General features: G+C 42.5%; 2 protein-coding genes across 2 annotated transcripts; one reads left to right on the plus strand and one right to left on the minus strand.

The window, feature by feature from the left end:
• Positions 1–40,529: 40,529 nt before the first annotated feature.
• On the minus strand, positions 40,530–87,829 carry Ostf1 (osteoclast stimulating factor 1). The gene is made up of 10 exons (XM_028874893.2): positions 87,752–87,829; positions 66,951–66,997; positions 58,820–58,870; positions 56,205–56,268; positions 54,340–54,393; positions 51,725–51,832; positions 51,007–51,056; positions 47,498–47,576; positions 45,419–45,517; positions 40,530–41,038 (listed from the first exon to the last, which is right to left on the minus strand). Exons 1-10 carry the CDS (start codon positions 87,783–87,785, stop codon positions 40,980–40,982), a joined length of 645 nt encoding a protein of 214 aa, XP_028730726.1. The 5' UTR covers positions 87,786–87,829; the 3' UTR covers positions 40,530–40,979.
• Positions 87,830–88,091: 262 nt separating this feature from the next.
• On the plus strand, positions 88,092–116,277 carry Nmrk1 (nicotinamide riboside kinase 1). The gene is made up of 9 exons (XM_028874894.2): positions 88,092–88,208; positions 92,020–92,083; positions 95,876–95,966; positions 96,224–96,272; positions 105,001–105,148; positions 105,231–105,302; positions 105,849–105,955; positions 109,194–109,277; positions 115,024–116,277. The coding sequence occupies exons 2-9, from the start codon at positions 92,055–92,057 to the stop codon at positions 115,029–115,031; spliced, it is 588 nt and encodes a 195-aa protein (XP_028730727.1). The 5' UTR covers positions 88,092–88,208; positions 92,020–92,054; the 3' UTR covers positions 115,032–116,277.
• Positions 116,278–130,726: the final 14,449 nt, after the last annotated feature.

Raw genomic sequence — 130,726 nt, forward strand, 5'->3', positions numbered from 1 at the left:
TGTATATGTAAGTTCTTGGAGGGAACATTGTCAATCAAAATGGGATAACTTCATTTAAACTATACATGTATATGTATATGTATATGTGTATGTATGTCCATAGCTTTATATGTATTACATGTAATTCTAGGTCAATAAATAATTGCATAATTCTTTATAGCTTTTTCAGACATGTTTAGTGTTAATTCCCCTCTTCTTCCCCTTTTCTTACAGCCCCCCACTTTTCCCATTTCCTCCTACAAAAATATTCTTTTTTTTTTAAAGATTTTATTTATTTATTATGTATACAGCATGTATGACAGCAGGCCAGAAGAGGGCACCAGATCTCATTACAGATGGTTGTAAGCCACCATGTGGTTGCTGGGAATTGAACTCAGGACCTTTGGAAGAGCAGTCAGTGCTCTTAACCGCTGAGCCATCTCTCCAGCCCACAAAAATATTCTTAACAATAAATATATTAGTTGCTATTCAGATGAGTTCCCAGATTGTTTACCTATATCTCTGCACATTAACTTAAGTATTTGTGTTATCAATTTCTGTTCTTTAGTTACTCTTGAAAGGTGAACATTGTAATTTATGTTATGCATTGTGTCTATTTCTGCCACCATAATACTTTTTGTAATAGATGATAAATGCTTGTAAGACCATTGAATAAATGAGAAAATAAATGAATGAACAAGGAAATTATCAAATATATTGACTGGTATCTCTTGCATCTGCTTTCTTGTTTCCTTATGGAGCAAGTGATAGGTCTTCCTCTCTGAGACAGCAGGTTCCCTGCCAGGTCTCCAATATTAATATTAAAAGAAGGACTGGAATTAGAGAATTAGGATTAGGGTGGCAATGAATGGAAGACCAGACAAATGTTAATAGCTGCTCTAGAGAAGTGCAGAGTGCTAGCTACTGTGAGATTTCCTGAATAGTAAGGCCTAGATTTTGGCTATATTTCAAATCAAGTCTAGAAAAGACTTATTAAAAGAAAAATTGCATGTAAGTTGGTTTAGTGCTGGCTGCTCCAGCAGCAGACTTATGTAAAGTTTGCACATCACATCCCAATTCCACAGCAAAAGCCCTTCATCTTCAGTTCATTCCCCTATTGAAATAAGACTATTGATGAAGATGACGGAAAGGGAAACTCTGTTTACTTAGGTACCACTGCCCTCTGCTGGACAGAATTAGAAGCTTCCCTGGGAATGCATGTGATTTTCCAGAATCTCTGGGTAGTCTTACAATTATTTTTAATCTAATCAATTCTAGAGCTGAAACTAGGTTCATCTGCATGGATTTGTTATTGTTGTTGTTGTTGTTGATGATGATGATGATGATGTTCTGTCCCAAGACTCCAGCATGACAACACTGCACTGTAATATTTGATTATTGCAGATTTCTTTGCATGTTGCTTTAAATTGATAAGTAATAATTCCACATCTTTATGAGGTACAATGTGGTATTTCTATATTTTAAAACATAATGTAGCAATCAAATCAGAGTGATTAGTAGTATGTCCTTTAATATATTTATAAATTCTTTGTGGTAAGAACATTCAGAAGTCCTTTCTTTTGGCCACTTTGCAATATTCAAGGCAATGCTATTTCCCCTCATCAACCTATGTGTGATAGGACATCACAGCTTACTCTTCTGATCTAATTGTGCCTTGGATGATTGATTAATCTCTGGTTATTGTTCCTCTCCCAGCCTCCACTAATTACATCACCACTTTTATTACACTCTTACACTTCACATAAATAATCCCACCAATGAGTTAACTATAAATTATATGAAAGACACTGGAGTGAGATCTTAAGATGATTAAAAGATTAAACAGAACACATTGCCCTCTGGGATCACCAGTTTATGAAAATTGAGAGTATTTTAAAAATAAGTGTGAAAATAATATTCTGAAACTTGTCTAGTAAGATCAAGTTCATTAAGAGAAGAACCAAATAGGCAAATTTATAATCAAGGTGGAAAAGATGTAGTAGAACATCACCTAAATCTTGAAAGAATTAAACATTAAGAATTAGGAAGAAGGAGGGAAGAGAAATTGAAACACTGTGAGGAAAGGTGTACAGGTGTGGGTGTACACAGGGTACATACAAGGACAGAGGGACCTGATAAATCAGACCCAAACACACACACAAGGGCTCCCATGCCAAGCAGAAAGTTCTGTGCTTGGATTTCCCACTGGAAGGAACAGTCAACGTGGAGATGATATCAAGAGCATTCATAATGGATATGCTTTCTTGGGTAGAAAGTGAGTGTCTGTGAAAGTGAAGAAAAGACTGGGACACAAGTCAAAAGACCACCAATGTTTAAGGAATGTGAAGAGGAAAAGGAAAAGAATCAGCGAAATTTAGGAATGGGGTGGAAGTAAGAAATGAAGAGAGGGTGGTGGTGAAGGGGGTGTGGAGAAACGGGACGAGGCATGAGCAATGGTGCTAACTGTAGAGAAGCAGTGACTCAAAGAAAGGCTGAAGAGCCCAAGGGAAACGGAAGCACAGCAGGAGGAATAAGGTGAATGCACATTTGCCACTTTATACACACCCAGTGCGTTTGTTTAGTAGATGTAAATAGTAAGACAGTTGATTGCTAGACGGCCTAAAGAGATATTTTATTTGTGCAAAACTGTTTTTTTTTTAATTAGGCAGTTGCCAGGTTAGAAATGAAGCCACGTCTTAACCTTGTGTGTTTCAATGAGATTGGGTTTTAATGGAAATGATGCTTGTGAATCTCTAGGTTTCAAAACTGTTAGTTTTATTAGAGTTAAGTGAGGGTAAGTATAAACAGTCTGGCAGCAAGTGTTTTCCAGGAATGTAATCTCTCTGTATCACAGCACTGGCTGTGATTTACTGTGGTTGAAGGGCAATACTATTCTGCACGTTACTATACTCCCAAATCGATGTTGATTCAAACTCGTAATAGCCCCATTGTTAAGACAAAGAGATCTCTGGATTATAGTAAATTCCAGAGATCCTAACTCCCCTTCCCCACTTTCTTCTCTGTCAGTGACCAGCCCAACAGGAAGTGCTCTGAGTCAGCAACTCACACCAATATATACCTAAGAGTGTTAGTCCTCTCCTGCCACCCAGCCCCAAATATCTTAGAGATCCTATCACTCCCCAATCCCTCCAAATCCCAGAACACAGCCTGTCAAGATGCCATGCCTATTCACCATCCCTCTGACTCTCTTCTGCTTCTTGGTGTCCAAGCCCTCTCCACAAGAGGACCAGTTCTTCGAAAACTGGCTTTTCCGACTCTTGATTTCAAAAAACGGTAAAATTAAAAATTGGTTTTGGTTCTTTTTGTTTGTGTGTTTTTTTCATAATCTGTTCTCTGTCAACTTGTTCCCATTGTACCAAGCTAAATTTCACACTACATTAGACAGACAGCAGGGTTAAAAGACTGATTGGGCCAAGTTTTAGTTTATAGATCCAAACATCATCTTGCCACTTAAGCAAAGTGGAGAGTGGAAGGAAGAGAGAGGGAAAAGGAGAAAAGGAGAAAGAGAAGGAAGCAACCCGTCAATCATCCATCATCTCACATCACGACCACTGGGTGGATCCAATTTTGCAACGTATCTTTTCAATTGACTGTTTACATGAGCATGTCCACATTTCTACTATGTCTTTTACCACCCAAAGGCTGCAGCCTACTTATTTAACTTCATCAAGCAAGGTTTTTCTAACTATATTAGTTAATTAGGAAAAACCGTGCTCGATGATTTTTGTTTGTTTTTTCATCAATTTTGGTAAAAAAAAAAAATTGACATTTTATTCTAACCAATTACATCAAAATAATCTGCACCAAACAAAAACAAATTTAGAAAAGGAATTGAGGACAATCCTTGAAAGCACCTGAATGTGATGTTAGACAACAACCAGCACAATACTTACTGTATTTCCACAGTGAGGATAGATCCTGAGAGTGAGTGTTTGTCTCATTCTGAGCAACGCATTCTTTTGAAAAACAGGATTCTCTATGCACCATTTTATTTACCAGTTTTTCAGATTTGCGGAGATGGTTACTATTTTGTACTCAAAGATGTAACTGTACCTAGAAGTGAAGCCAGAAGACTGAAATCCAGGAGGCCAGAGGAAATGTTGCCCTAACAGCCCACTTTTTTTCTTTTCTTTTCTTTTTTTCTCTTTTGGTTGTTTTTGAGATAGGATTTCTCTGTGTAACAGCTCTGGCTGTCTGTAGAACTCACTCTGTAGACCAGACTGACCTCGAATTTACAGAGATCCACCTGTCTCTGCCTCCCGAGTGCTGGGATTAAAGGCACCACCACCTAGCTTAAAAATTTGGAACTTGTTTCAGTTTTTTGTTTTGTTTTTTGAGACAGGGTTTCTGGAACTCACTGTGTAGACCAGGCTGGCCTCAAACTCAGAGATCCGCCTGCCTCTAACTCCCAAATGCTGGGATTAAAGGCGTGTGCCGCCGCCGCCGCCCCTGACAGCCCTCCTTAATGTATGGGAAAGACCAAACTCTATACCCTTATCCATGGGAATGTGAATCCATACTCAACAAGTATTTTGGAATCATCTACTAGTGCCCAACTTTTGTGTTACATTATACTAACAATTTGTTGATGCACTTAGTTTAAAACCATTATTTTGACTTAAGGTTAAAATATCTTGATTAAAAAATAATTACTTTTTAAAGGTATCTGGAAGATCTAATCACTTGTAAGTCATCAAGTCAGAGAAATAGAATCTCTAGGAAGCTGCCCCACCTTGCTTCATTGCTGCTGTGATAAACACTAGGATCCAAGGCAACACAAGGAAGAAAGGGTTTAAAGTCCATCATGGAGGGAAGCCAGCAGGAGCTCAAAGCAGAAACCTGGAGGCAAGAACTGTAACAGCGGTCACAGAGGAGCACAGCTTACTGGTTTTGCTCTCCATAGCTTGCTGAGCTACCTTTCCTATACAGCTCAAGCCCATCTACTCAGGAGTGGCACTGCCCATAGTAGCTCTCTCCCACATCAACTAGTGATCAGGAAAATGCCCCCAAATACATTTCCACTGGCCATTGGATGGAAACATCTTTTCAATCTGAGGTTCCCACTTCCCTACTGACTCTAGTTTGTGTCAAATTGACAAAAAAAATTAACTAGCGCAGCAAATGTATGTGAAGCAAATCTGTACCAATATATATGTGAGTCTATAAAGTGTTTTAAATGGCTAAATAAATTGTGCCATTGTGTAAATATACCATACTTCATTTAAACAATTCCCAGTTGTTGGAAATTTAGTGATCCTTTTGCAGGTTTCATTTCTGTACACAATATTATGGATGAATATCTGTGTGGCAGTCTCCTAAGAGGTTCTTGATAGTAAAGTTTTGTCTATTTTACCCACAGCTAGTTCCTGTCTTCTCTCATTTTATTAAACAACGTGCTTTTTGAAGACATAGAGTCAAAATCATCAGTTCTAATCCACTAATTTGATATCATGGCTTATATTGAAATCTCTTCTGCATGACTCAGTTATTGTAGGTGGGAGCTCTTCTAAGGGTGGAAAAGGTGCTGAAAAAGAAAAAAAAATACCTTTAATTCAAATTCTTCTGCTTCCTATCTTTTTATTGACCTGTAAAGGAAATTAATATAGAATCTCTGGTAAGCCATGGGACATGGTGCACAGCTAAGCCTCCCTCGAATTCATTCAAGTTACCTGGGAAACTCTTTGCAGAAACTAACTTGTGACAAGTATGATGAAAGCAAGATCCCATGGCTCCTGAATGCTTGAATTAAGTATGGCTAGAAAAGTAAGGCCAGTTTGTGTTTACATACTGTGGTAGTTGGAATGTAATTGGCCCCCATAATCTCATAGGTGTGGCTGTGTTGGAGTGGGTATGGCCTTATTTGAGGAAGTGTTTAACTGTGCGAACAGGCTTTGAGGTTTCCTATGTCCAGGATACCACCCAGTGTCTCATGTGACTTCCTGTTGCCTACAAGATGTAGCACTCTCAGCTCTAGCACCACATCATCTGCCTGCACACCACCATGATGATAATGGACTGAACCTGTGAAACTAAGCGAGCCCCCCCGCACCAATTAAATGTTTTCTTTACTCATATGACCTCATAGAGATTGAAGCAGCATGCACAGGATTTGCATGAGTCTGCACCATGCACTGTGTACATGTATGGCTTCCAGTGTAGTGTTTTTATGGGATTCCTGAGTGTGTGAACAAGTAGTCTCTGGTTCTTGTGTCATCTCTTGGGTCTCTTTTCCTTTTGTTTGTTTGTCTTGTCCAACTCCAATGTGATAGTTTTTGTTTTATCTTACTATATTTTATTTGTTAGTTATCTCATTCCATTTCTAATGAGAGACAGAAAGGGCATGGATCCAGAAGGAATGGGAAGGTGGATGAAACTGGAAGGAGTAGTGGAGGGGCAAATGTAATCAAGATATATTATGTGAGAAAATAATCTATTTTCAAAAAGAAAGGAAGGAAGGAAAGAAGGAAGGAAGAGAAGAAGGAAGGAAGGAAAAGAAATAAATGTATGCTCAAAAGTACTTCCCTGAAAGTGGTGAATAACTGGGAATAACAGATTTCATTCCACCTCAGACCATTTCATCTTGAGTTTTCTTATTTGATACTTCCTAAATGTCCATGCACATCCTAATACCTACTTCATTTTCTGATAGTCTTAATCCAGATACTTGGACACTTGGTTGCCAGTCATCAACAGCTGAGCTTTTTGGCAAGGTGCTAATTTCTGCCTTTGGAAGCTGACTGTGGCATATCACTCATTGGCTGGCTACCTTCACATCCCTTTGCTTAGGATGAGCAGGACTTAGAAAGATCTACTTTCCCTACTTCTTTCCCCTGTCTCTAACTCTTCTGCTGGCTTTTGGGACCCTATTCCTCATATTGGGTCCCCTTGCCCAGCCTTAATACAAGGGGGAGGTGCTTAGTCCTACTGCAACTTGATATGCCATGCTTTGTAGATAGCCATGGGAGGCCTGACCTTTACTGAACAAAAATGGAGGAGTGGATGGGGTGGCATTAGAGGAGAGATGGTGGGGAAGGGAATGGGAGCAGAGGAGGGAGGAGAAACTGCAGCCCTGATGTAGAATAAATAAATAAATTTAATAGAAATAAACACAAAAATTAAAAAAAATGTTTTCTTTATGAGTTGCAGTGGTCATGGTATCTCTTCATAGCAATTAAACCCTAACTAAGACACATACACAGAGATGTATAAATGCCTTCAAGTTTCTGTTTGCAATTCAGATATGACATTTTCCTGACAACATACAGGTCTTGGCCAAGTGGAATGCTGGGAAGCAATCAGCAAGTTTTCTGTAGATGCCACCAATCTCTTTCAAACCCAACAGGCTTTCTTAGCATCTCTTCCCTAAAGTTCATCTAGAATATGTCTGTGAAGTCCTGGACAGCAGTTATTCTTAAGGTGTGATCCCCAGGGCGGCAGCCACACTTGGGATTCAACTAGACTCAGCTATGGTACCCACCATGTGTGTCTTAGCAGTCCCTGTGGATGGATCTGAGATATAATTAAATTAGTCTCCTAGAGCTGTTTTATATTTCCAGAAACCATAGCTTAAAGCTACAAAAATCTATTCTCCCATAGATCTGGAACTGGAAGTCTAAAATCAAGGTGTTGAAGAGCTTCCCCCACCTAAAATTCCTTCTTCCCTGCCTCTTCCTGGGCCTGGTGGCTGTTGATACACGGTTGGAACCATGTATCTGTTCTGTCTTCACAAAGCTTACCTTGTGTATGACTCCTTATCTTCTGGCTTTTATGAAGACAATGGGTATTGGATCTGAGGCCCACTAGCTAATTTAGAGTGATATTGCCTTGACATGCTTAGCAAGTTTACAACCTATTCTATATTTTATGATGAGTGAGAGATGTAAAAAGACTCTAAACACCAAGAAACAATGAGTGCTTTAGGAGATGGATATGGTTCTTTCCCTGACCTGATCACAATACATTGTACTGTGTTTAGTCACGTTGTACCCCATAAATATGAACAACTATTACACGTTAATTCATAAGAATAACAACTTTCATTTAAAAAAAAAAACTACATCTGTGACCTGAAGGGCAGCTCAGCAGGTGAAGGCAGTTGCTTACCATCAAGCTTGACAACATGAGTTCAATCTCCAAACCCACCCAAAAGTAGAAGGAGAAAACTGACTCCCCAAAATTAGCATCTGCCCTCCACAGGTGTATCATGGCAAATCTTACACACACACACACACACACACACACACACACACACACACACACCACATGCACACACACTCATATACCACACAAACAGACACACTTTTATAATAAATTAAGTTAAACAAACAAACAAAAAACCCACTTGTAACGATGTCCTAGGGACCATATCTTTATCAGATGCTACAGTTTGGGTGTTGTGTTCTCCTAAAGGGGCAAGTGTTAGAGACATACTGCTTGTGAGACTGCTCTTGAGTGGCAGTAGACTGGTAAGAGAAGGGTTTAGCAGAATGTTCTCAGACCATGTCAATGGAGATGTGTACTTGGAAGGGATCGTTACACACACACACACACACACACACACACACACACACACACACACACACACACATTTCCTGGCAATGGGGTAAGTACTTTCTCCTATACTCTTGATCACTGCTATCTGGTAGCCCCAGCAGAGATACAAAGCAAAAATTCTGCCAAACCCAGCCCTAAAATCTCCTGACCTGAGCTCTGATAATCCTTTTCTCTTCTAGGTCAATTGTCTCGGGTACTTCTTTATAGACAGAAAGCTGAGAACACGGGGAGCCACCATTCAACCTGATCCAGACCTGAGAGAGCTCGGCAGGGGCAAGTGAGGGAATCCCACATCACACTACTTTGCTTTAATATCACCTGAAGCTTTCACTTCTCATTGTCTCCTTCCATATCCTGTTTATTTCCTTCTTTTTCCTTTTATCAAACTTGGTGCCATATATTTCTATTTCTTTTTCCACTATTTTATCTCTTCTTTCCTTGAATAAGACTGTCTCCAACACTCCTTGATTCTTCTTATATACTTTCCTGTAGGCAGGAAACTTTGCCTGTGAGGTCCTGGACAGTGGTTATTCTCAAGGCACACTCTCAAGGTGGCAACAACACCCAGAATTCAACCAGACTTTTCTACTTTAGCAGAAAATTCCTAGTAAACAAGGCCCTCAAGGTGAATATAACAAAGTCACAGTGTACATATGATGTGATCAGATATGATTTCAGAGTTAATGCTACAGACAACAAATGTACAAAAAAAACTTTTAGTGATTCTTTTTTAAGCCATTGAAGCCAGTGTCCCCTGGTGGCCAATGGAAGAATTTGTGACAGATGTTGGAGCTGTCTATAGAAAACATCTAGACATAAAGTGCATTCCTAACTCTTCAGTAGTTCAAAATTTCCCATATTATTTGAAAGAGGCATAACTATATAGACTTCCTAGAGGACAGAATTTTTTTTACCCAAAAGAATACTTTCAGAAACTTCATAATGTATGTAAATATCAAAACCTAAAACTATCATTAAAATCAAACACTCTAACTATGATGAATTTTGCATGCCGATAAGAACATTTTAACTGTTTGAAATTTCTTTAGCTGTAATATTGATCATTAATTATTCTTCCCTTTGAAATCTCAGGTAGCTCGAAATAGCTATCTAGCACACACACTTGCCTATCCTCCCTTCTGAGACCACATGGAAGCAACAAAATAAATGTGAACATTATGATGTATCTATAGAAGAGATAAATTATGTGACAAGTGGGAGCATGTGCACAAAAGAGAGTGGAACTGCCAAAATGCTTGAGGCAAGTACAGAGCAGATTCTTGTCATATGTGAGACCTAGTCGTTGCTGTAGATTTCCAGGATTGTGTTCAAACCAGAAAGAAGCAAAGGTGGTTAGAGCAGGAGAGCTCGAAGCAGAAAGAGAAACTGAGGAAGTATTCATATCAAGCATCCAGTACCCAGGACACTGTCCTCTTGAACCTTGAGAAGAGTCCTTTCTGTTAAAACATTAGTCTTTCCAATCTCCCATGCTCATGGATCACTAGGATTAAAATTGTGAAAACAGCCATCCTACCAAAAGCCATCTACAGATTCAATACTATCGCCATCCAATTCCAAACTAATTCTTCACAGAAACTGAAAAATCAATCTTCATATTCAGAAGAAAACAAACAAAAAGCAGGACAGCCAATCCTGAAAAAAAAAATGAGCTGCTGGGGGTTATCATCATTCCAGATTTCAACTTGTATTACAGAGTTATAGTGATAAAAAGTAGCATGGTATCATCATAAAAGCATACACATTGATCAATGGAATTGAAATGATCCAGACAATTTCCACACACCTAGGGACACTGAGGGTTTTTTTGTTTTGTTTTGTTTTATTTTGTTTTTGTTTTTGTTTTTTTTACAAAGAAGTCAAAAATACATACTGAAGAAAAAAGAGCATCTTCAACAAATGCTGCTGTTCAGACTGGATGGCTGCTTGTAGAAGAATTAAAATAGACTCATATTTATTACACTGCACAAAACTCAACTCCAAATGGATCAGAGATCTCAACTTAAGACCAGATACCATGCATCTGAAAGAAGAGAAAGTGGGGAGTAAGCTTGCCCTCATTAGCACAGGAAAGGACTTTCTGAACAAAACATGGATAGCACAATCTAAGACCAACAATTCATAAAGAGGACCTCATGAAGCTGAAAAGCTTCTGTTTAGCAAATGACATCATCATTCAGGCAAAGTGAGAGCTTATGGAATTAGGAAAGTTCTTTACTGATTATACATCTGATAGAGGATTAGTGTCTAGAATAATTTTTAAAAATACTTCAAAAAACTGAATATGAAGAAAATAATCCAATGTAAAAACAGGATACAGAACTAAGAAGAGAATTCTTAAACAATGAAATACAAATGGCTGAGGAATGCTTACAGAAATGTTCAACTTGCTTAGCCATTTGGACAAATGCAAATCAAAACTACTCAATTTCAAGTTGCCTTAGACAGAATGGCCAAAATCAATAAAACAAATGACAGTACACACTGTGAGGATTCAGGGAAAGAGGAACACTTATTCATTGCTGGTGGGAGGACAAACTGGCACAACAAATATGGAAATCGGTGTGGTTGTTCCTCAAGAAGTTGGGAATAGATGTACCTCAAGATCCAGCTATGCCAATAGTAGGCACATACTCAATATCCTACTACAAAGACTCTTGCTCATCCATATTCACTGCTGCTCTATTCATAATATCCAGAAATTGGAAACAGACTAGAAGTCCATTGACAGATGAGCGGATTGGGGAAGTGTGATACGGTTCTCTCGGAGCTTCTTCCTCTGGATTGCAATGTCCGTGAAGTGGGAAGGAGCTGAAATGAGTGAGCAGGGTCCCAGGGCTCGTGAGTGGACAGAGACAGCTCTCTGAAGAGATGGTTAAGTGTTACAACTCCACTTTATTCCAAGAAGAAAGAGGAATATAGAGTCTGGAGACAGTGACAAGGACATCACCTAATTTGCATTAAGAGGCATGTGCTCCTATCATAAAGCTCCCAGTATGTGCAGCAAGGGAATCTTCTGGCAGGAATCTGTGTCAGGAATCTGTGGCAGGTAAACTAAAGATAAGTCAGGTATCTGGTTTAGAGATAGCTTTCAGATAAGGTCAGTCCTCCAGGCCCAGGGACATCTTCCAGATAAAGCTAGGTAGAGAGGGAACTCCATGCTGCTGAGTGTATTGAGATAAGCTGCCAGGCCATGGCAGACTGAGACCTCTAGCCAGCCAGCAATGTATTCCAACAGTGTGATATAGCTACACAATGGAAGATTACTCAGCTGTTAAGAAAAATGAATTTTAAAGGTAAATGGATGGAGCCTGGAAAAAAAAATCATCCTGAGTGATGTAACCCAGATCCCAAAAGACAAATATTGTGTGTTTTCTTTTATATGTGGATGTTAGCTTTTAAGCTTTGGATATATGTGCTACAATTCAAAAAACCACAGAGGTTAAGTACCTAGTAAGGCATCAGGTAGGAGGAGAGGATCTCCCAAGCAAGGGGAAATAGAATACAGTGTTATGGAAAGATAAAGCAAAACTAGAATAGAAGAATTAAATGGGAAGGGGTGTGGGAGAGTAGGTGTGGTGGTTTGAATGAAAATGGCCCCCATAAGCTCACAGGCACTATTGGGGAGGTGCAGCCTTGTTGGAGGAGGTGTGGCCTTGGTGGAGGAAGTATGTCACTGGGGGTTGGCTTTAGGGTTTCAGAAGCCCAAGCCAGGCCCAGTGTCATTCTCTCTTCTTGCTGACTTCCAATCCAGATATAGAACTCTCAGATACCTATCCAGAACCATGTCTGCCTGCATGTTGCCATGTTTCCCACCATGATGACCATGAACTAAACTTCTGAATTGTAAGCCAGCCCCAATTCAGTTCTTTCCTTTATAAGAGTTTCCATGGTCATGGTGTCTCTTCCCAGCAATAGAAACCCTAACTAAGACAGAAGTCTAAATGAGGGAGTATGGGGAGGGACAGCTAACACTAAAGGTCTTTTGAAAAGAACATTTGAAAACCTACTACTAAAAAAACTTCCTAAATTATATACATGTGTGAAAGAAATCTAAATGGAGACACCATATAATGGTGGAAGGTAATGTCCCAGTTTGACTTCTTATACCACCAAGTAAAACCTCCACTGCCAGGAATTGGTGACATCTTTTGGAGTCATTGGCAGAAGGGGTCCCATGGGACCCATCAAAATCAGAGGTTATTGATAAGGTTATTGGTTACTCCTCACAGCCTGATGGGAAGGCTCTATTGCTGAAGACAACACTTACATAAAAGTTGAGCTGGCACTGAACCAGAAACTTCTGACTAGTGTTCATGGTACTGGGAGGTACTCTGCATGCTACCAAAGGAGAAAAAGAATCATCAGTATCACCCAGTTACAAACCTTGTGGCCTACAACAGCAAATTACCTGCAATATACTAGTAAAATAGTGATACAAATGGTATGGTAGTAACCAGTCACTATTTTTTTTATTGCACTTAAGGCCCATTCTGTGAAATGGACCCCATACAAGACACTGCTAATGTGGCCAAGAACCTGATGCTAAATAGGTCATGGGCCTTAGTATTAGGAAAACTTAATACTACTACTCTGCAAAAGGAACATAGCAATGAAATGACCCCTAATGGCACACTACTGTACCCATAGATCAGTGCACCAGTCAGCCATGGAAATTAACACAGAGACCCACAATGTGCAGAGAGGGAGAAACTTTGTAGCATTTGATGCAATCCAAAATGGGATGTGGCTGGAGGGCTTCTCTCCAGGTTCCACCAAGCTCCACAGTCCCACAATCCACATATAAAATAATCACTCAGACACTTATATTACTTATAAACTGTACGGCCATGGCAGGCTTCTTGCTAACTGTTCTTATATCTTAAATTAACCCATTTCTATAAATCTATACCTTGCCACGTGGCTGGTGGCTTACCAGCGTCTTTACATGCTGCTTGTCCTGGTGGTAGCTGCAGTGTCTCTCCCTCCTTCTTCCTGTTTCCCCAATTCTCCTCTCTCCTTGTCCTGCCTATACTTCCTGTCTGGTCACTGGCCATCAGTGTTTTATTTATATAGAGCAATATCCACAGCAATGGGATGTTTTCATCAAACCTTCCCCTCACGGCTCAGGGATCAATGTACAGGAGGAAGTACAGGTTCAAGCCAGACCAGGTCCACGAACTTAATCAAAGAACTATTTGCAATTGATACCCACTGGGTATCAACTCAAGGGGGAAAAAACAGTTTCCTACAATGGAGTGTCATGGGGTATATCAACCACACCCTAGGACAGGCCCATTGCCCGGGAGTGGCTGACCAACACAAAATAAACTCCATGGGCTTTTTATTTCATTTTATTTTGTTTTGGCATTTTGTGTCTTACTATTTTTTGTTTGCTTATTTTGATTTCATTTTTATGTCTTTTGTTTTTAATAAAAAAACATTAAAGTTGGATGGGTAAGGAGATGAGGATAATCTGGGAGGAATTGGAGGAGGGGAAAAACATGATTAAAATATATTATGAAAAAATTAAATTAAAAAAGTTAGTCTTTCCCTCTTCTACAGTGCAATTTCCTCTTTCCCTTCATATGTAGAAATATAAAGATTGCCTGAGTAAAAGAAAAATCAATAAGGAAGAAGAGGAAGGCAATGTGAGAGAGGGAAAGACAGGATAATAGAATAAAAATTACCAAAATGAATGAGTGTGTATATGTATATACCAGAGAAATTTATTAATTTGTACAATTTATATTATAGTATTTATAATCAATAAAATAACAAGCACCTCTTTTATTTTTTATTAATTTTTTAAATGTATTTTATATACCAACCATAGTTTCCCCTCCCTCTTCTCCTCCTGTTCCCTCCTCCCACCTCTTTTCTACCTCCCCATCAACTCCTCAGAAAGGGTAAGACCTCCCATGGGAGTCAACAAAACATGGCATATCGAGTTGAGGCAGGACCAAGCTCTTCCCCTCTCCTTCAAGGCTGAGCAAGGCATCCCACCATAGGGAATAGGTTCCAAAACATCAGCTCATGCACCAGAGACAGATCCTGGTCCCACGGGGGCCGCACAAACATACTAAGCTACACAGCTGTCACCCACATGCAGAGGGCCTACATTGATTCCATGCAGGTTCCCTAGCTGTCTGCTTAGGGTCTGTGAGCTCCCACAAGCTTGGGTCATCTTTCTCTATGGGTCTCACTGTCATGATTTTGACCCCTTCCCCTTGCTCTTATAATCCCTCTTCCCTCTCTTTAACTGAACTCCCAGAGCTTGGCCCAGTGCTTGGCTGTGGATCTCTGCATCTGCTTCCATCAGTTACTAGATGAAGGTTCTATGATGACAATTAGGGTAGTCACCATTCTGATTACAAGAGAAGGCTAGATCAGGCACCCTCTCCACTATTACTAGGAGTCTTAGGGTCATCCTAGTGGATTCCTGGGAGTTTCCCTGGCACCCCATTTTTCTCTAACCCCATAATGGCCCCCTCTATCAAGAAATCTCTTTCATTGCTTTCCCTCTTTGCCCTTCCCCCAACTCAGCCATCCTGATCCCTCATATTCTGGTCCCCCAACCCCTCCCCTCTACCCCACTTTCTGCCCCCAGTTTACCCAGGATATCTCATCTACTTTCCCTTCCCAGGGTGATCCATGCATCCCTCTCAGGGTCCTCCTTTTTATCTAGCTTCACTGGGGCTGTAGATCATAGCCTTGTTATCCTTTGCTTTACAGCTAATATCCACTTATGAGTGAGTATATACTGTGTTTATCTTTCTGGGTCTGGGTTACCTCACTCAGGATAATTTATTTTTCTAGTTCCATCCATTTGCCTACAAATTTCATCATGTCAGTGTTTTTTTTTTTTACCACTGAGTAGTATTCCATTGTGTAAATGCACTACATTTTCTTTATCAATTTGTGGTGGTATTGTATTCCCCAAAATATTGTGTACCTTAATAAACTTATCTGGGGTCAGAGAACAGAAAAGCCACTAGTTAGGCAGTGATAGCACACGCCTTTAATCCTAGCATTCCAGAGACAGAAATCCCTCTGGATCTCTGTGAGTTCAAGGCCACATTGGAAACAGCCAGGCATGGTGACTCATGCCTTTAATCCTAGGGAGTGATGGTAGAAAGCAGAAAGGTATATAAGGCGTGAGGACCAGAAACTAGAAGCATTTGGCTGGTTAAGCTTCAGGCTTTCGAGCAGCAGTTCAGCTGAGAGCCATTGGGATGAGGACACAGAAGCTTCCTGTCTGAGGCAACAAGACCAGCTGAGAAGTTGGCCAGGTTAGGTTAGCTGTGGTTTGTTCTGTCTCTATGACCTTCCAGCATTTCATCCCAATAACTGGCCCCAGATTTGATTTTATTAATAAGAAATGTTAAGATTCATGCTACATCAATTCTTCAGTTGAGGGACATCTAGATGTTTCCGGGTGCTGGCTACTACAAATAATGCTGCTATCAACATAGTTGAGCTAGAGTCCCTGTAGTATTATTGAGCATCCTTTAGGTATATGCCCAGTATTGGTATAGCTGGGTCTTGAGATAGATTGATTCCCAATTTTCTGAGAAACCACCATATCAATTTCCAAAGTGACTGTCCAAGTTTGCACTCCTACCAGCAGTGGAGGAGTGTTCCCCTTGCTCTGCATCCTCTCCAACATAAGCGTCTGCAGTGCTTTTGCTCTTAGCCATTCTGACAGGTGTTAAGGTGGTATCTCAGAGTCATTTTGATTTGCATTTCCCTGCTGACTAAGGATGTTGAGCAATTCCTTAAATGTCTTTCAGCCATTTGAATTCTTTTGTTGAGAATTCTCTGTTTAGATCTGTACCCTATTTTTTAATTGGATTATTTGGTATTTTGATGTCTAGTTTCTTGAGTTCTTTATATATTTTGGAGATCATCCCTCTATCAGATGGGGGTTAGTAAAGATCTTTTCCCATTTTGTGGGCTGCTGTTTTGTCTTATTGACCATGCCCTTTGCCTTACAGAAGCTTCTCAGTTTCAGGAGGTCCCATTTATTAATTGTTGCTCTCAGAGTCTGTGCTACTGGTGTTATATTTAGTAAGCAGTCTCCTGTACCAATGCGTTCAAGGCTACTTCCCACTTGCTCTTCTATCAGGTTCAGTGTAACTGGATTTATGTTGAGGTCTTTGATCCACTTGGACTTGAATTTTGTGCATGGCAATAGATATGGATCTATTTGTATTCTTCTACATATTGAAATCCAGTTATGCCAGCACCATTTGTTGAAAATACTTTCTTTTTTCCATTGTACAATTTTGGCTTCTTTGTAAAAAATCAGGTTTTTGTATGTGTGTGGATTTATGTCAGGGTCTTCAATTCGATTCCATCAATCCCCTTGTCTTTTTTATGCCAATACTATGCTGTTTTTATTACTATAACTCTATAGTAGAGCTTGAAGTCAGGGATGGTTAGGTCTCCATAAGTTACTTTATTGTACAAGATTGTTTTAGCTATCCTTAGTTTTTTGTTTTGCCGTATGAAGTTCAGTATTACTCTTTCAAGGTCTGTGAAGAATTGTGTTGGGGTTTTGATGGGGAATGCATTGAATCTGTAGATTGCTTTTGGTAAGATTGTTATTTTTTACTGTTAATCCTACCTATCCAAGAGCATGGGAGATCTTTCCATTTTCTGATATCTTCTTCAATTTCTTTCTTCAAAGATTTAAAGTTCTTGTCATACAATTTTTTTTCACTTGTTTGGTTAGAGTTACTCCAAGATATTTTATATTATTTTTGGCTATTGTAAAGGGTATTCTTTCTCTGATTTCTTTCTCAGCCCCTTTACTATTTGTATATAGGAGGGATACTGATTTTTTTTAATTAATCTTGTATCCCATTACATTACTAAAGGTGTTTATTAGCTGTAAAAGTTCCCTGGTAGAATTTTGGGGGTCACATATGTATAGTACCATATCATCTGCAAACAGGGAAAGTTTGACTTCTTCCTTTCCAATTTGTATCCCCTTGATCTCCTTTCATTGTCTTATTGCTCTAGCTAGAACTTTGAATACTATATTGAATAGATATGGAGAGAGTGGACAACCTTGTCTTGTTCCTGATTTTAGTGGAATTGCTTTGAGTTTCTATCCATTTAATTTGATGTTGGCTGTTGGCTTGTTGTATATTGCTTTTATTATGTTTAGGTATGTAAAGGTCTGATCTCTCAAAGACCTTTATTATGATTGGGTGTTGGATTTTGTCAAAGGCTTTTCAGCATCTAATGAGATAATCATGTGGGTTTTTCTTTTCTTTCAGTTTGTTTATATGGTGAATTACATTGACAGATTTTCATATGTTGAACCATTACATGCATCTCTGGGATGAAGCCTACTTGATCATGGTAGATGATGTATTTTATGTATTCTTGAGTATTTTTGCATCAGTGTCCATGAGGGAGATCGGTCTGTAATTCTCTTTCTTTGTTGCATCTTTGTGTGGTTTGGGTATCAGGGTAATTATAGCCTCATAAAAAGAGTTTGGCAATATTCCTTCTGTTTCTATTGTGTGGAACAATTTGAGGAGTATTAATATTACCCTTCTTTGAAATTCTGGTAGAATTCTGCATTGAAAACATCTGACCCTGGACCTTTTTTTTGGGGGGGGAGGCTTTTCATGACTGCTACTATTTCTTTGTGGGGTAATAGGTCTATTTAAATTGTTTATCTGGTCTTCATGTAATTTTGATATGTGGTACCTATATAGAAAATTGTCTGTTTCTTTTAGATTTTCCAATTTTGTGGAGTTTTTGAAGTATGACCCAATGATTCTCTGGATTTCCTCAGTGTTTGTTATTACTTTCCTATTTTCATTTCTGATTTTGTTAATTTGGATATTCTCTTGTGGTGACATATTGTGTACTCCAATATATTATGCACCCTAATAAATTTATCTAGGGATCAGAGGACAGAGCCAGACACTAGATTAGACATAGAGGCCAGACAGTGATGGCACATACCTTTAATCCTGTCATTTGGAAGGCAGAGATCTGTCTGTATTTCTGTGAATTCAAGGCCATGCTGGAAACAGAGCCAGGAGTGGTGGCACATACCTTCATCCCAGCACTTGAGAGCTCATATCTTTGCTTGGGAAGCACCCATGCCTTTAATCCCATGACTGGGTGGAGAACGGTATATATGGCATGAAGATACAGGAACTAAGAGCAGTTCAACTGAGACTCCCAGGGGTGAGGACTCAGAGGCTTTCAATCTGGGAATTCCTAGAAATAGGATTGACCGAGGAGTTGGCAATGTGAGGTTGGCTGTGGCTTGTTCTGGTTCTCTCATCTTTCAGTGTTGACCCAAATATATGGCATCAGGTTTTTTATTAATAAGACCTTTTAAGATTTGTGTTACATTATCTCTCTGCCTTTTAGTTAGTTTGGATAAGGATTTGTCTATTTTGTTGATTTTCTCAAGGAATCAACTCTGTTTCATTGATTCTTTGTATTGTTCTCTTTGTTTCTAGTTTATTCATTTCAGCCCTCAATTTGATTATTTCCTGTCAGCTATTCCTCCTGCGTGAATTTGATACATTTTTTTTCTAGAGCTTTCAGGTGTGCTGTTAAGTCATTAGTGTGAGATTTCTCCAAATTCTTTATGTGGGCACTTAGTGTTGTGAACTTTCCTCTTAGCACTGCTTTCAGAGTGTCCCATAAGTTTGGGTATGTTTTTCATTCATTTTCATTAAATTCTAGGAAGTCTTTAATTTCTTTCTTTATTTCTTCCTTGACCCAGTGGTGATTCAGTTGAACATTTCTTTTACAAATGTGGAGCCCTTTTATTTGGGGCATAAATGTTCAGAATTGAGACTTCAACTTGATGGATTTTTCCTGTGACGAATATGAAATGTCCTTCTCTATCTCTTTTGATTAATTTTAGTTTAAAATCTATTTTGTTGGCTGTTATGATAGCTACACCAGCTTGTTTCTTAGGTGTATTTGATTGGAAAATTTTTTCCCAACCCTTTACTCTGAGGTAACATTTGTCTTTGAAGTTGAGGTATGTTTCTTATATGCAGCAGTGGGATAGATCCTGTTTTTTGTAGCCATTCTGTTAGCCTGTGTCTTTTTTTAGGTAAATTGAGTCCATTGATAGTAAGAGATATTAATGACCAGTGATTGTTAATTCCTGTTATTTTTGGGGTTTGGTCGTGGTGGTGGTAGTATGTGTGTGTGTTTCCCTTCTTTGAGATTTGCTGGTGTGGGATTATCTATTGCCTGTGTTTTCATGGGTGCAGCTAACTTCCTTGGGTTGGAGTTTTCCTTCTAGTACTTTCTATGAGGCTGGATTTGTGGATAGGTATTGTTTAAATCTGGTTTTGTCTTGGAATGTCTTGTTTTCTATGTCTATGGTGACTGAAAGGTTTTCTGGGTATAATAGTCTGGGCTGGCATCCATCATCTCTTAGTGTCTACATTACATCTGTCCAGGATCTTCTGGCTTTTATAGTCTCCATTGAGAAGTCGGGTGTTATTCTGATGGGTCTGCCTTTATAAGTCACTTGGCCTTTCTCCTTTGCAGCTCTTAATATTCTTGCTTTATTCTCTATGTTTAGTGTTTTGATTATTTTGTGGTAGGGAGATTTTTTTTTTTGGTTCAGTCTCTTTGGTGTTCTGTAAGCTTCTTATATCTTCATAGGAATGTCTTTCTTTAGGTTGGGAAAGTTTTCTTCTATGATTTTGTTGAATATATTTTCTGGGCCTTTGAGCAGGAATTCTTCTCCTTCTTCTATCCCTATTATTATTAGGTTTGGTCTTTTCATGGTGTCCCAGATTTCCAGGATGTTTTGTGTTAAGAATTTTTTGTATTTAACATTTTCTTTAATCAATGAGTCTATTTCCTCTATTGTATCTTCAACACCTAAGATTCTCTCTTTCGTCTCTTTTATTCTATTAGTTATGCTTGCATCTGTAGTTCCTGTTCATTTACTCAGATTTTCCATTTCCAGAATTCCCTCAGTTTGTGTTTTCTTTATTGGCTCTATTTCAATTTTCAAGTCTTGAACTGTTTCCTTCACCTGTCTGATTTTTTTTCTTGGCTTTCTTTAAGGGATTTATTGATTTCTTCCAATTGTTTGTCTTTTCCTCAATTTCTTTAAGAAATTGTTTTTATTTTCTCTTTAAGGGCCTCTATGATCTTCATAAAGTTATTTTAAGGTCATTTTTTTCTGCTTCATCTGCATTGGGATGTTCAGGTCTTGCTGTTGTAGAAGCACTAGGTTCTTGTGGTACTATATTTCTCTTTATGTTGTTGAATGTATTCTTATACTGCCATTTACCCATTTGGGTTTAGGATCACTATAGGTACAGGTATTGATTCTTCTGATGTCTTTGTTGAATGGGTCTTTTGTTCCTTTGTTGTCTGTTTCCTTTATTGTCTTTCAGCCTAAAAGGCCAAGGGTTCTGGTGATTGGCCATTGTCAGGTCAAGTATGGTTGTCTCAGCTGAGGTTTATGGGGGTTGGGTGCTACATCTAGCACATCATCCAGTTCTTCTGGCTGGCATGGGCTTTACTTGGAATCTGTTCTTCCAAATGGTGCAGATTATGCCTGTGCCTGTTCTTCCAACTAGTGTGGGTGGCGCTTGTGCCTCTAGGGTCTACTGATGTTGCTGGAGAGAGTTGTTTACAGGGAGGCCGTTCTTCTTCCAATTGGTGCAGGTGGTGCTTGAGCCTCTAGGGGCTGCTGATGTTGCAGGGTGGAGGGGGGGATGATGGGTTCAGTAGGTTTGGGCAGCAGAGTGAGGTCTTACAGGTTACAGAGTCCAATGAGTGGCAGCGGTAGCGGTAGTAGAGCGGCCTGCCACAGGACTCTTACCTGCTGGCCTGCTGCTGGGCTGAGATGGGATGGAAAGGGGCATAGGATGTGCCATGGGGCTTTTGGGCTAGAGATTGGGGAAGTTTAGCTGGGAGACCAGTCACTCACCTCTTCTTCCAATTGCTGCAGGTAGACAAGTACCTCCTTTAAATAATCTCAATCTTTCAGTAGATATATTCTTACTGTTACACTGTGTTCTCTTCCCCACATTAAAATGCATGTGTTAAAACTGAAACCCTATGGACCTCAGGATACAAAATGTCTTTGGAGATGGCCTCAAAAGAAGTAATTCAAGTGAAATGAGATTATGTCAATGAATCCTAATGCAATATGACTGCTATTTTTAATTAAACAGCAACAAAAAAGGAGAGGACTCAGATGAAAATCAGACAGAGGAACAGATACATGTTCTCTTGCAGAGTTTGGCAGCAGGATTCAGCAGTGCACCTCACAAAAGATAACTCCAACACTTCCCTACTAACTAGAACTGCTGTAGTGGGATACTTACTATTTCAAGACTGTGGACCATAGCTCCACAGGTAGTTTACAGGAAAACAAAAGAGGTTCAGAGATACTCCTGAGCAGACAATTGGAGAGAAATAAGATTGAACTATTCTCACTGTATCACAATGACAACTTTATGCTCATTAACTTTAATCATTACATAGTAATCTCAATGTAAAAGATATCTTAGTGACATCAAATGTATAACTTTAGAAATATTATTATTATAAAGTGATGGAAAGCCAAAAGGAGGATGTCAAAGTTTTCACAAGGGGAGAAAAAGAAGTTTATGCAGAGAAATAAAGAGCAATCAAACATTCACAGTCTACTATGCAGAAAACAAATGAGTATCTAGACAGAGTGCTAAGAGAAATGATTTAGAGCTTAAAATTCTATATGATGACAAATCATCTCTTCCCCTGGAAAGTCAGTATTTGAAGATGCCACACATAACTCAGAGAAAGAATTACTAAGTGATGCACTCCTATGTTGTGAGATATTTGTACACTGTGTGAAAATGTATTTCTGTGATTGGTGTAATAAAAAGCTGAATGGCAAAAAAAAAAAAAAAAGCTGAATGGCCAATAGCTAGAAAGAGGTTAGATGGGACTCCAGGGACAGAGAGGACTCTGGGAAGAAGGAATCTTTACATTTGGATCACAATGTGGGGCTCGAACCCATAACCAGTCAGTAAAGCATGAGACTCTTAATCTCAGGGTCATGGGTTTGAGCCCCATGTAAAGAATCCTTCTCTGTCCCTCCAACTCCAAAATAATGACATGGAGACCTCTTATTAATTATGAAAGCTTGGCCTTCAGCTTTGACTTGCCTCAACTAGCTCTTACAACTTAAATTAGGCTATTTAATATTAATCTATGTTCTGTCATGTGGCATTCCCTCTCTTTCATCTTGCAACTCCTGTTTCCTCTCCATCTGGCTGGTGACTCTGCTCTTCTTTATCCCATAGTCCTCTCTGTTCCCAAAAGTCCTGCCTAACCTCTTCTTAACTATTGGCTGTTCAGCTTTTTATTACACCAATCACAGCAATACATTTTCACACAGTGTGCAAATATCCACAACACTCCTAAAAGACAAAATGACATTGAGAAGCTCACTAATAGCGTGCTAAATTGAAATGAATACTAGGTGAGTACTGAGTAAGTAGAGAATGGAGACCACTCTCTTGCCAATGGTGGAAAGATGTGCTTGGACTGGGAAGCAATTACCTACACTAGGCATTGGGACTCCAGGAGGAGAAGGTACTCCATATTATGTGCTTTCTCTTTTTAAGATGCTTAAGTGGTAGAAACATTTTGGGCTTAGCCACAGAAAGTAAAAACACAAGAAATAGTTCCTTAGGTGGCGCAACACTGCCTGTTTTCCAACACAAGGTCATTGATGAGCTCTGGCTCCATATTAGAATGTTGGTTTCAACATAGTCCTCCATTTTCCTACCAGTCCCCATCAGGTAAAAGGCTTCAGTTTGTCTGCTTTCCAGCAATCTAGAAGAAAACCTCAGGGCATAGCCTCAGTACCTCCAACATTTCTTAGTAAAGATGACTGATATCAGGATACAGACACTAAGGAACTAAAATAAGACAGTAATAACATGGAAGAGAAAATGTCAATTGGAGTTAAAGAATTTAAAGACCATTGAAAAGGGAATTAAGAATATAAATGGTTCATTAAGCCATCCAAGCATATATAAAATTAAGAATGAACATTAAGACAGTGAAAATAAAATTTTAACTACTAAACTATTAAAAGTGAAAAAGTAATAAAGATAATTTGATGAATGCAATAAATACAAAAAGCATGTAGTACATAAAATGACATTTTAGAAATAAGTGTGAGCCTGTAATAAATTTAAAAGACAATGAACTGACCTGTTAAAAGATCAAGATTATAGAAAAGGATTACTTTTTTTATGAAAGGGTTTGTGATGGTTAATCTTAATATCAGACTTGACAGGATCTGGAATCAACTAAAAGACATGTCTCTGGAGGGTCTGTGCAGGGGTTTCCAGACAAGATAACGAAGAAGACCCTCCCTCAGAGTTGAGAACACCTTGGCACAGGTGACCCAGATAGAAAAAGATCCGAAGTCAAAGCAGCATTGTTCTGTTGTTGTTGCTGCTGCTGCTGCTGCTGCTGTTTCTGCCCTTTAATGACATCAGACTTCAGCTTCTCCAGCCTTCAGTGTGGACTGGAAGCCTGCTACTCCCCAGGGTATTCTTCAGATCTTCAGTACTAGATTAGAACTGCTGGGGCATCCAGACTCGTGGGCTGAGCAGCTACTGGCTTCTCAGTCTCTCCAGCATGCAGATGTCCACTCTTGGACTACCCAATCCATATTATGTAAGCCAATCTAGTAAATCCCCTTTTAAAACACACATGTACACACACGTACACACACACACACACACACACAAAAAAAAAAAAAAAAAAAAAACCCTTATTGTATCTATTCCCCTAGAGAACCCTTCCTACCTAATATTGGGACATATATTTCATATTAAATGAGTCACATAAAAATGCAACAGCACAAGAAATGTATAGGAATGTATAGGAAAGTATGGGGAAAGTTAACCAAAGCATGTTAGCATATGTTTTATGTTGCTATAAAAGAATTTCTGAGTGCCGGGTGATGGTGGTGCATACCTTTAATCCCAGCACTCTAGAGGCACTAGCCTGGTCTACAGAGCGAGATCCAGGACAGGCACCAAAACTACACAGAGAAACCCTGTCTCGAAAAACAAAAAACAAGAAAACAAAAAAAGAATTTCTGAGATTAGATAATTTAAAACAATTTACTAATTCATGGATCCGGACCACTTTAATTAGCTTTCTTTTTCTTCTTCTTCTTTTTTTCCGCTTTCTTTTCTTAGAAAAATATTTATTGAGGTTCCATTATGTAGAAAATATTATGCCAGGTGCAGATAGTTAGATAGACAGATAGACGGACAGATGGATGGATAGATAGGCAGACAGACACAAGATATGGTCTCACTAATGAGGAAATAGAGACCTGGAAGCAGATGATATTAATCAAAGGATTGTGTAAAACTATATACTACATTAAATACTAATCACCTTATAAGTTGTCAACGTTATCTTTATCACTATTCCCATTTCAGCACTGAGAACTTTGAAGCACAGAGCAGGTTAAAAACTTACCCAAAGTCAGCAAAAAGAGCAAGTGGTGGAACTGGAGCTTGAACTGAGATGGATCTAATAATGGCTTTAACCATGGTAATCTCCACAGGTGGAGGACAGATAAAGATATAATGCTAGGGGTGAGCCCTGAGACCCTGCACACCAGGAATCAGTGGCTATTAGTAGGCATACATCTAGCAAAGAAGGGTTCCAAGCAGGATGAATGGCTGGTGAATGTTACCTTTGGCAATAGGAATCATGGATACAAGGAGCAAAATAATGTCATTGGTTACTAGGCAACAGAAGAGTGGTGTGGTACTGACTAGAAGGGAGGGTGGAGGCCAGATGGAACAGAGTCCTTTAAAGGAATTTTCTTGCTACACTGAAAAAGAAATGAGAATCTGTCAGTGGTGGTGAGTGTCCAAAGGTCCCAGGGCTAATCCAGTGGAGGTATGCAGGGACACAGTGTTATTCATCTAAGGGCAGCTGAGTTGTGATGTTACTGGGACAGGCTGGTGGTCAGAAGTAGGCAGCTTCCAGGAAAGAACTAGTGATAGACTGGACACAGGGACATGAGATGGTGGCCGAAGGGAAGCCTCGGTAAGGATTTGAACACACAGCATGTGCATTTAGAAATGTTCAGGGTGTTTATAGCAGTTAGGGGATGGGAAAATTTCCCAGAAGAGATACCTCAGGGAAAGCAGCAGGAGATGACTCATAAGGAGAGCATGGACAGGAAGTGCTCTTGAGGCATGGCCAAGAGTAACAAAGGCAATGCACCTCTGGTGAAATCTGCTATAAGCAACGGCTGTTGGTGGCGTTTTCGGTCAATGAGGCCGGGGATGGGGTAAAGATGTGGGGGAGATGGTCAGGAGCCTCATGGTCCAGGATGCTGGTTCAGAAGGAGCAGGAGATTAAAGCAGATTATGATCTGAAGAAATAGGAACTTTCTTAAGCTCTCCAGGCATTCTGGAGAACAGAGTGGACTCCCAAAACATGTGGGATTCATGTCAGAACAAATCTGGAGGATCTTAAGAAATAACCCCAAACTGAAGAATTTGAGACTGTCTAGGCAACCAATTGCTAAATTTTAAATATCTGAAGAATTTAATTTTTTTATTTTATGTGAATTAGCTTGGCCTCATAAAAAAACATCACCTCCATTTAATTCGCTTCATAGGTGAAGGAAGGAAAGATCACTTTGAGACACTCTGGGAAGTGACAAGACTTGACTGTGGGCATGCTTTCCTGAAGGGTCTCATCCACATGTGTCACAGTGGGAAGAAAATCTGCTGCTATTCCTATGGCATTCTCACAGGAAATTTACTGTTAGGTCTCAATGTGTCTATTTAATATAAGAAGGCAGACTCTGCCACCAGGCTCTCAAAATCACAATCTCAAAAATCTCGAAATTACCGGTTTACACAGTCAATCATCCTGGCTGACACCCTCCCACACATACCCTACCCTAAACCTCTCCAGTCCCCGAGCTTCCCTTCCCTTCCCCCAGGTTATCTGACTCCTATATAACTCGGCCACTTTAGCTATGGTCTCTTTGCTCCCACTCTCTTCTCTTCCTCTCTCACTTCCCACCCCCAGCCCTCCCTCTCGTCGTCGCCCAGTTCAGTCTGGACCCTTCCAGATGCCTCTGACTGATTTCTCCCTCACATCTACAATAAACGCCCTGCATCATTCCTAGGAGCTGTCACATCCTCCTTTCTTCATTCACTCATCTTTTCTAAAAATTCGCTTGCTCTGCTACTGACACCCTCCATCTGGCAAAGACTTAGCCAACATTTAGTCCACACTCACCAGAATAACCTAAATTACAGAGAACATCAAGGGTTTTAAAATTAAATCATTCCGTACTCACAAACCCAAGTCAGCATACTCACCTGAAAACAGCCTCAATTGTCTAGAGATCTTGCTAAGGGCAGAACTGTGTCCTCCTTGTGTCCCAGCGACATTTTGAAACTCTTAACTCCCAATGTTTGGAAGCAGAACATTAAAAAGATGATTAAGTTAAATACAGGCCATCGTGGTGAGTCTTAGTGAAGTCTACTGCTTTCCTCAAAAGAAAAGGAAAATGTGGACACACGAAAGGATGGCAGGGGGTACATTCTCAGAGAAGAGGTGTTATGCCCAGATCTCAGGGACCCCAAAAAGACCACCACGGAGACTGAATCCCATTTGTAGAAGCAAAGAGCTTTTATTTTCAAGCTCAGAGCTTGGACTCTCTGTCCCACACAACAGTAAGAACAGAGAGCCCCAAGCTCAGGCAGGATGGTTTTTTTTTTTTTTTTTTTTTATCATAGCAGAGGCTGGGATGAGGGACTTCTAGGGTTCAGGACCCTGATTGGCTGACATTTGCTTAGCGATATAGGGAATGTTTGGAATGTCAGGTATTTCCTCTTAGCTGCAGGCCTCCCTGAGTGGGGTCAGCTTATGCCTTTTCCTGGGACCAGGTGTTGTCTGCCAGAAGCTGTGTCTGGGCTTCTGAGCCTGTCATGGCAGCTGTGTGGTCAGCTGTATTGGGCCCCCCACAGAAGCATGTGAGGACATAGTGGGAAGGCAGCCATTGCCAGCCTAGGAGAGACACCCAGGGAGAAAACAACTGCGGCCCATAGCCTCCGAAATATGAAAAACAAGCCCTGGAAAACTAGACTTGTCTTCAGTGCAAGTTCCCATTTAACTTTCTTTGTGTGCCCTGAGCTATGCTTCTCTTTAAATTCCACCCACCAAATATCACTAGAAGGCAGCTGTGATCAAAAAAGGGTCAGGTGTACCGGGTCCTGGGCTCATTGCATGAGCTGGCTGTTTGAAACCTGGGACTTATCCAGGGACGCTTGGCTCAATCTGGGAGGAGGGGACTGGACCTGCCTGGACTGAGTCTACCAGGTCGATCTCAGTCCTCGGGGGAGGCTTTGCCCTGGAGGAGGTGGGAATGGAGGGTAAGCTGGGGGAAGGGGATGGGGGCAGGAAGGGGGAGAACAAGGGAATCTGTGGCTGTTATGTGGAACTGAATAGTATTGTAAAATTAAATAAAAAAAATTAAAAAAAGAAAATAAATAAAGATGCTCTAGGAGAAAAAACAAAGGGTCAGGTGTAGTAGCTCCCGGGGGCATGGGAACACGTTATTGAGAACTATGGTGTGTATCAAACGAAGGTCACCAGGGTTTGAAGGTTTGTCACAGTGCGGACTTAGAGCAGAAGGAAATGGGCAAGGTCTGGGCAGAGACATCATAATTTGTGAAAAGGAGGCTGGAACAGTCAAAGTCACATCTCTAACTGATAGGTGTCCTTTGCAATCACTAGAGAGAGTTTGTCTTGAACAAAAGGTGAGGAGTTGGTGCTAAAGGTTTGTCTCGAAAATGTGGCTCTTTGGAGCTTAGGTAGCCTCGCAGGCCAAGGCTTTTAACATTCTGGGAATAGTTTTGCAACTTGTGGCTTCTGTTTCACTTCTTACTACTTCAGACTTCTCTGTGTGTTCCTCGGTGACCTGACTGGTGGATAGAGAACAGTGAGCAGCACTCCACTAGTACAACGGGGACAGCTTACTTTCTGGGCGTCCCCAAAATGTCTCAGCCGTTTATAAAACACCATGAGCCTAAGATTAAAAAGAGGCAATCTAACCTCTGAAAAACTAATGACCTAATCCATCCAGCTGACAAATTTGTGTTTTCATGTAAACTGAAACCCAAATCGTACAGTTAATTAGCAATTTAGCTCAGAAGTTTGATGTGAGCTACAGTGGGCAGACCTTGACTGATTCCCATCACCCTGGTTAGTTAGTGTTAATATTGTGACCTGCCCCTTGGCACCACCCCGTGGCCTGATGGAAAAGCCTCTTTTTATGGAAAAACTCTGTCCCTTCCTCTCTCTCTCTTCATGCCCACGAGGTGTGCACCCCTCAACCTTCTACTCTATTTCTGTCTTTTCTCTCCCTCTTTCCTATCTTCTCTTCTACTCTCTATTACAATAAACCATTTATGTGCCGATGTTGTGAATGTCGGGGGTCACCTGCCAGCCTGCTGCTGCATCTGCCCGGCATGCCAGCAAGCATTCCCTCACATGTGGGATAGCCTGCCTGGCTAGCTGGGGGTTCCCCATGTGTGCATAATTCATAATAGTTAGTCATTTGGGCAAATTAACACCTTTGGGTCAAGTTCATTACCTTCAAAATGACATAACAGAACATCACTCATAGAGTTATTGTGAGAATAAATAGCACGTGAAGTGTAGTCATGTAACACTGTACAAGAGATAACAATTAACCCTCAAAGTTGGTTGCTTAAAATAGCAATTTTAGCTGGGCAGTGGTGGTGCACTCCTTTAATGCCAGCACTTGGGAGGCAGAGGCAGGCAGATCTTTGTGAGTTTGAGGCCAGCCTGGTCTACAGAGCGAGATCCAGGAAAGGCGCAAAACTACACAGAGAAACCCTGTCTTGAAAAAAACCAAAAAGGCAATTTTATTTTGCTTGTGATTTTTTGGGTCAGGATTCCAGAAAGAAGTTGCCTGAGTATTCCCAACCTGATAGAAGAAGGATCCACATCCAACTGAAGGATGCCCACTTCTATCGATGACATACAGGTTCTAGCTATCAGCAGGGAAATCACTGACTTTCAGCTAGAGGCCTGGCTTCCTCTCTACAGGTCTACTCTGATTCCCTGCCTACCAGGTTCCAAGAGACCTGAGCAGAAGCTGGCAGGCTTCTTGTAACATAGCCCTAGTTCCCAGAGTCCTCCTCACTGCTGTCTACCAGTGAAGCATGTCACAAAAGTCACCAGAGATTCAAGGAGGTAAGAATTCACCTCTATTCTTTTCCTGAGAAAGATCGGTCTAAAATCTAACCATGGTTCTGAAGTGGTTACCACAGTGACCACCACATCCTGTGAACTATTGCAACCACTGCCTCTTACCAGAAAGAACACAGAACACAAGGTAGTCTTGTGTCTTAAATTGGCATCAGAAAAATCAAATAAGAGTCAGTGGTTGGAAAGGATCATAGTGAAGTGTCTCTGGATGACAGGACCACTGACTCACAAACTCAGGACAGCTGTAGATGTCTGTACAGATCAAGCCTATGAACACTCTAGCACAGCGGGAAAGAGTTCACAAGTCTCTACCCCCCAACTGAGGATTTACCCACAGTTACTGGCTTCTGGGGAAGAGTCAGTTTTCTTTAAGGGTGTGGCCTTTGTTAGATTACCCACATTGGAGGGGATGGTCCCACACCAAGGAGTATGCATGTGCAGCACTAATTGGACTACAGTTGTTTATTTTACAAGAAGGCACAAAGTTGGGGAGAGGTGGAAGAGGGTTGTCATGAGAGGAATTAGGGGAAGATCAAAATTTTAAAAAATGGTAGCATGAAACAACGTTGCTGCTGTGATAAAACTGGGTGATTCTTAGGCCTTTGGAAATGGTTTGTAGAAACATATGTGGAACAGTTTTAACTATATGCTAAAGACTCCCTAGTGATATTAAGAAGAGCTTAACGGGCAGATTTAGTGGGTGTCTGAAAGATCAGAATGCTGACAGAGATGCAGACATTAAAGTCTGTGCTCATGAGGTTTCACAGGGTGAGAGGATTGTATCAAGAATTGAAGTAGGGGGCCATTCATGTTCTGACATAAATAAATAAATAAATAAATAAATAAATAAATAAATAAATAAATAAACCAATCAATCAATCAACCAATCAATCAATCCGGCTACATTCTACCTGTGTCCAGAAATTTTGAGTGGGGCTGAATTCCAAACCAATGGACTACCTTAACTGGCAGAGGAAATTTCAAGACCGCTTAGCTTAGCCATGGCATGGTGTCTGCTCATTCTTCTCTCCCAAATTACAGCGAGTAAGAGCAGGTAACAGCACAGAAGGATGCTGTGGTGGCCAGTTTTGTGTCAACTTGACATAAGCTAAAGTCATCTGGGAGGAGGGAACTTCGATTGAGAAAATGCCTCCACAAGATCTGGCTGCGGCAAGCCTGTAGATCATTTTCTTAATTAGTGAATGATGAGGGAGGGACCAGCTCACTGTGGGTGATGCTACCCCTGGGCTGGTAGCCCTGGTTCTACAAGAGAGCAGGATGAGCAAGCCACGAAGAGTAAGCCACTAAGCATCACTTTCATCAACTGCTGTCTCCAGGTTCTTACCTTGAGTTCTTGCTCTGACTTCCTTTGATGATGAACAGTAATGTGGAAGTGTAAGCTAAGTCAACCCTTTCCTCCCCAAGTTGCTTCAGTCATGGTGTTTCATCACAGCAGCAGAAACCCTAACAAAGACAGCTATTAGAACATGCAGTTTGGTGAGGAAAGGAATGTAGGCACTTACGAAGCTGAGGACAAGACAGGCGTGGACTGAGCAGCTGTAATTGTTAAAGGGATCAGTGCTAATCAGGAGAAATAATAGTTTGTCCCAAGACAGCAGTAATCCATATTCATTTTGCAACTTTGATGAATACAAGTTACAGGGTCCTTGAAGTTTGTATAAAGGTTCCATGAAGAAGCTGATGCAGTCAGGCAACATGTCAAACTGCCTTATAAACATTGATGTTCATGCCCATACATTTATGTTGCTTTCACCTTTGGTCAGAGGAGCTTCTTTGTGCAGTGGGCAGTGTTTAATGCAGATGTTCCTAAGGTTCAAAGTGTTGAGAGGAAGTAACTGTGGGTGTTCAGCAGTGGATAAATCTATATGAACCTCCCACATCCACAGTTCAAAGAACATCTCCAACAAGGGCGTGGAAATACTGTAAGAGCTGTAGGATAGGGAGCAAAGTTCTGAAATGCTGTCTTCTGTACACAGCAGGACATGTCAGCATTAACTGCAACTATGATTACCTGCACAAAACTTTCTCAAGGTCAGGCAACATTCCAGCAGGCAACACTTGGTAGACTTAAAAAAAAAAAAAAAAAAGAAAGAAAGAAAGAAAGAAAGAAAGAAAGAAAGAAAGAAAGAAAGAAAGAAAGAAAAAGAAAAAGGAGAGGACTGTAATCGGAAGTTTCTGTCCCACCAGCAACTCCCAAATACCCAGCAACTGCTTCCCAAATAATCACTCAGAGGCTTAATATAAATTATACTCAGCTGGTAGCTCAGGCTTGTTACTTAACCCATAATTAACCCATAATTCTTATCTATGTCAAGCCACGTGGCTTGGTACCTTTTCTCAGTATGGCATTCTCGTCTTGCTTCCTCTGGCTGGAGACTCCTGACTCTGCCCTTTCTCTTCCTAGTTTAGTTGCCCTGCCTATAATTCCTGTCTGGCACTGGCCAATCAGTGCTTTGTTAAACTAATTCAAGTGACTAATCTTTACAGTGCACAAGAGAATTATTCCACAGCAGAGGACCAAAAAATGAGAGTAAGACACTGGGGATTTTAGTGGGACTGAGAGGTCAGGGATAGGGGTAGTAGATATGATGAAGCGATACATTGTATACAAGTACAAAATTGTCATGGATAAATAAAATTATTTAAAAAGTAAATTATAGTAAAAGAGAAATGACCATGAATTCCATAGAGAATAAAGTTTATTATAAAACTTACAATAAATGAAAGTTAAACAGCATTGGATATATATAGTTGTAATTTAAATCATAACCATAACAAAAAAGATCCACAAACTAATTTGAATATGAGATTTTATTTGTAGGTGCAAAATCATTATTAACACTGTAATAAAAATATGTATAAGTCATTAAAATAAAGAAGGCACCTTAGTAATGACTGCAGAAAGGAAATCAGCCTTCCATCTATATTTATTTAAAGACACTCCAAAGTTTACTGGGCTCTTATTAAAAAGAAAACATACAGCTACAATATTTACTAAGAATACTTCTGAAAAGTCATGGTTTCATTCTGAGGATTCTCCTGTGACCTAAATGGTAATGATGCAACAAAATACTAAGTAAACTCATCCAGTTAGTAAAATAAACTCATCAACTTAGAAAAGGAAATTCCTTAAACACAAATAAGCCAGTTGCCAATAGATGAGTAGCTGACACTCTGTTACCAGACACACTGAAGGGGATAGAGTGACCCTGTTATTGTGATAACTAAGACACAATGGAGTCAGGACACAAGACACTCAATTCCTGCCACCTGAGAGAGATCACCATAGCAATGGTCAGCTAAGAAATGTGGAGACTACCTGCCATCATCTCAAACGTCACTGTGGTTGGCATCTCAGTTTCTTCCCATATTAATCAGGCCAGCACTTATTATGAGATAAAAGGCAAAAAATGATGAGCTGATCAGGCCCTTATGGCTCCATTATACTCCCCTTATGGCTACAGTGTTCCTAAAAAAGAGGCGAAGAGGAGGAAAAGAGGGGCTGGATATAAAACACTTGGAAAACCCCCTCAAGGGAAAACATCTGTAGCAGGAAAACGATCTCACAGAGCATCTCTCTCAGCACTTGCGTCTGATTCCTGGCTAAGGTATCAGCTGCCATGTTTCTTCCAGAAAATCACTTTGGGGCTCACACTGACACCTAAGGCCTGTCAAGAACAAAACTTTTAAACAATTCTCACATTGGCAGAAAACTGCCAATTTTTAAGTACTAAAATTTTCTAAAATGCTTAATAGTCAGAGACTGTGATAGAAATAGTAGTAGCCAATGAATTCACACTACAGAAAAAAAAAAAAACACAACTATTGCTAACCAAGAATGAAAAGTGGAGAAATATGGTTGTTGGATTTTAAAAGTGCACGAAGGAGTCAAACCATACAACAGGGCCCACAACACGAGCCTTTGATCACCTGTTCACCCTAGACCTACCATATGGACCCTGGTTCTAAGACTAAGTACAGCAGCAGTTGATACACGTGCAGCAGTTGCTGTAGTAGCCATAGTATCAGGCTGTAATCTGGGGCCCTCAAGAAGCAGGGCTTGAAGGGAAGTTTTAGGGGAAAAAAATGGGCCTATCAATGACACCTTGAATTCACACTAGGTGACATCGTCTAATCCTCCATTATTACTGAGGAGACCAAGGAGCCTTGGTCAGTGTCACAGACTGAGAAATGATGGGGTGAGGGCTGCAGACCCAGAGCCCTGGCATCACTGTGACATATGAAACTGTGATGGCTCACTTCTCCAAATTTACATCCAGTCCCAGCAAATGAAAGGCACTGGTGGGTCCTTCAAGCCCACCTGCGTCCATGCAGTTCCCATTTCCACACCCCAGGACTGACCATTGATGTAAGACCTGCTCTTGGTATCACAGGAGTCCCTGGGATGAGGAATGACAAAGTTCTTTCCACATTCTTGTTCCAAATTAGTGATTGCATGAAACTTAATTTCTAAGTGTCTGAAATTGCATCTTTATCTCACTGACATTATGGGATTCAGTGCATAGAGTTGAGAGAGGAAACACGGAGTTAAAAAAGTTGATTCATTTGAACTGCTTTTATTTTAAAACGAGATAAAAGGCAGTAAAGCTAAGTAACTTTCTGACTTGAAATCAGTATATGCTGAGCATTGGACCCATGGTCTTTGAAGTCCATCAAACTGCTCCTCCGTGGCAATATTCAATTCAATCTGGCACAGCTATTCTCCCCAGCTGCAGAGTTATTATTACTTTATTGAGACATAAGGTCTCATGTAGCCCACATTGATCTGGAACTATGTCATCAAAGATGACCTTGAATTTATGACCTTCCTACTTCTTCCTCCCAAGTACTGGGATTACAGATGTCCACAGCCATTCCTGGTACTTGGATTATTTTAATCAGGCCTTTTCAAGTTATGCAACTTTCCCCTGTAGTTCACAAATGTTACTTTTTAATTAAAAACCACTGCCATATGCGAGGCACATCTAAATGAGTGGAAGGAGAAACACCAGGGTCCAGTTGCTCTGGACATATCTGAGGAAATTCATCAGTGACTGGAAAACACTGACGCCTCTGTTATACACATTTGTTTCTAATGCAAACATCTTTATTTCCCTGCTTATAAGTAACTTGTTATTAAGCATTCACATGCTGAGCACCATTCAGTATCATTTGTATTGTTTCATTTAAGCTTAATACTCCGGGCTCGAGGTTCTCATCCTGTGGGTTGCCGCCCCTTAGGGTCACAAAACCCTTCCATGGGGGTCGAATACAAAAATTGGAATTACGATTCATAACAGTACCAAAATTACAGTTATGAAGTAGCAACGAAAATACTTACATGGTTGTGGGGCAACACAACATGAGGAACTGTATTAAAGGGTCATAGCATCTAGAAGATTGAGAACCAAGGCTCTAGGCAGTCCGTACTGCTATTTTGTCTATTTTTGGCTTGGGAATTAGTGTTTAAGAAACTCAGCCTGGCAGCAGCAGTGGTGCATGCCTTTGATCCCAGCACTCAGGAGGCAGAGCAGGTGGATCTCTGTGAGTTCGAGTCCAGCCTGGTTTATAGAGTGAGTTCCAGGACAGGCACCAAAACTACACAGAGAAACCCTGTCTCAAAAAACCAAAACAAACAAACAAACAAACAAGCAAAACAAAAACAAAAACAAAAAAACAAAGACTCAGCCAAGGTCACCAAACCATGAGCAGCAGAGGAAACACATGCAGTTCTTGACTCCAAAGCCTAAATTCTTTTTTTTTTCTTTTTCTTTTCTTTTATTTTACAATACCATTCAGTTCTACATATCAGCCACGGGTTCCCCTATTCTCCCCCCTCCCACACCCTCCCCTTAACCCCAGCCCACCCTCCATTCCCACCTCCTCCAGGGAAATCCTCCCCCCTTCCCCCAGGACTGCAATCAACCTGGTAGACTCAGTCCAGGCAGGTCCAGTCCCTTCCTCCCAGACTGAGGCAAGTGTCCCTGCATAAGCTCCAGGTTTCAAACAGCCAATTCATGCAATGAGCACAGGACTTGGTCCCACTGCCTAGATGCCTCCCAAACTGATCAAGCCAATCAACTGTCTCACCTATTCAGAGGGCCTGATCCAGCTGGGGCCCCTCAGCCTTTGGTTCATAGATCATGTGTTTCCATTCATTTCAAAGCCTAAATTCTTAACCACGTTTTGAAGCACTCTAATGATTTCTACCAGAAAAGCAATTTACAAAAGGTGGTCAGTTCTTTGCTGCTCAGCCCCTTGTGTCTCTCCCACTTTCCTCTGGGCTCTCTCAGGCTCCCTAGTGCATTCCTTTACATTGCTCCAGCCTTTCTTTGTAGCCACAGGCAGGAACCCTGCCTCCTCCCAATTTGCAGACTGTGAAAGCAGAGGCCTGAGGCTGAGCACCCTGGGAACCCCCTGCAGACTGAGGACTCCCCACAAAAAAAAACAAACAAACAAACAAACAAAAAAACAAAAAAAACACAAAGTGCTTGGGAACCATGGAGCTTCCTGAATGTCCACAAGCAGCAACTGGACCTGCTAAGACATTCATGGTCCTTTCTGGGACTGCCACTATTTCCATATTACACAGAAATAAATGGGCTAGGACTGTCCAAAGAACTGTGGGACGTTCATACAAATGTACACAGGAGATTTTGGAAACCTGTTACTGAATTATATTTCATTTGGAAGTTGTGAACCCAAAAGTTTTGCTAATATATTTCTAGGAAGGAAAACCCATCTTTTCTGAAAATCATGGGGCTTTTTTTTTTTTTTTTTTTTCCGAGACAGGGTTTCTCTGTGTAGCTTTGCACCTTTTCCTGGAACTCACTTGGTAGCCCAGGCTGGCCTCGAACTCACAGAGATCCGCCTGGCTCTGCCTCCCGAGTGCTGGGATTAAAGGCGTGCGCCACCACCGCCCGGCTCATGGGGCTGTTTGAAGTGACAAGGAGCTGTTTGAAGTAACATGGCTGATAAGCAGGTGTGCTGAATTTTTCACGTGCCTTCACAAGGGCTTTGGATAGAAAGGCTGAGGTTTCTGCAGAGTTTTCTGGCAACGTGAATGTTGACCTCTGCCAGGTGCTTGGGTTCCGCTGTCTGCCAGACCTATGTGTCCACCTCCAAGCACAGTAACCTTGAGCCAGCCCCTCAACTTTACAGTACAGCATCTTAAAGATAGGGCTGGTTTTCTGCGGTGATCTGAACAGATCAATGAAGTTAAGAGGGAGCATGCTGGGAAGGGCACAGGAGGAGTTGGAGGGCAGAGTGTAGGGTAGAAATGAGTAAATCCAGTGCGCATATATAGAACTCAATAACAATAATAAAATAAATGTTTAAAAATCCAATAAAAGCAATAAAACAGAAAAAAAAAGATTAATGATGTAATGTCTGTGAAAGTGCCTACCACAGGAATCAGTGGAAGGCCCTTAATAAACAGCAGTTTTATTTAATTTTATGTCATTGCAAGGGAGGGGCAGACAAAAAAGCATGTTATTTAGAACTAAGGAGACAAAACCCATACATTTGTGGCCTGAAGTTTTCCTGGCATTTAAGAAAACTGTTTGCCTAAGCTATTTTTGTTATAAAAATAGGGGTCACCAAATCTCCGACTATTTCCACCAGAACTTCACATTTTAGTAATCAAATACTTATAAATTTGGCTAAATAACATACTTCTGCTCTGTGTATTAACATTACATAAATACTTGCAGTAAAAAATCTTGAAAAAAAATTCCCACAAACCAGTCAGTAGGGAAAGACAAATCAAGATGTAAACGGTTCTTCAGGCTGACACGAAAAGCACAGGGCTCCCAAGAGCAAAGTCAGAAGCCGAAGCTGCTCTATGCCAGTGGTTCTCAATCTTCCTAATGCTGCAGAATGGGGTCGTGACCCACAGGTCAAGAATAACTGAGTTAGTCAGACCCTTTGCAGTTTACACTGATGATGTCTGTGCAGAGCTTGAATATCAGCCAGTCTCAAAACAAATACATTATCACTTTCTTCTATTTAAAATACAAAATTTCATTTTCAATATTATTTCCATCTTTTATCTTTGGGTAATAACAATATGGCTAATCTTTTTGGGGGAAAAAAGGAGTCAGTGAAGAGTCACAGAAGCTAATATAATTGGCCAACTTTTGGGTTCCTCCATGTTCAACATATTAAGAAATGAAAAAAAGGCAATAAAGCTCTATTATTCTTCACCTTAAACACAAATGTTATTTAAAAGTGCATATTATAATTTTATAAAAATTACCTGCATTCAGTTTGGGGTTGGAGAGTTGAGAGTCTTATTTCACTCTCAGCCCCTAGAGGGTTAGAGGTGCTGTCTGGGCTAGGAAAGGCTAGAGTACAAGGACAGGTGTTGTCACTCTGTAGGCCAGGTTCAAGTGGGGGTGCTCGTCTGCCTTCCAGAGTGTGACACCCAGTGCCCTGCCCCTGCCTAAAATTAGCTCTCACCATCGCCATGGCGAAACCATTCCAAAAGAGGCTTCAGGAAGTAGAGGGGAAATAGCATCAACTACAAAAGGACTCCAGTCAGTTCATGTCAGGGAGGTGGAATCATGGAGGGGGAATCCACTTTGCAAGATGGATGCATCATGGCCTTGAAACGTCTGGGCCTGGTGCTGTCCCACAGGAGCTGGAGGACGGCAAGGGGACACAGGGGACACAGTGGTGAAGTAGTTGGATTATTATCAGCTAGAATTAAGCAACTCAAAGTTGGGACCCCAAGGAGCAGCGTGGTCGAGAGTTCCTGCCTGCTCAGGCAGCAAAGGCTTGGGGAGGGGGGACCCACGTGATGAGACCATGGGGGACTGGACACGGTGGATGAGGCAGCTAGCATGCCTATGCAGTAGCACAGGTCAAATGTGACTCTCTTCCCTCCAGATGACCTTTATACCGTCTCTGCCCTGTCAATAACTGTTTAACTGCCCTGCCTGCAAAGGACAGAAGAATGAAATGTTTCAGGATCTCTAAAAGCTTTTTGCTGAGGCACATGCTGGGTTTCAGTGAAAAAGCCTTCCAAGTACTATGGGAAGAGAGAACATTTCTGGAAGGAATTGGTATGCTTCCATTTCTGCTTATAAAGAACTGCAAATGGCTAGATTAAACTTATTAACAAGTCAGGCGTGGTGGCTCATGCCTACAATTCCAGCACTTGGCAGGCAAAGGCAGGGCTTGAGGACAGCTTGGGCTACACAGTGAGTCTCAGGACAGTCTGGTGAGACGTCATCTCAAACAACCAGAAAGAAACACATTTATTTGGAGACTATGATACCACCCTTAATTACTCTCGGAGTGCATGCTTTGCTGTTAATGTTTCGAAGGGTTTTTTTCTACTAAATTGGTTAACCTCGACCTGGTTCCTCCGGGTACCTTTCTCGAGGGACCTAACCCACAGAGAGAAACCAGCTATAGCCAGAAGGTGAACCTACGTAGGTTATTCATTTCCTGAGCTGACCCACTTCCTTCTTCACAAATTTCCTTCTCATGACCAATAAGCCTTTTGAAATGAATAGTGAATTCTTGGAAATATATTTCTGGGTCCTGGGCTGGGAATCTAGACACATGATGAGACCGTGCCATCTTTAACATTTCTGCAGTGACACAAAATTAAAACTTCTTTTTTTTGGGGGGGCGGGGGGAGGTCTTTTGAGACAAGGTTTGTCTGTGTAGCTTTGGCTGTCCTGGAACTCACTCTGTAGACCAGGCTGGCCTTGAACTCACAGAGATCCTCCTGGCTCTGCCTCCTGAGTGCTGGGATTAAAGGCGTGCACCATTACTGCCCAGCAAAAATAAGAACTTCTAATGAAGGGTCATGTCAGTACTGCAAAAGGCTCCCTATGTCACCTGACTAAGCAAAAGAATCCAAATGCCCGTTTGCCAGCAAAAAACACAATGAAGATCGTTCAGAAACACTTATTGAGCGTCTGATAAGGAGAGGGGGGGGGGGGGGACTAACTGATGCTTATATAGAATCAGCAAACTGCATACTGTGATTGTCCGCCAAATGCTAGCACACACATAGTGAACAAAAATACATATGACATAGCAAATATAGTACAGAACAAAGCACCATCTGAATACGTTAAAAAATAAAAAAAATTAGCTAAGAGAGAAATGCTCTGTTTCCTAACTATACCACACTGGAAATTATGGCAGCTTTCATAAGGAAACTAAGATTTTTGTTTGTTTGTTTGAGACAGGGTTTCTCTGTGTAAGTCTGGCTGTCCTGGAACTCGGTCTATAGACCAGGCTGGCCTTGAACTGCCTCCCCAGTGTTGGGACTAAAGGCATGTGCCACCACCACCTGGTGGAAATCAAGATTTTTAAAGCTTCCACACTTTAATCAAAGTGAAATGAGGTTACTGAGTTTCTCTGTTCTAAGTATTACCTTGAATACAATTCTGAGTATTTTGTAACTATTAAAATTTTATCTTTTCTAAGACATGCAATTGATGATCTGGGAAGCTGTGAGTGAAACACAACTATGATTCTTCTGTGCTAACCAATATAAAATGCAATCTAAAAGTAAGATAAAAATCAGTTCTTACCTGAGTACAAAAAGCTTTATTTATTTACCAGCAGTGAGTGATAGCACAAAAACAGATAACAAAGACTCTTTAAATGTTTATTTTTGTCAGAAGAGCTGACAATATTCTGTTGAGAGTTTTGGTCTATCGTTATAATAAGCATTTCCCCCTTGAAAAACCCACTCAAAACATCCCATTCCTTGAGGTAAAGAACTTTAAAAAAAAATCCTGATTTTTTTAAAAGAAAAAAATTATTAAAATTCCTTTAGCTTGATAAATAGAAATAATCTTTTCTTGTTCTACACTGGTGAACATATATGCATTTTATACAGCAAAGTATCCCAGCGCTTATTGGCAAGTCACGGGTGAGAATCACCGGTGCCATGCCGACTCATCACAGATCACAGTGCAACAGTGCCACGTTCGTAAAGACTTTAAAAAGAACGGTTATCAATACTCTTCCGGCAAAACAACCAAGGTTTTGGAATGGCAAAAGCAAAAGGAGTTTAGGCATCAAAGCAGTTCCAGGAGGAATCAGTCTGAGTCTTCGTCATCAAGGTAGTCCTCGGCGTTGCTTAACGTTCGAACCCCGTCTGAAGAGAAAACAGGAAGGAGGCAAAAGAGAGAAATCACAAACGGTTCAGAATTTTTCTCACTTTCAGTGCTTTTGACAATTCAAAACACGATCTCCCCTCTGACTGAGGGACTGACTGAGGGACTATGGGGTCCCCGAGATCCTTCCCACCATTGCTTTTCAGCCTATGAAGCGTTACTCCTGCAGACGCTGCCAAGCCCTTTGACAGAGTGAGGCACTTGGTGGGGAGATGAGCTGTCTGATTGATTGCCGCTGCACAAAGCAACCTGCCACACGCACTGTGGCCCGCAGGGAGCACACCAGCAACCCCTTCACAAGTGGCATCAGTCAGTCCACAGCCTGTGCCTTACCTGAAGGCAGGTGATAGAAAGATAACTAATGAGGGAGAAAGGAAAGCGAAAACACAGATGCCTAAGTTTTATTTCAGACAAATTAAGTATACAAAGAAGCAAGAGACTGAAATGAAAATAAATAAAATAAATGAAAAAGCCGGACCCTGTCAAATACTAAAGCAATCTTGAACAGAGGTCAGAAGGAAGGCAGCTATTCTAACTGCTGCCTCTTTGGCTAGCATGTCAAATTCTTACACTTTCCAGCAACTCAAAAACTAGCCGGGCAGTGGTGGCGCACACCTTTAATCCCAGCACTTAGGAGGCAGAGGCAGGTGGATCTTTGTGAGTTTGAGGTCAGCCTGGTCTACAGAGCGAGATCCAGGAAAGGCGCAAAGCCACACAGAGAAACCCTGTCTCGAAAAATCAAAATAAAATAAAAAAACAACAAACGTGCTGTCAGAGCTTAACTGCTGCAGGACAGCAAGGGATCCTGACCATACTCTCTCGCTATTACAGCCCAGATTACACCGGAAATATGACTTGTCCCGAGTCTGCAGAGGGTACAGGAGGATGGGCAGAGAACCCTACCGAGCTAGAAAGATGGCTTGCTGGTCAGGACCCAGCTCAAGGGACAGAGAATGAGAACCTTCAGAGCCTAAGAAACTTTAGACCTCAGTGGAGTCTCTCTGAAGGTACCAGTCTAGCAACAGGAAGTCAGTGGCAGAGAAAGGAAGTTAGGCCACAGCCCTTCCTCCTGACCCAACTGGACACCAAGGACCAGGAGGTTGACCTCAAGCAAAAGCTGCCCACCCAGCAACAGGCATGGCTTCTAGTTTCTCTCCCACACCGTTGCTAATATGGCTTCCCCCAAATCTGTAGCAGGCACTACCAGCTAAGCTAACAAACACTCTGTCCTTCCCTCTAGAGCCCACATCCATAAATGAATGTCTTTAAAGAAACAGCAGTTTAACTCCTGGTTAAAACACCAAACTTCAGGCTGGTTTTCACTGTATGTGAGCTGAAGAGGAGGATACTACAAGAGGAGCAACAGGTTCATGGGCAGGCTGATGATGGGACTTGCTAATGGGCAAGGAGGATAATTTGGGAGGTTCCCTTAAGCCCTGACAAGAGGAAGGATGCTGACGATTTCTGATGGGCTAAGGCAGGGGACTAAGGAGTGCCTCTGTTGTTGTTTCTGTTAGAAGCCGGGTATGGTACAAGAGCGACGCGCTGTGTGGCCACTTCTCAGGGTAATGGACACTGGAGGGAGGGATTAGTTTCTACAGGGTTCAAGATTAATGGGAATAAGTGGTAGTGGAGGACGCTTTTAATCCCAGTACTCAGGAGGCAGAGGCAGGTGGATCTCTGTGAGTTCGAGGCCAGCCTGGTCTGCAGAGCTAGTTCCAGGACAGCCAGGGCTACACACAGAGAAACCCTGTCTCAAAAAAACAAAAACAAACAAAGGAATAAAGAGAAATATAACCAGTTTTCCATTAGACAGAAAAAGATTTAATGGAAGAGATAATAAATGATATAATGAGGTTAACATGGAACGGAGTGTCCTTCACCTCTACAATGCAAACACTGATCCTACAGATGTGGACCACCCGAAATGTAGACACTGAGGCTCTACCAAGGCTTTAACAATGAGCAGCCAGGCAAAGTATTTGCCTAAGTAAGGCTTCCGTTACACTGTTTCTTCTTAGATGGTGGGGGAAACCCTGGCTCATACTCTGAAGGAGTATGAAACCTAAGACAATAGAGGGTCTGGGAGAGGGCTCAGTGGGCGGAAGGCGCCAACCTGACAACCCGAATTCAATCCCCAGATCCCACAGTGGAAGGAGAGAACCAACTCCTGCAAGTTGTTCTCTGATCTCCACATGTGCGCCACACACAAACACACTCGCTCCTCCCTCCCTCTTTCTCTCTCATGGTCCCTTCCATCAAACCTTTGTCTACATCTATTGATGTATTTAACCTCTCTGGGCTCCATGCCAGCCAGGGAATATGGATGAATGGGAGGGAGAAAGCACAGTGCTAGGGGGAGAGAAAGGGGAGGGGAGTGGGATGGAGAATGTAAGGCAGGTCCTCACAGGATGCACACAGAGAGGCCAATAAACAGCCGGCCCCTGAGTAGGTGCAGGTGACTTGTGTGTTTCAACGCTGTGGTGGATCGAAGGACAATGCCCTGCACTGCCCAGGCTCACATAATTGCATGCTTAGTCCCCAGCTGATGGACTGTTTGGGAAGGATTAGGGGGTGTGTCCTTGTTGGAAGAGGTGTGTTGCTGGCGGTGGGCTCTGAGGTTGCAAATGCCTATGCCAAGCCGTCTCTCTCTCCCTCCCTCCTCTTCTCTGCCTGCTGCCTACAGAAGAGCAGGCAAAGCTCTCAGCTACTTCTCTAGCACCATATCTACCTGCTCCTGCCATGCTCCCCAGCACAAAGATCACAGACTAACCCTCTGAAACTGTAAGCAAACCCCTAATTAAATGCTTTCCTTTATAAAAGTTGCCTTGGTTGTGTGTCTCTTCACAGCAACAGAACAGTAACAGACAACCCCTTCATTCGAAACAACCACCATGTATAACTTTCACTTCATTCATTCAAATTTATTTTCCCACATCTACATTTTAATCTTTAAGTATGTACACCTCAACTGGGCATTGGTGGCAAATGCCTTTAATTCCAGCACTTGGGAGGCAGAGGCAAGCAGATCTCTGTGAGTTCAAGGCCAACTTGATCTATTGAGAGAATTCCAGGACAGCCAAGACTACACAGAGAAACCCTGTCTCAAAAAATACAAACAAAAAGAATGTACACCTCATCTTTAAATTTTCAAAACCATCTACACACTGTGAATAGATGCAAAATCTTTGGCAAAGCCTGGAATAATTTCAATGACAACTTATTGCTACCCTCATTAAATCTAAAGCATAATGTAACCATGGGGTGGGGAACTTGAATTTCAGTTACATCTGTCTTCAGCCACTCCCAGAAGCCATGATGTGAGGGTGGAAAGCAAACCCATTATCAGCAAAGAACAGAAGAAACACACCGTGAAAGAGCCTGCCTTCAAATTTGCATACCTGACACTATTATTCTACTCTAGATCTGATTTACATCAGTGGTATATATTAAAAATTCACAATCATTTATCAAGGGGGAGGGGAATAAAACCTTCTGTGGGCTGGAGAGATGGCTCAGCAGTTAAGAGCCCTAACTGCTCTTCCAGAGGTCTTGAGTTCAATTTCCAGAATTTACATGCCAGCTCACAACTGTCTATAATGGAATCTGACGCCATCTCCTGGTGTGCAGATGTACATGTAGACAAAACTCAAAAATACATTGTGTTAGTATGAATGTAATTGGCCCCCATAATCTCATAAGGAGTGGCATTATTAGGAGGTATGGCTTTGTTGGAATGGGTATGGCCTTCTGGAGGAAGTATGTCACTGTGGGGGTGGGCTTTGAGGTTTTCTATGCTCAGGATAATGTCCAGTGACTCAGTTGACTTCCTGTTGCCTGCAAGATGTAGGACTCTCAGCTACTCCTCCAGGACCATGTCTGCCTGCATGCCGCCATGCTCCCCACCATGATGATAATGGAATGAACCTCTGAAACTGTAAGTAAGCCCCCTCAATTAAATGTTTTCCTTATAAGAGTTGCCATGGTCATGGTGTCTCTTTACAACAATAGAAACCCTAACTAAGACACACATAAAACACATAAATATTTTCTTAATTTTTTTGTTTCATCTTAATTTTTTAAGATTTATTTACTTTATGTATATGGTGCTCTATCTGCACGCATACCTGCATGCCAGAAGATGACAACAGATCCCATTATCTGTGGCTGTGAGCCACCATGTGGTTGCTGAGAATTGAGCTCAGGACTCTGGAAGAGCTGCCAATGCTTTTAGCCACTAAGCCATCTCTCCAACCCAATAAATAAATCTTTAAAAAAAAAAAAAAACAAAACCCTTTTGCAATAGAAAGATGTTAAGTCTTGGTCATAAGCACAAGAAGGAGAGCAACATAAAACAATACCTGTTCCCTGCTTCTTTTTCAGGAGTGACGCACAGGCTGCATTGGTGGCCATGTCCAAGGCCAGCTTCTTCTCATTGTTTCTCAAGTCTGTCCTGGCACCTTCCAACACAAGAAAAGGAAACTATGTGTCTCTGAGGACTGGACCACGGCAGCCAATCCTCTGTACCAAAGCTAGTCACTTTGGCAAAGCTACCTAGAGAACAATTCTGGCCCAGAATGAACGTGACAGGGATTGCACAGGACTTTTCAATGAGGCCATTACGAGGTCCTGGGTAAATCCCAAGGGTTATGTGGATCTTAGCAGAAGGCTTTGGGGCTTCCATCTAGCACACCCTTTCCCTCTCCTTCAGTTCATGAGGGCCTTTAGAAAACTCCACTGGGTTGAATGTCAGGGGATTAATATTTTATATCTGCAGGTGCATTCATATGTAAATCAGCAGAATGGCAAAACAATAAAACTCATAGGCAATTCATTGTTCCCCAATTCATTGTCCCTGCAAGCCCTCTTCCACTCATTTTTTCCCTCGCCTTTGTGCTACAAATTGCATCAGAATCCACAGAGACATCTGCATTGTTGAAGAACGAGAAGTACAGAAGTGTACTCAACAGTACTGATTTACTCCCCTGAACTAAGCTCTTCAGAGGAGACCACTCTTACAGTGGGCCTGAGCCGTCTCTCTTACGTTCGCCAATGATCTGCACACATATGAACCTGTGCACAAAGCCAAACCACCTGTGCCGCTCTGTGATTCCATTTGTAAATTCCACTTGTTTTCTTTGTATGTATGCGTGTGGACACCTGTGTCACGCTGCACCTGGAAGGCCAGAGCTGGTGTTCCCCTTCCACCATACCGGTCCCAGGGACTGAACTCAAGGCCTCAGGCTGGTGACAGGCACCCTCCCCTGCTCAGTCATCGTGCCAGCCTTACAGCTTCATTTTTAACTTAACAGGAATTAAATAATGGTGCACTTTTTCTTAGATATGCACAAAACTCGATGTATCTGAACATTTATAGGTATTGCATTTTGTGGATGTGCCAAAACTGATTTCATCACGGCTCTAATGACAGGAGTCAGTTCTTCCTGATTGTCATCATTTCCAACACTATCATGAGCAGCATCCCTGAAGACCTTGCTCACAGGTTTACTTAAAGGGTTCACTAGAAGTGGTACTGAGGGCTGCTGTCAAACTGTCTTCCTCGCCTTCTACCACAGCCACAGTTCCCACAATGTATGCAGTACCATGGGTGCTTGCAGCCACTTTGAAAACAAAACATTAAGTGTGGCTCAGCAGCACACTGCTCACGGCGGCCACATTAGACAGCGCAGCCTTCAGCATGACCTTTAGAAAAACCCAACAATCGTCCTCGTGGTGAGTAATCTTTTAGACCAGGGGTTGGGGTCATGATCTCACTTTAACCAAAAACATCCTTGCTCATAAATTCTACAACACTTTCCCTAAAGATTCCTAAAGACAGAATCTACAAATTGTGGCTTGGAGAAAGATTCTACAGAATTGCCCTCTGGGCCAAGCCCCTGAGTGACAAGCATGGCCAGCCCTCTGTAAGAGCAGTTAATAATTATGGGACAAGCAGATAAACGGATGAGCGGTCCCTGATTTAGCTGTTTGCTCTGAATGGCACAGAAGCAAGAAATGGGATCAAAGCATCCTTCGTTCACACCTCAGCACTGGCTCAGCTTAGGCAAGAGCATCTACAGCATTTCTGCTATTGATTCAGGCTCTCCCAAGCAAACATGAGCCTAACCAACTTTCCCAGGACATGATTCCCTAAAAAACCCTAAAATCCAGATATGCATAGCAAGTTCCTTCTAAAAGTAATACGTTTGTATGTACTTTTTAAGTTTATCAAGGTCTTAATTCACAGTTAAAAAGTACCATAAATGTACTCCAATAATTTCATCTCATATAATAATGATGTACTATAAATAAGAGTAGAGGTTAAAACTCCAGCTTTAATGGAAGGAAACTTAGTCTTCCTACTATTTTAAATGGCCTGCTTTGCTAGGAGCTATTTTTCAAGGCAAGCAAATACCAGGTCAATTCAATAAAAACTTTACCTTTTGCCAGTAGCAACTGGACAATGTCTGTATAACCCTTCCAGGCAGCTGCGTGCAGAGCCGTGTCTCCCAGCTTATTCTATGATGAAAGCAAGGGAAAATAGTGTTACAAAAATACAAAGTGGACTGGATGAAGAGAGCAATGTAAGTTTAGTCCCTGTAAATCGAAATTAAGAGAAAAGCTCCAGAACCACATGGAATTCCAAAAGGGAGAGGAACTAGCAATGAGAAAGTCTACTCTGCGAGGCCGGGCGCAGCAAAACTCCCATGGCAGAGACAGGCTGAGGCACAGGCTCCTGCTGAGAGAGGCCTTGGCAGGAGATGCAAAGAGACCCAGACAAAGTCAGGAACTGAAGATTCCTAGAGGCACTGGGCAAGAATGTGGTGTGGAGAGAAAACAGGAGTGACCAAATGGATCCATACGACATCATTCGACCCCTTGGGCCAATTACTGGCAGATGTCCCGCTAACAGCAGTAGAATTGCCCTGCGGAGAGATTCCCAGAGTTCCCCAGCTCATGCACAATGGCAGGAGAGAAGGTGACAAGAGTCAGCTGGATGAAAACCGTAAACTGAACAGTAAGATCCTTCACTCAGCTGCTTTTACCCTCATTGTCCAGTGGGGAGGGTGAAGGGTGGTGACTTTGGCCAGGAGAGTGCAGGACCTCCGCCAAACAGTATGGCCCCACAGTGAGGGGTAGGAGTGGTATTTATGTTAGCATACTCGATAACACAGGAGGGGCCTCATCATGTCACCCTATGGAGAAGTCCATTAAGGGGCACCCCACCCTCCATCAAGAGCACATAGCTTCCAATCACAGACAAATGGCTGAACCAGGACTGCTGTGGATATCGTTCTGTATAAATAAAACACTGATTGGCCAGTGTCCAGGCAGGAAGTATAGGCGGGACAAGGAGAGAGAAGAATTCTGGGAAGTAGAAGGCTAGGTGGAGGAGACACTGCCAGCCACCGCCGTGACAAGCAGCATGTGAAGATGCCGGTAAGCCACGAGCCACATGGCAAGGTATAGATTTATAGAAATGGGTTAATTTAAGATATAAGAACAGGGCCGGGTGGTGGTGGCGCACGCCTTTAATTCCAGCACTCGGGAGGCAGAGGCAGAGGCAGGCGGATCTCTGTGAGTTCAAGGCCAGCCCTGGGCTACCAAGTGAGCTCCAGGAAAGGCGCAAAGCTACACAGAGAAACCCTGTCTCGAAAAACCAAAAAAAAAAAAAAAGATATAAGAACAGTTAGCAACAAGCCTGCCACGGCCATACAGTTTATAAGCAATGTAAGTCTCTGTGTTTACTTGGTTGGGTCTGAGTGGCTGTGGGACTGGTGGGTGACAGAAATTTGTCCTGACTGTGGGCCAGGCAGGAAAACTCTAGCTACACAAGACACTAGGTGTTTGGAAACAGTGTAAGTGTTTGAGTAGAGGTCAACTTAAACAAAATAAAAAAGCACAGTAAATAGCAGAGAACATTTTTTAAAGCAATAATTAATATATCAGCCATATTAGAGCTTGTAGTCAACAAACTTCTCAGATGATTCCTATAATGCCTGATCTCCTTCGTCCCCCAACAGACCCCATATAGCACCCTGTCATCCTCAAGTGTGGATGAAGCCAGAGAATATAAAGGCCATCACTTCTATTGGCTGGGGCATGGTGGTGCGTGCCTTTAATCCTAGCACTCAGAAGACAGAGACAGGTGGATCTCTGTGAGTTCAAGTCTAGCCTGGTCTATACAGCAAGTTTAAGGCCAGCCTAAGATACATAGTAAGACCTTGTTGAGCCGGGCAGTGGTGGCTCACGCCTTTAATCCCAGCACTTGGGAGGCAGAGGCAGGCAGATCTCTGTTAGTTCGAGGCCAGCCTGGGCTACCAAGTGAGTTCCAGGAAAGGTGCAAAGCTACATAGAAAAACCCTGTCTTGAAAAACCAAAAAACAACAACAACAAAAAAAGACCTTGTATTTAAAAATAAAAAGCCCATCACTTTGTAGACAATATTTATTGGGTTCACCAAAAGGGAGATTATCCTGGGTAGGCCACATCTAGTCAGGCAGGCTTTTAAAAACAAAGGTTAATGGCAGAGCAAAGACTACCACCTACTAGCCACAAGGAGGACGGCAAACAGCCATTTTGTGAACTCCTGATAGAAGGAAGTGGCATCTAAAAGCTGAGGTCATCAGTAGGTACTACAGGGGCGAAAAGCTCAAATCTCAGCAACTGTAGTGAGCTTAGACAGGAACCCCAAGCTTCTCAAGAACACAGTTCTAATGGAACCTGGGCTTTACAGTGTGAGATCCTGAATCTTGAGGATTCTGATCATGTCATGCTCAGAATTCCAACCCACCCCATACACATTGCCAAACCTGGGAATTTGCTACACAGAAATAGAAAATGAATATAGAACTTTGGGGATTTTTTTTTAAAAAAATCAAAATAAAAGTGGGGCTGCAGGGATGGCTCTGTGATCAAGAGCACCCACTGCTCTTCCAGAGAACTCAGGTACAATCCCCAGCAACCACATGGAGGCTCACAATTGTCTGCAACTCCAGTCCCTGGGGAATCTGATGCCCTCTTCTGGCCTCCATTGGTACTACATGCATGTGGTGCACATACCGGCCAGCAAAACACCCATGCACATAGAAATAAAATTTTTTTTTTTAAAAAAAGGAAATCACTGAAGAAAAAAAAAGAATAAAGGTGAAGAAATCTCTGATAAAAAAGAAATCTGAGGTTCAACCTGTAGAATCAAAATAGCAAAGAAAATGGTTAGATGTAGGGAAGGAAATAAGGTGATTTCTAAGGCTGAAAGAATTCATTGCAGGCACGAGGGAAAAATAGCACTAAGGCACATCCTTCTAAGTTTTCAGAACCAAAGACACAGACTCCAATGAGAAAAAGACAGGTCACAAACAGACTGCAAACTGCCAGGGTTAGAAGTGGTGGGAGCTTGTCTCCTAAGGCTCATGTTTGAGAGTCTGGAAGAGAGCCGAGCCTTCGGCAGAAGGGTCCTTGCTGTGGTTTGGATTTTAAGCATACCCAGAGGTCCCTGGCATGCTGCTATCCAGAAGGAGGCGGTAGAGTCTTGGAGAGAGGGGCAAGTGAGAAACCTTCGTGCCCTGGGGTGTGTGCCCATCTGTACCACCATGTGCTCCCTCACCTTGGCACCAGCCCAAGAGCAATGGGGCCAATTGATCACGCAACAGCACTTCTCAAACTGGGACTGAAGGAAAGCTTTTGTCTTTGTGAGTTGATTATCTCTAGCATGTGCTGTGTAGTACCAGAAAAGGATTGAGGGTATAGCTCTCTGACGCACACCTGAACAGTGTGAAGACTTGGCTTCAAACCCCAGTACCACATCACAAAAACACACTCGCAACAAAAAAACTCCATGTGCTGTCGAATTTCAACTAAAATACTGTCTCCATGCACAAGCTGTACTGTGTCAACGAGAAAGAGGTGGGTGTGCTAAATGCGTTCCCCACGGTAAGCAGTCTCTCACCTGCTGGTTCAGCTCCACGTTCGGCTGAGTAAACAGGACCTCCACTATGTCTGAAATTCAAACAGAAAAAGGAGTTTCTTAAGACAGAAACAGTGAACGTTGTAAAAATAGACATCATAATAGCAAAAGACAAGACTTATTAGGAGAATGTTCTAGAAAATTCTTACAAGTTCTTCAAATTTTATATACAGAAAAAAAAAACCTAAAAGGTAGATTACAAGAGAAAATTTTCAGATCCGAAGGTATAGCTCAGTTGATGGAAAGAGTGGAGGGTGGAGTTTGGGCTACGATGAAGTACACAGAATTCAACGTGCCATTATTACAGACTGCCACAGAACTGCAGACCCAAGTCAGTGTGGTACTTCTGAATTTTTCATTACATTTAAAATGTAGGGCCAAAAGCACAGCTAGGGAAAAGCTACAGGAGCCAGCTGAGCCCTCCCTGTGGCATGTGGTGGTGGCCCTGTCACCCTGTTGCTGGTGTTTTCTAATACATTCTGAAGCCTGAGAGAGGACGTTCCCAGCCTTTCAAGAGATCTGCACAGTGGGGCTCACCAGCCACACCCCACCTCGCTGCTCTGCAGTTTCCAGGAACACAGCTTTTGGCAGATGCTCTGAAGGATCTGCAGCACTGCTTTTTATCATTTTAAGACAGCAGGCTCCCTAGGTCCAGGCGATTTCCAACAGCACAGAACTGTGTGACTAGCGGACGCGGTACCTTTGTGGCCCCCGTGGCAGGCCCAGTACAGGGCTGTGCTTCCAGCTTTGTCCAGGCCGTTCACCCCCACTCGGTTGTCCAAGCACTCCCTCAACCAGCTCAAGTTGCCTGAAAGAATTTTACACGTATAAAAAAACACAAGAAAAAGGCTTTTATTCTTTGTTTTGCTTTTAAATCAATTTCATCTGTTGTAAGCTCCCATTTGTGATGGATTAATCAGCAAACCCTAAAACGAGACCTGCCCGCTAATGCACTTATTATGGTGCATTTGCACTCAGGGTTATTGATGGACAGCAGTAACATCCATTTTTAATAGGAGAAGTTGTGAAAATAGGTCTAAAGGTATTTCTGCTTTGCAGGGGAAAAAACACATTGCTTTTATCTCTGTTTAATTCTGAAAGGCAGGGTGTAACACAAAACTATAAACAGAAATTCTCCCTATTCATATTTAAAGACATTCTCAGTTTTTGAAGGAAAAAAAAAGTAGTACCTTAAGTTTAGTAAGCTGCTCCAAACAACTGCTCTATGCTAAAGTATAGTCACTAATTTACAATTTTCAGGCTAATGTCCTAAGTATCTCATTTACAAGGAGGTTTTTTGTTTTTGTTTTGTTTTAATGTCATTGTAGTTGCTCTAAGCCCTTCTCTCTGCACATGCAGATATGGGAAAGAATGAAACTGCTTGCTGAGGCCGCATCCACACTTCCCATCATTCAAAGGACGGCTTCCTAATAGACTTGCCATGGGAGTTGGGGGTTAGAGAAATTCTATGCTGTGGGGCTTGCCTTAGGCCCTCTAGGATGTTTAGCAACAGCCTGGGCCTCTACCTGAAGAAAGCTTTGTGACAGAAGAATGCCATGGGAAAATGTCTTGTGACAGTCAAAATGTCCCCTCATATTGCCAGTATCCCAGAGGTGGGAGGCTGACATTTTACCCAAGGGTACTCTTGAGGAGAGAGGGATAAGAGATTTAGATAGAAGGATAGAGGGGAGAGAAACAGACAGAAACATAGGATAGCCTTGGGAGGGCCTGGATACTTATCCACTGGCCCATCCTGTCTCTGCTAAAGGGCTATTTATAGGAATGCCAAGGGGTGGAGCAAAAGGCTCCCCCTAGTTCAGCCAAGTGTAGACCTTCCAATCACCTAGAAACCATGCACATGGTCAAGCCATCCTCTAATGCAGCTCTGCTAGGTAAAAGAAAGCTCAGCTCTCACTAGGAAACCCTTGTGGGCCTCCACACCCAGGCTTGTGGGGATCAAGACAACTCCCACCTTGTTGAGTCAGAGCCACCCCACAACACTCTCCTAAGTGCTCCGTCCCAGGACACCACTGCCTTCCTGTCCTCGGAGACTTAGGACATTGTGTTGTAATGATCTGTTACGCCCATCTGCCCAGATCTGCCTCTGAGCTTTGAGAATCAGATCATGACCTTCCTTCCACCTGCCACCTACTTGAGCACAGTGTAGGAAAGTGCTCAAAGACGTGTGTTACCTGGTATTTTAAAATCACTCTTGCCCTTCTAGGGTGACAAGATGTCAGCAGAGGTTGCTTCTGAGGAAGGCAGGGTTTTAAGTGGGAAGGTACATTGAGAGAACATTCTGAGACGACAGAAATGTTCTAGATCTTAATCTGGGGGTTGGTGCTCTGGGTATGTATGTACTTGACAAAACAGATCAAACCATGTAATTAAAACCTAGGCATTTTGCTATAATATTGACCTGTCAGTCCAGATGTGCCTAAATCTGCAATAGCGGCATGACTTCTATGGAGATAATCAATCTCTCTGATTCTATTTGAAACCTGTTAAACAGGAGGGAATTCATGCCTGGTACTGTTAAGCCTTTCCAATGGCCATGGCTGGGGATGTCACAGGCCACAGGGGGTAACCCACAATGTTGCTTTGCTTTAGTGGTCACGTTGTCCAGCCGCCTTCTAAATATGCATGTTTAGACTCATGCATGGGTCAGTGCTGCTCTCTCTCAACCTTGGTCAGAGAAGCTTCGTTTTCACAACGGCAGCAGTTAACGCAGACTCATAACCAGTCCAAGTGCTGAGAAAAAGTGAGTGCTGAGTGCTCAGCCCTAAACAGGGTATCTGCATCATTCTCTCTCCATCCATGGCTCAGGAAACATTGCGGAATATGAAAACAGAAAGAATGTAAGAGCCAGAGGATGGAGAAGAGCACTGTGACATGAGATGGCCATGGACTCACTACATGCACAAGATCAAACCGGTCCCAGTTCTGATGTGAATGGGAGAGAGGTTCATGAGGTGCCTTTCCCAGCTGAGAGCTATTGGAAGCTGACAGCTGATGGAGGAAGAGAAGTCATTTCTCTTGGGGGTGTGTCCACTGGTAGGTTGCCCACACTCCAGCGAATGGCCCCACAACCATGTGCACAAGGACAATAATTGGACTCAGGGTTGTTTATTTTAAAAAGAGAACCTGCAATTGGGAAGAGAGCATGCTATAGGGAAGAGAGAGCTGAAAACAGGAGAATGATCAAAATACTGGTACACATGTATGAGACTCTCAAAGAATAAAACATTTTTTTAAAAACCTATGCATTTTGATATACCATATCTTCTATCAAAAAAGAAAGAGAATCAAACCTACCTCTTTTTGCAGCTTCATGCAATGGATTGTCGATGGATTCTGCCTGCTCAGCCACTAGATAGAAAACAAAAACGCAAGCCCATCAATGATGTCACTCAGTGATAGACAGGAGTTGGTCATGCCCCATGGGCACCCAGCTTCATGGCCGGAGCCTCAGATACAACAGCTTAATTACTTACTTACTTAGGGTGGATTACAAGTAACAGAAAGTAACTGATAGTACTCCTTTAAAAGAGGCTGAGATCTGTGTTAAACGAAACCAAGCCAAGCAATAAGGCAGTAACACAGCAATTAATTGGAAGCATAAACAACAGCAAGCATAGCCATTAACGAAAACAGAAACAAAACCCCACACCAAGTTTACCCAAGTCTTCAATAAAGGAAAGCCACAAAAGGTATAAGCATCTGATACCCAGTTCCACATTCTGTGGGACACCTTTGCTTTGAGGATATCTGATAACAGCTGTGATTCCCTTCTGAGGAGACAAGCAGCAGTGACTGGGTGTGACACTGCTGCCTATATCCACGAAGGACAGCAGCCATCTATCTGCTCTCAACCACTGTGGCCCTAGAGTGAGCGGGATCGCCCAGAGCAAGACTGCTGCTCCAGGGCGACCTCAGGTCCACACCTGTCATCCTAGGAGGGCTGGGGTAGGACGTTCTTTATGTCCATTTTTGGACTTTCTTACACCAGTATCTATGGCCAAGACAGGAAATGCAGCACAGTGGAACGATATTTAGGGGACTTCAGAGGAAGAGAACCACACGAAACCCAGGGTGTGCAGGCTCCTGAGCTCAACCTGGCCATCGTCTCCATGTCTCTGAAGGACAGTCTGTGACACTGGCCAACTCCAGTGGCAGTGCTGGGACCCAGTGCCTGATGCTGGCTCCACCATCAGTCTAAGGAGTCATGGACCACTAAAGCCTAAAAGGCTCTTACAAGTGATCTAAACCCAGCACTCCCACTACACAGACGTGGAATCGAATCCAGAGGCATCACTCTGCGGGTCTTTAGTCATGTAGCCTGTTACTAACTGGAAGAAAATGACTGAACTCAGGGACCCTTGTTCACCAATCGTGTGCCTTTTTAGCTTTGCTCGGCTAGTTTCTACTTACATGTTTCTGCATATTCTGCCCACCTTTCAGCTAGAAGTACTAATAATTTTGCATAGGAGACACATCTTTTTTTGCTGTTGTTTTGATTTTTCAAGACAGGGTTTCTCTGTGTATTTTTGGTGCCTGTCCTGGATCTCACTCTGTAGCCCAGGCTGGCCTCAAACTCACAGAGATCCGCCTGGCTCTGCCTCCCGAGTGCTGGGATTAAAGGTGTGCGCCACCGCCGCCCGGCTGAGACACACCTTAACAAACTCCTCAAGCTGCTTTGATTAGCACTTAATGAGTACAGCTGTCAGTTAACAAAATGGGGCTTCTTCACCACAAACCAGAGCCATGGTCCTCAGCCTTCCTAATGCTGTGGCCCCTTCACAGTTCCTCATGCTGTGCTGACCCCAACCATAAATCATTTTTCTTGCTACTTCATAACTGTGCTTTGTTACTGTTGTGAATTATAATCTAAATATCTGATATGCAGGATATTTGACATGTGACCCCTGTAAAAGGGCCATTTGACCCCCAAAGTTGCGACCCATGGGTTAAGAACTGCTGAACTCGATGAACAATGTGTGAGCTGGAGTTTAAGAGCATTCAAAGAAAGTACTAAGAGCAGAATCCACAGTGTTTCCCAGGAAACAGTGTGGCTTGTTCATGTCACAATGAATTCTCGTGAGCAATGAGTTGGGCTGTGCACACCTGGTAAGCACGGCCATCTTGTCAACATGAGGGTCACAGTGCAGCTGGTCACTTACCATAGTTGCTCGGGATCAGCCCTGTCCTGCCTTTGCATGTCCCTTTCCACCAGCTGGTATCGCTCTGCCAAGAGAGCAGGGGAGTCAGCATGTAATTGTATCTGAAATTATTTGGGTCCCCAAGTCCTCATTTGGGTCCCCATTGATCAGCATCTTCAAACCCTTGCCACCTGTATCCATGTCCTTTATCACGAACATTAAGTACAGAAGCATCCCCATTCACATCGGGTACACATCACAGATCTTCCATCAGACAAACCAGAGATGTGAGAAAAGAGGAGGAATGCATTAGTTTAGATTATAGCTAAAGGATTTAGAGAGCAGGCTTCCACATCTCTCCTTTGATATACTTTTATGCTTTGGCACATTTTCTAAAGTTTCTTCTTGTGTTATCTTCACTTTTGGGTAACTTTTTATCATAGAGAAGTTCATAGCTATACAGAAGCAGAACAACGTGATAACATTTCCTAACTGCGTGACTCATTGTTTGTGACCAATACTACCCACCACCCATCTTATTTCCCCTCTGGGATTACCAGGGTTAGTGGCAGGTAGTGTATTTTTTACTTTGCAAGATTGGAATATGTATCTGAAAGATAAATAATTTTCAAAGGCAACTGTGACACCATTACCACAGTTTCTAACTTTCCCCCAGTAATTCTTAACATCATCAAATATCTAAGTCAAAACTCAGAATTCCTAACGGCCCACAGTTCAAGATTTCAAATAAAGACCACATAGTACAACTAATTTCCCTTTCTTTCACTTCACCTTTAATTTACAGGCTCCTCCTCCATTCTTTTCTGTGTTAGTTTTGTTGCTGTTGTTTGTTTTTTTACCTTTTGACGTGTGTGTGTGTGTGTATGTGTGTGTGTGTGTGTACATATATATATATATATACATATATATGTATATAGATATAGATATAGATAAAGATATATTCTATAGAAATTGAAACAGTCTGGATTTTGCTGTTGTAAACCTATGCTATCATTAAACACATACCCCTTTTCCATGCATTGCCCATGAGTTGCTACTGAGTCCTAAAAGCATAAGCAGATTCAGCCTCACATTTTTGGGAAGGCTATTGCATGGGTGGTACTCACTTCCCCCATCAGGAAACATGCAAGGCAAGGCCGCCTCTGTAGGAGTGTAGCTGCTGTCAGTAATCACAGGGGTTGCAGAATGGGGATATTTTTCCATTTAAATAAATAGTATATCTCTTTAAGAGTTAACTTTCCCTTACCAACTCTCAGACCATTCAAGATAAAGTCAGGAAAAAAGGACAGAATAAGTACTGACTCCTTCCCTGACCAGGTGTCAGAATAAACACCCTCGTTCCAGAGCATTTCCTCACAGTACCAATGAGATCTGCTTTGAGGTAGCATTAGGAAATTATAAACTTAAACCAGTGTTTCAATCCTTGAGGGTTGTTGCCCTGACTGATGCTGAAATTGCCCCATCTCAGGGTAGTGCATGCTGCTTTCCTTGTCACTCCAGTGTGTGGCACTTGCAGTCTTCTGAAGCTGCCTTCTATTCCAGTCACAGGACAGCCAGTTCATCCTGCACATTTAATGGCCCAGAGCTGGTACTAGCTATTTCTCAAAGGGGCCTTGTTCCTTCCAATGAAAGTAATATATTATTACTCGGTTGGCAATTTTCTAAGGCCCCCTTCAAAGATAAAATGTGATGCTTTTTTCCAATTCAAATGAAGGACTTCTGTGTTTCTACTTCATTTTACTGATTGACATCTGCACATCCTCCTCCCATGCTGAGAACCCACAATGGACACCAGCGACCTAATGACTCATCCGCCCTCAAATGCGAGACACGCAGTAGTCTCAGAGCATTTGCAGGTCAACATGGGCACTCTCTATTTTATATGTATTTATTCCTTCCTTCCTTCCATTATTTATTTATTGGTATTCTGTTTCATTTGCTATAGTCACTAGGAATGTTTAGTCAAATTGCCAAGTCTGACTGAGAGAAGACATTTCCTTTCTGTGTGGCTGAGCTAACTGCCAGAGCATGATTAAAGTTACCTGATTCATTCTGCTCACAATTTTTAGGGACTGCTTTTAATTATTTAATGTTACAGCCACATATAAGTTTGTAGGCTTCCAAAGTCATATCTTTAAAACAAATTATAATTTTAAAAAATCTATTTTTCCTTCCTTCAGATAGAGGAAACTAATTTTAAAGTCATATTTTGCAGCTTTTTCTTTATTTTCAATGTCAGAAAATAGAAGCATATTTACGTCTCTCACTCTTTCTTTCTTAGTCAAGTAAAGCATAATATATATGCATTTTTATCTTGTTTTATTCCATTTGAATTACATCAGAATAGCATATGAGAGATATCCTCATTCCTTTGTAAGGCTGCAGAGTTCCATCTGTGGCCACCACAAAGTTTCTTCAACTATTTCCTACTGATGAATAAAAATGACTATTGCCAATGATATGTGACTGTAAATGTGTCAAAAAGCGAGACTCTGCATATATATCTCTATGTAAATATACACAAAAGAATTTACAATACTATGGCTAAACCATGTAGCCCTCTGTTGATATATCTATAGTATGATGCAGTAGTACAGAACATTAGCTGGGCTTACCATGTCCGTGATATAGATAATATCTCCTTCTTCAAAGTACAGTTCATCGGGCTAGAAGGAAGAAAAAAAATAAACATTAACTCCATGAGATTTTTCCTACCTTAGAATACAGTGATTTCTTTTAAATTTTTAAACCCTAAATTATTCTTATAGACAATTACTTCTATATTAACATCAAAAAATAAACTACACAACAAAATATTATTGTAAATTAATACTTGAATTCTAAAGCTGGATGTGTCCTGTGATGAATTTGTCAAAGAATGTGCATATAACAAGTTAGAGTTTCTAACACCTTTTAGATTTTTCCATCGCAAAGCAAAGGTTTTTCACACCAGCATAGAATGCTGGTAAACTTTTCTCTCTTAAAAATTATGGTAGATGATAAAGATACATACATACATACATACATACATACATATTTAACATGTGTGATATATACACATATATGTATGTATGTAGATAAATGTCTAAAATTAAGACTATGAAAGACATCAATACTTGTATTTGCTTGTTTTCAGAAAACTATTACCGGGTCCTCATGCTCAGAGAGAATGAATGTTTCTCATGTTTCTCATACATGAATACTAATATGTAATTCAGCCTTGACAAGCCTAAAGAGCTAAAACACAAGAAGCCATCAGAAACCCTCGCAACTGCAGGGGCTGACTTCACAGCTGCCCTCACCCTGGCCTGGCCCATCAAGTGCCCTGCAAGCTCTCCCAAGAAGCTAGCACTTGGCTCACACATCCTGTTACTGCCAGTAGATAACACCATGGTTTTCTGAGTAAACAGGAAGTACAATGCCCACTGAAAGAGAATCTCAGATATTGATAGATGCTAAGAAACACTGAGCACAGACACAGGAAGAAATGATGATTATGCATAAAATATGCACAGGAATTTTCCAAAGTTGTTGCTATTACCAAGTATACTTTTATAATATTAGTAGGAAAATATCTAAAAAAAAAAAAAACAAACTTTCATTTCTGCCTATTCTGCACATAAAATAAAAACTATACTACTGAAACAAATTATTTCACCCATTCATTTCCCCAAGTGTTTGCCTCCTCTCAGGAGAAGACTGGGATGAGTATAGATGACTCTGCTCTATGATGGATTTCATTTCAAAGCTGATGTGCCTTATCATAACTGCCATTTGCCCCCAATAGAAACAAAGACTGTTAGCAACTGCATCATGCTTGAAGCAACCACAAATATGAAGTCAGATGAAAGATTCACCATCTGTATGGTGATGGATGAGATCCCCAAAATGGCTGACTTCCTTTAAAGGCAACTTCCTAAAGCATTTATTACCTTTACTCTTTGATTTACAGAGACTAGATTTACAGCAGAAGCTACACAAAACTAGTTAAACCCACTGGACCTGAGGAAGTGCACTGTAACTTCATTTGAAATAATATTCAGGAGGAGAGAAATAAAAGACCTCTGAGATTTTTCTCTACCCATTGTTTTGAAGATGGATGGCCAGTATTACTTTCAATACGCTGCAGACATAGAAGTGTTTAGAGAAACAATTTCCTTTAACAACAGCTGCAAACGGGATCCTCTCAGAGACACTTAAGAGAGCCCACATTCATCACCACAGCACGGCACTGAACACAGTGGCCATCTCAGAGCATTAAGGTGGCATTTTATCACCACTTGACTATCTCTCCTTAGAAAGTACCAAGGCATGGGAAGGAAGGAGGAACTTAGAATGGGTGTGTGGGGGGGTGGCTGATGTGAGCTGTAAATGCTTCTATAATGACTGCACTTCCTGGAGTTCTACAAGGGTTAGATGTGTGGGGCATTCCACATTAGAGATGTCCTGGGCCATTTCTGGTCTGTATCTGTCCACTCATAGCTCACGAGCCCTCTTGAATCAGTGCCTTGGGGACGCCAAGGAGCCACCTTTCCCTCCCGTTTTGGTCTCCTTCAAAAGTCAGATCTGCCTAAATTTCCATCTTTAGTAGGATCACTCACCCATGAGAAAAACAAAAACAAAAAATAGCAAAAAAATCTCTGCCAAAAGAGCCCAAAATACACCTCTTTAATTTCTTCTCTGTAAGAAGTGAGTAATGAGTTGGGAAATAAATGAGAAGTGGCCACTTCTTGGGCAAAGGGTTTTACTCTGGGGTGATGAAAATGTTTTGGAACCTGCTAAAGGAAGTGGTTGCTGACCGCGGCAACTGTATTAAACCCACTCAACTGTTGACTTCAAAATGGTCAATTTTATGTTTTATCTCAATTTTAAAAACAATTAAAGTCAAAACTCTCAGCATCTTTTAGGTGATTGTATTTTGTGGCTTGGTAAAGGGCATCACTGGGAAAACGTCACTTAGCTGAGTCATCCGACGACTTCACAGTGCTGATTCGGCTTTCAATGAGCAGAAGCTGTGCTATGGGGCGACTGCACCTCCACTGGTCAGGTTTGATCAAGTGAGGCACCAACCAGCAGCCAGTGGGGGGAGAGGTCTGACCATGTTATAAGTTTGGGGATTTTTGTTTTGTTTTTTGAGACAGGGTTTTACCGTGTAGTCCTGGGTGTCCTGGAACTCGCTCTGAAGACCAGGCTGCCTTTGAACTCAGAGATCCACCTGCCTCTGCCACCCAAGTGCTGGGATTAAAGGTGTGCTCCACCACTACCCAGCCATTTCATTAGTTTTTATAGTTTATTCTCCTTCAATAGCTCTCAAGTACAATACGAACTACACAGTATCTTCTTCCAAAAGGACAAAATAAAGGGGTGGGCTTTCCTAGCCTGGCTAAGAGGGCGGTTTATGAAATTCTTGACACTGCTGGGGACTGCACAGTCAGTGTGGTAACATTATGACTTAAAATCAGACGTTACCTAAAATAGTTGCATTTTCCATTAAGAACCCACAACAGACCACTTAATGTAAACTGTTCAAGGAGGATCTACTTTTACATTCCTGGCATCGTATTCATGGAAGAGAAATCGGAAAGCAGGGATCCAATGATGCCCTGAGCACGTCACTACATCCAGCTTGCTCTCTGGTTTTTAACCACATTCTCTCATCTCTCCTGGGAGAGCGACAAGGTCTTAGAACGAAGAAGGGAGCTAGGACGGTGACTCATGCCTTGGATCACAAGACTCAGGAGGCTAAGGCAGGAGGATTGCTCTAAGCTCAAGGCCAGCCTGGGCTGCAGCGAGAGATGTTGTCTCGAGTAAAGCAAAAGCCAAAAGAAAGGAATAAGCAATGACCTGTGCTCCCGTACCAAGTGTAAATACCTATTAGTACTGAGTGCAAATGTACATTCTCGTTACTGTTCTATATAGTATGGGTAACAGAGTCCCAAGACAGCAATTTTATTGGTTTATGCAAATATGTTTTTTAAAAGCTTAGAGAAACTGTGATATACTGAATTTTTTTAGATTTGGTAACCTAAAAATACAAAAATTAACAAAAGGAAAATGTTTTCATTTACTATTTTATTATAGTTACTTATGTGACATGCGATGGTCACAACCTTTGCAAACAGTAATTTAACCCTCTCCAAAATTACTAAGGAGTGAGGGCCGTTTTTTGTTGCCATACTAACCATGAGATTGTCACACAGCATGTGATATTCAGACTATGGAGCCTCAACTTCTAATTCCAGCGTTTGTTTTCTCTCACAGAAACGTCATACATCACTCATTACTGGTCATCACAGTATCATGACCTAGTTCAATGATGGTGATTTTGGAAAAAAAAAAAAATCCCTTATCCTAACTCCTCAATAATGCAGGATGACAATATCGTAAACAGTTCCTTTCCCATGCAAAGTATGCTTGACCTCACTGGGTCCTTGTAAAAACCTCCGAGGCAGAACTGGGTCATAGGTATCTCTATTTAGCAAGCAGATGCAGGAAGCCTGAAGGCCAGAGTGAGGAGCATGGCTGGGATCCTACCTCGACTTTCGGATCCCCATTCTACACCTCCTCACATTATAACCTAGAGCAGCCAAGCAAGCCTTGTACGACCAAGCAGGTCCACCTGGTTTTCCTTCAGAAACCAGCACTCCTCAGGCACTGTTCCTCAGGCACACTGTTCCTCCCCACCAACATGCTTTCGCACTGGTCCATCCAGTCCAGGCAGGTCTCTGGGTGACACTTCATCCAAATGGGGGCTGGGGGAGGGTTAGAATCTCAGAAGGCTGAGTGATGCCAGAAATACCTTTCCTTGAAGCAAGATAGATAATCAGGAGCCACACCTGCCTTACTCTACCCAGCCAACGTATTATTACCAAAACTGGAGCTGGCTGACACTCTCACTGTCTCCTGGGGTTGTGAGTTGCTAAAAGAAGAACCATAGCCTTCCAGGCTGCTGTATAAGCAAGTAAAGGGTCCCTAGCTTCCAGCTCAGCCTTCAATATGTCTAGGCCACAGTGCTTTAAAGAGGTAGTTGGTGCGCTATAAACCATGTGTTATGCACTCAACCTACTATGCCTGCAGTGAGCTGTATACTTGGTGTGCTTGGAGTACTGTGACCTCAGTATACTGTGCAATGTGTTCAGAATGTGGAGCTTGTGGTGTGCTGTGCACTCAGCGGTATATTCAGTGTATTCTGTAGTGTGCTGTGAACTTAGTGTACTGAGTATAATGTGCTACATCCTCAATGTGCTGTGTTCTCAGAGTGCAGTGCCCAGGGTATGCTGAGTAAATGGTGTGCTATGGATGCAGTAGACTCAATGTGTATACTATGCTGAGCATGTACTATGCTGTGTGCCACGGTGTGCTGAGTATCCTGTGTGCTGTACTGTGATGTTTGTTGCTGGAGGGCTTCTCTCCAGGTTCCACCAAGCCCGCAGTCCCACAATCCATGTATAAAATAATCACTCAGACGCTTATATTACTTATAAACTGTATGGCCGTGGTAGGCTTCTTGCTAACTGTTCTTTTATCTTAAATTAAACCATTTTTATAAATCTATACCTTGCCACGTGGCTGGTGGCTTACCGGAGTCTTTACATGTTGTTTGTCTTGGCGGTGGCTACAGTGTCTCTCCTCCTTCTTCCTGTTTCCCCAATTCTCCTCTCTCCTTGTCCCGCCTATACTTCCTGTCTGGTCACTGGCCATCAGTGTTTTATTTATATAGAGCAATATCCACAGCACTTCAGGTTAATTTAAGATATAAAAACAGTTAGCAAGAAGCCTGCCACGGCCATACAGTTTATAAATAATATAAGCGTCTAAATGATTATTTTATACATGGATTATGAAACTGCAGGGCTTGGTGGAACCTGGAGAGAAGTCCTCCAACAACAGTGTCCTTGTACCATGGTGTGTGGTGTGCGTGCCTTGCGCATGACATGCTGAGTGATCAGTGTGCTGTGTGCCCAGACAAAGATGATGACTGCCTGTTACAGGGGAACAAACAATGCTTCCAGCATTGTCCAAGAGACAGGTTCATGCTCTCACAAAAGTAAAGGAATGTCTGGGAGGATGTTCAATATCTAATAACAGCTAAAGGAAGGCCTGTGTGAGCTGGTGACCTGTTCACTAGATACTTCAGTATCTAGACTGACAGAAGGGAGAACATGGAGCAGTGTGAGGATAACAGGATGTGGAATGGCCATTACTGACTCTCAGGTCCAGCATATCAAAAATTATAGTCACAGTTTAAAAACAGAATACTTTTTAAATTACCTAATAAATTAAATATGTATTATTCCTGTATATTCAATAATAACTAAAGCTTAAAAAAAAACAGCATGGGGAAACTCCCTCTAGCAAAGAAATGGAGGTAAATTAGTAATCAATATATCAAACAAAGAAAAGTATTTGTTAAACGTCCATCAAGAGAGCAACCAGCACTCACTGGCAATAGCATTATTCCAGCTCTGTTGCCGGCTTACGTTATCAGAGTTCTCACTAAACCAACAGAGACAAAGGTTAAGTCATCGTCTCCATGTCACAAGCAGCAAAAGAGGCAGGACAAACCGGAAAGCCTAGCTCAGGCTCTGAACCGGGGTCCTGCTCCCCAGATGGGACCTGCCTGTACAGTACTGTGCCTGAGTAGGCCACAGTAAGAGGCACCTACTTCTAGTGGGAGTGCTCAGCGCAGTATTCACGGAAGGGAAAACAGTTCACATGAGCAGGGGTCCAGAGAAGGTGCAGAGATGGGGCTACTGAGAGTCCTCTGGGTGATACAAGAAGGGGGAGGGGCGGGTGGCAGGGGCAATGGAACAAGAGCTACACCACAGAGGACCACATAGTGAAATACAGATGGGCAGCAGATGGTGGGCCGAAGCCACAGATTGGAAACATTAACCTAGCAGGGAATGCAAACAGAATGGAGAAGCTTGATTCACACTGGAAGTGAGGAAAGGCCAAAAGTCGGGGGAGTCACATAGCGAGGGGAGGTCAGTGAGAAAGGACAACAGTGGCCCGGCTAAGGACACCTTCAGTCACTACCCTCAGGGAACATAGGTCTCATTCTAGAGGAGGCTTCTGTGGCCTTGTGTTTGCATGGCCTGAAGGAGCAACTGATGATGCTGTGAGCTCCCCTCCACAACTCTCCTCCTCTGTGATCCTGATCTCATCAGAGATGTCCCTGTAAGCAAAGTTAAAGATGACTCTGGGCTCAGGCCACTCTACCTGTCATGGCCTTTTGTGCTTCCTCCCTAATTCTGGGTTGCTGTCCCAACTCCCAGCACCTCAGAGACAGGGCCTTTTGTTTTTGTTTTTTTGAGACAGAATTTCTCTATATAGCCCTGGCTGTCCCAGAACTCACTCTGTAGACCAGGTTGGCCTCGAACTCATAGAGATCCACCTGCCTCTGCCTCCTGAGTAATGTGATAAAAGGCATGCGTCACTACCTCCTGGCTGGAAACAGTCTTTATTGAGATCATTAAGATTCACTGAAGAGACAGGAACACTGACACACCCAAGGAGAGGCCATGTGAGGGCATGGGGAGAAAGTGACTTACTATAAGTTATCATGACAGGCCTCAGAAGAAACCAGCCTTGCTATCGACTCCATCTGGGGCTTCCAGGATAATGAGGAATTGTATGTCTGTGGCTAAAATGTCAGGTCTGTGGTTCTGCTGCAGCAGCCCCTCCACAAACACTCTACCCATGGCTCACCCACCTCATACGGTGACAGTGACAGCCCCGGAAGCCTGCTACCTCTGAAGTCTTGGGAAAGCTCCTCTGAGTATGTAGACTTGGACTGGCTATTAATCACTGTCACCAGCTGATGACCACCAAGTGATGGAACCTTCTGTCAGGACTGTGGTGTAGAGCAGTGAGCAGTATTCCCATGTTCAAACGAGGAACTGGGTAGAGGTTTAGAAAAGGGCAGATTGTGATCTCCCAGCAGGCCCCGGTGCTGGGAATCAGCACTCAGAGTGGGAGAGCCATGCCAGTGATGATGGATACCATGGAGTAACTATGGGAGAAAGGATGGGTGCCATGGAGGGTGTTCAGGCTTCCTTCCTATTGCCTGATAAAACCCTGACGAATGCAGCCTAGGGAAGGAAAGGGCTGACGCAGCTTACATTTCCATCACGGGGCAGGAACCCAAGCAGGAACCTTGAGAAATCACGGAGAAATGGTGTTTGCTGGCTCCCTTGTGCTCAGCTAGCTTTCTTATATTTCCTTCAGCTGTCGCTGCACTATTCACAAAGGCCCATCCGGCGTGTGGCACAAAACAGGAGCTCACTAAACCCTGAGTGGGTGGGTGGACACCGGGATCCACAACAACAGGAAATGCTGACAGAAGAGCTAAGATAGATGCTCCAGGAGGCCGGCGGAAGGTGTGAGGTAGAGGGTCAAGGAGTGGGTGAGGAGGTTAGTGTGTGACCCACAGCAAAGCTGACAAAGACTGGGGTCTCTGTAGTTTAGATATTTTTGTACGTGGGCCCCTTGGTGACTTAAAACAGATGTCACCACACACAAGGAGAGAAGCCATGTGAGGGAGTCTATGACCTCCAAACTCAGGCCATGCACATCAACCTGGGGCTTAGCTCCACTCACTAAGGGAGAGCCGTGGGGAGAGACTGGACACTCATCCTGTGAATTACTCACAGCATCACAGAAAGTACGGACTACTTACGCCAGAACAGGTATCTAAATAAAGTCATCTTACATCAATTTTACAATTTAAATCAGAATACTTACAGTCCTGGGTTCAAATGTATACAGCGCTCTGAAGACTTTAACTTGCCCTAAAAGAAGAAAAAAACAGAAAAAGAATCTGATCAACTCTTTTGTTTCTAACTTTATTCTAAGTTATTATCGATTTTCCTCGTTAGAATTCCCAAATGAAAAGTCTATTTGGGAATATTACTTTAGAGCAGTGGTCCTCAACCTTCCTAATGCTGCAAGCCTTTAACACAGTTTCTCATGTTGTGGTGACCTCAACCATAAAATTATTTTCATTGCTAACTTAGTAACTGATTTTGCTACTGTTTTGAATCACAATGCAAATATCTGTGTTTTCCAATGGTCTTAGGTGACCCTCTAAAAGGGTCATCTGACCCCCTCCCAGCAACCCATGGCACTGCTTTAGAGGTAGTACCTTTTCCCCACAGGATGACATGACTAAAATGTTTATTGCATTAATACAACAGTAAGCACATGTCTTTGGCTTGACAGGAACTACAGATTTGCACTGCATCTCTGTCCTGAGTAGAGACAGCCCTAACAATAATGTTATAATATTGCTTAAAAATATAAAGTTGAGGTGTTGAGGGGGCTGGAGAGATGGCTCGGCAGTTAAGAGCACTTGTCTCTCTTCCAGAAGACCCAATACAGATGTCATGCAGGCAGCTCACAACTGCCTACAACTCCATTCCAGAGGATCTAACACCCTCCTGTGGTCTGTACAGGAACCTGCGCGCGCGCGCGCGCGCACACACGCACACGCGCACACACACACACACACACACACACACACACACACACACACACTTTGCAATCTGAATTCTTGTGCTATGTCTCTCTGTGTCTATGAAGAGAAAGTCACTGGCAGAAATAAATGTAATTTTTTTTCCCTTGTTTTTGTTACTTTGCTTGTTTGGAGACTCCATCCACACCTTACAACCCTTAGAGAGAAAGGAAATATCACAAGGAGGAAGCCAGGTGTGATGGTACCGACCTTTAATCCCAACACTTGGATCTCTAAGTTTGAGGCCAGACTGATCTACATAGCAAGTGCCGAGACAGTGAGAGCTGGTGCAGAAACAAGGAGGCAGGAGGAGCTGCCAGAGAACACTGTTTGCTGATTGTCTGCAGACGGTGGAAATTAGTTATCTCAATTTTTTCAAACTTTCCAAAATGCAAGGAAGCAGCCCATTGTGATCAACATGAACAATAGAACTTTCTAGTTCCTTACAGATAATGGTAAGGATGAAAGATGTGGATAGTCTTGGAAACAAGATACAACAACAACTTTAATGGGCTCAGATAAAACTCCATAGAAATTGAAGAACCTGAAAGTAAATACACAGTAAGTGACTGAACCACTAATTTGCATAACTGAAGTTCTTTTTTGGCAAAAAAAATAAATAAATAAATAAAAAATCTGGCTTGCCGTCTGTCCCTGTCCTAAGAACTTGCCTAAGGTTGAAAAAGGGGATGGATTAATTTCTTTGGCAGAGGAGATTTCAAAACAGCACATTACTGAACCTGTGGTATGTATTACTGGTAACTTTTATATAGTCTACAATGAAAAAGAGCAAGTAGGGCAAAATGTACAGTGTAGAGAGAAAAAGAACAACAGGAGGCTTGAGGCTGTAATACTAGAAATTAGAAAGGCCTTCTCTGCACTGGAACAAAAGGAGGGTGTCCTCAGGACAAGATTCCACTTCCTAAGCTTCTGACCTGCAGAAGAGAGCTGAAGGCACCTTCTCCTCATAGCAACTAAATAAACACGCGGCTGCTCATGTGATTCAAGGGTGCCAGCATCCATCCCACACTGGCAGCTGAACTTGGCAGTGTATTCCATGCCTACTTGATACTGACTTTAGAGCCATGAAGGCTGCAAGAATGAAGGGGTCATGGATTCTTCCTCCATGGTTTCAGAGAGCTGCTGAGGCAATCAGTATAAAACAAGGGAGTCCTTGCATGAAGGCCATGAGAGGGCAAGAGGCTGTGAAAAGCCATTGTGTAATGCTATCAAGTGAAGCCTGAGTTGCAGAAGACAACCCATGATGCTGGAGATGCCAGAGCCATGAAACATCTGCCAAGCAGAGCTATACAGGATACAGAATCATGGGGGGGGGGGGGATGTTGAAGAGAGCAAAGCTGGAAGGGCAGAGCCTTTAAGTCCTTCAAAGATTAAGTGACAGATGTTGGACATGGCGCTGCAGGATTTGATGTTTGCCTTGCTGGGTTCTGGTCTTGTTTTAGTTCAGTATTTCTTTACCATGCCCCATTCCTCCCTTCTGGAATGGTAATGATATTCTGTGCTAATATACATTGGAAGTGTATAATTTGATTCTTAATTTTACAGATGGGGAGTTAGAATTAAGAGATTACCTTGAATCTGGAGAGAGACTCAGTGTTGAGAGTGTGAAAAATTATGGAGACTTTTCAAGTTGGACTAAATGCATTTTGCATTATGGTAAGACCATAAGCCTATGGGGGCCAGGGAACTGAATATGGGTGGTTTGAATGAGAATGCCCCCCAGAGTCTCAGGCATTCAACTACTTGGTTACTAGTTGGCAGGGCGGTTTAGGGAAATTTAGGTGGTGTAGTCTTGTCAGAAGAAGTACATCACTGAGGGGTAGGAACTGTAATAAAAAACAACTTGTCACTTTCAGCTTGCTCCCTGCTCCAGGCTGTGATTAAGGATGTGGGTTCTCAGCTTCCTGCTCCAGCTACAACACTGCCATGCCTCCCCGCCATGATGGACTCTTATCCTCCAGAACCATAAGCCCAAAGAATCTCTTCCTCCTGAAGGTTGTCTTTGTCATAGTATTCTGTCACAGGAACAGAAAATACAGTGGGGGATGTTGCGAGATATTTGATCGTACTGTGACATTCCTAGATTATGTTAATAAAGTTAACTTTGAATCCAGAGGTGGAGCCAGCAACCAGATTATTAGCCATAGTGAAGCCAGGAATACAGACAGAAAGGAGAAGGGAAGGCTTGGAATTCACCCTCTCTCTTGGATCTGGGAAAGATCCAAGAGTGTGGAGAGAATAGGCGCTGGCTGGCTCCCCAGTAAGAAGGGGAAAGTCAGCTGGTCACTCCTCCTCTACTTCTTTGATCTCTCAGGTTTCCGCCCCAGTATTGCCTCTTTAGTTTTTATTGGTAATAGAACAATGTAGCAAAACACAACAGGGGGAAACTAACAACAGTTCAGAGGCTATGCATGGGGGCTGGCACGGGACAGACAGGGAAGCTTTGTTCCTTCCACTCAGTCTTGCTGGGAATTTAAGACTTCTCTAAAAGCAAGTTTGGGATTCCAGAACACTCAGGATTTTGAATGTTCAGATTAGGGAGGTTCAACCACTAAAACTCTTAGGTCTAAAGCAAACAAAACAAAGAAAAACAACAAAGCATTTTGATTAAGGCATGCCCACACAGTAATTTTTACCATGCTAATAAAAACACAGAACCTTTAAATTCTGAAATAGCTGGTAGGAATTAGTCCAAGAAACTGTTCAGCAATAGTATCAATCCATTTTCTACAAGTCTTAACATTTTAAATCGCAGTTCTGGAACCCTGAATAATCCATATAGGAAAAGAACAAAATTAGAAATCACTTGTCCCTTGCACAAGAAAATATCCCATGCCAAAATGGCCTGTCCTTGCTATCTCACCATTAACAGAGCAAGTGGGTCTCAGCAGTTGAAAACCACAGGTCAGAAACCGTGAGAGGACTGAGAAACAAAATAAGCAGCTTTCAAAATGAAACGTGGCCATGCAGGGTGGCACAGGACAATCATCCTTCAGGATACTGAGGCAGGATGATTCTGTGCAGTCTGGGCCACACAGTGAGACTGTCTGAAAAGAATAACAAAAGATTAACTAGATCAGAAAAGATGAGTATACTATATTTAGCTGAAATAATGATTTTGTTTTTTTTTTTTGTTTGTTTTTTTGTTTTTGTTTTTGTTTTCGAGACAGGGTTTCTCTGTGTAGCTTTGCGCCTTTCTGGAATGCTTTGAGACCAGGTGGCTCGAACTCACAGAGATCGCTGCCTTGCTCCGAGTGCTGGGATTAAAGGCGTTCACCACCACCGCCCGGCTGAAATAATGATTTTGTGAAATGTTTTCTTTACTGGGAATGGATAAAAGCCTAAATAGATATTTTGGAATTTATCAAATACAGATTTTAGTATACTGGTGGCAAACAAGCAACTATTAAAATTAATATTTGGCAAATGTAAATGTCATTCACCTAGACAGAATGAAAATACTGCAATATAATAAAAATAGGAAATATTAAAAAGTTAAATTATGATTATAAACTTATTAGACAATCTAGAAAACCCTTTCTAACTTTTTTGCTCATCTATAATATGTACATGTATGTATGTATATGTGTGTGTATACAATTTAAGCACATGCTTATGTTTGTGAAAGCAGGCATATTCGGAGAACTAGCCCAGGCCTTCCGGGAAGGGTCTCCTGTTTTTCTAATGTACTCCAGGCTGGCTGGCCTGAGAGTTTCTGGGAATTCTGTCTCGATCTCCCACCCCCTGTAGGAGTGCTAGGTTACAGATGCTTACACCACATGTGCAACTTTTACCTGGGTTCTTGGAACTGAAACTCAGGTTCTCATTCTTGAGTGGCAAGTACTTTACCCACTGAGCCATCTGCTGGCTGCACACCAACTTTCAGAATTTCCTATAAAAGGACAGGAATCATAATTTCTCCACGCCATGAGTCTAGCTCAAAGGGACTTTTGTAAAACTAAGCCCACTCTCTATCACACCAGCTCTGCTAGTACAGCTATTGCCCATGACACGGTTGCCAGTGTGATAGTAAGTCTTGGTTCCTATGTAGCAGAAGCTGAGGGCAGGGTGTACCTTCTCATCACCTGGACTTAACTAGACGACGATGATGATGATGATAATCCCATAAAGATTATCAGCAACCACTCTATCTCAACAATAATTCTCAAACTGTATGCATAATTTTCACTGTTCAAATGATTTGGGGGCTTAAAATTCATGGCTTCACAATCATTGTTAATTATTACAACATTAAGTTAATAGTAAACCCAAATATCATGCCTTGTTTGATTACTGGTGTGGGTACCAAAAGTAGGTATGGGGGTTTCCTCTGCCATCTAAAATGAATATTTAGGCAGATGTCTGTGGGTCATGGCCAGTTGGTCAAAGTTGAGAGGCAGGTTCTGAAAGAAGTATAAGGCTAAGATGAACTTCTTATACTACTATACTCCTGAGTGTGTGGGATGTGTAGGTGCATATATGTGTATGCATATGTTTCTATGTATTTTTATGGACTAGATCATCAAGCAAAACATCTTACTAGAAGTCAAGGTCAAAAGATAAACCCTAAAAGCCACACTCCAGGCTATCTGCTGAAGGAGTCTATAGGGAATACTAAATATTTCCTCAATTTTGTTTTAGTTTTAAGATTCACCTATACATTAAAAACACAATATTCTCCCTCTCCCTCAAAAGCAAATAGCATAACTAATTTTATAGTTCTCAAGAGGAAGTCATTTGACCAAAAGTAAATTATAGAAAACATGAATTTAGTATATACATTTATTCTTCACATTTTTCCTGAGAGAATGAAAGCAATACTAATCTCACATCATACTTTGTGGGTATTAAACAAAGCATCCTACCTTGGATATCCTCAGGGTAAGTAAAAGCTTCAATATGCTTTCTACCAGGATTATAGCATCCATGCGTGATCAAAGAGAATGGTTGTTTTTGCTGTTTTTAGTTTTAGATGTGTTTTCTTCTTGATTATGCATACTTTACATCTGTGTGTGGGTATGTGCATGTAAGTACTGGGGTCCTAGGGATCGAGAAACGGGCATCAGATCCCCTGAGGCTAGAGTTACAGTCACAAGCTGTCCCCACAGAGGTGCTGAGAATTGAACCTGAGTCCTCTGCAAGAGCAGCAAGCACTCTTAACTGCTGGGCCATCTCTCCAGGCCCTGAAACAGGATGTTTTCTGCTCAGAAACGAAACAGAGGAGTCTAAACGACGGTATCCAAGAGCCAAAGCCATCTTTCTGTTCCTGAGGTGAAAGGAAACAGCTGTGCTCTGTGAGGCCAACACAGGCCTCCCTAGGGCTTTGTGGACTCCAACGCCCATAAATGAGAGATCATCCCAGAACACATTTCTTGGCTTGGATTCCCATGTGTATCATTCCACAAAAGCCCACTGCTTCTAAAATAACGAGGCACAGCAATGTCCAAGAGCCGAGGATGTGAAGAATAATGTAACTGCATACATTTCTTCCCACACACTCATATTCTTAGATTAAAGCAGATCAATAGAAAAGATGAATGCTGTTTGTATTCCTCTTATTCCAATACTACCTCTTCTCTGACTGCCACCCCCTTCTCCAATCCAAAGGGGGGGGCACAGAAGAATTTGCAGTATGTCTTGATTTCAGGGGCAGGAATGGCAGGCTCCTTACAAACAGTAGCCAGTGTGTTTCCTGACAAGAGGGCTCTGTTTATTAACAGGGTGCCTTTCTAGTCCATTTTCGTTTCATTCGCTTCCACTCTGCAGCACCTCTCAGCAACCTTAGTCATTGACTTGACTTCGTGAAAGATCACAAACGCTGGCTACTTTCATTTCCTCCACATATGACATAAATGTCCTAAATAAGAGGATTCAAACGTCCAAATGACACGTTCTTGTCTGACTATGCCCTGGGTAACTAAACATTAAAGAAAGGGGACAACGGTTGCTAAACATTCCTCAATAGTTTGGGGAGACCAGGAGGAAAAGTGGAAGAAAATGATTTCAGTTCTGAGACTATCTGGACCATCTTCTGTGAAGGGCAGAAGCCTAATGACGGACATCGGACAGCAATTCCTAGTTTTGTATGACCCACGGCCAGAACAGCTTTACAGTTTTAAACAGTCCTCAGCATGAAAATGATCTGAGTTCAGTGTCCAGGACTGAAGACTGATCATTTATCAGAACACAGCTGTTCATTTGCATTCTGCCTGGTTCGCTCCCTCACTACATGCAGTCACTCCCGACTTCATGTAGCCCACCAAGCCGGAAATCCTCAGTCTCTGCCCCTATACAGAAAAGCCCCATTCCCACGGCCCCTTCTGAAAGTAACAAACTGGACAAAGGTGCATTATGGGGAGCTGCAGCCCATGTGCTCTACAAAGACCCCCAATGAGGCTGGGCCCAGCTCCCTCTAAAATAAGACCATTAGCTGGGCAAATGACTCCACATAGCTAAGACCGGAGAGGAAATTCCCCAACACTAAGACCATTCATTGAAAACTAAATGACCCTTCTAAACTCACATTTACAAGACATTTATTTACCATGGGCCCGGCACCATGCAAAACACTAACTCACAGTGATTCACCGAATCCTTGAAACCATTCAATTCCTTTATTAACCATATTTCATAGCTGAGGAGCTACAGTTCCAGTTGGGAAGTACCTAGTCTGGGTCCACAGAACAAGGAGAAGGCTTCCCTGGGGCCATGGGATTGCTGAGGCCATGATGAAGAACCCAAGCTCTCCACACTGGACAGTCCTCAGAGAACCCACAGGTTCCTGGGAGTGAAAACATTCATATACATAAAGTAGCACATACAGCTTCTGACACAAATGCATCCTTGTTAGTCATCATTGTGTGCATTTGTACATTACTTAGGTATTAATGCATATGTCTTTGTTGTCACTAACAAAACAGTATTATCAAATTCTAGTCTTGTGTATTAGGGAATGCATCACATACAATATCCTGACAAAAAATACCTCAGTGCTTTAATTAAGGGAACAGAACACACATTACATCCCTGATGACTACTGGAGAATTAAATGAGTTTAAATTTGTACTTTTAAAACAGATTTAGGACCATGAATATAAAATTATTCATCGACTTAAAATGTTCGTTCATGTGTACATGTATACAACTCTAGAACATGTCACCTTTAAAGTTTTATCACCTTCTTAAAAAATTGTTTTTTGAGTGGGGCGGTGGTGGCGCACGCCTTTAATCCCAGCACTCGGGAGGCAGAGTCAGGTGGATCTCTGTGAGTTCGAGGCCAGCCTGGGCTACCAAGTGAGCTCCAGGAAAGGAGCAAAGCTACTCACAGAAACCCTGTCTTGAAAAACCAAAAAAAAAAAAATTGTTTTTTGAGCTGGGCTTGGTGGCATCAGCCTGTTATTCCAGGTACTTGGAAGATTCAAGCAGGATGTATGATCACACATTCAAAGCCATCAGGCAGCAGAGCGAGTACTCCAGGCCAGGACAACTGAGCAAGAGCTTGTCTCAAAAAGTAAATCGAAGGCTGGAGACATGGCTGAGTGGCAGAGCACTAGTCTCATATGAGCACAGTCCCAGGATCAGTAATGTTTGAAAAATATAGCTTTGGGGGAACAAACTTATGTTTTACTATTATGTAAGGGACTGGCTGTGATGTACATGCAACTAGCTATGTAAAGCAAGATACGCATAAAGAAAAACTGGGTAGCAGAACTACAAGTCACGTTTATTTCCTTTATGTTATGAACTGCCAAGAGTGAAGAGGAATTACTAGAAAATATGATCTTTATTAATGTCCTATTGAAGGACAATTTGGAAGTCATGTGCAACTTATCAGGATGTACTAATGGGGTCCCCTTTGCTCCCCATTTTCTCCCTGAAATAGCCATGAAAAGAAATGGCAGACAGACAGACCCCCTACCATGGCAAAAACACTCACAGACACTAGTGAGCGCTGAGATCAGCACAGCTTACAGGAGGCAACGTCTACTTCAATTTAGAATGATCACATAAGGTACACCTGGAGAGGGAGGCGAGGGAGAGGAAGCCCCAGAACAAAGCCCAGTGTGGTACACAGGGGCGCAGGGCAGGAAGTGCATTCTGAGGACATCCACCAGATCAGGGTGCTTGAGGCAGAGGGTGGAAAAAGGGCGAGAGATCAGGTTTGGGGCATGTGCCAGGGCTTTCTCAAGATCAGAGAGGCAGGGGAGGGGTGTTTGCACTTGATCTTTTAGCTGTTTTCCACATGATTTCCAGTGGCTGGGAACTGTATAAATCCCACATACTCAAAGACGGCAGGCACAAACAACTCTTCTAGGGGAGCAATCGCTAGAACACTTACATGTCTAAGCCGACATGCGCACTCTTTCAAGTGTGTTAGAAAGACCACCAAAGAAATAGTCGACCGGAAATACACACACACACATATACACACACACATACACATACATACACACACACACACACACACACACACACACACACACACACACATACACACACTCATACATATGTGCACACATACATTTTCATAAAACCAAAGATAATTTTATTAAAAAACAACCTTCCTTTCAGCGATTGACTCCAATGTTTTTGTTCCTATTTTCTCTCCTCCCCCTGAAGTATCCACCACCCCTGCTTCACCCTTTCTGTATACTAGTCATAACTAATTACAGACATTCCGTCCTACTACTGGGAGGTCGGTAATTTAAAACAACAGGTCAGATCATTTCATGTATTAATGTGTGCAACCAGTGTTTAGAAAGTCTGTGAAAAAAACAAAACTAACAGCAACAACAACAAAAACGACTTCAGATTTAAATACCTAGAACACCCAGCATCAATATAATACTCTTTTAGACTTAGCTCCCACGGGCACAACCTAGCAAGACAATGTGCTGGGAGAAATGTGTTCATTTATGAACCCTAGAAATGTGTTGAGAACGTCTGAACTTTTGAAACCTGGCACAGAAACAAGGGTGTGCAGTGTGGGAGAGCCTGGAAGAATCACTGGGGGCCAAAATGTAGTCTCAGCGGGGTGGCCAAATCTGTTGGAGCAAGTTAATACTCTGGTGTAACAAAACAAACCTGGGCGTGTCTGAAATGTAAAAATCAAGAGAAAAAGAGAAAAAAAGTCAACAAACAATGCCTTTGAAAACTGAGCCCTTCCTCTTCCCAAAACAAAAGGATTCCATTTTTTCTGCAGCATGCCAAAGCGATCACAAAGACCCTGTCTCAAGGAGTCAGGCTTGATAGCAAAGTCCTACAATACTTAGGAGACTGAGGCAGGAGGATTGCAAATTCAAGGCCCAGCCTAAGCAGCTTAGTGAGGACTCTGTCCCAAAATAAAAAGATGGCTGGAGATATGGCTGAAGGGTAGTGTGTGTGAGGCCCTTGGTCTAGTTACCAGTAATTGTGTTTTGGTTGGGTGGGGGGCACAACCGAGGTGGAGTGGGCTCAAGAAAGGGAAAGGGGTTCATCTGCAAGAAATCAGCAAGGTGTCCAGAGCAGTCAAACCACTGACACCCGGCTTTCAGCTGGAAACTGCTTCCCTGGGTGCATCTTCTCTCATGGGGGCAGCTTTACTTCAGAGGTCTGTACCATGCCTGTCACAGGAGGGAAAAGGATGAGTGGTGGCGGCCCTGGAAATGTGGCCCAATAGCTTCTACTGCCATTCCATCCCAGAGCCTGGCCTGGAGTCTCCATCTCTTCAACCGTGGCCACTAAGCAGCAGACAGCTAGGTAGTGAGCAGAGTCCTCACGGTTGAGACCCTTTATAGAGATGAAGGGCTTGACAGAAATAAGGAGGTCTGGAAAGCCCAGTAAGTCCAAGAGGCTCCCACAGGGCCAGAGGTGACCTTTACTGGGTGAAGTATCATGGTGTTTCCCCAAACTACCTCAGACTTAAAAAGAAGGAAAAGTCCAAAGGGAGCAGAGGCCTCTAGAACTTCATTGGAGAACAGGACCAGCTAAACTAGAGATGTGGTTTTCTGGGACCACAATTAGAACAAAGTAAATTACAGGACTGTTAGAATAGAAACCCCCTTTTCTCTCAGGGCCTGACAAGGGAAGTGGCAACCCATGAAGGTCACAAATTTCAGCACCTCACCTCCAGAACACTATAAGACTGGAGAAGGTCCCACTCCCCTCTGAGGCTATACTAAGCTCATGGATTGCTTTGAAAACCCATTAGAATTGATGGGTACCTAGATTTATGTGTATAGAGATGTGTGGCAGGAGACAATGGAATTTGCTCTTAAAATCTAGAGATGCCCACTCGGGAGGCAAAGCCAGGAAGATCTCTGTAGTTGGAGGCCAGCCTGGGCTACCAAGTGAGTTCCAGGAAAGGCGCTAAGCTACACAGAGAAGCCCTGTCTCGAAAAACAAAAACAAAAACAAAAAAATCTAGAGATGCCCTGCCTCCCTCTCCAGCCTAGATCCTATGGCATTATTTGCTGTTTTGCTGTGTAATATGTGAATGGAGTGGCTAGGACAGAAGAGGAAGAACCTGCACTCTCAGGGCCATGACCCCACCCACATACCGTGGTCACCTGAACCGCAGGCTCTGAGGTAGACACAGAATTCACTCTCCTCTATACTCAATGTCTACATTCCTATGTAGCCCACCAGCCCTCACTGTCTATCCCAAGAAATTAATATTCAAAGTATTATACTCTCCAATAAACAGAATCTGTTGAATCCTAATGTCACTGCAATGAAACCTGTTCCTAGCACGATAATTTTAAATTCTTGAGTTAATCCCTTAACTCCAGGTCTAAGAGTTGTTTATTTAGTAGTCGGGGAGCAGGGGTGGAAGAAAGAAAGAGCGTTTTAGTTTCTTAGTAAGATGCACCTCAATGCAGAGTAACACATGGACAGCCATCCTTTCAGGGGAAGGCTTCTCATCCCTCTGGTTAAAGACCAGCAACGAAAACCCTCTAGCCTAGAATCGGAAGTGAGAATTCCTATGAAGCTGACCTTGAGCCCACAGTTTAAGACTGTATCATTTCAAAGGGACAGAAAGATAAGATGGGAGTGCCCCAGAAAGAAGAACTCTAAAGGACACTTAACACAGAGAATGGATTTCTAAAAACTACAAGTCATATTCCCAGAGCTCCTGTCCACAGAGCTGACATTTTCTAAACATAAAATCCTGTATGGGTTGATGGCTTCTATGGAGGGGGAGTCAGTTTTCTTTAAGGGTGTGACCCCTGCTAGGTTGATCATGCTCCAGAGGATGGCCCCAAAGCCATGAGCATATAAACATCAAAACTGGATTCAGTGGGTTATTTTAAAAAAAAAAAAGGAGGGGGGGACATGAAATTGGGAGGGAGTGGAGTGGGTAAAGGTTAGGTCTGGAAGGAGCTGGGAGAAGACTATATGAATATGACCAAAATATACTGTAAAAATTTCTCAAATCATAAAAATACTAGTTTTAGGGCCAAGTGGTGGTGGTGCACACCTTTAATCCCTTGGGAGGCAGAGGCAGGCAGATCTCTGTGAGTTCAAGGCCAGCCTGGTCTGTAGAGTGAGTTCTAGGACAGCCAGGGCTGTTACAAAGAGAAACGCTGTCTTGAAAAACAGACAAACCAACAAATAAATAAATATATTAGTTTAATGAACAAATAACTCACAGAGAAAAATAAATAACCTGCCTTGGCAGTCATGCACGCACGGTCACATTTTACAATGGTCTCCTTAGAATCAGTGCAAATGGTGGCCCGGGAGCATCGTGCCAGGTTCCCAATGTTCTTTCTCCAGTTAGCAATAAACAAAACACTACCCTACACAGGCAGAATTAATGAAATGGGATCAGACCTCATTATCAATACACTGTACCCCACCCTAGCCCTCCGGCCATCCTCTCTACCTCTCAGGATCAGTCCTGAAATCTAACCTGGAATATTCCATCTCCCCACAAGTGTGGATCCACATAGCACTAAGCACAGCGAGGGGTGGGTAGGGAGTAACTAAAAGACCCAAGGGTCTGTGAGAAGCAGTGTGCATGAAACTATTCAGAAATATGAGAGATTATATAAAAGGTCCGTCCAAAGCAATGAAGTAAACTTGGAATCAGACTTAAGATGTGATGAAGAAACTAAGTCTAGAGTGGTCTTTATGACTTACCAAAGTCACCTAGCAAGTTAACTGAAAACTCGGGACCAGAACTTCTTCTCGAATCTGGGTTTTATTTTTCATTTCTGTAAGTGGCCTCCTCTACAGTGTATAGTGTGGGCCTCTAATATCCACTCTGAGGCGGTTTTCATACCATTAGAAAGTCACTCACTATTCAGGGAGTTCCTTTCCAAAAGCGTGTTTCTTACTTAATATATGTGTATGTGTGTGTGTGTGTGTGTGTGTGTGTGTGTGTGTGTATACACACACACACAACACACACACACACACCTTTTGTCTGTTTTGAGACAGGGTCTCATGTAGCCCAGGCTGGCCCCAAACTTGCTATGTTGGTAAATCTGGCCTTGAGTTTCTGATCCTGCTTCCTCTACCTCCCATGCTGGAATTACAGGGTGTACCATCATGGTTTACATGATACTGGAGATCGAACTCAGGTCTTTGTGCACACATGGCTATGGAGGCCCACAGAGACTCCAAGGTGAGACCTTATTCCATCTTGACTCAGGGTCAGAGAGTGTGTGTTTGCTTTGCCTGCAAGGTTACATAATAGAATGTTTTGGCCAAAGGTGTGGTTACCAGGTGTCTTATATTTCAAGGCCTAATTATAAGATGCTTTGCAGGAAGGCGTGGTCACCAGCTGTTTTGAAAATTAAGGAAGGGTCTACATTTGTTGTACTTTGTACCTTGACCTTGAAAAGGGGAGGTCTTTTGCCTCTCCCCTTGCTGGTGTATAAAAGGCCCATTAGGAATAAACTCGAGGCGACTGTGGTATTGACTCAGAGCCCTCCCAAACCTACCCTGTGTCTCTGTCTTTTTCTTCTATGCTATTTTTCTTATGTATTATTTCTCAATCCTCACTCCTCCCTTCAAGGACTGTTCGACAGGGCTGGTCCCCGACACATGGCAAACACTCTACTAGCTGAGCTACATCCCAGACCCTTACCTTATATTTTAATGTAAGTATTTTGGAGCTGGAAACTACAATAGATCAATGATGGGGTTAACAGTGATGGTGCACTAACTCATCAGATGAGAAGCAGTGAGTCCATCCTCAGGGCCCATGGACAGAGCAAAAAGGAAACCAAGTTCTAACTGCTGTGAGCAAAGAAGACTGGGACCCTGGTGCCTTATGGTGCCACCATCATGCGCAAATAAGTTGGCCATTCCATTAGGGTCTACCTAACATGAGGAAAGTAAGCCCACACCAAGGCCTACCCGAAAGTAGACAGGCCTCCAGGCCAACTGTGAAACAGTACATCAGAAATGCAGGGGGTCCATCTGGACAGGTAGCTAGACAGTAAAACAGTGGCAAATAATAAGGGCTAAGGACAGTTTAAGCATCGGGGATCTAGACACTAGTCAAAAGGGAGTCCAGAACAGATCTCTGACATCAGAGACCCCAGTTCAACCAGGAAATGGGCAAGAGCTTGTTACCAAAAGTAGAGCTCCTAATAAGCAGAATCAAGTCCTAGGAACCAAAAGTCCCCAAAGAACCCCTGACTCTCAACATTCAAGTACAGACTTGGCCCTCCAGAAGGGGAAGGAAGGTATTCAGCAAGAACCAGAACCCCTGTGGGAGGGGGGAGGGGTTCTCAGAAAGAGGATGGTAGCAATTGCCACAGCAGCAGCTCCTACTTCAGACTGCAGCTCAGTTCAGGCCAGATCCTGGCAGGCAGCTCAGCAGGTAACTCGTATTTAGACCCTACACGCAGATGTGGTTCAAGAGGCGGCTTTCTTCCCCCAACAGAACACTGAAGTTGGGAGCCACTTCATTTGGCACATATTTGGTATGAAAACTTGGGAGGGAATGGTTTTCTGTTGCAATGTTCCAAAGCCTGTCTTAGCCTGTGACACTGTGAGAATGTCTCCAATTGAGGTTCTCCAGAAGTACCATCAAGATGACGCTTCTCTGATTCATCAAGACAACAGACCCTCAAACAGTTAAAGAGGATGTGCTCTAGAAAACCCCGAAAACCTCAGCGAGCAATGCATCAGACATAAGTGTCAGAGTCTGGACCTTAAGCAAAGATGAGACACAGAAATCCTCCAGACTTCCGGAGTCAAGAGATACGTCAACTGAGTCTCATCTAAGGCTCTCACCGATGCTCACAGGGTTAGGACTTGGAAGCATCTCCCAGTAAGTGCAGTGTATGCTTGGGAGATTGTCAAGAAGACACATCAGAGCCTTTCCAAATTAACCCCAGGCTGAAGATAGCTCTTGTCTCACAAGAGTGAGTTAGGCCATGGATAGCCAGCAGGGAGTCCTGAAATGGAGCCCAGGAGTTTCTCTGAACAAGGAGGTCATGAAGACTCTGCTTGGTGCTCCCTCTGCTTCCTGTAAGGGGCCTGAGTGAGGCCCTCTGGCTCAGGGACAATGCTACTGGCTGTGACATCTTCCTTAGTTTGAGTTCAAATTGCTCACAAGTTTCCAAGAAATTAGGAGGGCCAGAAAAAAAAGATGTATTCTAAGTGCTTGGTGAATTCCAAGAATATAAAACCAGAGTAGCTCATCAAATTCATAGGGATGATACCGTTTTAAAATCTGATGCCGCCGGGGCGGTGGTGGCACACGCCTTTAATCCCAGCACTTGGGAGGCAGAGCCAGGTGGATCTCTGTGAGTTCGAGGCCAACCTGGTCTACAGAGTGAGATCCAAGACAGGCACCAAAACTACACAGAGAAACCCTGTCTCGAAAAAAAAAAAGATTTTGCCGGGCGTTTTTTTCTTATAATTACCCTCCTCTGTGACACCTTTTCAGTTTCCCCAAATTCTGTGTCCTGTGCTTCCAATACTCTGATCATCCGCAATAATATCCAAGTCAAATGTATTAAGTTTTTTTTCTGCTTTGGCTGGGTCACAATTTTTGAGGGGTAGGTCTCTCTGAAAATGGCAGTACAGCCACATTCTGATACCCAAGTGCCACTACAGGGCTATATCCACTCTATCCTGTGGATTTGCAAAACTAGACTATGTGTTATAACACTGCTATAACAAAGGACCGGAATCCATCATAATGTGCATTGGTAGGGTTCCCTTAAACAAACATCAGCAAACACCACGTAGGAGTTTAAAAGAAACTCAGCCACTCTTGGTATTATGTGCATCTTTCACCAAACTCCCCTAATGTGGGCCAGGAAGACATCTCAAGGGTTGAGGTACCCACAGCCAAACCTCAGAATTTGAGTTTGGTCCCTGGGATGCACACGGCAGAAGAGAGAACAGACTCCAGCAAGCTGCCCTCTGACCTCCACAGACACACACACAAACATGAACCTCCTCCGCGTAACCCATCCAAGTTAAAGCCTGAACTCTAGTCCCAAACCACATCACTCACAGCTAGCTTGGAGGCTTATTCATCATGAATAAAACAAGGATCTAGGGACCTACGTCACAGTGAAGTTAGAATAAATGCAGGAGATTGAGGACACAGAGTGCTTGCTGCCGTGTCTGACATGTGGGGCCAACTAAATGTTAATTTTCCCCATCGCCATCATCATCATCCAGGGCGTTTTCAGGAAGTTTCCCTTGGACTCTACTCAGCCATCAGGTATAAATACATCACACCGATGGAAGAAAACAGTCCGGCGTATACCTGAAGCCAAGTCATCAGTCTCACTATCGATTCATTATTTATGCAGGGGCGGATCACACAATAGTTGAGACCATTTTAGACAGAGACTCTTTTCCTCTCACGTTTTTATTTAAAGGGCATATATACAATGCCCTTTATGCTTTTATCGTGAATAACAAAGAAGTCAGAACACTGGCTGGTTTCTTCTAAGTTTTCTTTTCACAGGACACATGAAATATTTATATTGCTTTCCTCTCACCACCAAAATCAATAAGCCATTTGGAGGAGATGGCCAAGGTCAGACATCAGGTTTCCAACTACAGTGGACTGTCACCAAATCTGTCCAAAATGAGATGGTCTCAAGGTTCAGGTGATATTCGGTGCATTCCTTATCCCGTGGCCCATCAAATTTCTCAGTCCCTGTGAGGCCTAAACTCTGTCCTGTACACCTTCAAGCTAGGCAGAACCACTCTCCTTACAGTGCAAGGCTCCTGAGGGTGGCTGAAAACCACATAACAGCTCTCTGCACAAACTGAGCGGTCTCAGGGCTCTGAAGGGCAGGTCAGTCCTACGCACTAAAGACTGAGCCGGGGTGCCATATCTATTGAGCAGGGCGAGGGTTTCAATGACAAACCTTCAGGAGCCAAAAGTGGCCCCACAGAAGATAAAAGGCTATGAAAGGCACAGGCAAACTCTGATTGAAATGGTGTTTCAAGCACAATACAGACAATATAGAATCCCAGCCCACAGCAAGATATCTCCAACTGACACTCGGACACCATTCTGGGGATAATTGCTTCTATTTTTCCTTTTGTGATAAAAACTGACTTACAGGGAAAAAAATAAATAAAACCTGAGAGGTTATTCATACAGTGTATTATCTCTAGGTGATAAGGATGATTTTTTAATTTTAATATATTTATTGTTTATCTGTATGCTCCAAATATTCTAAAATAGAAAATATGTTTTATTACTTGTTTTGTTTTTTGAGGTAGGTGCTGCATAGCTAGGCCTCTTTGACTTCGGCCTCTTGAGTACAAGGATTCCAGACATGCACCACATTAAGATTTTGCTTTTTTTTTTTTATACAAGATTAAACAATTAAATGGACATGATCAGCCACCTAGCTGTAGATAAAGAAACTAAGTACCAAACAAGAACTTTATCTTATTGTTCCCCGGAACCCCCAGGGCCCAATGCAAGCCACAGTAAGGAATGTCTAAACAAAAGACCAGGCAAGGTGGTGAGGCAGAGGCAGACTGAGCTTAGTGAGGTCCAGGCCAGCCTGGTCTGCAAAATAAGTTCCAGATCAGCCAGGGCTAGAGTAAGATCCTGTCTCAAAAAGAAACAGAGAAAGAAGCAAAGACAGAGAGAAAACAGAAAGGACACTCTGGACACAGGCAAAAAAAAAAAAAAAGCACAGTGAGATTCTGCTCAGTCCTCAGTAGTTCCAACGTGGCTGGACTCTCTCCTTGTAAGATCTCACTAGAACTTGCCTGGGGAGCCTCCTTCCAAGAAGAGCCCCTTGCTGGGTATAGGCTGTTTGGCCTGAACGATACGTTACCCACTTTGTTATTTAACGTCCGTTGCTTGCCATTTGTGATAGTTTATACTGACTTACATTAGGCTATGGCATCCCATAGGAGACAAGCTTCCAGATTTACCTATGGGTATTATCTAGAGTAGGTCAGCTTTTAAGAATGCCTGGAAGGGATTTCCTTGATTAGGTTAACTGGGCTGTGAAGACTCATCCTTGGCAAGGGCAGCACCATTCTTTGGGTTTGGGTACTGCATCTGGATAAGAAGGAGGATGCTATCTGAGCAGAAGCATACATCCTTCTCTGCTTGGTGACGGCAGAGGCACTGTGGCCAGCTGCCTCACACTCCTGCCTCCAGGACTTTTCAGCTGTCATAGGCTACCCCCGGAAACTGTGAGCCAAAAGAAATCCTTAGTCTCTTAAATTGCAACAGGAAAAACAAGGCAGGCACAAGTAGACTCTGTCCCTCTATCCCCTCATCCAGCTCCTCTCTTTGCTGTGTTGCCCATTCAACTGGGAGTCGGGGTGTTTTATTCCTCGGCTTTTTCCTGTACAGATACCCAGCCCAACATATGAAGAGAATCCGGGGGACTTTTGTCTCAGATCTCAGTGGCATTAAAGTAACTACTTCCCAGAACAAGCAACACATATTAATTTCCTGAGCACTAAGGACCTTATCATTGCTCTTTTATCTGTGTGCATGAAGTTGATCAGGAATAACATGACAGCCCAGGGCCAGTAACTTTACAGGAGCTTATGACATGTGTGCTTATCAGCTTACTTTTCTTCTCATTTCTTAATATTCTTCCCTCTCTGCCCTAACTTTTTCCTTTTCCTCTCCCCCAACTCTCTGACAATGTGAATTAATATATATATATATGAAGGAGGGTATAAACAAAGCAATTAATGAGAATTTAAGCCTTAAATATGTTCTCATGAATGACAGGTTTCTTTGGAGACCTTCACCCCTGCGACTTGCCTGGAGAACAAGGAGAGTCCAGTACGCCTGCTGTCAGAAACCTTAGATCCCTAGCCAGCTGTAAAATATTCAGGGCCCCTCACACAGTGGAGTCTGGCTATCTGAGCTCGGCTCCTCCATCCATCATCACCCCACCACTGATAGGAGATGAGTTAACCTCTCCGATTGCCCCTGGGCAATAGGGCCATACAAATGGTACTGACCTGACACATCTGCTGGGAGAAAGGAATGAACTCAAACGTGTTTGGGTGACTAGACCAGTGCCTGCCACACAGTACTTGTGGGCCAGTTTTTTTTTTTTTTTTTGTTTTTTTTTAAGTCCTACAGACACTAATATTTCTCATTGTAAGTTACTAAGTCACCAAACTGATTTTCATGGCAACTTCACTTATGTCTTGGCCTCACTTGTAAATCCCTGTGAAGTCAGTTCTTTCTAAATAGCAAAAATGTTTAGCCATGCGTTTTCTGGTTTGCTAGGGGAAAAAGCAGAGATGTAGACAACAAAATAGTTCCCAGAGCCTATCTTCCATTTAGTAACAGGATGAATCCTAAACCACGCCCAAAGGTGCGTGAACACACAAGTTCACAGATGCAACTCGCGACTTCTCTTTTAATGTGTCTGGAGGGTTGAAAAACTCAGGACCTGATTCCGGGGACAATCTTCTAAATCAAGCGCTTTGTTTAGCTATCAAAGAACTCAGCATAGCTATACACTTGAGGTCCTGACTTACATCTGAGTTTACAAAACTGCCACCTCATACATCCGTATCTAAATTGCAAATTGCAAACTTCTCAGATTTCACGTCGAAGGCAGCCTCTAACCAGCACCGCCCTGACTCTGATCAGGCCAAAGCCAGTCTGAGCCACTTCCCTTACCCTTGGCCCTGGAAAATTTAAGTCGTCAAAGAATGCCTATTTCATAAACGTGTGTGCATTATTTTCAAATTCAGGGTCTTGATACTGCCACAAAAGAATAAAACTGAATAGTTATTAAATTTCGAGTGACTGACCAAAAAAAAAAAAAAAAAACCTCAAGGGAAAAAAAAAATCACTGAAGCAGCATAAACTGCCATATAGGATGATGTAAATGGCTCGTTTCAAGTTTCAGCCTTTGCAATACCAAAGTTGCAGACTGGGGGGAAAAAAGAGCTGGGAATTCGTCAGTCATTAATCTCCCACTTTCCTACGAGTTCTGTTAATTACCTATCCAATGAAAGCTCCTACGAGTTTATTTGGCCGAACTGAAATATAGCAGTCCCTTTAAATTCTCTCGTATCTCTACATCACAGAAAACACTCTAAGAACAACGTTTAAAAAGTGAACCAGGAAGAGTGGTCAAGTTTTGCTTTGAGGAACTTCGGGCTCTCTCCAATTTAGTTCACCAGAGTCACCCTAAGCAAAGTACTGGGACGCACGACAGCGCGACAGTGCCCCACTCGAAGAGCGGAGAGGGTAGGGGGCCAGACTGTCCCGCTGGCAGCCCGGGTGCAGCTCTCCAAAGCTTCCTGGAGACCTCGAGTCCCCAGCCTTCTCTCCTCCGGGCCCCGCAGGCAGCGGGCGCAAACCCCACCCAGCCGCAGCGCACTTCCCGTTCGCCGGCCGGTCAAGAACTCCAACTTGACAGCGACACGCTGAGCTATGAGGAAGTGGCCGCGACCTAGGTGCTTGTCACCACTTCGCTGGCACGTCCTGGCGAGCCGTGCGGAGGGAGCCTGAGGGCGCTCCACGGGAACTCCTGCGCTGCGCCCCGCAGCCCGGAGACCCGCACGCACAGCGCGCAGAGTTTCTTACCTGGTTTGACCGGTTTGGGAGGTGGCTTGGACATGGCGCTTCGCGGAGCGGCCAGGCTCAGCCGCGGGAGCCCCACACGCAGACGGGAACTGGGCGCCAAGCCTGCGCTGGCCGCGGCCGCTCGGGACCCGCGCGCAGCCGATGCGGGACACTCGGACCAGCGAGCTCCGCAGACCGCCCTGCCTTCCCACCAGGAAGTGGCCGCGCCTCGCCGGCCGCTGATTGGCTGCGGCGGGCAGCCCCGGCGGAGTCTCGGAGGTCCAACCTGCTTGGGAGCGCTGGGGCCCCGCCCTCCTCCGTGGGGGAGGAGCCTCAGGGTGGCCACGCCCCCGGGCCCTGCTTGGCTGGGAATATGAAAGCGGATAGAGTGCTTGCACAGTCCGGGTGAGCCACCAGCAGTGGTTCCCTCGTGCGGCCTGTTCTGCGGCCCTGCTGGGGAGGACTCGAACCCGCTTCGGTGAGTACTCAACTGCCCGCTGCGTAGCCACCCGAGGCCTGGGCACCTTCCAGTCTCCTGCGCGGGACCCGGAACCTGATTGCGTCTAGGGAAACCGCGTTAGGACTCGCGCACCTAAGATGCGGCTCGCTACCGCTCTTCACTGCACCGGCGCTAGCTCTAGGTGACCACACATTTGCTGGTGGGAGAACTGGGTCTTGATTCCACGGGACAGGACGCCCCTTTCTGCAGCATTTGGTTAACAAATTCCAATCCACTTGTTACCTGGCTTTTATAAAGCCTTCTAAGAATGCTTTTGGTGTTTTTAATAGCTGAGACAAAAGCAAAAGCATAGTGTTTTGTGGCATGTGGCACATGAAAGTTAGGGGAAACTTAAATCTCCGTGTCTGTTAAATTTTATTAGAACACACTAAGCTCGTTTTCTTATGCATTGACTGTGACCGCTTTCTCATTACAACTTCAGGTTGAATAGTTGCCCATGCAGCCAAAACTATGTACTGTCTGGTACTTGACAAAAATTGCCCAAGCTTAACCTAACAGCTCATCTCTTGAGATTGTATTCACACACACATAAACTCACAATGTTATGATTAGTATTATATGGCTAGTGCATATTAGGGGAAAGAAAAATAAAAATGAAAAGATTGGTTACATAAGAAACTACAGAGTCAGCAAGATGGTTCAGCTGCGAAGCCTGATGACCAGAGTTCAATCTTCAGCACCCCCACGATGGAAAGAGAACTGACTCCCACAAATAGACCTATGACCTCTACATGTGTACTGTGGTGATCCATGGCGTGCATACAACGTAAATACAAATGTAATAAAGCATTAAAAAAAAACCTTCATAAAATGGAGTGTCAAAGTGACTACTGAAGGTTAATTTTAAAATAAAGTGAGTGAAACTTCAAGAGGCATAGGTTACCAGGAGCTTTGTGGTGGCCATACTCCTGGGCACTTGCTTACCAGGGCAGCCGTGGGAGATTTCTGTTTACCAAAAGGGATCAAAGTTTAACTTAGTAGCAAGAGATTGTCCTGTTCATGAGAGAATATTCAGATCACTGTTGAATAAAACAAACAGAAGTCCTGAAAACATGTGTCTTGAACTCGTCTGAAGAGCACATGTGTTTTTCCTCATCATCTCTCAGATTTTGTGGTGCAGTGACTGTCTTCCAGCCTGTTGATTTGTCACATGCCCCTGGGAGCTTTCTGTACTTTAGAATTCAAAGTAAACCATGTTTAGAAGTGGAGTAGATCATATATAAACATAAGACAACTATGAAGAAGATTCAACATTTCACTAAGAGTAAATCAAAAGTATTTTTAAAAATTCTGTAAGTTAGCCAGTCTTGTGATGCATGCCTATGATCCTGGCACTTAGAGGTAGGTTAGCTTTGCCACAGAAGCAGCCTTGACTGTAGCAAGTTCCTGACCAACTCGGGCTACACAGTGAGATTCTGTCTCAAAAGTATAATAGTAAGTAAATGTGAAAGAAATATAAGTGACTCAGTTAAGGTTTGCTCCTGTCTGAGTCTGTTTTCTCTGCTCCCTGTGTCCTGGGCAAATGGTCTTTGCTGCTGAGTAAAAGAAACTGCATAAATACCACCCAAGATTCAAGGTGATAAGACAGCTGATTTCATAACTCTGGAAAGTTCAAAAGGTTGTTTCTCCAGAGGAAACATAAGATTTACAGTTTATCTTTGCTCCAAGTTGTATGTGCTTCATAACATACTCTGCTGCAAGGCCAGATTTAGAGGTGCACACCTGTAATGCCACCACTTGAATGGTAGAGGCGAGGGGATCAATATAAGGTCGTCCATCTTCCACTACATAGCCACTATAAGGCCAGGCTGAGCCACATGAAAAGCCCCCAAAACAAACAATCCTTCAGCATGCATATATATACATATATGCATGACAACTCTTGATTGCAATTTGTTAAAAATTTAGGTTTTAAACCATATTCGAAGAGGTCCTAACTTATGATGAAATGGAAGTTGCTGGTGCCATGTCTGAGCCTGGAGTGAATTGCCATGTGAATCCAACAGGTTTTGAAATGGACAGCTTCAGGGATTGGTAGGCTGCTCACTGCTCCACTGCCACTCAGCCTGGCCCCAGCCTTGTTTCTGCATGGCCCAGTTCTCCTCCTCTCCCACATTGTCACCTGCTCATTGCTGTAAGATATGTCCAGCATTTACCCAAACACTGCTTTGTATAGTCCCAGGTTGCTAAGTAATGTAGACCTAGAGTATCTGGGTTTTAAACTTTCACTTATTTAGTGTATATGTGGACACACACGAGTGCCATGCAGAGGTCAGAGGGCAACTCAGACGAGTCGGTCACTTCCATGTGAGTCCTGGGGATCGAACTCCAGTCATCAAGCTAGTAGTGAGTAACTCAGGTCATCAGGCTTGGGGGTGGGATGCTGTTTTGATTTGAGAGAGAAAACAGCCTTGCATTTCCTTATGTGGCTGTGGAAGTTTCTGCCTCTCTTACCCAAAGTTCTTCCACCTCATTCCTCATCTCTGAATTGCTAGAGTTCCCACAGAGGTAACAAGTCTTTGTAGTACCACGACCAGTCATTATTTACATCCTATGTAATTGAGGCAATATACTGATGAATGTGCACAAATATGTCAGGCAGGAAGAGGACCAGAATTTTCCAATAACTGTGCATGGCAAAAGCATGGCTTTTCAATAATACATCAATAAGTATGACATGGATTATCCACCAGAGCCTGACAAGCCAGTACACGTGCAACATCCCTTTGTGCTCTTAGTAATGAAGCATTTCAGAGCCTCTCACGATGATAGGAAGATGCTCACTTGATTGATCTAGTTCCCTTTCTGGCTATTCTAGAAATGGATATATGTCTTTCCAGTCTGGGCCGGGTTTCACTTCTGCAAAGCTTGAGAATGTATGCTATTACCAGTGAAAGCTTTTCAGAGAGAGGGAGGGAATGAGAGACAGACTGGCTTCTGTTTGCCTCTGCCCCTGGCGGCAGTGCCTCCTTTTACTAGGAAAGTAGGAAGGGCTTAGAGAGAGGTATATTAATCAGATTTCTCTAGAGGAACAGAACTTACAGGAGAAAGAAATATATATATAAGGGATTTATTAGAATGGCTTCCAGGCTGTGGTCCAACTAGTCACAATGGCTGTCTGCCAACAGAAGGTCCAAGAATCCAGCAGTCTGTCAGTCCATGAAGCTGGATGTCTCACCTCATCTTCAGTATATGTCATAACTCCAAAGTCGGCTCCAATATCAGTGGAGGAGTAGAGTTGCCAGTGAGAGCAAGAGCAATGAGGGGAAAAGAGCAACCTCCTTTCTTCCATGTTCTTTCTACAGGCTGCCAGCAGAAGCTACATCTTCCCACCTCAGAAGATCTGGATTAAAAGTAGTTTCAGGGGACCTGACACCCATGGCAAAACACCAATTCACGTTACATAAAAATAAATAAATTTTTTAAAAAAGGAAAAATGTAAAAGTAGGTTGTCCCCTTCAAAAGATTTAAGTAAGAAAAAAAAAAAATCCCTCACAGATGTGCCTAGCTGCTTGGATTTTTGTTCATTCATAGTCAAGTTGACAACTAAGAGTAGTTGTCACAAGTTAACCCAGGGTAACAGGTCACACAAGGGAGACATAGTTAACAGGCCCTAAGGAAACACCAGCTATTGGCAACAGGAAGCCAGACAGTGTGGGTAACATGGAATTGAGGCCACTGATCCTCTCTCAGCTGTGACTTCTCTTCAGGACTAACTCTAGAGAACTAAATGATACTGATTTTATTTTTTATCTCTCTATAATTTTAGGAAATATTAAGAAGACGTGATTTCCAAAGCCCATTATGAAAACATTTGTCATTGGAATTGGTGGGTGAGTAGTTCCTCCATAAACAGCTGGGCCACACACTCCAGACATCCAGATGGTGTTTCATGTGGCCATGGTGGAGAAAGCTGTGAGGAGTCCTAAGACTCAGGAGGGGACTGCTGTGTGAACCCCAGTGGGAGGGGAAAGGGCTTCCCAGGGAAGGAAAGGGTAGGGCCAGCAGTATTACCAACATTTCCATTTGTTTACTGGAGCTGAGACCTGATTGGTCACTCCTTTGCTTGAGGTCACTCCCTTCTTTTTTTGTGGCCAGCTTTGACCTGGGAATACAGGCTTCCTTCATTCCTCCCGCCCTCTTCCCCCACCTTTAGGGTAACCAGGTGAACTATTTGGCTAGTTTACATTACCCTGGTGTAATATTGGCCATGTATCCTCTATCACAAGTATTCTAAATTGCGTGGTCATCTGACCTGTGGTGCCAGAGGCTGATGTGCAGATGTGACATCAGCAGCAATGGGAAAGATATTACTTGTCTTGCTACTGGATTCTGTCTGTCATTCTTCATGTGTGTCTTATTGATAAGACATTTAAGATATTACAAATGTAATTCGAGAGAGATAATCTGTTGTGTTATTATATTACATCATACAGGAATCAATTAGGAGTCACGTAGGACTGGGTGTAGTTGGGTAGCAGAGCATTTGCCTGCGTGTGTGAGGTCCTAGGTTCTAATCCCAGCATCAGACAAAGAAAAAAAAAAGCAAGTAAGAGTGAATTGAGCATCAGAATGTGCTCTGTTGTGGCTTCTGTCTGCCTGGAGCCACAGCTGTGTTATTCTGCAAGGCTACTCTTGTCTTCCTCTACATTTCACACTCACTGCCACTCTCCCATAGTAGGCCATCAATTCCTAATTATAATCTTCTAATTTTCCTCCACACATCTACTGGTTTAATCCTCAGTGGCTGGGCAGCGGGAGACCCATGCCGTAGTTAAACTTTGCTTCCCACTCCAGCGATAAGCAGATTCCTAAGCCCCACCTTCCTCAGCTGGAATATGGGGGTATTAATATCACCTTGTTACCCAAGTATTCTCTCGTCTTGTTTGATGAACTGTGAACACTGTTTTCAGCCTCTGCTTGTACTTTGGCACCCTCCTACTACAAGAGGAGCTAAATGTTTATTTGTAAACAAGGAAAGGAAAGCATCAGGTAGCCACTCACTTCCTCCCTCAGATCCTAAAGCCATGCTCTGGAGCTCTTCACACAGAGAGCTTGTGTGAAGGAGGTTCTGAGCTTGCTGACCAGGAAGAAGGGGTCCTGAGGCATCACCTGACCCACTGGGATGGTTACATTCCAAGCATGGATTACAGGCTCTGTGCTCAATGATGAAACTCTTTCACAGCTAGTCCATTCCCTGCAGGACTCCTGTGGAAAGCACTTCCTTCTCTGTGTCTTCAGCTGAATCAGTGGGGAGGGGTCTATTTATTGTTGATTTAGTTACATGATCTTAAAGAGAAAGTATAAGAAATGACTGACACATTTTTCTGGCCAGATTTCTCAGACCATAGTAAAGTTTCCTCATTTTAAACAAAAGCTCGGTGTCTTGAATATGGACTTGCAGTATGGTTTAGAGACATTTTTTTGTTAAAAAAGAGAAGGTCATATCAATGTTCTTAGTACCTACCTGTGTATTGTAAGGTAAAATGGACAGTCGTCTTATTAATATCTTCTACTTTGCAGGTATAAGGTACGATAATTTATATCTAATAAGCATTTTGGGGGGGGTTGTTGTTGTTATTGTTTGGTGGGATGGGTCTTTTTGGTGGTTTGGGGTTGGTTATTTTTGTTTTAAATGCAGACAGAGTTTCAATATGTAGCCCTTGCTGGCCTGGTACTCACTTTGTAGACCAGGGTGGCCTTGAACTCACAAGAGATCCACCCGCCTCTGGCTCTTGAGTACTAGAATTAAAGGCACACGCCACCATGACCAGCCTCACAACAAGTACTTTGGATGAGTATATTTCTCTCTCTAGGTTATAAACATTGTCATGTTGGTCTTACCTAGAACTAATCATAGGTTCTTGCCAATAGATACACCATCAGGAGTTTTGTGCTTTGAACATTTGGTGTGTGGTGAAATCTTAACCTCTTTTCGGGGCGACTTTAAATGTACAAAATAAGATACATGAATACAAAGAAAAATTAACTTATTAACATGCAAATATAAAATATTTGTAAACAAATCTGTGACCTTGTGATAGTTGATTGCTAGTGTAATAAATAGCATATATTAAGTTTAAAACAATAATGAGCACCTGTGACACTTCAGGATACCCGCCCTCCTACAGCTCAGTGTGCAAAGGGGTGCCCCAAATCACAGGCACCGTCACTACAGTAAATTACTACTTATAATAAGAGGAGCTGCTAAATTCCTGCTAGAATTTAGTGAAAATGGTGCAGTCTCTTTCTTTTCAAATTCACAATGACCCTGAATTCTTTCACAGACCCTTTGGATATGACTGAGCTCTGAGCCAATCACATCTTTGCAAAAATGATAGAATAAGCCATGCTTGATGGCTGATACCTGTAATCCCAGTATTCAGGAGGTTAGGGTAAAAGGTTCACTGTAAATTCAAGCGCAGCCTGGGCTACGCAGTTAGGGATCAATATGGACTGCAGAGTGACACCCGGTTCAAAGAAGAACCCACAAAGAAAAGAAAGAGCAGCTGGAGAAATGCCTCTCACCCGCAGGAGAGAAGGAAACAGGACACATAAGTTATTCTGGTACCCGTGCTTCCAGATGTCACAGCCCAGCCGGAGGAAACAAATAACTGACCTGATGGGAGAAGTGACCCTGGGCCTCTACATGGGCCCCAGCTATAGAGAGAGGGGAAAGAGGCATGGCACAGGAAATGTGGGCTCTTGGTAGGTGGGCTTCTAATAGGCAGGGTTTTTTTCCTCTTTTTTTTCCTGTGTGGTTAAAACAATCACAATGACTGTAGGCAGTTCTATAAACTTGCAGAAAGGTGTATCAAGGACTTCTCTGGAGTGTATATCGAACCCAGAGCTGTTTAGATAGTGAAAACGTTGTTTTGCTTCCTGCACAGTGTGGATGAACAATCTTATTAAATAAGAAACACAGAGCCAATTGCAAGGTTAAAAGCCCAAGAGGTCAGAGCAATAGCTAAGAACTAAAAACCTTACCCTTCACTGCTGCTGCTGTCCTCCTCAGCAAGAGAGCTACTTCCTGTGTGTTTGTCTTTTTATAGACTTTCTATTCTGCCTTCTCATTGGTTGTAAACCCAACCACATGACCTCCTCATCACTGCCCATCTATACAGACCTCCAGGTCTCCTATGGTTGGTATTGAGATTAAAGGCATGTGTCTCCATGCTGACTGTATCCTTGAACACACAGAGATCTGCCTGTCATGTGATCGGGATTAAGGGCGTGTGCTACCACTGCCAGATTTCTGCTATGGCTTGCTATTAGCTCTGACCCCCAGGCAACTTTATTTATTAACATACAAATAAAATCACATTTCAGTACAAATAAAATATCACCATAGTACAGTGTCTGTGTTCTGAAGTTCTAGTGTCCAGTTCACTTACCTGACTGTCACTTGCCTCTTCCCATCCTACATTTGACTCTTACTGTTAGGGTGGCTTGTCTTTCAAACCTGTGATTGTTGCCTGAGAAACAAAACATGATCAGTGAAGATGAGAATTTCTATCTCAAGCAGTAAATATTGTTTTAAATATCCTTTTTTAAAAAATATTGTTGAAGAATGTTCCCTGTTCCCTAATGTCTTCTTGGGGCTCGTGTGTTTTTTCTTGGCTTAGCGTGACAAATGGTGGGAAGACAACCCTGGCTAAGAACTTGCAGAAACACCTTCCCAATTGCAGCATAATATCCCAGGATGACTTCTTCAAGGTACGTATAAAGTCTCTTACATAACTTATCTAACACAAAAAGGTGTAATAACAAAGTTAATTAAATTATATCCAAAAGCTTTGGCTGAGGATGAACTTGGCAAATAGTGTTACCTGCCCACTAGATGGCACCATCTGTCAGTGACTGTCTTTGCTCTTGTTCCTCATTATCCAAAGCATTATTAAAGGCTTAATTGTATAATTGCATCATTTCTGCCCTTCATACTGTTTTGATTTTATGTCCTATTGCTTTTCCAGCCAGAGTCTGAGATAGACACAGATGAAAATGGATTTTTGCAGTATGATGGTAAGTAGAGTCACTTGTAAATTTATTATGAGCTTATATTCATTTTTTTTTTTTTTTTTTTTTTTCAAGACAGGGTTTCTCTGTGTAGCTTTGCACCTTCCTGAACTCGCTAGGTAGACAGGCTGGCCTAGAACTCACAAGATCCGCCTGCCTCTGCCTCCCGAGTGCTGGGATTAAAGGCGTGCGCCACCACCGCCCGGCTTATATTCATTTTCTTTCTCAAATCCAAAAGTCTCTCTCTATTAACATAATGTTAAATGTTTAAATAGGGAGGGCAAGCAGGCTCCCTGGGTTAATGCACTTGTCACACAAGCCTGAAGACCTGAGTTTGATTCCCTTGAGCCTTTGTAAAGGTAGGAGACACCTGCCTCCGCAAGATGTCCTCTGGTCCCTACAAGTGTGCTGTGGCATGCAGCTTCCCCCTATCCCCTCTCCCCCCCCCCCACACACACACACATCTCTCTCTCCTCTTTCTCTCTCTCACACACACACAAATAACTTATTTTGGATGATTAAATATCATTGTATTTTAAGCCTGCCTTTGTAGGTTTTTATGATCTTTGTTAACTATTTAAGTAAACAGAAATTTTCCTGAAGATGTATATTTCAAACTCAAAACTGGGATGGTAGATTTTTTTTTTCCCAGAAGCTAGGACAGGGTAGGTTTGCCATCCTTCTGTCCATCCCTGACTCTGGCATATGGCATATGTGACTAGCCATGCTTACACTTTGACCCTTGCCCACCAGAATATTTCATCTACACCAGACTAAGCTTCCAGGCCTTCAGCTTCCCTTCCTGGTTGCAAAGCACCAGGAAGTGTGTTTGTTTGTTTTACTACTGAGAAAATCTTAGAATGTTTTTTTAGACTCACTTTATTCTCTTGACCCAAGCTGATACTGTTTGGAAGCCAAAGAATTCAAGTCAGCTTGAAAGCATTTCTTTTTTGCAGAGACTAGCATAATAGAGTTTTTGTTCTTACTGCCCTTTGTAATTAACAGGCTACCGTTAATATGTATGTAGACCAACAGAGGGTGCTCTCCTAAAACGTCATGTAACAGGCTATCCTTAGAATGTATGTAGACCAACCAAGGGGACTTTCCTAAAATGTCATGCTCCTTATCTTCAACTTTGCGGGTCTGAGTATTCAGTGTTATATAACAGTTCTTGCAGACACACAGTAACTTTCAGACCAAGTCCTTTCTATATCAAAATCAATCTTTTTTTTTTTTTTTTTTTTTTTTTTTTTTTTGAGACAGGGTTTCTTGTGTAGCTTTGTGCCTTTCCTGGAACTCACTTGGTAGCCCAGGTTGGCCTCAAACTCACAGAGATCCACCTGGCTCTGCCTCTGGAGTGCTGGGATTAAAGGCCAACTGCTCACCCCACCCCACCCCCAACCCCGGCAAGTTCAATCTTGATACATTGTTTTTTTCTCTTTCTTCCTTCCAAAAGTTAGAAAACATTTTGTAAAGAAAGATTGAAAAACCAATTTCAACGATGACAAAGCATTATTGATGGCTCCCATTCATTGGGGAGTTCTCATAAACTAGCTAATAAAAAGGTAATATTCCAATAGAAAAAATGCAAGAAGAATGAGAATAAGCCTTCTAAAAAGCAGGAGGTCATCGAATAATTGCAATCACCTTTTCTCCAGTTCTCTAGTAAACAAAGAATTTTAATGGAGGGATAATGACCCAGAGGCGTGGCCTCATGCACATTACATGCAATTACCAACTAGTGCAAATATGTCACTCAAATGCTGTGAAATGTTCCAGCCATGAGTTCATGTATCCTATACCCAAGAGTCTTATCTTTAGGGAAAAAATGTTGCAATGTAAAGTGAGTCCAGGTAGACTCAACATCTTTGTAACTACTAAAAGGACAGGTTCTTGAAGAAACTCCTTATGGAGTTTGCTTTCATTGTGGCAAGGTTAGCCACTAGGCAAAGAAACTGCTCTTGCCTTTGACTGCTGACAATGTGCTGTGCAGACTGGACATGCAGGACACACAGGAAAAAGAATGTTAAACTTTGCCAAAACAAGGCAGGACAGTCCTTCAAAACTGCTGCTTCACAGAAGAGTCTGCCAGATATTCTGCAGGAGACAGAGGGAAGTGACTGAGGAACTTTGCCAATACAAGGCAGAACATTTCCTGCTTCACTGAAAAGTTTGTCAGATGTTCTGGGCCTGTAGGCTGAAGATGGATGCCACAACATTGCAGAGGAACTTTGGGTGACTGTCCAGGCAGCAAGGTGTCTCTGTTGTTAGGTAATATCACATCCTTCTGGGTTTTTGATGGAGTTAAAGACTAAATAATTAGAATTATAGTTTTCCTTAGTTATGATAGAAAGTAAATTAGGTAAAGAACTAAATAAATAAAAAGGTATTAGCTTTAGCATAGTAAAACTATACACAACAAAAACAGTTATCAATTATAATAATCTGCCCATTTGTAGTTAGCATCTTCAGAGAAAATAATGCATTATCTATTCTATCTTAGTGAATCCAAAGTTTTACACCTAATTTACTTTCTATCATAACTAAGGAAAACTGCAACTATAACTATCTAGTCTTCAAACTATAACAATCTGTTCTATGCCCAGTGGCTAATCTTGTCACAAAGCAAACTCTATAAGGAGTTTCTTAAATGCCCATCGTCTCTGAAGTAAATTGGTGCTGCCAGGAGCAGATGTGTTTCATTGTCATGAAAACACCTTAGGTTAACAAAATGTTTTACATGCCATATTCTATAGGTCTTCAAAGTGTTTGAAGACCATTCAATTTAAAATATACCTATTTAACCTTGAAAACATAACTAATGTGACTACAAGTTTGATAATTATAGATTAACCATTAACCTCATTTCTTATTTATACATTGCATTTTTAAATGAACTGCATAAGCACAATACCCCAAACAAGAGTAGAAACAAATAGAGAGTGTAACAAAATTAACTTTAAATTTGTATCAGTATATCAAAATCCATGCCAGTGCAAAACATCTGAGGTTAATAGTTGTCTTTTTATCCTATATTCCCCTAAATATAACAAACATCCATGACCCGCCAAATAACCAAAAGCCTCCCACATCCCTCTTGGAAATGTGGGTGTCATATTCCTGCTGTCTGTGGAGAAAATATCTTTGAGGTCCCAGAGAGAAAATTAGAGATAATGGCCAAATCCTGGGAACACCAGCAGTAACCTTTGTTGACAGATATCACCTGTCAAGGTTCAGGAGGTCTCCCTTGATCAAACCTGATCCATATTATTCCTGAAGGAATCTATAACCTCTCCTCTCCTGTGGGAACAAAACTCCAAAGCATTTTTTATTTCCATTTGAAAAATACTTCTTTTTAAAAGTTAAGATAAAGAAAAAAGTTAAGATAGCCCTAAAGTATCTATGTTGGTTCAGTTTTGCAGTCCTGCTCACACTTCTATGTCTCTTAGCAGCTGTTATTTGCTTATCAACATTCAAAAAATTCAAAATCAAAACAATAACAGGATCCAGACTCCCTGTGTATTTACCATCTTATGTGACTTTTTTTCTTTTATATTACTTTTACTCTCTCTTTAAAGACTTTATTTTTTTTAACTATTTATTTGTTTCTATGACTGTCTATACCCATATTCTTTCTTTCTTAAGCCCACACACATTGTAAAACACACTGGAACCTGTCTGGAGGTTTTCCATCTGGACCTCTTTTACTGTGTATCTCTAGTGTCTTTTGACTGCAGGAGCAAACTTTAGTCAGCTAAGCTACACCTGGATCCTCCATGTGGCTCTCTTGCCTGGCTCTGCCCGCTTCTGGGTTCACGAGAGCCAAGCCTAAAGCTTACAGCCTGGTCGGAGGATTGTTTGACCTGGAACTGCATTCAGCCCCCCAGCTATGGAATGCTGGTGCCTTGAACTGTGGCAAGCATTTTTTACTTAGTTTTTGGTTTCTATTTAACATGAAAAGGGCTGTTTCTGTATGGCAAAACTTCTTAAAGGAGCTGTGTCCCTTTTTTTTTTTTTTTTTTTTTTTTTAGTTTTTTTGTTCTGTTTTTGTTTTCCAGTTTTCTCATTCTCTAGGGATATCCCAGCCTCATGTTGGGTGCCAAAATGTTGTTGGTTGTTTTATTACTCTTTACTCTTTTGCTTTTTGGGGGACCCACCACCCAGCTCTCAAATAATCATACATAGAAGCTTGTTCTTAATTATAAATGCCCAGTCTTGACTTGTTTCTAGCCAGCTTTTCTTAACTTAAATTATCCTATCTACCTTTTGCCTCTGGACTTTTACCTTTTTCTTACTTCTGTAATTTTATTTTCACTCTTATTCTGTGGCTGGTTGTGTGGCTGGGTGGCTGGGTGCTGGGTGGCTGGCCCCTAATGTCCTCTTCTCCTTCTCTTGCTCTTTCTTCTTTTATCTCTCCAACTTCTCTTTTTTATTTATTCTCTCTGCCTGGCAGCCTACCTAACCTCTCCCCCGCCTCACTATTGGCCATTCAGCCTTTTATTAGACCATCAGGTGTTTTAGACAGACACAGTAACACAGCTTCACAGAGTTAAATGCAACATAAAAGAATGCAACACATCTTTGCATCATTAAACGAATGTTCCACAGCATAAACAAATGCAACACATCTTAAAATAATATTCTACAACAGTTTATAAAGTGAGTTAGCAAATACACAAAATACTGAGCAGCTTAAGCTACAGAAGGGTACTGCCCTCATGGTTCTGGAAGCTGGGATCTGAGATGAAGGGGTGGTGGGAGTTGGTTGCTGTTGAGGGCTATGAGAGACAGTTGATTCTGTGGCACAATCTGGCTTTTGCTGCTTACCATAATCTCTCCTTTCACTTCATGTGACATCTCCCGTGTGCATATGTATCTAAATTTCCACCTTTTATAGTGACGTCAGTCCTATCACAGAAGGTGCCTGCGCTGCTGCTTAACTAATTATGTAAGGTGACTTCATTAATGTATTTCCAGATGATCATAATCCAACATACTGGGCATAAGAACTCGATATGTGAATTTTCAAGGGGGATACACTTCTTAGCTAGTAGAACTAGCTGGAAAAAAAGCCATTAACTGTATAATATTTAACCAACTTGAACAAATGGATGTATAGAACAGGTACCCAACACAGAAGTGAATTAGAACATAGAGGTGCTCTAGTCATAGCAAACTAAATTTAATTCTATAGAGGGTAGGTAGGAAAGGACAGTACTTTTAAAATTATTTAAAATTGTTTTTCTTATGGACAGTTTCAAACATATACCAAAGTAGAAAGAAAACTATAATAAATGGTCATGGTTTAGTTTATTACCTGGCTTTATATATAATATAATATATATAATATACCCTTTGGCAGTTATAGCTCTTCTCTACTCTCATCCACTTTCTCCATCTGCATTTTTTTTTTTAGCAAATCCTAAGTATCGTCACATCTTGTGTGAAGTAAGACACATGGATTCCATGGACTAAAAGACCACTAGGAAACACAGAAAATATTTTAACTCCCTGTCCCCTTGTCATTGGCCTCATTCATTTAGGCAGAACCTGCAACACAATATAACAAAGAAAAGAAGACTGAAAAAGAAAACAGCATGCTGGCTGAGGTGTGGTGGTTTGAAAGAAAATGGCCCCAAAGGGAGTGGCACTCTTAGGAGGTGTGAATTTGTTGGAGTAGGTATGGTCTTGTTGGAGGAAGTGTGTCACTGTGGGAGTGGGTTTTGAGGTCTCTTTTGCTCAAGCTTCCCTCAGTGTGATACTCAGACCACTTCCTATTGCCTACAAACCAAGGTGTAGGACACTTGGTTACCTCTCCAGCACCATATCTACCTGCATGCCACTTCACCCCCACCAAAATGATAATGGACCAAAACTCTGAAACTATTAGCTGCTGCCTCAATTAAATGTTTTCTTTATAAGCATTACCTTGGTCATGGTGTCTCTTCACAGCAATAGAAATCCTAAGACACTCTGTTTTCTTTATTTCTTCCCATATGGGACCTGGAGTGCTGGAAATGTATGCAACATGAACATCAATGAACATAAAAAGCACCAAGAAACCTATGACCAAAGGACTAGAATAAGGGTGGCCTACCAGAATACAGTTTCTTTTTCTCCTGCTTCTAGCTAGGCACAAAAGGAAAATCTTATTCCCCTGTTGTGTCCACAGAGCGTTTTCCCTCTATGACCCCCTCCCACCCACCTGGTATCGTATGGATACTGAACATACAGGCTCCTCTGAATCTGGGTGCACTTCAGAGTGACGGGCTGCAAAATAAGATTAGATAGTAGCCTCAATATCACAGCACCCCAGATCATCAGGACATATCTGAAAGGCATATGTCAATCAACGAGGCAGGAAAATCTCAACTTGAATTAGAGAAATGATGGCTGATAAACACCAGTTCTGTGATGACGCTGTCGAAATTGTCTGACGGAGATTTTAAAGTGGCTTTGTAAAAAAGGGTCAGCAAGCAACTGTAGATAGACTTGAATCAGAAAAGTTTAAATGCCCCAGAAAAGAAATAGAAATACAAAAAAAGGAGCCAAGAAGAAATTTAGTAACTGAAATAAGTATAATAACCCAAATCTTACAACTCTCTGGATAGACTCAGTGGAAAAATAAATATGAGAGAGAAAGAGTTGTAACGTGAACACATGGTAGAAATTACTCTGAATGGGAGAACATTGAAAAGGATGGAGTGATAGCAAACAACCTAACATCTCTACCTGTGGAGTTTCAGAACAAGGACTCGGTGACATAATAGTGAAGACTTCATGTTGAGAGGAGACATAAACCTGTTGTTTGAAGAATCTAGTGACCCCCCCCCACAGGGTTCAACAAAATGAGTCAAGAAATGATTAGGAGAGGTACAAGTTACAAATAGCAACCATGGGAAACAGCGGGATCGTAGACCCTACAGATGTTGAAAAGAAGCCCTGGTGCTTTGCCTGCTTGTATGTCTGTGCACATGTGTGCTTACCCCAATCGTGGATATTCCTATGAGATTTATTTGTAAACTGATGAAACTGACAGTTTCCTGGAAGAAGTGGCACTCAGCCAAACCAGCAGGGTAAACACAGAAAATCTTAATAGTCTTATCTCTGTTAACTTAATTAGACCACCCCTTAAAACTTTCCAGTAGGAACACTTGTGAGGGCACATGGTGTGATTAACGGTCCAGGCATGAGGCTGAGAATTTTCATGTCTCACAAGTTGCTGGTCTGGTCTGAAGACCGTGCATAAAGAATACATGTTCTGCTTCTGTAGAGCCATACTTGTTAGCTCCAGAAGTTGCACATTTCAGGGTTTACAAAGACATTTGTATCCTGTAACTTTTAAAAGGTTTCGTGTAGAACTGGAGAGATGTGAGCTCGGTGATTAGTCACTGATTGCCCTTCTAGCAGATGGATTCATTTCCCAGCACCCACATGGCAGCTTACAACTGTATGTAACTTCAGTTTCCAGGGAATCTGATGTGTTCCTCTGGCATCTGTGAGCACTGAACACATATGCACAGACATACAAGCAGGCAAAACACCTATAAACATTAAAAAAAAAAATCTTTTTCATTTATAAGAGATCCTTTACAATTAAAAATAGTAGCTACTTTCCAAATAGATTATGATACGTTATTTATCTTTCAAATGTATCTATAGTTTATTTTGTCTTCCAAAACTGGAATTACAGGCAGCTGTGAGCCACCATATCAGTGCAGGGAATTGACCATGAATCTTCTTTTTTTTTTCTTTTTCTTTTCCCTTTTTATTTTATTAAGAGATTTCCCATTTATTTTACATATCAACCACGGATTCCCCCGTCCTCCCTCCTCCCACCTCCCCAGCCATCCCCCCAACCCACCCCTCACTCCCACCCTCTCCAAGGCAAGATCTCGCATGGGGAGTCAGCAGAGCCTGGAACATTCAGTTGAGGCAGGTCCAAGCCCTTCCTCCCTGCACCAAAGCTGCACAAAGTGTCCCACCATAGGCACTGGGCTCTAAAAAGACGACTCATGCACTAGAGACAGGTCCCGGTCCCACTGTCTGGGGGTCCCCTAAACAGTTCAAGCCAAACAACTGTCTCGATTATCCAGAGGGCCTAGTCCAGCTCCTCAGCCAGAGCATTGGAGACTCTTAACCACCAAGCCATCTCTCCAGCACTAATTTAAGTTTGATTTTTAAAGATTTTGCTGGAGATATATAGTTCAACTACTGAACATATTGTCTCCAGTACCATAAACTTTAAATTTTTCAATTATCAGGAAGGAGTTGATGGGATAGTCAGCCGTGAATTTATGGCATCAAGGCTGGGGCAGGGGAGAAAACTCAGTAAGTAAAGTCACTTTGATAACCTGAGTTCCATCCCTAGGATCTCCATGGTGGAAGGACAGAACTGGATCCCTCAAGTTGTCCTCTGACCCCAACACATACACAATAAATATATCAATATAAAAAAATTACAGCTAGAAATAGTGGCATGCTATTCATTGTATTTTACATTTGTACATCTTTATTTTTCCACTATAAAAGTGTCTCAGACATACCATTTACATATATCTCTATTAGTGTCTTAATTGGGTGTTTTAAGTATTTATTATTAGATATCTTGAAGGATAAGTGAAATGCTCTTATGTCATACATTTATAGGGCCCTGGAGACACTTATCACAAAAGCCAACCACCTAAAAAAAAAGTTTGCTATATTAATTTCATATGTTTTATGTTTGTCTCAGTGCTCGAAGCACTTAACATGGAAAAAATGATGTCAGCCGTTTCATGTTGGATGGAAAACCCAGGACACTCTGCGGGACCAGTAGCCTTAGAAAGTGCTCAAGGCGTTCCCATCTTAATTATCGAAGGTTTCCTTCTCTTTAATTATAGGTAAGCCTCCCCACCCTAATACCAACCAAAAGGAATGCAAGGTGGGAGACAGAGCCTTGTAAACTGAGTATTGTTATCTTAGGCCATTGGACACCATATGGAACAGAAGTTACTTCCTGACCATTCCCTATGAAGAATGTAAGAGGAGGAGGAGGTACGTTTAGAAACCATCTCTGTGCATTGTTATCCCAAAGATAAAATAGGAAAACAAGGAAAGTGGCATTATTGACCAAGCCTTATATCAGAAGTCAAACTTTTTTTTGTAGAAGTGCTCATCACCTGGGGTAGTGCACAGGAACTTCTCTAAGAAGGGCCAGTGTCACCCTGTGAGCTCCTTCCTCCTCAGCCTCCATGCCCAGGTTCTGCTATCACTTCAGAGAACACCAGCTAAGTAGGTGAGGAAGCCAGCCTGTCCATATCTCACTCCTTATTTCTTCTTGTACTTGTCCCATAATTCTTTCATAAAACACAGGAGGCTGAGAAAAGGTAATTGTGAGTGTTAATGAGTTACAGGCTTATGGTTTGAAATATAGAACTAAGTCCATTTTGCTGCTTTTCTCACTATGATTGAGTTTTTAAAAAAAGTCTGAATTCCTCTTTAGATTCAACATGAGTGATTTTCGCATTGTTTTGACTGGATTCATTTACTCTGTCAGTCATAATTTCGTATGAACATCAAGTTTCCTGCATGTTTTTCCAGTACAAGGGTGTATGAGCCTCCTGACCCCCCAGGGTATTTTGATGGCCACGTGTGGCCCATGTACCTAAAGCACAGACAAGAAATGAACACCATCACCTGGGAGATCGGTAAGTACCCCCCTCTCTGAAGACCTTTTACTTCTCATTTATGTCAAAGTACAGGAAGGATTACTTGGAAATCATTTTTCTCAAGGAGTTTTTAAAGAGATGCTCAGGCAATCTCAGGGCTCCCCTCTTCTGAAACTAGTTCTTGCTGGTTTCTTTTTCTCCTTGTCAAGCATGTCGGAGTCCCACGTGATCATTCATTGACTCACCCTTGCCTGAAGGGAAGGGAAGGGAAGGGAAACAGACTCAATCTCTACCTCACCCAGCTCAAATTTCACGGGGAAACTGCTTTAAAGGTGTGAGCTTTACAAACAGGTCTTTTCTCCAGGTAAGCACTGACTAAGCACCAGGGAGACTGCCCACCTCCAGGTCCCTTGAGAAAACTATCTGTCACTAAACTCCTATGTGGAGCTGCCTTGGGGTGGGGCAGGCGGGAGATAGTTAAGTTAGGAGGAATGACTGTCATCCAGATCATAGGAAGAACCGAGAAAAGACCTAGGAACAGGAAGGCACAAGAAATACCCAAAAGAGGTTGTTGTGTTTGTAGTAGAGAAAAGCAAGGGGAGGATGTGCTATGGCTGTTCATTCAAGCCAAGGCCGGGCCCTCTCATGCTAGTAGGATGTCCTAGGAGAACTGGGAAGCTCTCTGCAGACAGGCTCTAAACACCGTCGTGGTTGGTACTTATTCTTTTCAGTAGGACCTCTCGTGATCTGAAGGGTAGATTCAGAGGTTGCAGTACTGAACACAAGGACTCAGTAGAACTGGAGCATAAAGGTGCCAAAGATGACAGACACCCCAGGAACTAGCAGGTGATATTTTGGGGGAGAAAACATGAAGGAGTTGTAGATATGTGAGGTAGGACGAATGTGTTTTGCAAGAAATAAGATTGAGGTACCTGAGAGACAATGTACCAGTTTGGAGGCAATAGGAATATTTGGGCCTCGAGCTAAGAGACTGTCACTGGAGCGTTTATACAGTGCTCATGGGGAGAGAGTGGCATAAGTCTGTTGGACAGGACATCAGAGGAATCAGACTGGTATACTTTTCAGAGCAAAGGGGACTCCTCCATATTGAAAGGAGCCTGCTGGCCTCCAGGGAAGGTAGCTCTGTGCAGATCTGTGCAGCAAGGGCGCAGGTCCGTCTCAGAGCTGTTGCTAGCTTGTGCTGCCCCAGCAGTTACTGTGCCGGACAGGAGAAACATCCTCTTACACACTTCGCTCCCTCCGTCTGAACTACCAGTCTAACATTGTCCTTGTTCTTTGGCCTAGTTAATGTCAGCTGTCAAATTGACACAACCTAGAGTCATTCTGAGGGAGTCCGAAGTGAGGGATTGCCTAGATTACATCAGCCTGTGGCCATCTCTGTGACAGATTGTCTTGACTGACGCGTGTTGTGGGAGGGCTCCATTCATTGTGAGCAATGCCACTGTACTCAGTTAGGCCTGGGCTGTGTAGGAAAGCGAGCCGATCGAGCAGAGAGCAAGCCAGCAAGCAGCATTCCTCCACGGTTGCTGTGGCTGGTTCTCACCTTGCCTGCCAGCCCTGACTTCCCTCCGTGAACTGTGATCTGGAAGTCTAAGCCAAATAAACCCTTTCTTCCCCAAGTTGCTTTTGGTTAGAGTGTTTTATCACAACTCCTGAAAAGAAACTAGGTCACCCTGTTTAAATGAAGTCAGTCCATGGTTTCCAGCTCTTTGGGGAAAAAAATCTAGAAAGACAGCAAGGCACAACCTTTCTCCAAAACTTCATCTCCCGTGCTGTTCCTTCCTCTGCTGCTCACCACTCACACTTCCCAACAGGCAACTTCTCTTCAGATCTCCTCATCCTTGCTGTTTTACGACTAGAGGGTCATTTTTTTCTTTAACCCAGGTAACTTCTTTTTCTTGAAAAGTGTCTATGCCAGTTCTGCTGAAAATATGTAAATACGCAGACTTCCAGATCACAGTTCACGGAAGGAAGTCAGGGCTGGCAGGCAAGGTAGTGTGTGGTAAAGTCCAGACTGACACACAGTTTAAAAGCGTCACAGATGATCCCAGTTGGGCCATGTGTTTTGTTGGGTGAGGAATTGCTCCTCTTGGGGCCAGGCACCACTGCAGTCTCCTGCCATTCTGTGATAGTCAGGCACCAAGAACAAACCAAAGAAACTGCCCACATCCAACTTAGTCAGCCAGTGAGTTTATTGGGGTTACTTACAGGAGCATGGTGACTCAAAGACAGTTGCATCACCAAAAAGTCCATGTCACCATGGCAACGCCTCCTCTAAGCAGCATCCCTGGAGCTGCTTGTACAACCTGCTGGCTGCTCTGGGCATGGGAGAGTCTTCTGTTCCCAGCAGTTGTTGCTGCTGATGTAACCTTCGCAAGGGGCCTTGTGAATCCCAGGAGCTCTGTGAGTGTGGTGATAGATTGTGTATCAAATAAAGCTTGCTGGAAGATCAGAGAGACAAAGGAACAAGCCACTAAAGAAACTTCTCACCTCGACAGACCCCTCAGGCCAAATGGAAGGCCAGATCCTGTCTCCACGAATCCTCTGACTGAAAGTTCCTGAGTCCTCATGCCTTCCACGAATCCTCTGACTGAAAGTCCTGAGTCCTCATGCCTTGTATGCCCTTCTCTGCCCAGCCATTTCACTTCCTTCCTAGTGCTGGGGTTAAAGGTGTGTGTGTGTGCTTCCCAAATACTGGGAGCAAAGGCATGAGATCTCAAGTGCTGGGATTAAAGGTGTGTGACTCCCAAGTACTGGTATTAAAGGTGTGTGCCACCAATGCCTGGTTCTGTTTCTCTCCTAAACAGAATCAATCTCATGTAGTCCATGGTGGCTTTGAACTCACAGAGATCCAGACAGATATCTGCCTCCCAAGTGCTAGGATTAAAAGTGTGTGCTACACTGCCTGGCCTCTGTGTTTAATCTGGTGGCTGGCTTGTCTGCTGATCCTCAGGTAAGCTTTATTTGATACACAATATATCACACACACATGAGCCAGTGAGTTCATTTACTCTGGAGTCTTATGAGCCTCCTTCCTCCCACTAGGAGGGAATGTCCCAATGCAGAAGAAATAGGTACACAGTGAATACCATATGCACAATGCTTAACCTCTGTCTCTTTCTCTTTTCATTCCTTCCCTCCCTCAGGTCACAGTTCTGGGTTCTTTGGTGAAAGCTATTGGTGTTTTAAAGAAATGCCAAAGCATCCTTTATTAATAAGCCTGTTAACATTTAAATTGCTATTTTTCTCTTCTCAGTTTACCTAGATGGAACAAGATCTGAAGAGGACCTCTTTTCTCAAGTGTATGAAGATGTCAAGCAAGAATTAGAGAAGCAAAATGGTAAATATTGTTCCATCAAATTGAAATGGAGGAAAAAGAATCTTGAGAACAGTTCACAGCACTCCAAGAATGGTGTGCACAAATGCCAACAAGGAGAGATTACATTCATTCATCCTTCCCTTGAGAATAGAGTCCGAGATACAGTTCTGTCTGGATCTTCATCGTTGTGTTTGTCAGGTAGCTTTAGGTTTGGAAGTATCCCTGTTATGTCTCTTAATGGTTTGTATGTTATATAGTTTAAATTAAGGGGGGGGGGGGGGTGAGGACTGACACAATGGGCCTGAAACGCTGATGATTTTAATGGATCTGGAAGTCCCCTTTTGCTTTATTCTCTCAAAAAAAATTTTTATAAAGTTTCTGGGCTTTTAGTTTTTTGGTTTTTGTTTGTTTTTTGGGGTTTTGGTTTTTTGTTTGTTTATTTGTATTTTGGTTTTGGGTTTTGTTTGTTTGTTTTAGACAGGTTTTTTTTTTGTTTGTGTGTTTGTTTTTTGTGTGTGTGTGTGTGTGTGTGTGTGTGTGTGTGTAGCCTTGACTGTCCTGGAACTAGCTCTGTAGACCAGGCTTAAGTTTCTGTTTTTCAAATACAACTTTCCTGAAAGATATAGCAGGCACCTGGCTCAAGTGGAAAGAAAATCTGGAGGTGGACATGGCCTTAGGGTCAGCTGGAGTAAAGGGCTGGGATGGTATCCTCAGGGCTCTGCCACAATTCCGTTGGAGTTTATTTTTTAAATCAGCTTGCTCTACCCACAGATATGATAATCTGCTGTCAGTATCCAGTGTGAAATGATAAATGGGGAGCTGGGTGTCCGTGAGTTACCTTTACTACTTCCTAGATGTCAAACTATTTACTTTATATGGGCTTGTTTCTGTGGTGCAGGGAATAAACCCAGACCTACATGCATATGCTGAGCATCACTAGGTTAGATACCCAGACTTCAACAGTTTGGTTTTTTTTTTTTTAATGTAAATTTCCAATTTAACTCAACTGAAATGATCCAGGTAAAATTTTTACATTTATCTTTCTTGGATCACATGACTTGCTAAAGCTATCACTTCGGCCAGAAAAAAATGGCATACTGTGATTGACCATAACTAAATCATATACCCCATCATGGTTGAAGGCTCCCACCTGAGACCTGATTTTTAAATTTTTTCCATAGAGAAAGCAGGGCAGAGAGTAGAAGGAAACACAAAGAAAGTTGGAATACCATGCTGAGAGGACAAAACTCTAAGTCTAGCAGCTGCTAGATTTGAATTATAAGAATTAGAACAGGAGCTGTAGAGATGGCTCAGCAGGTAAGAGCACTTGCTACTCTTGCTGAGGGCTGGAGTTCACTACCCAGCACCCACAGTGGGCAGCTCACAGCTGCCTGTAACTCTAGCTCCAGGAGAGCTGACACTTTCTTCTGGGCTCTGCAGGCATCCACATGAATGTGTACCTCTCTCCCACCCTTCTCCTCCCCCTTCCCTATCTCTTTTCCTCTCTCTCTCTCTCTCTCTCTCTCTCTCTCTCTCTCTCTCTCTCTGTCTCTCCCCGTCTGTCTCTCTCTCTCTGTCTCTGTCTCTGTCTCTCTCTCTCTCTTTCTCTCATACACACTAATAATAATAATAATAATAATAATAATAATTTTTTAATGAAGCTGTCACTATGTTGCCCTGACTGGCCTGGAACTAGCTCTGTAGCCCAGGCTAGCCTCAAACTCACAAAGATCTATCTGCTTCTTCCTTCTATAGTGCTGGGATTAAAGGCATGTGCCACCACATCTAGCCAACAAAAACAAATGTTAAAGAAAATAAAATGATTCTGATGCTGAACTGATGGTACATTCCTATATCGCAGCACTCAGGTAGATGATGCAGACGATTCGTGAGTTCAAAGATAGCTTAAGCTACAGAGTGACGCCCTGTCTCAATAAAAAGGGAAGAGATTCTTGTGGCCAACACAGATAAAATGTCATGGTCAGCTGGCTAAAGAGAGCAGCATAAGCCTCAACAGCAGGGAAGAATGTAGCAGGGTTTGCAGGGTTTGGGGTGAGAAAACCCTGCTACAGCTCACATGTCAATCGCTCAGCAGAATTAAGTTTACTTGCTGCTCAAATCTTAAATCGGTTTTATAATAAAAAACCCAGTACCAAAATATTGGGGTAAATGCTGAAAGATCAGAGAGACAAAGGCACAAGTCACTGCCATATCTCACCTCACCAATTCCATGAATCCTCTGACTGAAATCCTCTAAGTCCTCATCCAAAAGGCTCTAGCCAAAAAAGCCTCTCTAACTGAAAAGCCTTTAGTTCCTGTCTCCTCATACCTTATAGACCTTTGTCTATCCAAGCATTACTTCCTGGCATTAAAGGCATGTGTGCTTCCCAGTACTGGGATTAAAGGCATGTGCCACCATTGCCTGGCTGTGTTTCCAGTGTGGCCTTGAACTCACAGAAATCCAGACAGATCTCTGCCTCCCGAGTGATAGGATTAAGGGTGTGTGCCACCACTGTCTGGCCTCTATGTCTAATCTAGTGGCTGGCTCTGTCCTCTGATCCTCAGGCAAGCTTTATTAGGGTACACAATATGTCACCACATTTCCCCTCTCTTCAGCATTTCCTCTCTGACTAGCCATCCAGGCCATCTGGGCATCCATTGATCCTGACTATATGAGGTCAGCCCTTCACATAGGCAGGAAGCCCTTTGAGGAAATTGTAGGACCATGTTAAATTTTCTTCATATAAATAGAACTAATAATCCTTACCAAGTCTGCCACCCTACCCTGCCACCCCATGCCTACCACCTCACCCCCACCACCCCACCCCTGCCATCTGTTACTCTGATGGAAGGTTAGCCTCCCAGAATGCAGCCCAGAGCACCAACGTAAATAGATCAAGAGTGGTGGGGTGATGTGAGTTGCTCAGCCTTTATAAATGATAACCCTGAGCCAGAACTATTTATCTGAAAGAGACCAGATCCTCTTTCTGGCCCAGTGAGAGGCTTCAGGGTGTTTTAGTGCCCAGGTACTAGTATCTGTCTTCCCAGTAATGGCCAAGACTTAGGCCCAGTCCCTTTTAGTGATTAAGTCGTATACTGGAGTTTGGCCTTAGGATCGATCTGTCTAACAATAAAGACAGTGGAAGCTTTGGTCATGTTCCTCAGATGTATTATACCCCATGCCACCCCAAATCCTTTTGCCATTAGTCCACAAGGGCCAGGAATAGCTAGCATGTTGCAGTAGATGCTGTGAAGCCACAAGATAGTACATATCTGTGTATGGGACTCAAATGTGCATGTACACACACACACACACACACACACACACACACACACTCCTTCCCTGCCTGCATCTAGAGGTAGATGAGAAATATTCTTCTCAAGGCTACCTAATTTCTGTTCTGGATACAAGATAGAGATAAAATAATAAAAGAAACACTAGAAGAGAAAAAGCTTGAAAACAGATCCATTTTTCCTGCCTCCAAAATTTATGATAGTCTTCCATTGCAGAGATAAATTACTGTGCAATTTATCTTAACCCATCACCTTTCCAAGTTCTTCTGGCCAGAAGGATCCTCAGCACAGCCTGCTTTAGCCCTGAGCCTCAGAGACCCAAGGTGACCTTTCTAACATATCAAATGTTGACTCCGGTTTTTTCACTTTGCATAACCCTGTTCAGCAAAGTCTTCATTATAATAATATAAGTCATGATTGTAAAAGGTAATAAAATTGATACATAAATGAAAAAGATAAATAACCCAGGACGGTTAGAGTTTCTATTACCCTGAAGAGACACCATGACCATGGTAGCTCTTATAAAGGAAAACATTTAATTGGGCTGGCTTACTGTGTCAGAGGTTTAGTCCATTATCGTCATGGAGAAACATGGCTACATGCAGGCAGACATGATACTCAAGAAGGAGCTGAGAGTTCTACATCTTGATCCCCAGGCAACAGGAACAACTAGATTGTTACCAGATTCACTGATATTTGACTAGAGTAGTGTTTAGCTATAATTTTTAGAAAGTTTCTGAAAAGTTTTGAATTATGTGTATTTTAATGTTCAAAGATAGTAGTGCCTTATCCTTCGCAAATATAAGATAAGCAATAAGTCCCTAGATAAGAACAGTGAGGACAGGAACTCACACAGGCCAGGATGGAGGCAGGAGCTGATACAGAGGCCATGGAAGGGTGCTCCTTATTGCCTTGCTCGTCACGGCTTGCTTAGTCTGCTTTCTTATAGAACCCAAAATGGGCTGGGCTCTCTCTCATCAATCACTAATTAAGAAAATGTCCTACTGTCTGCAGCCTGATCTTATGGAAACATTTTCTCAACTGAGGTTCTCTACTTTCAGATGACTCTAGCTTCCGTCAAGTTGACATAAAACTAGCCAGTACACAGTGCTTGCCTAACATACATGAGGCCCTGAGTTTAATCTCCCCAACTGTGTGTGTGTCTGTCTGTCTGTCTGTCTCTGTATCTCTCTCTCTCTCTCTCTCTCTCTCTCTCTCTCTCTCTCTCTCTCTCAGCCCCCACCCACATACATCTGTGTATACTGTTGGTTTTCTTTTTGAATTATGTTCTTGAAATAAGTTCTTAGAAGCAGTTTTGGTTAGAGTGCAATCATTTTACATTTTACTTATTTCAGCAATTAAATACTGCTGAAAAGAGGTTTTCTCTGAAAAAAAAAACTGAGGAATAAGAATGCATCAGGTATTTTCTTGAATTCCTGAACAATTCAGCTAAGCCTCCTTCATTTAAGACAGTGGATTGAAGGCTATAATACTTCTTTCCTACATCTAGACAACACTCAAAAACAAAAAGCATGCTGCAGGCAGCTGCCCTTTGATTCACCCCTCTGGTCCTCAAAGTTTTCCTTTCCTACAGTCAAGTATCTATGCCGATTGCAAAGGACATTGGGCATCTGGACTTTCTGTTTTTCATTGTTTGATGATTATGTACACGTATATAATGTACTTGGTCATTTCCATTACCCATAATTCTCCTTCACCACCCTCCCACTCCCTCTGAACCCCTTCTTCCCAGTACATCCCGTTCCCCCCCCCCCTCCCTCCACTATTTTCATGTCTTTTTCTTTTTCTATGTTTACTCTGGTAGTTAATTTGTTTTTGTTGTTGTTGCTTGTGAACCACTGAGTTTAATTAGGGTTGTGTGAGCATAGGTAGGGAGCGTTTACCAGGCATAGGCAACTTACCAGTGGTTACACTACAGAAGAAAATGACTTCCCCTCTCCCAGATACAAGTAACTGCAAATGGTTCCTCAGGAGGAGAGGGGCCTCAAGAGCCCCTCCCTATCACGACAGTGCTGGTGGGCCCCATCTTGGGCAGGTCTTGTGCATGAAACCGTAGCTGCAGTGAGTTCACTTCCAGTTCAGAAGATAGCGTTGCACTCTCCTCCCCATATTCCCCCTCTCTAATCCCTTCTGCCCCACCTTCCAAAATGTTCTTTGAGCCTTGGGAAGCAGGGTAGTGATATATATGCCCTGTTTATGGCTTAGCGCCCAGCAGTCATGCATTCTTAGTAATGAGTCTTCATTAACTGTTAAGGGGTCTAATTTCTAAAGATAGGCTCAAAATTTGATGCAAGGATTAAAACAACAGAATTTGTATTCAGAGTGGTTCTTTATAGAGAAAGCCGAATTTTTGCCTCAAAAATCCTTGTAATCTTAACATTCTTGGGTATTGGGTGTGAAGATGTAATCAAATAAGACTTGGGGTATTCATATTTTTCTCTTTATTCCTAAGGTTTGTGAGTAACAGCATAAAGATGGAATGCAGCAAGTCCTCCTGGGATGGATTAAGAAACTTGAAAGACAGCAAAACCCTATGTTGGGAAAAAAGAAAGGAAGGAAGGAAGAAAGGAAGAAAGAAAGGAAGACACGTGGAGGGATGTACTGAGGAACATTAACCAGAATGCAGTATGTCCTGCAGGACAGTGACATCTCTTCTGTATCTTTGTTCATTTTTATCACACTTTTCACAATCTGTAGAGCAATGTGTGTCCGTGCCGTTGGACAGGAACCTCTCGTGAATGCAAGAATAGCTTGCTCTCATCCTGCAGGAGGCACGGCACAGTTCGTGCACAAAGGGTCAATTCCTTTAAAGAATGGAGGTCAGATTTTCCTGACTAGTTCCTAGCATGAGAAAAAGAATGGTGTCTAGTCCAGCAATGAGTATTGTGTTGTGTGTGGTTCTGCATTTGTGTGTATAGTTGTGTGTCCACATTATTATGTGTATTTGTGTTGTATACACACACTCAAACACTACGAAATGAATCTTGTATACTACACGGCATTTTTTTTTCTAGTTTTCATTGCATTAGTTATAATATATAATTTGAAAAATGATGTTGTCTGCAATCTCATAGCAATGCTCCCCACCTGCAATCAGCAGCATTACCCAAAATAATGGTCTCACATTAGCTGAGTCAGCAGTTTACTGCAGTGCCGGAGACTTTGTGCTTTGTAGTACGGGTTTTCTTCTGCTTGTCCATTACCAGTGTGCCTGGGATGAGATTTTTATATCCATAGAAAGATTTGGTGTGTTTTATTTGGTTTTCTGAAACTAGCACTAGAATTACAAAAATCACATAATTTCTTCAGTCATATGGAAAACCAGAGCCTTTCTTTAAAAGACACAGGCAGGGGATGGGAATTATATAATTTCTTAATGCCTTTTTCAATGCTGGGATTAAAATTATGTATCCATGTAGAGCAGTCCTAATTCAAATATAAAATTGGTTAATTAATAATAAAATAGATTGTGCACAATCTTCTCAGTTCTTACATATTGTCATATTGCCTCATTTGGTCAATTGTCATTATTTCTTATTTTCTAACATCCATTGATAACTAGTGAGTGTTTTTAGTTATACACAATATAAAGAACACAAAACATAAACAAAACCTAGGCTCAAATTAGCAGCTACATACATGTTTTTGGCCAAGCTGTTTGAAGTCCTGATTTTAATTATCCTTGATTAAAGGGTAAGTGTCAAAATACCCCCTGTGGCCTTCAAGGCTCTCTCTGACCTAGCTTCTTTTTTCAGTTCCTGTCAGAACTGGGACATATGGTCACTGCTCACTGCCTGGGGGGCTGGGAAGAGAATGCCATAATGATAAGCTCATGCCAGTCTTGACTCATTCATTACCTTGGAACATTGCCACAGGACAGAGCAAGGATATTTTAGCAAGAAAGGAGGAGGAAATAGGAACTGAAAATAACTACCACAGCTTCTGCCTGCTTCCCCTCCCTAGCAAGATTCTGTCGAAAACTAAATGGTTGTCATTATCATAGTAGATTTTGTTGATTTTGTGGGAAAATGCAATATATATTTTTGTTTGATTTTGAGACATAGTCTGTCACTATGAAGCCTTGACTGGCCTGGCTGGCCTGGAACTCATAGAGATCCACCTGCCTCTGCCTTCTGAATGCTGGGATTAAAGGTGTGCAACCACCGTGCCCTTCTGTAATACACATTTTCATGTCTATAGATTGTACCTTTTATGTACACAGATCGTTCAAACCTCTTAAGAATTTCTGAGATGCCCCTCCACCATAAAGGTGTGATAGAGCATCATTATACTTAACTTTTTGCTCTGTTTCAGCATTGAAAACTTAAACAGAGAAAGGTTGCCTTACGGGGGAGATGTGGTGAGGAAACTGAACAATGGACGTTAAAAATGGAAACATTGTACTAAGTTTGAAAAAAAAACTACCATCTTTTGCTTACTCTTATCAGTAAGAAATAAGTCAGGAATTGAAAATGAAAAATTCGAGTGCTTGGTCCCTGTATGTCTTGTTTCATATTGCAGTTGCCCTTTATCAGTCAGTGATCATACTGAATCCAAAAGGATACAGGGAGCAAGTGTCTGCTCTTTGCACTGACAAGGAGCAAGCCTGCTAAAATCTGCGCTTTCTCGGTCCCCTTGGGATGTGCTGCCTGAAGACTTGCGCTTAGTATTAAACATGGCAGAAGATGGACAAGACAAGCCTGGGGCTGGAGAAATAGCTTAAAGGCCAAGGCTCCCAACCGGAAGTACTTGCCACATGAGCATGAGGACCAGAGTTTGGATTCCTAGTACTCACATGCAAAACCCTGGTGCAGCAGCACTCACCTGCATTGCTAGGGCTGGAGAGGCGGAGAGCTGAGAGGACTCGCTGGTCTGCCACTCTACCTGAACTGACAAGCCCTGGGTGTAGTGAGAGACCCTGTCTCAAAAAAATAAGGTAGAAAGCAATAAAGGAAGATGCCCAATGTCAAACTCTGGCCTTTGTATCCAAGTGCATATTCACATGCACACACATGTACACAAACACATGCACATGTCTGCCTCACACACACAGAGAAATGAAGACAAGATTAGCAAAGGTTGAGTAAAGACTATGCATCGAGACACACCGTCTATCACCAATGGATACGATTCAAGCTTTACCTTTTTAGGTACCAGTTTACCGTTTAAGAGTGAGTTTGTTTATTATTTGGAATCGTAAGATCTTAGAATGTTACCGTCTGCCCTGATTCTAGCTCAGTATGGACTCTGAAACTAGAGCCAGTGAGCTAGATCACTCCACACAGCTAGCTAATGGTAGGAGCAGGGCCGGGCCATCACCCCAGAGCACATCAGCAGGGACACAGATTTTCCGTTTTAGAGCAAAGAACCACAGAGAAATAGCCTATTAAAATGTACCACTTCTCCCTCCCTGGGAAGGAACAAAGCAAGGACCCCGGGGCAGAGGGGATGGAGCTTTCTGTTCTGGATTTGGAGCCTAGTCAGGGAAGCTAGCCAGCTCATGAGGTTAGCCATAGGGCAGGGCACAATGGTGAGCTCCTGTGCTGACCTTGCATTTTCAGCACAGGCTGATCCTTCAATATGCTGTCAGTGGTCCAAAGTGAAGGAAATATAGATATGGAAAGGCAAGGTAGGCATTGCTCACCACTTCTGTCTACATACAGACATTCATTGAAGTTTTTAATGGTAGCTCAGAGGCTCTAGTCAGAGCAGCATGACTTTGACAACATCAGGGACAGGGAGGTCACTGAAGTGGGCGTACCTGAGATGTTTGTGCCCATGGATCCAGATGCTGAAGAAGTTGAGACTAAGGCTTAGAACAGAGAAATCTCTGTGAGCTTTTCCTTTTCCCTCCCCCACCTGCCTCCCGTGTGTGTGTGTGTGTGTGTGTGTGTGTGTGTGTGTGTGTCTTTCTGTCGCACCCACTCATGCACATTTCTGAAACTTTACTAGTCCCTACCCTTTAGTGTATCTGAGAATCATTTGCTAAGAATGTAGACGACCAGTCCCCACCTCAAACTTCTGATTCAGTAGATTGTAGTAGGGTCTTAGCGATGACATTTTAGGTGATGGTGGCATCGGTGACCCGGGGGGCACCTCTTCAGTTACTCCTGTAGTCAGCAGATAGCAGCTGCACACACTGAAGTGCTCACACTGACAGAGTGTGACTACGAACAGCCGCCAATCATCCCCATCATCGCTGCCATTGGAGAAACAGCAGGGGGGTTGCCAGCCAGGAGCCTGCAGCAAACATGGCTTCCCCCCGGAGTCCAGATCATAGGTCCAGGGAAGACATCAGTCCCTAGAGCCAGCAGCTGTGGTGGAGTACCACTAGAGAGAATAGAGTCCCCAAAATTCTAAAGAGCGAACCTCCGAAAATGTGCCAGCATGACCTCTGTCATTCAGTGGGTTCTGGCAGTGCCCTCTCCTGAGGTCTAGCCAACCTTGGTGCAGAGGGAGGAGGTCAGAGAAGGTTCCTTGGGTGTCTTCTCAGCCCCACAGGATGGGGAAGTTCCTCTTCTGTCTTAGTTCTTTGTGCTTCTTACTAGGCCCAATTTTTTTATTATTTTTGTTTATGTAATAAATATCACTTGTGTTTATGAAAGTATGTGTATATTCTATTGTTTCACATTGTACCTACTTTAAACATATGGATCTGTTTCAAACATTTCATTCACTTATGTATTTTATATACTATTATATTTATATTAACACAATTGTTAGATTTAAAATAATTACTGATTTTATATAAGTAATGCATTCAATTCTTTATATAGTAGCTTCTAGTTTTCATTACTATGTGGCTTTCCTGCCAGATGTACTCAGAACTAATACAACTATTGGGCATGCTGTTCAACTAATTATAGAAGATGAATTTGGAAAACTGTGCATCTTCATTTCCTGTATTTCTTTTCATTTTCCATTTCTTGTTTCCGAGATGTTATGCATACAACATTTGCCCATAAGGAAAAAAAAAATGAGTTAGCCAATCAGAAATGCTCCAAATGGAGCCTAGATATAGTTCAGTGACAGAGAACTCGCCTAGGCACACAGTCCCCAGCCCCATCGATCAATAAGCCAGTCAATTAATGTGCCACAAAATGCAACTCTGTGATTTTGCACTGCCCTAACTTTTTCACATCAGGTATCTAGTGGGTTTTCTCTCTACATCTTGGATGCTCTCCATTTGACAGTATAGTCCCTTGGGGGTCGGGGGGAAGAGAGGCTGGGTTTTTTGAGTCTAGTATTTCAAGTTACTTTTTAAAATGTGACTTGCCTTTTAAAGTACAACCTACCGTAGATTAGTTTGAAGATTATATGGATTTTCTTAACACTTCAAAGTGACCATGAAGAAGTCACCTGACAGGAAAGTCATTTCCAACAGTGATGCTGTCACAGTGTTCTTTGAAGAGTCCAAGGCTGCTGAGGGTTTTGTTTATCACACAAGCATGTCGACACCCACATAGAACCTGAAAGTTTACAATAATAACCTTTACTGAGCATTAATCATATTGACACACAGTGTCAAATGCTAATAAGAAAATGTGCTGCCGAATGTGATGGCACACAGAAGGTCAGGGTGGGGTGAGGAGGATCAGGAGTTCAAGGCCAGTCTCAGCTACACTCTGAGTTTGAGGTCAGTCTGAGAAAACTAAAAATTCAACAACAAAAAAAATAAAAATAAAATAAAAACCAAGCAAACAAAATTCTGTTTTGACGGTTGGCAGTGCTTGTAATGCCAGCATTTAGAAGGCTGATGCACAACTGCCAGTTCTAGGCAAGCCTGGATTACGCAGTGATACCCTCTATGCCTCAAAAACACCAAACGAAGGGTAGGAGTGAAGAACTGTCCTCTAAAGCCTGGAAACAGGAGAAGGTGGGGATTTCCTGCCCCTTCAGGGTTAGCTGGCTCAACCAAAGATTATCCAGTTCTCTCCTGAATAGAACGGTTTAGATCTTGTAAGTGCAGATGTTAACTTGTACAAACACCACCAGGTTTCCTCTCCTCGACCCTGCTGGCATTTGAGTCTAGAGAAGTCTTCTTTGGGTGGTGTGGTACACACTGCAGAGTTCTTACATGGTTGTCTTCTTTTGCACCCCCACCCCAAGTTGTAACTTCAACATGTTTCCCATTACCAATGCCCCCTAGGGACAAAACCACTCCCCACTTGAAAACAGCTGATAAGCAAAATTAATATGGCCGGCAGAGATGGAAATCATTTTTCTGGTAGAGACAACCCTAAAAGCTTCAGCTTATTGCTCTATACAGGGACCAGATTTATATCGAAGTGATATTATTCCAGTAGTTTGCTTACAGACACCACAAATACTGTCTCTAATTCTCTCTGAGCCAGCCTTACTATCTTGCCAGCTTATTAATTTCTTAAATGAATCTTTTAGACATGCTTGCTTTATATTCTACAATTCATATTTTTAACTATACGAAAGGTAACATACATTATTTCATGTTTGAACAACCATATAATTATGAGACTATAGATGGTATACTAACTGCCCAAAGTCATGCTTCCAGCACTCATAGAAGACAGATTGGGAACCCAGCTTTTATGACTCAAGTAGTGACAGCCTTAACCACTATGCTATCCTGTCTTATGAGTCCCTGCCAGTCCCCAAACTCTGTGGCTCAGTGTGGCGGTTTGACTAAGAATGGCCCCCATATGTTCGTGTGTTTGAATGCTTAGTCACCCTGGGAGTGGATGAAAGGATTAGTAGGATTAGCAGGTGTGGCCTTGGTGGAGGAAATGTGTCTCTGGGGATGGGCTTTCAGATTGCAAAAGCCCAAGCCAGGCCCAGTCTCTCCCTCTTCCCTTGCCTCCACTCTTTCTTTTCCTCTCCCCACTCTCCCTCCGCCCCCACCACCACCTCCAAACCAGGATCCAGTAGTAGCCCTCAGCTACTGCCAGGCATACTGCGCATGCCTGCTCCCACGCTTTTTGCCGTGATGTTAATGGACTAAGTCTCTGAAACTGTAATCAAGCCCCCAATTAAATGCTTTCTTTCGTAAGAGTTCCCTTGGTCATGGTGTCTCTTCACAGCAACAGAACAGTGACTAAGACACCCAGCTTCCTGAACCCACCTTTCAATTACGCCAGCACCATCCTTAGCCACCCATTTTGTACACTATTAAAAGTTTTTTTTAAGATTCTGTGGTTGTGTTGTAATACCACAGAAGCCACCTGAGAGTAAAGTTAACATTTATGAAGGATTATCTCAGATTATTGTTAGTGCTTACAGTAAGTCACAAATCACATGAAGAAGAAATGTTTACTTGCTGCAATTGGAAACCATGATTTGCTTCATATTCAGATGAAATCAGAAGTTAGAAGAGTAACTAAAGAGATGGAGTCACTAATAGAGATGATGTGTACTGCCTGGAAATTATGTTTTCAATGAAATGCATAGAGGAAATGAATAGAAATTGCATAGAACAGAGAAAGATAAACCTATGTTTTCATTTAACTTGGGAGCTTGAGCACACGTGTGCTATTTACCTCTCCAAGCCTAAAGAAACTGAACTTAGCACAAAATTGAAATCATCCTGTTATGCCTGACGAAATTGATTATGGGTTGATATAAAGTGTCATCAAATGCCTGGCACCTGGTGAGTGTTCACTATTATTAGATCCATCTTTCAATCCCAACCCTCTTGACTCCATCCTACAGACCTAAAACTGTCCTCAAGATCAAATAGCATGTTATGAAATCATCTGGGAAAGTCTAAGAGGCCCAGCAAATGCGAGAGCTGTTAAAAGTTTATTAGACAGATCTAAGCCTGTCACTATGGCTAGAGGTGAGTCACTTATAACCCTTGGGGTTTTTAAAATTATGATTCTTTCCCCTTCAAAGCTTCTCTTTATATCATTTTAATCCATTTCATTCTGTAAAAACTGAATGGATGGGGTGAACAGTATATTTCCTCTAGGATGTGAGATGATATGAGAGTGGTCCTCAGCCTTTGTAAGAGATTATTCAACCTGTGAGTGTTCTGGTGGAAGCTCCACCTCAGCCCCTGGCACCCTGGCATCCATATACCCAAAGAGTCTGGAATGTTCTGGTGGAAGATCCACCTCAAATCCCCTCCCCCATCTCTTTCCCCAAACCCGCCACTTCAAAGCCTGCTAAACACAGCTCCTTTCCCAGAGATGCTCAAGACCACTCCCATAGGATATTTAAGCTGCATCCCAGAAAACAGACACATGGTTTCCGGTCTCTCCTCCCAGTCTTCTTTGCTGGAGAATCACCTGGAAATGCTTTACCCATTAAACTAGGGCTTTTTCTAATTCTGTCTGATTTGCTTTGATTTGGATTGCTGTGTCAGTGGAGAGGCTTATCGGAGTGCAAAAAAACTTTTCAGTGAATTCTATTGAGTTCTATCTTTCCTACTACTCAAGGGAATCTTAACCCCACCCAAGCTATTCTACCAAGCTGCTTCTGCCTTGTTCTCTTGGACTACTCATTCTGGAGAAAATCATTCACTCTATTCTGCACAAAAGGCTGTATGGCAAAATAGCAGGACCACAAATGTGTCAAGATCCAGTGCTAGTTCACCACCTAGAAGACGGAGTCATCTTGCCAGTGGGCTCTCCAACCCTAACCAAATCTTCAAATCTGAAGCCCATATGATATCTTGGTTTTAAAATAAGAGGCCATGAAGTGGAATCAACAACATACCCACTCCTAAAATCCCAGCCCCACCCCAACTCTATAAGATGACTGGGTTTTGATTGCTAAGCTTTGGGTAATTTGCCATGCAGCAAACTAATAACACAACCTACTCCGGATTGCCAGCTGAAGCTGCTTTGAGTTCCTGCCTCCCTCAGCCAAAGAAATTCTGAAGAACACACGAACAGTATTCAGATCACTGGGGATGGGTGTTGTGCATTAATACAGTTCAAAAGCCCAACAGTTGATAACAGTATGCAGCCAGTTACAATCCTCTGCTTCAACTGGGACTGTGGATATTTATCATGTAATTATACACCACACTTCTTTCTGAGGGTTAAGACCAGCCTTCAAGGATAGAAGCTAAGTCAGAGTTTTCCCACACTAGGAAACCAATCTGTGTCCCTTCTACCTCTCTAAGAGAGAGACAGCCAAGAAAGATTACCTTGCTGTTCAGTTTCTGTCTTGGCCTTATTGTTCTATGACAGACGGAGGTGTTTGCTGTGGATGTGTCATTGGCCATGGGGACAACTTACTACTTCCACCATGCTATACTGCCATGATTAGACTGAAGGCTGACTGATGACTCGGTCATGATAAATCCTTTCAAGAACCGTGCAACAGTATTTTCCAAGTGTCTGTAAAGGTTCCTTTGTGTGAAGAGAAAACAAGGAAGATAGTGTCATGCTTCGCTTCTGTCTGATCCTCGTCAGCCCACGCACATGGTCCAAAGACACTGAATGTCCAACACTGAAGCTAGGAAACAACTTGGCAGAAGGCAGAGCATCTTTTTCTGCCTCTCTTTCTTATCTTTTCCGTGAACAGGCAAGTAGCTTCATGTAGCAGTTACACTATAACACACTAATACTGGTTTTTAATCTTATTGCAAAGATCCTGACTGCCAGTTGGTAATGGAATCTATCTAATATCTCAATTCCCTAGTAATTCTCTTCAGTTCCTGTGTCTCTTCACAAACAGAACCTCAACCAAATCCTTGTATTTTTACCTTAAAAGTCTCATCATATTCCAACTTTCACACTTGTCCTCTGGCCTTTTACCAGGCAACCATCCTTTATCTCATCCCTTACCTAATCAGTATCAGCAGCCTCTTAACAAATAGTTCCATTGGTAATCTTCTGCAAGGTCAGTCCTAGCTGCAAGATTTTTGTTACTACATTGTAGGGTGCTTTGTGCTTCTTGTTTGATTGGAAGCCTGTGATTGCTGGCAACACACCGCTCCTCTCCTCTCCTCACTGGGAAGGTTGTCACTTCTGTAGTGCAGTTGCTGAAAATGGTTACCTTCGGTCTAATCCTGAAACGACCTCCGATAAACTCAAACTACTGGCATCCCATGAAATAGACTAGTCCTCTTCCAGAGTGTCATAACCATTAAAGAAAAAGAAAGGCTGGTGCTGTGGGATGTTCTGTATGGCAAACGTGTTGCTCTGATTAGTTAGTAAATAAAACACTGATTGGCCAGTAGTCAGGCAGGAGGAAGTATAGGCGGGACAAGGATGAGAAGAATTCAGGGAAGTGGAAGGCTGAGTCAGAGTCACTGCCAGCTGCCGCCAGGATAAGCAGCATGTGAAGATGCTGGTAAGCCACGAGCCACATGGCAAGGTATAGATTTATGGAAATGGGTTAATTTAAGCTATAAGAACAGTTAGCAAGAAGCCTGCCATGGCCATACAGTTTGTAAGCAATATAAGTCTCTGTGTTTACTTGGTTGGGTCTGAGCAGCTGTGGGACTGGCAGGTGAGAGAGATTTGTCCTGACTATGGGCCAGGCAGGAAAACTCTAGCTACAGGCTGGGGACCTGTCCCTGACTGGAGAACACTAGAGAGACATGACAACTATATACAATGCCAGACCTGAGTTGGGTTCTGGAACACTGGAACCGTAATGGGAAAATAGCTTGACTGGAAATAAGCTTTGTAGCTTAGTTCTAGTGTACAAGTTTCTTGTTTTGATAATTGTGCTATGATCATGCTCTGTGTTAGTATTAGAGGGTACTGGGTGAAAACTGCTATTGCATGTTGGACATATGTAATGTGTTTCTTGATTATAAGGGATCACAATTAAAAAACTGTTGAGTCTCAGAAGAGACTTTAGACTTTTGAATAGTGTTGGGGATGTTAAAGACTGTGGGGGCATTGGAAATTGGAACAGTTCATTTTGCATTATGAAATAGTCATGAGGCTATAAGGTCCATGGGCAAAATGTTGTGATTTGAATGTGAAATGTACCTTCCACAAGCTCACGTGCTTGAAAACTCGGTCCCCAGATGGTGATGCTCTGTTGGGAGGTTGAGGAACCATAGGTGGAGCCTTGCTAGAGGAAGTAGAACATTGGAGGTGGGCCTTTACATTTTATAGCTGGGCTCCACTTCCTGCTCACTCTCTGCTTCCTGACTTCCTTGCAGTGTGACCATCTGCCCCTCCCCCTCCTGCCATGATGCACAGCACCTCGCTGGAACTGTAAGCCAAAATAACCCCAGCACACCAATAAAAGAAGGCACTAGGTGGAAAGTCAGGAGAACTCCGTGCTACATACTCTTTCAACTTTTCTCAAGTTGAGTTCTTTCAAAGTGTGGATGGAAAAAGCAGATGACAACAGATACAACTGCCTCAAATGCTAATCGGGTGTATTAGCTTAGTGCCAAGAGAAAGGGAGAGAAGGGAGGAGAGAGAAACAGAATTAGCCTGGCAGCTGCCATGAGATGAAAAGACAATACTTCCATCAGCCCCAGGTTCACGAATCATACCAGTATCTTGAGGCACCAAGGTAAGGTTTGGCTCAGAAAATTCCTTATAGATACTTAGATACTTTCTGTTTTTTCGTATTGTTTTGTTTTTTTTAGTTTTAGTTTTTTTTTATTTTATTAAGAATTTTTTTTTATTCATTTTGCATGCCAATCACAGACACCCCTCTCTTCCCACTTCCCGCCCCTCCCACCCCAGCCTACCTACCCCCTCCTCACAACCCACTCTCCATTCCTTCCTCCAAAAAGGTAAGGCCTCCCATGGGAGTCACCAGAGCCTGGCACATTCAGTAGAGGCAGGTCCAAGCCCTTCCTCCCTGCATCAAAGCTGTGCAAGGTGTCCCACCATAGGCAATGGGCTTCGGAAAGCCAGCTTATGCGCCAGGGATGGATCCTCATCCTACTGCCAGGGAATACTTTCTCTGTTGCTCAGCTGGGAAAACAGTGATGTGTTCCAACCCTACAGGGAAATAGCTGATTTATTGCTGGGAACATAATTTCCATCTGTGACGCCTTCAACTACAGAAATCCTAGTTTTCCAGATTGGAACACTGGATGTCCAGTTTCCTAAAATGAAGAAGAATCTGCCCCTCTGAGGAGCAACCAAGGAAAGGAAACAGCAGGAAGATGACTCTACCTGGTGCTAGTTTCCCCCAACAGTGTGTACCTTCCCATCTTCCTGCTTTTCTTCCCTACTTACACATAATTGACACCCATATCCTGTTGTTCTACTCCTAAGATTAGACACACTTGCTTTTCTTTGTTTCACTTTGACACCATGGCTTGTATGTACACAGTTGTGTCTGGGTACTGGTTTCTTGTAAGACTATAATCATCTACTTAAGGTCCATATGATTATTTCCTGGAGACCTATCCCCAGTCCCACAGTGTATTCTCATTATTTTAAGGCCAAAATATGACATCCTCAGCATAGAGCCCATGACTAAAATGAAGAACTATGTGCAAAGCCAGCTAGCTGCAAGTCAAAGACAGCACACAGAGTCCACCAAAAGGCACACTTGAGCTGCCTATCTTAGCTACATCCCCTGCTCTTAGTCCTTCATACTCACAACCATGGACCACTCTTAATATGTTTACCAGCTGTGCCACTTTGTCATTCAAAAACATAAATGCAACATACAGTATGTTATATTGAAGATTTTTATTTTTGAGGGGTTGGGAATTTAACGCAGTTGTAGAGTGCTTGTCTAGCAAGCACAAAGCTCTGGGTTTGGTCCTCAGCTCTGAAAAAAACCTTTTTTTTTTTTATTCCCTATCTTGCAACATGTGCCAGTTGGCCTTGAAATCAGCATTCTCCTATCTCAGCCTCCTGAATGCTGGGCAATATGTATAACCATGCCTGCTCATAAGGTTTCAGAAAAGAACAGACATTCTATTGGGAATTGAGCTAAAGGCCATTTGTGTTATATTCTGGCAAACAATCTGACTTCGTTCCACACATTCTAAAAATCTGAGTGAGGCAGAATGAAAGAAAAAAAAACCAAACAAACAAAAAAAAAAACAAACCAGAAAACCAAAGCCAAAACAAAACAAAGGGCTAGGCTGTTTATCAGAGGAAATCTGAACACACCATAACACCCAGGGTGCAGTATGTTTACTGCAAATTGTCTTGAAAGAAAAACAACTCAGAATAGTTTCTTTGTGCTTTACCCACTTATTATGTTTGCTTTCATCTGCTGAAGAACATTTGGCTTCTTTTTGGCTCCTGGCTTTAGATTTGTTACATACAGGTCTAAATAAATATAGCATATTGTACTGACATTACACATGCTTTTGTGAACACATGTGTTTTCATTTTCCAGGATGAGCATCTATGCACATGAACACTGGGCTGCATGGTAAGTGTGTGTTTGGTTTTGTAAGAAATTACTAGAGCCTTTGCTGAACAGTTCTCCACACAGCCTTAGACGGACTAGGTCCCACCCCTTTCTTAATTGTATTTCTTTTCTAAAAATAAATATTTTATGTATATGTGCCTGAGTGTATATGTGTCAGAGATCAGACAAGGTCATTGGATTCCGTGTAACTGAGGTTACAGACAGTTGTAAGCTCCATGGGTTCTGGGAACTAAACTCAGGTCCTCGGCAAGAGCAGAATATGCTCATAACTACCGAGCCATCTCTCCAATCCTTCCCTGTCATTCTTATGAATAATGAGCCTTCTGGGAAGTCAGCATCCTCAAATAAGTCTCATCTCTGTTCCTGCTCCCTAGAAACAAGATGGTCTTCAGTAGTTTAGCCCGGTGTGTCATATGGCCAGGATATAAAAGCCAGGTGGTCTGCTTTCCATGGCTCTCAGCTGTGATGTAGATGACACATGCACAAATGAGACTCCAGCATCCCTGAAGCCTTGGCAGGACCAGCTCATAATGAATTCCAGGCTTCCACTGACCCTTGCTGCCCATCTGTACCTAATGAATCTGCTTCATGTAACTAATAGATGCAGGTTTTCTGTCTCAGTAGTGCAGGGTTTGGAAACCATCACACATCACACATCGAAGGCAGGCCTTGTCACTCCACATTCTCTTCAGCAACAGACACATGAAGGCGCTTTAAATGCTTACTGAACAGCTCTGTCGAACAATGGAGGAAGGGAGCATAGCTGCTTTCCGGTTGTTCCTGGGCATGACCTTGACTGTGCATTTTGTTGTTGTTGTTGTTGTTCCTGGACATGACCTTGACTGTGCATTTTGTTGTTGTTGTTGATGTTCCTGGACATGACCTTGACTGTGCATTTTTTTGTTTTTTTTGGTTGTTGTTGTTCCTGGACATGACCTTCTGATGGAAACATTGCATAGCCCTCAGCCCCCATGGTTGGTTTCATGTTTTGAGAAGATGTTCATAGTGGAAAAATCATTGCAAACAAGTTAGGTCAAGGAAGTCTTAAGGGGAAAAAATTTTTTTTTCAGCTTGTTGTAAGCCACCATGTGGGTTCTGGGAACTAAATTCAGGTCCTCAGCAAGAGCAGAAAATACTCTTAACCACTGAGCCATCTCTCCAGCCCTCCATTACCTGTGGTTCTTATGAATGATGATACTACTGGGAACTCAACATCTGGAAATAAGTCTGGTTGCTTTAGCTGGAAAGAAAAGTCTTTTTTAAAGAAAGTTGAAGATGTATTCTAAAAAGCTCTGAGAAGAGGTAAGAAAACACATTTATTGAGATAATAGGTCAAGCTTGTCTCAATCTGGCTCATTCATTTATCCCAGCGACACTAAAAAAGATAGTGTCCATTCTACAAATAATTCAAGTGAAGTAACTTTTCAAACTAGCTGTAGAATTAAGTGACAACATGAAAAGGAGAAACCCTACTTCCGGCAGCTCCTAGTGGCCTTCAGCTCAAAAGTGTAAAAAACAGGAAACAATCAACACAGTCATGAAAAAGACAGAAAGAAAGGGAATAAGAGAAGAAATCTCAGACTTGAGGTTTATGTGCCCAGGGCAGGAAAATGGATCCGTCTGAATCTGTTTCTTTACCTGTCAAGGGAAGGTAATGGCACCTCCTTCACAAAACTGAAATAATAAAATAGGAGGAAACTGTTTGAAAAATGTAAATGGTAAATGTTAGATTATATCATGTTCTAATCTAAGTACATTCAGAGTCATAAGGAGGACTGACAATATGTAGGCATGCATCTCGGGTAAGTAAGACAGTGCCAGGAAGTTGCTGGTATGGCTCCATGCTGATCCCTAGGTTTCCTTATGTGCAAATTACTGCTGTTTTTTACACTCAAGCACCTTAGTAACACAGATCCTTAAACATTGTATGTAGCAGGAATCTTAAAAGATCTTATTAAATAAATCAAACCTAAAGCCAGTTATTGGGGTGAATGCTGGAAGATCAGAGAAGCAGAACAAGCCACAGCTACCTCACCTCCAGTTCCTCAGCTGATTCTGTTTCCTCAGACTGGAAGCCTCTGTGTCCTCATCCAAATGGGTCTCAGCTGAACTGCTGCTCCAAAGCCTAAAAGCTTAACTAGCCAAATGCTTCTAGTTTCTGGTCCTCACGCCTTATAATTGTATTTTAACAGAGAGTAGATATCCTTTACATAAAGGATTTCAAAATGTTCACTATATTTCCCAGGATATTGAAAAGTAGGTAAGTGATTGTCTTTACCAATGACATTCTGGACCGTGTCAATTAGGCCGTTCTGGCCTATGTCAATATTATGATATATGTTATTTGTGTATGTGTGTGTGTGTGCTCGTGCATGCACACACATGCAGAATTAGCAATGTCTAATAGTATAAGGAGTTACACATAATTTCCAAACACCAGTGTTTAAGAAAAATGGGAATTAGATAGAAATCTGGAAGAAGGAGCAAGGAATTGGTGGATTGTGTCTGGAGAAGGTGACTGGGATAAAGACATGGTATTTGTACTTCTTTGCATTCTTCATTAGAGTTGGAGCCATACCTTAGTGTGTTACTCTTAAGAAACACACTGAAGACAGGGTGTGGTGGCTCAGGTCTGTCATCCCAGCACATAGGAGGCAGCAGCAGGTGGATCTTTGAGGGCTTCTGTTTGTTTGTTTTTAGTTTTTCCACATAGGGTTTCTTTGTGTATCATTGACTGTTATGGAACTGGCTCTGTACACCAGGCTGGCCTTGAACTCACAGAGATCTTTTTGCCTCTGCCTCCTGGGGACTGGGATTAAAGGCGTGCGCCACCGTTCTCACATCACTTCCTT

The sequence above is a fragment of the Peromyscus leucopus genome, chromosome 1 (genome assembly GCF_004664715.2).
Source record: "Peromyscus leucopus breed LL Stock chromosome 1, UCI_PerLeu_2.1, whole genome shotgun sequence".
Classification (NCBI taxonomy): Eukaryota; Metazoa; Chordata; class Mammalia; order Rodentia; family Cricetidae; genus Peromyscus; species Peromyscus leucopus.

What these genes read in the sequence shown, in the direction of transcription:
- Ostf1 (XM_028874893.2), bottom strand. Translation starts at nt 87,785, where the DNA reads ATGTCCAAGCCACCTCCCAAACCGGTCAAACCAG. An exon ending in TCCCAAACCGGTCAAACCAG is followed by an intron (nt 66,998 to 87,751) that starts GTAAGAAACTCT and finishes TTCTTCTTTTAG; the next exon opens with GGCAAGTTAAAGTCTTCAGA. An exon ending in ATACATTTGAACCCAGGACT is followed by an intron (nt 58,871 to 66,950) that starts GTAAGTATTCTG and finishes TCTTCCTTCTAG; the next exon opens with CCCGATGAACTGTACTTTGA.
- Nmrk1 (XM_028874894.2), top strand. Translation starts at nt 92,055, where the DNA reads ATGAAAACATTTGTCATTGGAATTGGTGG. An exon ending in CCCAGGATGACTTCTTCAAG is followed by an intron (nt 95,967 to 96,223) that starts GTACGTATAAAG and finishes TTGCTTTTCCAG; the next exon opens with CCAGAGTCTGAGATAGACAC. An exon ending in TGGATTTTTGCAGTATGATG is followed by an intron (nt 96,273 to 105,000) that starts GTAAGTAGAGTC and finishes TGTTTGTCTCAG; the next exon opens with TGCTCGAAGCACTTAACATG.